The 110577-nt window shown below is 40.1% G+C and overlaps 3 protein-coding genes and 3 long non-coding RNA genes across 7 annotated transcripts; 2 read left to right on the forward strand and 4 right to left on the reverse strand.

Annotated features, from left to right (window-relative positions):
- The first annotated feature begins 3518 nt into the window (after positions 1-3518).
- On the forward strand, positions 3519-17144 carry LOC6529260 (estradiol 17-beta-dehydrogenase 11). The gene is made up of 8 exons (XM_002090229.4): positions 3519-4934; positions 12092-12245; positions 12313-12437; positions 14652-14762; positions 14837-14962; positions 15021-15142; positions 15221-15337; positions 16709-17144. Exons 1-8 carry the CDS (start codon positions 4725-4727, stop codon positions 16941-16943), a joined length of 1200 nt encoding a protein of 399 aa, XP_002090265.1. The 5' UTR covers positions 3519-4724; the 3' UTR covers positions 16944-17144.
- Positions 17145-17161: 17 nt separating this feature from the next.
- LOC6529261 (integrin beta-nu) lies at positions 17162-22461 on the reverse strand. The gene is made up of 6 exons (XM_002090230.4): positions 22213-22461; positions 22073-22149; positions 21668-21854; positions 19201-19951; positions 18915-19110; positions 17162-18815 (listed from the first exon to the last, which is right to left on the reverse strand). The coding sequence occupies exons 1-6, from the start codon at positions 22304-22306 to the stop codon at positions 17715-17717; spliced, it is 2406 nt and encodes an 801-aa protein (XP_002090266.2). The 5' UTR covers positions 22307-22461; the 3' UTR covers positions 17162-17714.
- Positions 22462-23549: 1088 nt separating this feature from the next.
- Positions 23550-96407, forward strand: LOC6529262. Its single transcript, XM_002090231.3, is given in 2 exon segments — positions 23550-23635; positions 94268-96407. Coding segments are annotated over 2 exon segments (447 nt in total). The 3' UTR covers positions 94629-96407.
- LOC26535383 lies at positions 31126-36515 on the reverse strand. Of its 2 annotated transcripts, none has more exons than XR_001454168.3 (2): positions 31647-36515; positions 31126-31585 (listed from the first exon to the last, which is right to left on the reverse strand). It is a non-coding gene; the product is annotated as an uncharacterized LOC26535383 (long non-coding RNA). The 2 variants fall into 2 exon arrangements; XR_001454167.3 differs by having other exon boundaries at positions 31642-36515.
- LOC120321231 lies at positions 39098-46128 on the reverse strand. Its single transcript, XR_005560823.1, has 2 exons — positions 39732-46128; positions 39098-39406 (listed from the first exon to the last, which is right to left on the reverse strand). It is a non-coding gene; the product is annotated as an uncharacterized LOC120321231 (long non-coding RNA).
- An 817-nt stretch (positions 96408-97224) lies between the features above and the next one.
- On the reverse strand, positions 97225-98942 carry LOC26536411. The gene is made up of 3 exons (XR_001454169.3): positions 98489-98942; positions 97466-97803; positions 97225-97401 (listed from the first exon to the last, which is right to left on the reverse strand). It is a non-coding gene; the product is annotated as an uncharacterized LOC26536411 (long non-coding RNA).
- Positions 98943-110577: the final 11635 nt, after the last annotated feature.

Genomic DNA, 110577 nt, shown 5'->3' on the forward strand with positions numbered 1-110577 from the left:
GTTGTGAGATCTGGCATTTGTCTGAGAAGGCGACCTTGACTTGTGCAAACGACTCCCGCAACTTGTGCTAAAATTTGAAACAAACAAATGCGAGAGGCGGCTAAAATAAACAGTTAAGACGGCTTCAAGCCTGATCGGAGACCTTGTAGCAATCAACGAGATCAACATGCGGATAAAAGCATATAATAGTATCCTATCGAGAGTGTTCTATTTTCGGTGAAAAACTAATAACTAGTAGAGCTGGCTGTAGAATCATTTTTTGAATTCGTCTAAAATAAAACTGGTTTCCTGTGGACAATCAAGTGGACAATCAACCAGACAGTGGTCATAAAAACCAAAACAATAAAGTGCAAACTATCTTAACTTATAACAAGCCGTTTAATTCGAACGTGTGCACTTCATCAAAGTATTTACGGAGTTCTTTAGAGGCTGCTTTCGTCAAATCAACGAGACTCTACAAGTAGACCTTCTGGCTAAATATAACAGCTCTTGGTCAAAATTTGTCGGTTGTTTGGCCTTTTTACTGGCGATTTATGTACTAATTCAAGTAAAGATAAAGTTTCTTCTCTTTATGGTAAAGGCTTCCTTGTTAATCTCTTGGCAAAATTTATGAGTGTTTCAATCTGCCTTCACAAGTTTAATTGGGTTAAGATCTGTCTTACTTTGAATATCTGTACTGTATTGAAGCAAGAAATCACCAGAGCGTCGATAATGATCAATCGAATTTCTTACAACATTTTACATAGGTTTTAGACATGACAGATGTTCACGATAAGGCTTTAGAGCATTTATGTTAATTGAAATGAAAGACAGAGACAATATAATCAAAATTCAATGTCATTTCGGCTTCAACCATAAGGTTTAGTGCGGTTTTTGTCTTTTTTCCCTTGCGGGCGTTGGGAATTAGATCTATGAAGTCGGAAGTTGTTCGGCAGGTTTACAAATATCACTTTATTGGACGAAACAATTATGATTTACTGTGGCAGATCAATGGTTAACAGATCAATGGAAATCGTCGAGATTTGCTTGAACATATATTAAACTTTTATGCGAAATCGACTTTAATATTATATATATTACATTTGACGTAGTAATTAACATATAGTCGTAAACAAATTCGTTCCTATGAGCAGCCTTTTGGCTATGCCAGTAAGCATAAATAAACTGAGAATAATAATATATAGTAAGCATGTTTATGAAATATTTTTAGCTAATTATAAGCCAATTACCCAATATGAGATTAAGATACAATCCAATTGTTAACCAACATAGCTATAGGCCCTGCAACCAGCCTATAATAATTAAGTTAGTTTTTTTACTTATATCAAATAAATAAATAAATAGTATATAAACTACTCCTACAAAAAAGTGTTATTTGATAGGTTTTAACGTTTAAAGTGCTTAATCACAATTACAAACACAAACTTAAAAATATGCACATATATAACGCTAGCCAATCAGATGAAAATTAGTTTGTCAAACAATGGAACCGGTATTATTGGGTCCCCAGGTCCCCAAAATTCTACAAGCTTTGCAACGCAATTCGCGGGAACTAAAAAAGCCCGATATTCTTGATGAGAATCCCCTGAAGCATTTCAAATTCGCAAATAACCAAGAAATATCAAACACTTCAGAAGGCGAAGCACAATTAGCACCACGCAAATGAGATTCCCAAGACTCACAAAATATAATATTGTTTACGGTAGCCAATCGATGACCTTGACGCCATATGAGCTTTGGCCAATAATTATCGTGCTCCTTATTGTAGTCAGATAAATCATAATTAATAATAAGCGAGGCTTAGGCTGTTCTGGCCAAATGGGCCATCATCGCCGACATAGGAAATGTGAACAGCACAATGTCCAAGTCATCGGATAACACATGGCATAAAACACGTTCGTTTTCGGCCATTACGAAACACCAGCCGGAAGTCAGATGCTAAAACCAGAATTCTGATAGGAAGTAAAATAGGTTAACGTTCAGACTGGCGCTTGGCTTTCAATATCAAGACTCACCTTTGTGCTGGTTCTAACGGGTTTTCGGCGAAGGCTACCTGTTGATTCATTTGCGATAGTGCGCCTCTATCACGGAGTTCTTTTGGCCAACACAATCTCCGTGTTTTCAGCATGGATTCGGATTCGGACTCGGTTGTGGCCAGAGTGCAGCTTATATTTCACGTTCGGTCAACAGGGCACGAGGTTGAATTCTCGAAAAAGTTGAAAACATGCGCGCAGACTTGCTCGCTTTTGATGGAACAGAACAAATAGAAAATTGTTGTTTTGGGTTTAATTATGGCGGAAATTGGCGAACGATAAATTTTGATTATGCGATTAAGAAAAGCGAAATATTTTATTTTGGTGGCGTGGTGTTTAAATGATACCATACTAGGTATGTGCTGGAACAATTCTCAAAAAAAATTCTTTTTAAATAGAGCTTCCTTTTTTGTAAATCTTCATAGTTTCATAATTTATAAATTTAATTTTATTATTTATAAATCTAAAAGTAATTTTTTCTAATAGTTCCGTTCTAGACAGACTTTTTTGATAACACTAGGTAACTCTGATTACCAGCTGTTAGTAACTCCTGGCTGTCACTCTCTGAACCTCTCTCTTCAGAAAACAACCACTGAAACCTCAGAAGCCCACATGAACAGCTGAGTTCGCGTCTTTTTCCACTTTGCCTCCATCCCCTTCAATCACCCTTTTTTCTCTCACTGCGCCTGCGTGGGCGAAAAACAGTTCAAAAATGTAAATATAGTATATTTAATATACGGACGTAACAAAACTAGACAGACACGAAAATAACACAGGCTGGCAGGTCCAGTAAATAAATTTGTATTTGTTGCCAATTAATAAATAGGTGTGTGCCGGTTGACCCGAAAGTCGAAGTACATATGTATATATGTATATATGCATGTAATTGCAAAATGAAGCGGCGGAAAGCTGATGTTGACTATGTTTAACATAAGCATAGAAAGTGAAAGAAATTCTATTGGTTTTTTGTGGACCCAAGTGCTCAAAAAAATGCCGCAAATGGCCTTAAATATTTTTATCAGTTTCTTGACCCGCTAGTCTTTTTGTTAAAAATGCAAATCGAAGTCTAAAAAACGCACGTATACAAAACAAACAATATGAAGTCAAAAAAGCAAAATTTGATTATTATGCAATCCGAAGATGTGACGAAATCTTTAAGAACTGCCAGCCAAAAACCATTTCATTCGATTAACATAACCTGTTTTTAATGAGAAAACAGCAAGAGACCAAATCGAACTTTGTGGCTTTGCATGTGTGCGTAGAAGAAGGGGAAAGGAACACAAGGAATGAAAAGGAAAGAGAGCACAAAGTGCATTGCGATGTTGACAACAAGGAAAGAGGATATAAGCTGGCTTAAGTCGACTTTCATCCAAAGCACAAATAAAGTAAAATAAAATATGTCGGGACTTGAGGGGAAAGTATCGGTAGGATTTTGTAGTTTAATGATAAGTTATTGCGATATTTTGATATCAACTGCAAAAAATTTTTAAATTATCATTACTGATAATTTGCGTATTTATCTATTTAAAATAAACCAACTTATATGTGCTTTTAGGAAAGTTTGGAGTGATAAGTAAATTAACAATATTTGAAATCATTCTAAAAGCATTCTGCTGGTGTATTACATATTTTAAATACCTAAGTCTAAATTTGCAAACTGATTCCTCATCCAAGCATTCCGTTGTAGACATTTTGTTAGAATCAAAAAAATAACTCAGATGTACATAGTTTATCGCAGTCCATTGGGCAAGTAATATGTTTTTTATAAATAAATTTTAATTAGGCAATTTGTAAACCAAAAATCAAGTGCAGTAATTCTTAGTTACTCCATTTAATTAATTTTTAGTATTGGAAAACGTGGGTCATTTCGTCAATATAATGAGCCACGTGGGAGGTGTACAAATTTCAAGTGCTAATGCACTTTTACTGACTTTTTATAACAATTTATCTTTGGTGTTTCATAACTCTAATTAGCCGTGTTTATGCCGACCCTTTTAGCGCCGCGTGATAAATTTATGAAAAATACATAGAAACATAAATCTTAATTATTTTAAACAATTACACAAAAAGCGAAATAGGGAAATAAATAACAAGCCTAAGGCGAAGCGCAGCCCAAAGCAGCAAAAGAACCGCGAGCAAAACAAAAAAAAAAAAAAAAGAAAACTTATAAAATACTATAATCCCAGCCGAAGCTGCGGTTCAAGCTCGATGACGTCACAAGCGCGGCTTCGGTCGAGCGGAGAGCGGTAAGCAGCGCAGCGCAGTCGGCGTCGACGTCGACGCCGGCGATATATCCAATAGCGCGCCAAAATAAGAAGTCGAAATTCATTCCTTTCGAGCCCACAACGTTCAAATTCGTTTGCTACGCTCACGAGAGCGGACGTGCAGTGCGGAAAAATCCGACAAAATCAGGCAAAGTCCCCAGATCCAAACTAAATACGGAATAAGCTAAGATACAAAAACGCAATTCCTCACGAAACAAACTCAAAACAAATCCAAATTAATATCGCGTCTGTTGCTTGCGGTTGTGTTTCATCCGCATTTAAATTAACGGGCAAAAACAACGAGAAATTACATAAATCAAAAGCTAATTAAATAGAAAACCTGTGTTTAAGCGAAGTGTGATTAATTCCCCGAAATCTAAGCAGATCATAGTCGAATCGAGCAAATCCAGTGCCAGTCTGCGTAAAAATGGAGAAAAATAACAACGAGCACCCCGTCGAGAACGCGCAAATCCTGGCCAACGGACACGCCCATCCCAATGCCAATGGCGTGGTCCACCCTAAAAAGGAGGCAGGCGCTTCTGCTGCGGACGCCTGGCGCCAAGTCCTGTGGAATAGCTGGGATGCCTTTGCGGACGTGGCATGGTTCATCATCTGCTGCATTGGATACATCCTGCAGGCAAGTATTAAATGTTAGAAATATCGACTTGATTAGGGACTACCAATGTTGCAGGGCTGGTGTAATTCAAATTCGAATCAATACAAAAAATATCACGAAACTCTAAATTAACAATTCCATAAAAAAGTTGCCTTTGACCTTCCTAGCGTTTTGATTTAATTAAGCAAAGCTAAAATTTGCTTTAGCTTTAATTATCAGCAAATAAAAAATAGCCATAAACAAAAGGTTCCTAATTTTTGAGCGATCAAATGAAAGACCATATTGTCGCTTGAAGTGCTGTATGCCCGAGACCTTCTCACTTTTGTTTAAAACAGTTTAATAAAAATGGTTGAGCGATTGCTAAGACTCAATTGCTTCCTCCGCTTGAAGAATAATTTACCTTCGCGTTGACTTTGGTTGATTAGCAGCATTGTGCGATTTAGCAAACGCATTTTACCTTCGGCACTCGGTCAAATGTGTCAACGTATTTGGCGAGAATTTAACTTGCAACTGAAAGTCTGGCGATCGCATGGCTGAAAAAAATAATCAGCGGTTGCGATTAACTTATTTAATTAGCAGCGGAAAGGATGTGATGTGTGTGATATATGGCCAAAGGTAATGGGCACTGCGGATGGCAGCACGTGTGGCGTTTAATTGGAACCGTGAAAGAGATTTAAGGCATTAAGATCCAGCGGAGACAAGTTTTCAGATCGTATCTCTGGATCCGAGAGAGGGGTACTGGTGATTTAGGGACTGCCCGAGATGATGTAAACCAGACCGTAAACGATAATTTATTTTGACTCGCGATTTTTGGCATTCGAGATGCCATCGGGGAGGGAATGGATTGCCGGAACCAGTTAGGAATTGAGTTATCAATGCATTAACATGTTAATTGATTAAATAAAGATAAGCTAAGGTCAGAAAATATGAACAGGAGTTAGACGCTTAACGAAGAACCTTTATTACTCAAACTCAATATTTAAAAATCAGAAAAAATTATACAAATTAATCATAAACTTACCCTAAGCAAAAGCAGGCTGCCAATTTACTTTAATTGCGTTGCCAGGCAGCCTATCTAAAAAACAATACGAATTTTAAAAGCGAGATTGGTCACATGTCTAATAGATTTACACAGTTAAATAAGGGTGCAAACTCTGAGAACTACAACCGAAAATATTATTAGGCCGTTCGAGACAATAAACCAACTCATAGGCGCCAAAGATCGCTGGAATTTTAAAATTGGGCCCAGACCCGTATCGGGTTCAAACTAACACTCTGACACGTAAAGTGCTTTTTAAATAACCAAAAATAAAAGACGATAAAGCAATTTCAATTTTATTACGTAAGCCTTGGTTTGCGGTGATTATATTTTCACTTTACCGTAAAAAAGGGGAAAAAAAAACCTTTTCGTAGCCAGGGGTTAGTCAGATATGATCGTGATATATGTGTGGCACAATAGCCAGTTCCATCGGTATTCCTCAGCTGCATGGGAGAGGGCCATAAAAATAGAGACGATTTGAAACTGTTGACATTAGCATGCCAACCGGCGATATGGAAAATCGGCGACTCAAAAAGACAAATGAATTAGCATGTTAATTCACAGATTTAGTAAACGCTTAAATGATGATTCTAAACGTTATCCGCTTGACTTGTTCGTCGATGATAGTTGGCAGATGTGCAAATTGCACGCCGATTGTTGTGATTGAATTAACAATCGGTTACTGGGCGGATACCCATGGAGCATAAGTACCCCGATTTATGTCAATGCATTGCTGGCATGCATTTAACAAAAGACTTGGGCAACAAACTTGGGCTGGAAGTTCCACCTACGCGATGGAAAGAGAGGCGAAGTTATGTGCGCTCTGGTACACAGTTATAAAATTACTTTAACAACATCTTAAGATATTCCGTTTAATTTTATCTATAAACTAGGCATGATCAAAAAATGAAAAATTTAGAACTTTTAACCTGGCATTATTAACTCAACTAAATTTGGATTTGAAGTACCAATTTTAGTTCCGATGAGTTTTAGATGAGTCTAAATTAGTACTTGTATTCAATTACACATCTCCTGATTGCTTACAGTAAGCAATATTCGTATTCTTGACCATTTCGGGCCTTGTTTCTCCGAGTGCTTGGGCCTGTAATGAGAGCCAATTCAGCAGATTTACTGCGCGCTGCCGAAGTTGCTGTCAACTGCGCGGCAGCGTTTGGCTTGTTGACCTAGTTCAACTTTTGCATTTTGCCGGCTCGTGGTGTGGTGCTGGCCACTTGGGGAGCCTGTTTTTATTAGCTAGCCGCAAGACCCACACATCCACACACATATCGCATTGTATTTGTAGTAACTACAACAGCCACCGCAGTTTCGCGGGCATTCGTTGGCTCTTGTGTGTGCGTTGCAAACGCAAACGCAATCGAAACTGAAAGTGTTTGCGGCCCCCGAAAGGCTAATAGCTAAACACAATATCATACTACTGGATGGGTTGCCGTTGCCTGAGCTCGCCTCTTCGCAAGCCGTGCAAGCCGCAAGTCGTTTGTTGACTTAGAGACCGGGCTGGTTGCAGGTTCATAACCCGCAAGCGGCCTTGTGCTTTCGACTGATTTACGGTTGCCAGTGTATGTGCCAGCCTGAAAAATGGGTTACGGGGCGCGTGTAATATGTGTTCAAGACAAGAAACAGAAAAGAAACTGTCTGGAAGCCAATTGTATATCATCGCGAAAAAAAAGCACAAATTGTGCTGGCCAACAATCACTTTAAAATTATGTGAGGAAGTAAAATTATTTTTTTAAAAGTAATTTAAAGTAATATTTTGACACACTTTTATTAATTGCAATCCATTTGCACTTTTTAGGAATAGTTATAATTTTTTTATATAAGACGAAATAAAAATGTTATAATTTTATATTTTCTACTCCATGCCTATGTTCTTTTAATCGTATCTTTTATACTTATACTGCAAAGAAACTTTTGCAATACAAGTGAGTGCTTACCACCCGAAATAGCACTAATTTTACCAGAATAGAAAATGACACCACGAGTTACTGTCTTAAAATAAATGTACTTCGAGCTAATCACTTACATATCCGTTGCAGCTGAGTTCGACTTGGCAAATATCCGCTTTTGCAGACAAATTACGACTCCAGTCACTCAATTCACAGGTGGCAGTAACCGAGATCGCATAGAACTCGATTGTGCGATTTATGAGCGCGTGCCTCTTAGGCAAATACACTGCTAGAAACCTTTATTATGATGCTAATTTTTCAAAAATCCATAAATGAAAATCACCATTGAAGGCCGTACCGGCAACCGATGACAGCCATCTAAAAGCAACAAAAAGTGAAAAAAAAGCAAAACAGCGATGAGAAGCCAGACATGAGCAAACAAAAATTAAAGTACAAAATCATTGGCCAATTGGTCAGACAGGCTGAAAGCGTTCAAGTGTATGAGGGGAGGGGAGTGCAGACTACTCGATTCAAATGCAATACACAATGCTACAGCTTAATGCATTTGTTGTCCGAGGGGTTCAATTTCAGGTTTAGTATTTTTTTCTGATGCCTTTGCACTTTTTTGGTGGTATCGTACTTTATTGTTTGATAAATAAATAAGGGGTCTCTGTAAAATTATTCAACTTTAATTTTGAACTACGTACATTTTAAATTTTCTTATATGCAATAGGGAACATTTTTAAAATAAAAGAAATGGAATTATTTGAGGAAACACAAAATCCTTCTCTCATATCCGTACAGTTGAAAATCTTAATACTATTTGACTAACTCTTATTATTTATTTGTTTTTTTTTATTTTTTAAACTATTTGGTTGGCAATTGGTAGGGTATTTTAGGTCAGGCAAACCGAACCTTCGATGCGCCTGTTGCTGTTTTGCTTTTTATTTTTATTGCAACTGTTGGTGTCTCGGTTTTAAGCGATTCGGCGAAGAAGGTCAGCAAAGAGGCGGTCTAGCAGTCGACGTCTGCCAGTTGCTTGAGCATTGGCAACATTGCATTGGCGCTTACAATGTTTTGTGGCAAGTTCGTGCCTTAAGTCTTTTGTTTGGCTCATTCGCGCAAAGTGCACTCAAAGCCACTTTGAGTTTTTCTCCCGACTTACAGCAAATGGGCAAAATTTGAGCCAATTCGGCCGACAGCAGGTGCGACTGTGTTCGGTATCAAGCTTTTGTTGGTTGAGCAAGAGGCCGCCAGTTTGAGGTATTCGGTTTCACTTTCGGCCGGCACTAGAACCACGTTAACCACATTAACCATGTTAACCAGACTTCGGCGACTCGGCTTGTTGATATTTTCGCAATTCTCTTGGTACCGAAAAACTGAGAGAGCGAAACAAGTTTGTCCATTTGCTTTTGTCTGCAAACATTTGATTACTGGCTAAGAGCAAAGCTACCACAAATGATGGTGGTAATGAAGATGGCGGGAATGAAAACAGCCAAGCCGGCTTAGCGCCTTAGAAGTCTGCGCGCGAAAGGAGTCTCCAATCCGGAGATCATACGTTTGGCATTTAGTTTGCATATATTATGCAAGATTTTCGCAATTCCCAGACATGAGAGAACTCCAAAGCTATTTAACGGAGCTAGCGAAGGGGGAAGACTCGTGTTAATTAATGTTTAAACAGCTCTAATGAGCTAAACATTTTTTCATTTGTGCAACTGGGGTTAATTATGGAGATTTGCTTGCTAGTACTAGTTATGTTGGTTGCAGCGTTTCAATAAAAGTAAAAAAAAATAACTTAGCCTTCTAAACTATAAGAACTTAAAAATAATAAATTGCAATTCAAAATATAGAAACCAAGAAGAAAACCTTCAAATGTAAACAATTTTCCAGTCTTTATAGCGACTATATAATGATCAAATGCATCGATAATTAACTCGTATAAATTCTTGGCCAATAATATTCAAGTTTCCGTTACAAATAAAATAACCATTCATCATTTTTTAAATGGCAAAGACCTTTGAAAAATTTCCAATCAGTTAACGCAAGTAAATCAAATAAACATCAATTCATCCAAGATCAATCCGATTTTGTGGCCTTCCGTGTGTTACAAAGGTCGAAGCGTTGGACCTTGACAATCACCAGAGAATCAAAAGACAGACAAAAACTAGCGTCAAAAGCTGCGGGACCAATAAACCCAACTGAATGGATGGTGTGTTGACTCGGCAGGTTTTAAATAGTTACAGCAGACTAACAAATTCTCAAATGACACGGCCAAATTTTGAAACTTGTCTGCAAAATTTACATTTGTTGAATAAAAGTCTTGAAAAATTTCCGTGATCTCGCGCACACATTTCTCCTTCATTCTTGTCCACTTAATTTGATTTCAATTTGCATACTTCTGTCTTCTTATGCCACAGCACAACATAAAAAGAAGACGCTGCGCCTATTATGTTGATTATCGCATTATGTATAAATTATAATTGCGCGCTTCCTGTCCTTGTTATTTGAGTTGAGACGGGAAAAGAGCACATTGCCTGTTGAATTATGTGACAAAATTTCTGTCAACGAGCTGACAACAGTAGCATGACAAGAAAAGGGCCAAAAGCAACTCATCATCATAGTTGTCAGCGACTTTAGCCTGCACAAGACACTGGTAACAAGTTGCCTTTGATTCATTTTTGTATAATTTATGATAACATTTTTCGGGCAGACAGGAAAACATTTGCAATAAAGAAATAAAGGGGAGATCTTTACGTTCTATACACCGAAAGCCATTTACTCTTGCATTTGCTTAGACATATTTATAAAAGCACTTCATGTGCACTACCTGGAGTACAAACAATCCAAATGTAACATTTATCAAGTGAAATCATTATAAGAGATAAAATTCAATAATATTAAGTGATGGATATTAAGTGATATAAGCGAATTGCTGCTTATTAAATTTCCAAGCTAAAATTACTTATATTCTACTGTACTTTTGATCGTAGTACTCAAAACTGGAAACTCCATTAATTAAAATATAATTATTCGGTGAAATTTATTTTGTCGGGCTCTACATATATATCAGTAGTGACACCATCATTTGAGAGTATATAAAGCCACAAAGTTGCGACACATTCATTGTTAATGTCAAAATAATTGGACACGCTTGCCGGACCGGGTTCGAACACGGGTTCCGTCTCAGGTGCAAAAGCACCAGCCCAGGAAACCAGGTGCCCTGAGCGGATGGGCTGGATAGCTGGCGGCAAGTTCGCGTGTGGCATGAAAATTTATGGGGTGCCCCCGCGTGCAGCCCAGAAAGTGCTACCGTGCAACATGTAAAATATTAAGTTCGTCGCCTCAATCTTTTGTTTTGTCTCTCCCTTTCCAGCCATTTTTGTACGGCCGCACAGGAGGCGCGATGGCCATAAATTTTAACAGTTTATTGACACTAATCGAGTGCATAAAGTCTTTCGTCTTTTTGCTCACCAAATTTGTTGGACTACCTACATATGTATATCAATTAATTGCGGGCCAGTTTAGGTGAACTACTCGCCTCGCCCACTGCCGTCTTCAATAGGTTTTCCAAGGCAGCAAAGCGGTCTATTAACACGCAGATGCCAAGTGGCAAAAGTTCTCTACAATCTTACACTTTGTTTGGGCTTCCTTTGGGTATTGTGTTAACTTTGAATTTGTCTCTATTCGCAAACGCGTGACTCGTATCGGGTTTGTTGTGCAGAGAGACATGTACATACATGAATAAGGCAAATGAATGAGACGAGAAAACAAAAGACTCAGGCGACGAACTCATTTGCATAGCGTAAAATCGGAAGATAGAAATATTATGTTAAATGGGAATTTATAGATGAACATATTTTTTAAAATTTCTTTAGATTTGTTTAGACAATCATAGATAGCCCTTGCAATCAATGAACTTTGTTGAATTTGGTATGTATTCTTTATGAATTTGAGTTATAATATTATCTGTTCATTATATATATAAACAATTTAAAGTATACAATTACAAATATACTAATGATCACCTCTGCATCCTTTGTAATCTTATGGAATATATAGTAAAGGATACATATATATACATACATATCATTTCTTACACACGAAAGATAAAAATCCAATGAACCATATCAGACAAAGGTGTTCCATGGAAGCCTCGCCAAATTGCTATTTAATTAACTTCTTTTGAAAATTAATGTAGCGCTCCTCTAATTAAATTCATATTTCGTCTCTTCCAGGATATTTACTACATTGCCTTCGGCTATCCCGAAAAGGAGCTCAACACAGACATTGCACTGATCACAGGTGGTGGCAACGGCCTTGGACGCCTTCTAGCTGAGAGACTGGGAAAAATGGGAACCAAGGTCGTTATCTGGGACATAAACAAGAAGGGTAAGTCTTTGGATCACGCGATTTTCGGGGGTCTTCAAATAATTTCATCATAATCCGTTTCTTGCAGGCATTGCGGAAACCGTCCAAATTGTCGAAGATGCGGGTGGCTATTGCAAGGGCTATGTGGTCGATATATCCAAAAAAGAGGAGGTCTACAAGGCAGCAGATGTCATCAGAGACGAAGTCGGTGATGTAAGTACGGCGTGATTTGACTTGATTATTCGGCCATTCTAAAAAATACTTTATTTTAATTGGCTTTGGAATACAATAAATATTCGATATTCGAGTAGGAATACATTTAATTTGTCCAGGTTATCTCTCGAATATCGAATTGTCCATATATTTCGACTCAGGGCGAAAGTCGGGAAGTGCGTCCGGGAATTGAAGCATAAAAGTCCAGTAATTGCTGTTTACAGTCGAGCGCCTAATGTGGCATCAGACTAGTCGTCATATAATTGTTTGCTAAGGGGCGTTTAATGGCTGATATGCTGGCCAGAACTCAGGCTTCTTCTTGGGAGCGCGGAACACATGTAAGCCGGCACCATCCAAGACTTGCAACAGTGGCTGCCACACCCCGTAGCAACACATTTATGCATATTCATGCCATAAATTTAAGCCGAAGTCAGGGCGGAGAGAAGAAAATTTGTATGCATGAGCGCATCGTCATCGTTGCGGCAACCTTGAGAAATTGTTGCACATTACACAAACGGCGGCGAAAATGCAGAAGCCGAGTCCAATCCGGTCTTCTACAAACTGGTTGCCATTTCGCATTCGATCTGCTCATTTATCACAATCTGGGGCAGTTTCAGGCTTTGCAGTCATGCAAGTGAGAGATATTCAAAGTAATCCTCACATTTTCGGTTAAGCTCTTGCGACTTTTCGCGACGATATTTTAATCAAACTACTTGCTAATTATTGAAATTGTTTGTTATTTTTACCTTTGTTCCCTCAATTAGAACACTCTTCACATATAATAGGCATGGTGAGTCATCATGGTTGGATTGGAGAGAGTAATGTGACAAAGTATGTTTATTAGCTTTTTGTAGGTGATAGCTCCAAATTTATATTGTGATCTTGGTTATTTTTAGCTGTAGAAGCTGTACTTCCCCGCCAAGAATCACTTTTAATTGGAAGTAAGCAATATTTACCCAATTCTCCAATTATAAACATAAATTTCAGTTAATTGCTCTTTAGCTGCTGTCACAAGCACAAAATGCCATCATTAGGTTATTTATCATGCATGTCCAGGTCAATTTCCAAAGTCTACTGAACTGCCAAAACCCCCAAATTATTTGCTTAAATTACAGCTAAAGGAAAAACGATAGAAAGAGGTTAAAATGATGTCAGAAAGACAAGCATAAAAGCAAGCAGCCAGAACATTAAAAGGCTACAATAAGCAAAGCAATCATTTTGAAAGAGTTATATAATTACAGCGGCAACATCGCTGAACCTGAAAGTTACAAAAACTAAATAAAGATAAAAGCTGCGGCCACAAAAAAGCGAAACAAAATTTAACTGCTTAGTAAGTCGTGCGTTATGCAGATGACGCGTTGCTTTTTGCTGTCTTTTTTTAGGTTTCAAATCTGATGTTGTATTCTTCTCAGTTTTACTATTGCTCGAAGCCCTCTGAAATATTACATTTAATATTTTTTAATGGCCTGGCGATGTTGTTGTTTGGTTTAATGGTCCGCCACTGTTGTTGTTGCTTTTGCTTAATGCACGCCTCGTTAAATGTTTTTGCCGGTTCCAGCGAGGCAAATTTAAAATCGCTCATACGCAATGTATGACCTGTCCCTGCCCCACACACCACTTGCACTTGAACTCGCCCTCAAATCGGATCATTGTTGTGCACTTGTTGTTAACTTATTTAACCACCAGCTGTAATCGGATAGTTTCCAGGGGGACAAAGTGAGTTATGGTTGTTATTTAAGTTTTCAAGCATCTTACATTATTCGCATTAAGACCTTGACATGCTCGACATTATGGTTGGCTGTCATTAGAAGGATTTCATTTTTGGCAAATTAAGTGATTTCGAGGAAACTTTAATAAACAAAGTGACAAAACTGAAGATCGAATCTTACAAAATAAGTCTAACTTGAAAAATCAATAAAACTGGAAAAACTGCCTTCGAAATTTATGTTCTTGGGCAGGTCGTAAACCAAATACTTTATGAACCGACCACAGCGAATGTCTTAGGCACACCTTCAAGGCGTTTACCAGTGTAACTCATCAATAAATCGAGAATAAAATATTTTTCGACTTTAAGCATGTTGCAATGCTAACAGATAACGATCTTCCATTAATCTTATAGTGTACTCAATTCGTATAATTTAGAAGCATTCGTATAATGCATTCGTCGCTGCAACATTCCACATAAAAATTTGTAATTTTTCGGTTACGTTGCAGATTACTCTGCTAATCAACAATGCGGGCGTTGTATCTGGACTGCACCTTTTGGATACACCTGACCATCTGATCGAGAGATCGTTCAATGTGAATGTCATGGCACACTTTTGGGTAAGTCGTCGACGTCCATAAAACCACTTTGCGGCCAGAATGTGGATGCTAACGCCGGTGTTTCAATGTTGCAGACGACAAAAGCGTTTCTGCCCAAAATGATTGAGAATGATCGAGGACACATTGCCACGATCGCCTCGCTGGCCGGCCATGTGGGCATTAGCAAATTGGTCGATTACTGTGCGAGTAAATTCGCAGCGGTGAGTGTGCTTTATTTTCGCCCCTGCGATTCCCCTCCTGAGTTACCGATAATTACAGGTTGGCTTTGATGAGGCTTTGAGGCTGGAGCTGGAAGTCCTTGGACATACGAACATCCGAACCACCTGCATCTGCCCCTTCTTCATCCAGGCCACTGGCATGTTCGACGACGTGAATGCCAGGTGAGTACCAAAGCCACCTTCCCTAACCCCGACCGCCATTCACCATAACTGACGTTTTGACTGGGTAAATGATTGCAGATGGGTCCCCACACTGAATCCCAACGATGTGGCCGATCGTGTCATTGCGGCCATCAGGAAGAACGAGAAACTGGCCGTCATTCCCGGTTTCCTGAAGGTCCTCCTCTCCTTCAAGTGGTAAGTAAACAAATGAACTTTCGCCCCAGCCTAATAATTGTAATTTGCCGCACTTAATTAGGTGCCATAATGTATGTTGTATGGTGCTTGTAGGCCCTAATGGTAAAAGCTTGACTTAAATATTTTAATTTGAGTTTATTTAATGGTCGTGTTCCCTGTCAAGGGGAACATAAGCCAAATGCGGTAGTGGGAAAGGGTGCAGGTGTTGCAGCTAATTATACCCGTTACTCGTAGAATAAAAGGATATACCAGATTCGTTGAAAAGTATGCGTCATGCAAAAGGAAGAGTATATAGTATATATATTTTTTATCAGGATCAATTGCCGAGTCGAACTGACCATGTCCGTCCGTATGAACGTCGAGATCTCAGGAACTACAAAAGCTAAAAAGTTGAGATTCAGCAAGCAGACCAACAAACCAGAGCCATAGTTGCAGCACAAGTTTGTTGACCCAAGTTGCCACGCCCACTCTAACGCCCATAACAAAACGCTTAAAACTGTCAGTGTTAAAGACTCTTCGCACTTTTCTTTTGTTTTGATTTAATGATGGCCCTTATTTCGTCATGGAAAATCACATAATTTGAATTAAATACAAAAGCCGCACAATATTTTGTAAAAAAACAAATAAGTTGAAGGAACAAGAACTTGTTCCATTCAATATCATAATTTGCTGTATCATAGGTATCATTCCAAAGTTTAATAAAACCTTAAAGTATTTACATATACATATGTACTTTATGTGGCACTCCCAATGAAAAGTAGGCAATCCACTATTTATTTTTTTATTTTTTTATTTATTTGTGCTTTATCCCTTATATATATATGTACATTTCATTAAAGCTAATGGTATAATTAGGTATTTACAGTGTTTAGCTAGGGCTTTCATCTGAAATATTTATTAATTATGTCTAGTTGACCTGTTTTAGTTTTTTGTATAACAATATTTATTATAATCCACTATTTAAATGCGTAACCACATCGCTATTTACCTCATACAAAAATTTGATAAAATGCAGACCCAAGCGGGAGTGCTCGCTCATCCAGTACACTGCCAAAAACTATTCACTTCAGGCCAGTTATATTTGTGAAATGTGTTGTTTACTTAAAGTACAACTTATATAGCAATATTAAAGCAGTAAAGTGCTGTAAAAATATTCGAAACAAATTTCAATTTTTGCCATTGTTTTCTTTAGTCAAGCAAAATAAAAGCCTTAGACAAGTGTAGGTAACCCCCCACACCAAATCAAAGCGCACCCCGTCCCCATTACCATGCCTAATGGCCTCGCTTTAATGTGTTTCGCCTAAATAATGCACAATGTTTACCTTTGCCTGGGCCCACCTTTACTCATCCATCCTCCTTGTATTTTCGCAGGACCTTCCCCTGGGGCTGCGTGGGTGGCTTGCTGAAGCGCCTGGTGCCCGACGCCTCCCCCCACGGCCTGCCCAGCTCCATAGCCGTGCCCGCCGTACCGCTGAACTCCAGTTCCAAGTCGACGGCCGCCGATATTGCCGCTCTGGATGCTGAGCTAAGTAGCGTTACCCTGCCGGCTAAGCCACCCTCCATGCTCATCCAAAGGACGCCGTCGCTGGGGGAGCGAGTCCTTTAAGCGCCCAAGACCAAGAGCACACCATCCACTCCAGTTGTTTGCTCACATTATTCTTTTTCCAACGTCGTGTGCATTTTATGAGCGTGGAGTTACGAGCATGTGTAATTGAATTTCGAGTTGTTGGCGTTTTGACTGGGAGAAACCAATACTTAATCTAAGCTACGAATCTAGTGATATTACATTTAGTTAAAGTAGATTGAAGGGGAACACGTTTAGCCTTAATTAATCGAATTGTATATTTGTAAAGCCTCTTAAGTTAAGATTATGTTTTGCATTTTCAATTTGCCAGTAGTCATCATTTAATTTAAACAATCCTCCCCAGCCGGATTATTGTAAACAAAGTAAATTAAAGCCTTTTGCTAAAAGGCGTTGTCCAATTTGAAAACTGAATTCCATCTTTGTTACACTTTTGCTCGTTATTTAGCTATAATAATTTTCAATTAGCTTAGATGTACACAAATTATTGAACGAATTCATGTATTTTTTATGTATAAAAACAAATTTAAGTTCTAAATATATTAAATAAAAACATAAACCTTAAAGTGCTATTGTTGTGACTAGCCTTGGAATTGAAAGAAATGACGTTCATTGGCATTTTTATATATAGGCTTTTTAATACTTCTTAATAAACACTTAACAATTATTTTTGGATTAATGTTTTTGTCAACTCGCAATTCTCATAAAAGGAGCTTAAAAATTATGACTCACATTTTAAGACGAAAAGAAGGGCAACCAGTGTAACCTAATAACTTTTAAACAAGAAGTTTCGAGTTAACTTGCGAAAGGATTCTCATCATACTTAACACTTAGTGCCTTGGGCACTTCATATCTTCCTACAGGATCTCTGTAAAGGGGATTCTCCTGTCGGACACTATTCTTCTGATCTTCCTCAAACTTGGCATATTCCCTAGCATCCTTAGCTCGAATGCACCACAGAACTAGGAAAATGATCAAAAGTCCAGCCAGCAGAGTAAATGCCGATATATAACCCACAATAGCCACGTAATCCACGGGCTCGCAATCAACTGCTTGGATGGTCAAGAAGTTTGAGTGGTCGATGACCTGATAGGCGAAGAAGCTGTCACATTGGATGCCATGTTTGTTCACCAGTCTCACCAAACATTGATCCTGCTCGGGATCCAACTCGTGGACAAAGTTGTACGGATAGGTTTCTTGTCTATCCAAGCTGCTGCATATATCAGTTAAGTTTTCGCAAGCACCCATTCCCTGTTTTTGTTCTATCAAGCAGGTAACACAGGGCTCATAGAACAAACACAGTTTGTTGTCCTTTTCTGGATCAGTTTCACAGAATTTTCCCAAATACGGCTCCTCACAGTGACACTCTTCGCACTCGCAAGTGCCCCTTTCTGAACATATTTCGCCCGTGGGGCCCACACAAGCATCGGTGTCCCCATCGCAGTTGCATTTGGTTCCCGACCATCCGTATTTGCAAACGCATTGGCCGCAGAAACAATCTGCCAGCTTTTCATCGCAGTCCAGGCATTCGCGACACTCGCAAAAGGGACCCTTATATCCAGGATCACACAGGCAAGTGCCACAGTCACAGTCTCCGTGATTGGAGCAAACCAATTCGGAAGTGGATTTATCCGTAATCGGTTGACGGCATTTCTGGAGCAGAGCTTCATTGCTGGTGACATTTGTGGCATCCGTGGGACAGGTGCAATAGGTTCCAGTCCACCCCTCGTCGCATTTGCACATTCCGCAGTACAAAAAGCCCTTATAATCGCATAGGAAACGGCCTTCCTCGTTGGTCGGATCTGGAGTTTCCTGGCAAGGACACGGTCGCTGAAGCTCTACATCCAAATCCATGTACTCGCTCAAGGAGGTTTCCTCTACACGGATTTTGTGGCTCTGAAATTAAAAGATAATGTTCTATAAAATAACAAATCTAAAAACAAGCCATCAATTTAATTATGGGTTTCCACCACTTAGTAGCAGACTTAGTCTTACATAATCCTGATTATCGGGATATTTCTTGAGGGTGACGTCCACGAAAAAATCAATTTGCTTGCCCAGACTGACATTATAGCAGTAATTCCGTTTTTGCAAACTGGGAAACTGACCACCACAATCCGTATAGTATGCCATGTCAATAAAGTCCGGACTATTATCGGCAAACTGAGTGCGTGTAATCAGACTCTCATAGCTGAAAGTTAGAAAAAGTGAGATCTAGGATCTTAGAAGAGCAGTATACGAGGATATATAAATTAATGGGCCACACCACACCCTAACTTACCTCTTTTTGATTAGTTCCAATATATTAGAGGAATCAGCACTCAGGATATCCACATAGCTGATTTCCTTCATTAGGGCACTGAGTTCCCTATAGCTGCTTACCACCTCTTTGGTGACAGCAAAGATTACATTTATCTTGCGGCGAAGCAACTCCCGATATATTTCTTCCAGCGAGGGGTAGTCGTAGTCCAATGAGCCCGTGTATTCACCTGCTGTATTCAGATGACACTGCTTATCATTGCGCTGGATAATACCTGCTAGAAGCCCGTCTCCCGCTAAATGCATAAAGCCATCGGTTACTAAGATCACCACTTTCCGAGCTTGTTCCTTCCAGCCGATTTCCGTGGTGCACACTATAACCTGCATTAAAGCGTCCAAGCCGCCTTCGAGGTTATCCAGGTTTCCAGTGATCTTGCTGTTTGCCACAGCCGAGGTAAATGCTGGGATATCGTCGGTTAGCGATAACTGATGTCTATATCCGTAGGTTGGTTCACACTTGGCCCGCTCCGCAGCACACGGATTTTCTCTATGCTGTGGCAGAATCATGGGTACCGTTGGCTTATCCGCGAAGGAACCGAATCCCAGTCTATAGTTTCCTGTTAAGTTTTTTAGCGTCTGACTGAGTTGGGCTCCCAACTCCTCCAGGGTTTCCTTGTCATCCCTCATTGTCCAGGTTAGATCCATCAATACGTACAAATCAAGTGGATTGTTGCGTGCAGTTCTATAACTCAGCTTGATTCTTTGCGTGTTTCCTGCGGGACAAAAAGGAATAAAAGGTAATAGATCGGTTTATTATGCACCTGAAAAGCAACCTTGTTTATGAGCTGTTTTATGGGCTGACACATCTACGTTGAGTGAAACCAGTCTCCTGCATATTCCGCACCCATTGGGTTTTTGCAGTGAGAGAAATTGTCCCTCTTTATATTAAGTACTCATGCATTTATTCTGGACTCTAAGCAGTTACATTTTAAGGACTCATGCTCTATTAAGTTCTATTAATATTTTAAAAAAATGAATTATTTTTCGTTTGTGCAAGCTTATTTTCGCTGTGCAATCCACTAGTGCTTTGTAACCATTGATTACCACTTGAGCCAGTTCACACCCAGGATAAATGTTTGGCTTCCTTGTAATCCTTAAGCATGCAATTAACCGACTTCTGTATGCAACCGTTTTTACTTAATAACTGGGTTTCCAGTACCTCTTAGCGCAGTCAGATTTCTGATGGCTGTTAAATTGGTTAATAAGCTCTTGGAGAAACAAAATTATTGACAGACATTAAAATGCGACTCAATGAAGACAACTCAACACCACATCAGTTGAGATATACGCAACGTCATTATTGATACTGAGGAATAACAGTGCTAGCTAAGTCATTATGCATTTAACAATTACCCCAAAAACTGGTTTCAAACTGCAAAAATTTTAATATAATGATATAATATAATGATATAATGTGTTTATCTGATTTTTTCGGAGAATTTAGTTAATTATAAATAAAGAATGTGTGAATTCGTAAGACTGAAAAAAAATGCAGTTAAGCATATCCGAATCGACACAATTGATCGTGCTCCACTCATTGAAATATTATTTACCGGTCGTGAAAACGTGATCTATTTATTAAGATCCCTTTCCATGATTCATTTTTGCTCGATCATATCAACACCGGAACAAATGCTAGTCCTGCGATTCCAGGGATCACAATACTTATAAAGTGGGTTCAAAGAACTATGACCAGTGAGTGACAAAAATGGGGGAAAGAAAGGGAGGGAAGAACGGCATTCCCACGCCAAATGGTACAACTATAACAAGATGTGAAAACCACAAGGTGCCGATAAGCAAAGCGCGTACACAAAACAAAATGTTGTACACAAAATGATGTGGAACAAATCGGCAAAGCAAATACGAAGTGGTGGGAGAGAAATAAAAAAGTGATCCACTCGATAGAGAAAAACAAGAGAGAACGCTATGGTCGAGCTCCCCGACTATCTGATACCTGTTAGTCAGCTAGTGGATGTGCGAAGGAGAAATTTGGCGGATTGTGGGCGTTAGAGTGGGCGTGGAAAATTGAGAAAAATTTACAAGACTAAGAAAATAATGCAAAAAATATCAAAATATTTGTCAAAAGTGTGGGCGTGGTAGTTTTGAACGGTTTGTGGGCGTTAGATGGCCGTGGCAGCACAAATTAGCGCTGTGTCTATGTCTCCGGAAACTGTGTAACCTAATACATCCTGAGATCTCGACGCTTATACGGACGGACAGACGAACTTGATCAAAAATATACACTTTATAAGGTCGGAAACGCTCCCTTCTGCCTGTTACATACTATTCGACGAACCTAGAATACCCTTTTACTCTACGAGTAATGGGTATAATAACGTGTTAGAGGGAAAGAGAGAGGCTTAGCCACACGGTGACACACATATGATAAGATAAGAAAAGCAATATAAAATAATAATCCAAACACACACCTTTCACCAACTTCAGGTATGCCCGCTGGGGTGTCACTTGAACCGCCTGATCTCTGGTTTCGTAGTCCTTTAGGGGCCTATCCTGAAGGACATCTAGGACCGGCTGGTTCTCGTATATATCCGGGTCACTGCAATTGTAGATAAGAAGTTGCCGGCGAGAGAGACAGCGATATCCCACTTGGTATTCCTGAAAGAAACCCAAATAATATAATGATTGAGATCGCAAGGATGACAATAGTTCTGCCATATTTTGGCACTTATTTTATTGATTACAATTTGATTAATTCCTACTACCAATCTGATTCATAGAAGTTTTGGCTATTTGTTACCTACTTTTTAGTACGGAACCTTGCCTGCTTTGTTACTATTTATTTTTGTTACCACTGTCATCTCGTTCGCACTCACCTTGTCCGTGCACCAAGCGCATTCCAGATGAGTGGATAAACATCTTTCGCAGCTGTCCGCGTGCCTGCACTGATCGTCTGCGTGAGGGAGTTGCGATAACAAATCCGTTATGTAAGGCTAAAGATAGCCGGTTAACAAACCAATTGAATCCGCATCCGAGTGAGAGATCCTTCCCATTAGGAAAACCATACATATCCACAAGAACGCCTTTCTGCCCAGGGACGTCATTTTCATATCGCTGTACTAATATTATTTTTGCAAAGGAGGCAAGCGACCGTTCGGCCTTTGAAGTCCAGCGTAACTAATATTTGTTTACTACGAAAGGCGACAAATTGCTCCGCTCTTTTTTTTGTGATATATGTATGTGCTATCTTATCAAGTGAGCGTGATAAAAATTCGTGAGAAGCTATTGGGAAAATATATTGATTAGTATAAATTACACTTTTAAGAGAAGAAATGTTTGTAATAAGTCATAATAAATGAAAACAAATCACTTTCATTTGTTGTCTTAGTCACTCTACATTTCATTTAATAAAACAAAACAACTATAAAATATTTGTGTTTGGAAAGTAATAATTTTCTTCTATTATTTTAGTGTCAACCAAAACCATAAATAAAACGTGATATATATTTATAAGTAGCTGTTTTTAAAACTCCATTCCACCAGAAATAATTAACCAACTTGCTTCCATTTAGAGGCACAGATTAAATTAAATATCTCTACTTCAAATATGTGGAGCCGTCAGTTTTGTAGCTAACAGATATGGTAAGGGAGCGAAAATACTAACATAAGCCAAAACATTTTATTTAAACTTAAATAAAATAATGAACAACAGTTTCATATATACAAAAATAAAATAGTTTAATGATTTAACGTGAGTATTCTGTTTCTTAAATTGCAACTCCTCTCCAAGTATAATTAAGAAAATAACCCTATTTTAAAATCCCATGGAGTAGATTTTCGTTGAAAAAGCCTACTGATAATCTGGGCAAAACCCAAGTTGCTTCTATGATTTCAAACATAAAATAATATACCATAAAAATAGAATACTTAAAATCCTGAAAAAGGAATTCATTAGGTTCTGACTGGTCACACAACCCAAATCAAATGGTTAAAAACTGGTTTTAAATGAGTGCTCTCTTACTTTTTCCGGACGGTATATTACTTCAGGCGAGGCACGGTCCTACTAGCCTCCGCCCTCCCCCGCGAAGAAAACAACACTTATACAAAAATGTTGTTGTCTTATTCATTCCCTTTGATAGAACGCTGAGAGCAAAAGAGAGGTATATTGCGCCAGTGTGACCAAATCACCAGTGTAAAATACGCCTCAAAATACTAAAACCCAAGACAAACGGCCAGTCGGCGAAAAATTTTCAAATCGCGGGGTTGTGCAGCGGACGATTTTCCATCGGAACGGTTCAACTTTGGAGCGGAGCGCGGAGTTTCGCATTTTTTGTGTTCATAGCGGAAAATCGGATGAAAAACTCCAAATGTTTATCAAATGAGTGACGAGAAAGACGCGACCAATTAAAGAGATCGTGTGTGTTTTTCCCAATTAAACGGTGAGTGTGCGATATAGATGGAGATGTAAAGTATGCAGCCAAATCAAAGTGCGGCAAAAAAGTCTAAAGGTGCAAAAGTCATTAAAAAAAAGAAAGCAAAATAGAATTGCTCTGTGGAATAAAAAAATTTATATACATACATACATATATATATATATATATATATTTATATGCAAGGAGACGACGCGCAGCGAAAAAGAAATTTTTTGTGTACTACGGCGGCGCTTTGTTGTTGTTGTGTTGTAGACGTCGTGCATTTGCTTTTGTTTTGTGTATTTGTATGTTGTTGCCTTTGAATTTGCTTTTGCCTGTGCTTCACTGTGTTTTTGTGATTGGAAAACTAAGAAAAGAAAGCAGAAAAACTAAGCAGAGAAAAATAAAAACCAAAATTGAATAAGGAAATTCTTCATTTTCGTTTTCCGTGGCAGAGAAAAGTGAAAAGTTTAATTTACTAAACAAAGCGGCAAAACTGTGTGCCTGTGTGGGCGGGTAAGTCTGCGTGTGTTTGTGTGTGTGCCTCTCTAGTTTTTGCAATTCCCACTGCACACGCTGTTTCGTGTTGGATTATTGGATTATACCGCCAATAACGGCACACGCACAGCAAAAACAACAGCAATAAATACAACAAAAAGCGATAAGGGAGAACAGACGACGTTGGGATTAATCATTAATGTCCTGAGAGACAAAGAACAGGACTTCAGAAGAACAGGAACAAGCAGCCCAGACGAAGAGGACGCAGCAGACGGACAGAAGAAGACGAAATAAGGTGAGTTTAAACTTCAATTTCCCTACGGCTTTTTCTATCTAAGTGTGTTTTTTCTTATCAAATATAACATTATATTCGTATGTTGTTAAAAACTATGTATAACACATCAAAAATGAAAAAGGCACAAGCTGTGTACTTGGGGATTTGTTTCCTCATTGAAGGACTAGCTCGTGACTAAGCTTTTTGTCCATTGACAAAAACTATCATTAATTATATAATATACATATGGTCTATATTCCTCCCGCAGGAGCAGGTTACATCGTAACATCACATCGTGTCTATGCCTTGTCTGTGCGCTTTAATAGTTATTTGTTTAAAACTCTGTTAGTTACTTTTATATCAATAGGAAATGTTGCTTATTTTATTCAATTAGATTATTTTGTTACTTAGATTGTTTATTTCCTATAAAAGCTAAGGGACTAGTTAAATTAAACAAAAAAAAAGCGTCGATTGTAGACTTTTTCTCCACTTTAAGTAAATATGTATATATGTAGTACGCCCTCTTTTGAAATATAAAATTAATCGAGGAATTTCCAAACTCTATAATTATTGCAACTTGAATTTAACAGAGTTCTTCCTCATCAATTCGTTCGCATCACTTAGACGGGCGCTCATTTTCCAATGAAAATTTATTCTAATGACGCTTTTCGCGATCCTAATCTGCTGCGCATAAATTTCTTTGGCAACTTTGGGTGATTTATTGCCTGTCGATTGTCGTCGTAGTCGCAGGCACTGCTGTTTGGCCAGTCCCAGAGACTCGGAACGATTTCAGTCCAATCCGAAAGCGGACCAAGAGACCACCGTCCAGAGCGTACAAGTCCAGACGGGATTGGACAGGAAGGGACAGACTGGTGCCAGCTAATGTACGCGTCCCAGATGCCGCGGATTAGATAAAAATTCTCAATTTATGCGTTGCGCCAGTTGCCAATTGCAGTCCACCTTCCAAGGCCTCCTACTCCTCCGAGATATGTGTATGTACATACATATGTACATATGTACAATTGCATATGCAAAAAAAAACTTGTCGCGCCTACTAAAATCTTTGTCCGATGGCCCTGCTATGCCTTCATTCCAGTCTTTTCCGCAGTCTATCATTGGAAATCATGTCCCGGCGATAAGAAATTATAGTGGCCCGGTCATAATTTACGTGATTTGCCTGTCTAATGTCCTGCTGCATGACACAAGGACAAAGCGGGAACCATAAAAACAGAGGAAAAATCCACATTTATTGGCTGTTCAAATGAGGAAGAATTAGGGCAGGCACTTGGGGCCCACAGAAGATTAGTAGTTGAAGCTAAATGGATTATTAATTTCTAAAGTTGCGAATGAAATAAAAGAGGCATTTATAAAATTATGGAGATAAAATAATATTATTTTGTTTGAACCCTTAAATGTCTTTAGGTTTTTTTTAATTATAAGTACTGAAGAAAATCTCTAGACGAGTTGCCAAACAAGAGACTGAGCGCAGCATGTTTATATTATCTATACTATATAGCCCTTATATCTTAGCCCATAGAGGCAATTTGGATTGTTTTCCAACCCCTTAACCTACGATAGACTCATCATTTACCCGATTCCCTGGTCAGTTTTCCCTTGGGAATGACTCCCTAGGTACACGCATACTGGAAAATCCGTTCCGTTTTGACATTTATTGTTTTTAATAGTCTCGAGAGCTAGGGAATTTTATGACACATCCGCGAGCGATAAAAATTTTTACTGCCCCGGGGTACATGCATATGGTTTATTCGTCGTTCCTTCGTTCAATAAGAGCCTAAGGTAAGTAAAGTAGGGGATAAAAAAAAAAGGAATTTGGAATTAGCCGGGGCCACCTCATAAAGTGAAAAGTGTCATAAAAATTAGTCAAGAAATCACGCTGCCCGCTCCCAATCCTAACTCTTCGGACGGTTCTTTGTTTCTTTCGGACTTTTAACATTTCAGTTCCTTTCGGTTATTTGGTTGTTTGTTCTGACACATTTGTATGCTAATGACAGAGCGGGATATGGAGGTTGTTTGGCTTGGGTAGGTGCTTCCGGCGGGATTCCCTTGGTCTTTTTACCGCTGACTGAAATCTATCAGGTTTTTGACGAGGGTTTCGGTCGGAAAATCGCTTTCGGAGGATAATGCATGCAGCTCAGGCCTTGCATATCGAAGTGGCCGCTGATAAAGGATTCGGGAAGTAGCTTAAGCCATTTGGACGGGGTCATAAATTGAATTATAATACAGGCATACGAAATTCTTTCTGTCTGTCTGGGAGCTTATGCCTAATGTTCTTCGGATTAGGGTCTTCGGGTTAAGTTGTTTTATTTTTTTCCCCTCCAGAGCGTATTTCTTGGGGCTTAAGCACTGGACTTCGGTTGGATAAATCAGATCGAGTTGAAAACATTAAAATATGAACTTTGAAGTTTCGTAGCTTTCAACTTACAAACTAGGAGCGCATCGGTAAAATATAAAGGTGAGGTTGAGGTCGACTTACAAAATCACTGTCCAAAATAATAATGCTTTGTATCTATGTAGGTACCACAAATATTAATAAAATGCAATACTTTTTTATCCAATTGAGCCAACACTTGAATTGCCTTTATTTCGCTTTCCGATTAGCTATCCCAGATTCCCATTTTTTGTGTATGTGTTTTTCTCGAAGAGCTTTGGTAATCTATAAGTAACATTTTCCTTGCCTTTCTTATCAACTTCCGCTTCTTAATGTCCCTCCAACCAAATTGCAGCTAAACTCTTAGTTTTTCCTTCCCTCTTCTTTTCTCGGTCCCTTTCTAACGAATTGGCTTCTATGTCTGTCTTATCCTAAAATGTGAGTGCGAGCTAGGGTGTGTAACAAAGATATCAATGGCAACGGAAAAAAAAGAAATTAGTGAGTGGGAGGCCAACCTTGAACCTTAAACCCGGGAAAAAGACAGGCAGGCCTCATTTCCGTTGCGGGTCAAACAAAGACAAATATACGCAGCTAGGGAGAGATAATGCCACAAATCTAAAATCCACAAATGCCACAAAAAGTCCATAAATGTGCGCCTATGCTTAGTATTATCAATGGCTCGTTAGGGGACTTAGAAACATTACCAAAGATGAATATATAGAATATACATATATATATATATATTTGTATATATAGTGCAGAAGAGATGAAAAAAAGATAGTGGCAAATGAGAGGAAAAACTAAAACAAAGAAAAGACGCACAGAACTGAAAGAGAATTAAGGACTGGCAAAAGTAAATTAGGAAAAAAGAAAGTACCGCAATTCCTCTTGTTCTTGGTCACTTTTTTGTTCCCAGCAATTATCCGCTGGTCAAACAAGTCATTAAATGGCCGAAATCGGGTCACCAAACCGACAACAAACCCAACTAAATGAGGAGCAAAAAAAAAGGCAGACAAACGGAGGCGAAAAACCCGAAAACAGCCGAAAAAAACATACGACTAAATTGTGAATTTATTTACATTTAATTGCATCTAAGTTACAAAACAAAAGCGGCTTGCCAGCATTGTCTCTGAAATTATATTTTAATGTGTGGATCCCGCCTTAATTGTGATGATGTCCCTTTATCCCTACTCTTCAAATTTTCTTGGTTGCCTCAGTGCTGAGATAATAATGATGATATGACTCATTAATCTCGACGCATGACCCGGACAAATTGAACTACAAGAACATTCATTCCAGCCGCAAAGACATAATTTTTGTACACTTCTCAGCAAGAGGAAAACAAAATTTGAAACCCATATGCTTGGATTGTATTCTTACTTTCGAGAAATAAATACACATGTACATACCAATAAAAAACGAATATTTTTATATTTTAATTTTATTACCGTATTATTTTGTAGCGATAATCGTTTTCTGCTTAAAACGCTTCCATGCAGCTCGGTGTAATATTTTTGAAGCGCATATGAGCGATATAGTTACATGTTTAAGCTGTCTGTGGCAACCAGGCCTGTTTAAACTGTAAGTGCCTTTTGAGGCCGTGTTTTATTGCTGCTAAGCTAAGTTCGCTTGTTGACTTTGGCTGAGTCATCATCTCGCGGTTCGTCGGTTTGATGTTAGAAGTTTCCCGTTCTCATACCCAGAAATACCCCTACTGTCGTTAGAAAATACAGCACTTTGCTGACATATTTCCCTTTGTAAAACTTAATGGTCTAGATAAAGTTCGGTCGGCTGACTGCGGTTTTGTCGCTTAAAGTTTTCTAAAGCGAGCATCGCATGCTTAGCATTTAAATGAACTGAAAAACGAAGTTTTGCATTGAAGACTTGGCGATGATTCAATTGGCCGTGCATTTGCTGGGCTTTTGCAATCTTTTGGTTTGCAATTTGAACTTCGAAGACCACACCTTGGAACCGTTTTCATTTGCCTTTTATATTTCCATTCGTTGAGTTTGTTTTGAGCTCGGGGTTCGGATTTGGGTTCTCGGGTTCGTCATGATTGCAATATCATCTGCAATCCAATGCGTCTCCATTTCCCACGTTTTGTAGTCTTGAGAGTGCCCCGCTTGTGCAATTAGTTTGCAATTTCGAGTCATGCCTAATGAGCCGAGTGGGGTCAAGGGATTTAATTGGATCTTAAACAGTTCTCTCGACTTTAACTTCAATTTTGACGCAGCTGAAAAGGCAAATGCAAATGCACTTGTCGAGTTCCACTAAGCACATCCCGTCGGCCTTGTCTTATAATGTGTTTGTGTTTTGCCACGAAAAATATATACAGTTGCGAAAAAAATAATAGCACCACCATACCTTTTTTTGTTATTGATCAAATAAATTAAGGTTGAGGTACCGATTGAACCAAATACTGATTTTTCGCATAATGCTATTTATTTTTTCCATCCAAAAATGAAAAAAAAAATTTGAATTGTTTATACCTTAATTTTTTATAATTTTTTTTGGGCGGCAAGGTCTAAAATGAGGCGAAAAAAAAAATAGCACCACTATCGATTTTTTCAAATAATCAATAATTATCGAAGGATTGCTTTGGTAAAAAGCATGTGGTTATTAACTTGACACTTAATCTATTATTTCGAAAATGATTTTTAAAAAATTTCCTTTAAAAAATCATTAAAATGGGACGTGGAAAGCACTGCACTGAAGAAAAACGTGACTTGATCAAAAAACTCATTTCTGAAGGAAAATCTTTTAGAAATATTGGCCAAATCCTTCAATGCTCAAACAAAATTATAGGAAATGTAATCACCTACAACGAGAATCCCGAAAAACGTGGGAAAAAACAATCATTGGGCACCCATCTCTTCAAAAGGCTAGTGCCCGAGAGCAAGAAGGATCCATTTAAAGCTCCTACCGAACTGAAAAAGGATCTCAACATATCCGCAACAGTGCAAACAGTTCACACATGTCTAAGGGAACATAGTTTAAAAGGCTGTAGTCCAAGGAAAGGTCCTTTTTTTAAATGGGAGACACATACCCAAGCGCATTAAGTTCGTCAAGGAACATTTAAATTGGCCATGCGAAAGATGGACGAACTTTTTATTGTCAGATGAGAGCAAGGTGGTTTTTTTTGGTGGCAATGGATCTTGATCGAATGTAAGGCGCCCTAGGAACACCGAATATAAGCCAAACGACACAGTAGAAGCAATTAAACGCGGCGGATCCAGTGTAATGGTATGGGCATGTTTTTCTTACTATGGAGTTGGACCAATACATTGGATAAAACCATAATGGATCAGCATGTTTTTGTGGATATTTTGGAAACGGTTATGCTACCCTTTGCTGAATATGATATGCCGCTAAAATAGGTCTTCCAACAAGACAATGACCCCAAGCATACCAGCAGGAAAGCCAAGGAATGGTTCCAAAATAGATCAGTTCATGTTCTGGAGTGGCCTGCGCAGTCGCCAGACCTCAATCCCATTGAAAACCTTTGGTCGAATATTAAAAAGGCAGTTGCAGCTTTTAAGCCAACTAATAATGAAAGCCTATGGACCGTGATTAAGGAGTCCTGGAGCAATATAACCCCAAAACGGTGCCAGGACCTGGTTGACTCCATGCCAAAGCGTTGCGCAGCTGTTATTGCTAAACAAGGATACACTACCAAATACTAAATTAATGGGATCGGCGTAGTTTTAATATACAATCACTTGTTATTAATGAATTTGTTACTGTTAAGTTTATTTTTTATGTTTAAAGCATTTTTTATGAAGTGGTGCTATTATTTTTTTCGCCCTTTTTTGTCATTTTTCATAAAGTTCCTTAAATAAGTTAAGAATTCATAGAACAATTGTGATTTTTTTTTATTTCCTAAAAAGTGAATTGTTTAACCTTTCTAAAAAGGTATTTCAGATCCTTTTAAACCCAAAATTGTAGGTAGGAGACTTATTCAAAGTTTTACTGGGCAAGTGGTGCTATTTTTTTTTTCGCAGCTGTATGTACATGTGGGAGTAAGTGCTGTGTTTATTGTTCATTTGTTTGTTTATTTACAAAATCCAGACAAGCGCCGCCACTGCTGGTGGCAAAAAACTTTTAAGCCGGAATATGCTTACAAATGGCCAAAGAAATTGAGCCTTGCTAGCGAACGTGTTGGTCTAATTTAAATAAATTGTGTGAAGAAGCTCTTTGGCCGCTGTAAAATATAAGCAACAATTTTACAAAGGTATTAATTAAAGTAATGCACACCTCTGGACTTTTGGGAATTTTAAAACCAATTTGCAATGTATATCCCTAGTATAATTAAATATAGAGTTCTTCAATACCCAATTAGTAAAAGTAGTTTCTTAGTACCCCTTTAAAATTGCTCATTATTATAATTTCATTATAATTGCTTTTGATTGGCAAATAGAAACTTGGCGAATGGTACAAGTTATATTTAGGAAACTAGTTAAAGACATGCACGTTAGAAATAACTTCTTTCCACTGGGTTGGACTGCTCGCTTGCCTATTTACCCTCCTACAAAGATACATTTTCAATTGTTTTCGATTCCACAAATTTGTTTACTCTTGAATGCAATTGAAACCTTTGTGGAGGTTAATTTTCTTGGAGTTTCGTAGAAAAACAACCTCATTGTTTACTCGTATGTCTCTCAACTGACCTTAGCCTGGATTCGTTTATGTTTACGTGCCACATTTGGTGCCTTTGTTTACCCAAACTTCAGCACCAGAATTCTCCAAAGAATTCAACACAATTTCAACTTCTTTGGGGCTTTCTAAGGGTTGCAACATTAATTCCTGTGTTCCAAGCCTGTGTTTTAAGAAATTATAATCCGCTATTTTTGTTTCTGTTGGTGTTAATTCTACTTTACTATTTTTCATTTTTTCCGTTCTTTTTTGGGGCCAGTATGGGTATAATGCGCTTTTATTACTTCGGGAAAATGTCTCGTCACGAGGCGAGAATATTTCTTCTTGCTGAATTTATCGTTCATAACTGTAAATCGTATTAAAAAGAACTTATTATTTGCATTACGGCCTTTTTTTCCATTGGATTGTTATTATTTAATTGCTGGCTCTTTAATAATTGACCAGACACAAAACGAACTGCATCTTAACATTTTATTCGATAAAAAATAAATCAAAATGACAACCGCTGGCAAGAAAAACAAATTTCGAAAATTACATGCCAAAAACAGAAGACAAACGCTTCAACCGATTAAAACTGAAAGTTGAAACTGAAAAAGGCAAAAGAAAACTAAATTAAGCGCCTTTGACATAGAAAATGCAATTTGGGGAAAAAAATTATCTGCATGGCGAGAGGGTTCCAATAAAAGTGAAATGCATGTGGGAGAAAGGCCGACTCAAAAACAACCATACCTAAAAGAATAAAAAATGGAATTACGAGCAGTTTTATTCTAGTTTATCACACGAATTGAGTTTGAAAATGCGTAGCCTGGCAAAGTGCCACAGAAAAAGGGAAGGAAATCGAAAAATAAAAGAAAAGGAGCGATGAAAATTGCAGAGGAGTGCAAAAGGGAAATGCCCTCAGATAGATGCATCAATTGGAAAGGCAGAAGAAATGGCACAAAAATCTACAACGATGTCGAGGACGTTGACAAGCGTAAAAGACACCCAGGCATTGAGGACATGTGTGTGCGTGTGGAAATCCTTTAAAAAGGCAATTTTGGTAGCACTTAAATGCAGACTCACAACGAAAGAAAATCAGTGAAAGGAAGCAGAGTGGAGCCAGGACACGCGGCTGCTTCTCCCTTTTTTTTTGTTTTTTTTTTTCGATTTATTACCCCTTAGTCAAGTAAGAGACGGGAGTATTCAACCGATAAGCCCGATATTGCCGAAACAGATGCATTTGAAAACTATTTGCAAAAAAAAACCACAGAATCTTCCATATATGGAATCTTTTTCCGAACGTATTCCGTAAAGGCGAACGAAATCTTTCCTGAGGCAGGCTTATCAATAGGTATTTTTGTATTCGAGGCCTTCTCTACAATATTCTTAGTGATTTTTCTCGGCCTTTCAAGGCGGCTGATTGTTGGGTGGTTTACCTCGCTCCGTCTTTCTCCAATCTCGATTCGCATGCCACGCCCACAGACACATCCGCCGCATAACTAGTTGCCGTAGAGAGTGGCATAATGGAACGGAACGTGGCGCTGCCAAAGCATGTGGCATGGCGGTGTGTGGCATGTGCCACAACTCCACGAGCCACGCAACCACCCACTCTTACACACAAGCTCATATTTGTATACGTTTTTGCAATGATGGCACTGGATTCCAGGTCCTACACTGCAAATGACTATATATTGAAATCGAATTGTATTATTATTGCAAATCCAAAAAGGCCCCATTTGCGATTTAATAAAAATTTTGAAATGACATGTATTGTACATTTATATTTCAATTATTATAGTATGACATTGCATTGCATGTCTTACTTACGAAAAATTTAAAATTTCCTGCTGCATTTTAGGCTGACTTAGTTCTTGACCGAATAAATGTTCTTACCACAGTGTTGATGCCTGCTGTGCCACATGTTGATGGCAAAACGAGACTCTGAGTAGCATGACCAGAACATCAGAGGAATCAGGCGCTTGACGCCTTTAATTAGCCACGGAACTGCATTGGCAGCAGCAAAGTTTGTAGCATCGACTGCGGGATATCGAATCATAGATTTATGCAACGTGGAATCACTGTAGTTACACCGCCCACCGACAAGAACGCGCACTGTGCTGACGGGCGTAATGCATAAAATTGTGTCACAATAATCTTGCAACGCCTGGATAGTGGGGAGAAGTGGGGAAGGAGGAGTGGCAGCAGCAGATTACTGCCATCAATGCAATAGCCGGGATGTGCCATTCGCAAGGATGTGCTAGGAAAATTATGCATGGGTGTTGGTGTGGGTTGTGGGGTCGAGGAAAACGGTAGCACAGGCAGTCATTGCATAATTGCAATTAACACAGTCCTCGGTTGAAACTAAAACAGTTACTTAGTGCAGAAGACAACTTCCTCTGTGGGCTGCCTGCTGCCCTCATCCTGCATCCGTTGTATCCTTGTGCCTGCGAGCGTGTGCGTGAGAATGTGTGTGGCGTGCGAAAAGGTTTTCCCATTGTGCACTCAAGTGTGCGCGGCACTCAAACACAAAGGCCGCATACAAAATTTCACACGAATCCTCCTCCAGATATATACTTAAATATAAATGTGGCTGGAGGATGTTCCCTACCTTTTCTGGCTGGGCATAATCGATGAAGGAAGCAAGAAAAGGAGTGCGAAAGCGGAGGCTTGTTAAACATAAACTGAGCAACAATAAAAGGGACATTTTGCTGCAATGAGCACAAGTATGGAAAAAATCTAAAAACTGTTCTTCTCTGTCCTCTGTGTCCCCACTGCAGGCCAAAAAAGATTGTCGTTCATGCGGATCCGCATGAATGAAGTGAAGTGGTAACGAACAATAACATGTGGGAAACTGCAGGCCGAAGGGCATTAAGAACAGATCGATAGCAGTAAAATTAGCCAGCGGGAAACCTAAGTTTTCGGAGTGCAGATAAACGGGGGATGGAATGGAAAACGTGATTCTTTTTTAAACATAAATTGATATATTTGGGAAAGTTAGAGGAAAAAATTGGGAAGTGCATATACAAAATAAGATCAATATGTATTAATTTCCCAACTAAGAAATTCGACAGTCATAAAGTTGGGAGTCATGTGAGGGGGAATACAAACTATTAAGTTCAATTCAGTTTAATAGGTCTTTGATTTTTGCAAATAAACCCTTCATGCAATTGCAAAATAAAACCACAATCCTCAATTGTTCCCATTTAAAATTGACTTTTTGATAGTTAAAAAGTTTCTTAACAATCAGTTTGAAGTTTTCCGCCCTATAAATCGATTAAATTTCAAATATGTTATGAAGGTGCTCCCACCCCATTTTCCATATTTTCCCTACCCATAGGAGTTGTTTTTTTAATATTCTTTACGATGTTGGTTGTCAACGCGTTTTCCGCGAGAAACAACTTTCTGTGCGGAGTTATCGGCAAGGATTTTAGAGGATGCACCCTGATATGTCGCTTATCGGCGACCCCTACTCTCCAATTTTCATAGCCCCCTCCCCTCCGCTCAACTCGTTGCCAGCGAAATTTTACTGTGGCTGGTTTTAACATTGTACAATTTACCCAATAACATGACACAGGCATGAAAATCAGTCAACTAGGGGTGCCTTAAACCCCGAACTATGTACTTCACCCCGGAGAATTTTCTAGCCACCCATGCGCGTGCGTGCTGCTGCTTCTTCCTCTTGCTTCACGCTGGTGGCAAAAAAAAAACAACAGAAAAAATTACACCAAAGCGGCAAGAACTGGCGAAAGGTAGAAAAGTACAATGTATACGACGTACATGTGTATATGTATAAGAATATTATTTTTCGGTATAATGGCACGTGAACACGAAATGAGCAGCGTACTGAGCCAAACCGAAAATAACGAACCGGGTACGTTGGTGTAATGGGCATTTCGGGAAGCGGTAACGGTTTCGGTAGCGGTAAAGGTAAAGGTGAAGCTAACCGTTACCGGCTGGCGGCAATGGGAACGCCGTGTGATATATTTAATTTTTATTGATTATTTCTTGACTCGTGATTCGCAGAAACACCGGCGCCCGCACATCTTATACACATTCAAACGCCTGCAGAAGGACGTTACCTTGCACGGCAAACAAACTGGGCTCCCAAATGCTTAATCTTTAATTTTGTAAAGCTTGACAAAAATATGTTCGCATTTTAAAGTATATTTGTATATTTTATAGCACTTCAATCAATCCCATTATTAATTCCCATGAAATTTAGGAAAGATGTTTGCTTTTACGTTTTAGATAAACAGCTTAAGTTTCAGTGTGCCGATATAAATGATGGCTTCACGTGGTTTTAGTTTATAGTTGGCAATTTATTTGACTTTTTTTTAGCGTTTTGGCATGGCTAACACGCCACGAATAGTATCAAGAACATATTTTATGCACATGTGGGCGGTTGAGGGTGTTTATTCCTTTTTGCCGTTGTCCTGCATTTCGCTTTCATAATGACAGCGTCAACAACAAAAATAATATAAGGAAAACAATACGTTGTTGTCGTTGCTGCAATTTTCATAATAAAGCAAAAACAAGTCGACAGCAACAATAAGAATAATAAAAACGGAAAACAAACACCTTGACCCAAATGCGCGTTTCCAACGCAGAAAACAAATTCTCCACCGTCCATAGAACGAACCTTTACCCTTACTGTTTTTAATTTGTCTAAACATTTTTTTTTAGATCCAAAAGCAAAAAAGAAATACTTTGAAAGGAAACTAAATCCAGCATATGGCTCCGACAAAAAGGCTTTGTTTGCGTTTTTCAGATCCTTGCCGGAGTGCCTGGTTCTCTTTGCTTTAGCATAAACAAGCAGACAATCGCTTTCAATCCCCCAGAACCCAGAATACTTCCACCCTCCCAACCTTATCATCCAAAAAATGCAAACGCAAATTTATACACCAGATAGAACTTTGAGGTTGAGGGGCGTTCAGAGGAATATACATGAAACATGTATGGAAATTTTTAGTAAAAAGCAAAAATATATTTTATGCACTGTCGTTTCGAGCGCTCGTTCTCATTCTGGTTTCGGTTGTGCTTCTGGCAAGAGAGAAAACTATAGTCTCGTTTCCCGACTATCTGATACCCGTTACTCAGCTAGTGGAGGTGCGGAGACTCTTCAACACTGACAGTTTTTGGCGGTTTGTGGGCGTGGCAAACAGTTTTTTTTTCCAAATCGATAAATATTTACATGACTAACAAAAATGTAAAACAATATCAAAACATTTTTCAAAAGTGTGGGCGTGGCAGTTTTGAGCGGTTTGTTCCTGAGATCTCGACAGACGGACATGGCCAGATCGGCCCGGCTATAGATCCTGATCAAGAATATATATACTTTATATGGTCGAAAACGCTTACTGTTATATACTTTTCAACGAATCTAGTATACCATTTTACTGTACGAGTAACGGGTATAATAAATATACGAATAATAATAAAGTTTACTGGGGAAATGCATGCGGTGAAACTTTCTTTTCATACGATACCCTTCTGTGCCTAGAATATGATCAAACTGTTGTGTGAGGCTTGGTCCCTCCCAATTTGAATATCATAACTATTTAATAATCAATAATAAATATATTTAATATAAATATGTAATTAAATTCAATTGAAAGTGTTTGCATCACCCTAAAAACTTTTTTCACTTTTTTAAACATCTAATAAATATAATTTTATATTGCTGCACTACTTAGGCCTATTTCTTGACATTAACATATGGGAACTATTTTTCATTAGTATTATTGGTTCTCTATATATTTTATTCAATCAGCAGGGTTTTTTCTTTTTTTTAAATTCGTTTTTTGGATGTTTAACTAGTCCTTTTTCTTGGGGGCATCTTTAACCTTTGCTTGGCAAATTTTATGGACACTGTTTGTGTACAAGGCGGTTTTTTGTAAGTTTTTAATTAAAGCGAAAGTGTCGACGAGCATGCTGGGAATGTTCCCAGTGGCCAGGACCAGCAGCAATGTCCTGGGAGCCAACGAGCTGCCACTTTGGCTTTTTGCAAATTGTTGAAGTTTATTTTATTTAGTTTTCGAGCTGATCGATAAACTTGGGAAACTTTTGAGGCAAGACTGTATAACCGGGTCTAGAATTATGTGAAAGAGTTCTTCAAGAAAGGCCTACCCAAGACTATTTGGAATAAACCATATCAGAATCTTGTCATTCCGATTAGCTTCAAATGCACAGCCAACTGATTCAGTTTTTATTATCAACCGAAAAACTTAACTAACTAAAGAACAGGTTTAATCTCGACTCAGAGATTGCCTTAAGGTGCTTAATTCGCACACACCGAAGAAAAAAACGCGGGGAATAATAAAAGGGGCACGGAGACATTGTGGCCAAAAGGATATTGAGGGGAAAAGGTCCAAATGAGAGAAAAAGCGCTCACATAAAACAATATGAAATAAAGGCCAAAACGGCATTAAAAACAATAAAAACCGAGGAAAAATATTATTAAGAATACGCAGAATGAGCAGCGAGAGAAAGAAAGAAAAAGCAATTAATAATTATTAATGTTTTTATCTTTTTATTCAGCCTCCTCTCGTCGTTTTCTCCGAATAATATTTCTCTCGCAGAGAGACAAACAGGAAACCGAACCCCAGACATCAGGTCCAGGTTCAGAATCCCAGAATCCAGTTCCTCCATCAGTCGCCTGCCTCTTTTTTTTATTACATTCAGCAGCAGCACGGAGTTGACTTAATTGATAATTGGAATTTCTTATTTCACTGCAATGTATTTAAATTTTTCAACATCATTTCGTTTCATTTGTTTCATTGCTTTTGCGACTTTAACCGAAAAAGGCCGCAAAACTGCGAGTCAAAATAATTGTTCAAAAGAATCTGTATGCCGGACCAGAAAAAGAAGGAAAAAATGTACAAAAAAAAAATCAGCAATAATAAAACCAAAAAACCGCAGCGAATGCAGAAAGAGAGAAAACTTTTTGTGGTTTTTTCACTGCAAAACTGTTGGAAAGAGGCGTTCTAGCGTTTAAAAAATTTTGTGGCCGTCGCCAATCGACAGCAGCAACTTAAATGTATCTTAAAGGTTGCCACTTGCTTTCTGATTCTTCCTCTGATGGTGTTGATGTTTCTTCGGCTTGACTTTTTGGCTGCGGGCGGTTTTTGTTTTCTTTCAGCCGAACGCCTTCGTCGCTCTCTAGATACAAAATGTATCTGTGTGTGCAGCTGAGCTTCTGGCGCTGGAGCATGTAGCTGCAGGTTGAGCATTTTTCAGCATTTTTTTTCGTATTCGTACGGCAGCCTAAGTTCGTTTGTTATTGCTTTTGTACAATATTTATATGTTTAGCTGCCGATTGAGCTTGGTTTCTTGAGAGTATAAAAGGTATGAAGGGTGTATCTTTCACGATCTTTCAGGCATTAAAGGAACAAAAAAATTAAATGAAAAAAAATTAATGAACAATTACATGTTTCCAATAAATATGAAATTTTTTGTATTTACATTTTTAATTACATTTTTAAGTTACGAGTATAGTAAAAAAAATACTAATTATAATATTTTGACTTGTTATTAAAGTAAATGTTGATAAACAAATATTCGAAAACTTGGGTATATCTCAAAACAGCACATTTTAAAATCCAATTTACACTCACGCATTTTGTGTTCGGTGGGACCACTTCCTTGGTTTTTTTGGGCGTGAGTTTTATTTCGGGTCACTTAATGCGAATTAAGCTAATTTAAAAGCGATTCGAAATTAACTTTAATGTGTATGCAAAGCAACTGTAAATGAGAGGAACAACAACAGAGAATCAAAAGCAAACGGCATATCTAACACTCTTGATTCGTATATGTGTGGTTTCGATTTGTGGGCTTCTTAAAGTGGCTACTTTTGCGCCCGGTTTTCCAGTGGAGCCCCCATAGTCTTCCATGTATCCAATGAAATCGTTGTGGTTGTTGTTTTCTAGATTGTTGTTCTTACTGTAGCCGCTCTGACCCAATTGACGTAGTCAACGTCGTCGTCATCGCATCGCTTGTCAGAGAAACTCTAAAAATAAAATTGGAAAACTGCTAAAAAACGTTGAAAAAAATTGGTATACCCAAAGTAAAGTAAGTGCAGGTCGCTAGTAAAATGCACATTGAATGAAGATGGTAGGTTCCACTACATGTCCATGGAAATACACACACATCCTTAGCCTTGTATATATGCATGTATGTGTGCCTAAATTGTAGGTAGCAAGCATGTATCTTAATGAAGGCAATTTGCTTGTCGAGTTTAGGCAAGTTAGTTTACCGAAAATTGGCATATGGCCAGTAGCAACAAAAGCCCCGTACAGGGCACTGCATTTGAACCCTCCGAGCCACCCACTTACCTCTTGCCCACAATTTATATTGCCTTATATAGAGCTTACAGCTTAAGCCGCCTACAACGAACCATACGCCAAAGAAATTGTGAGACTATCAGGGATTACAGGATGTTTGAAAATGGTTTTAATGTTACTTTAGTGTACTAACTATTTATCTAGATTTTAAAATGTATTATTTAGTAGATGAGTGATTATATAGATTTAAAACGTGAATTCACACGAAATTATAAAATTAAACAATCAACGTTTTGTAGCTCAGTTTTTTTACAGTTTTATATGTGGAAGTGTGCCGAAATTATCAATTGAGTTTAAATACAAAGCTTTTACGAATTTATTTGATCTCAATAATACTGGTATTGTCCCTTCAGTACATCTTGTTTCTGTACTTATACGTCAATTCCCAAGAATTTTCTTAATGTTTCCAAGATTAAATGTAATCTGGAGGAACTTCCACATTAGGAATTTCGACCGTATCTTCTTGAGTCTTTCACCAGTGCTCACATGTCGATAACCCAACTTACACACATCGATAGCAATAGTGAACACCATGATGTGGTTCGCAGGGAGAAGTTTCGAAAAGGATGGCCTGAGAACGGGCATGGGGACATGCCAGGCATGCACTCTGGGGGGTTATGCGAATTTGGCTGTTCATCCTTCAGCCCCATTTCCACCTCATCCCCCGCTGCGCCCTTCTTGCTGACCCTTTCCTACACGTGGCGAAAGAAGAGTTATGCAAGCTGCAGATACATTTTGGCCCACATGTGCGTGTGAGTGTGAGTGTGGCATGTAGAACCCGGGCTTGTAAGGATGGTAGTTGGGGCCCAAACAAAGCCCAGAAGCGATGGATTAGAAATGATTTACTGGCCAGTTGGAGAAATGTTAAACCATTACTTCCCGCCCATAGTTCAGTTGCAAAAATCTTAAATTTCAGTCTTCACAACAGTAATTTAACTTTTAACATATTTAAATCTTATTTTGAACAGGAAATAGTTTTGCAAGTTCAAAAACCCTCAAAAATAAATTTATTTTCCCGTCGCCAATTTGCACACTACTTTTTTAACTTTTATTAGGAAAACCCTCAGTAATTTAATAAACTTAACCCAAAAATTTTGGCATTTTTAAGCCGCTTACGCCTGTGTCATTTATCATTCCCAAATTTTCTACCCGTCCGTTAATCAAAAGACTTCAAATATTGTTTTCTGTGTACGTTTCGGGGACCTGAAAATGCCAAAACGAATTCTGCCTAAATTGCGAAAATTTAATAATCTTATAAGGCAAATTTTAACAAACTATTTAATGGCTAAACTGAGTGCAGACTCGACTTCGGTGAAATTCAGGCTGGCAAAAAAGGGAGGGAGCTGAGGGGCTGCAATTGGCCCAAGGCGAAGCGTTTAGCTTAAGTTAAGCGGAGACAGCAGCCGCCGCGTTTAATGTCTGTGAAATTGAAAAATTTACTCTTTAATATGCGAACGGGTTGGTCCGTTGCCTTGTTGGCTTCTGAGCCCGAGAACCTGCCGGAAAGAGTCAGATACGGATGCTGGATTCTCGATGCTGGTCAGGCCAAATGGTGTGGAAGCCGCTCTTGCTGCTATGCTGCTTTGCTGCTTGAAGTGCAGTTAGAGCAATTTCACAACTCACTAACAATCATTAATGCGTCGCCGACATTTCGCCACCCGTCCTCTACCCTCTTTGGATTTCTTTCCATAGAGAAGGAAGTCGGCCTCTAATAAACAGCCTCTGCCGGCGAACTTAAATCATAAACAGGCCGAGCTGGCTGCTTTATGAAATGGAAAATGTGCAGCGAATGAAAGAAAGCACAGGCCAGGCGGCGGTGGCAGGCGAACAAAATAAAATTATTCCGAGCCGATGGAAAAGCTTGGATGGTTGGGATGGATGGATGGATGGATGGATGGATGGATGCATGCATGCAAGGTTGTTTGGTTGCCTGCCCCGTTTGCTTGTGCTCGGATGTGAGTGAGGCCTGCGATTCAAGTCGTATAGCGTTTACTAAATCGACATGCAGATAGATACGAAGAAACCGTAAAATAGGAGTGGATTTTGCCTTCTGCCGGTGCTGCCAGGGATATGGCGGAGAGAGTCTAATGACAGCTGCGAGGTGGGATTGAGATATAGCAGAATTTAATTACCCATTATTAATAGCAATGCTTAGCAGTAAATAATTGGTTTTTAAAATATGAGCGGCCCTAGCTGCTGATGATAATGGGTGGTTCACATACATATCTAATCCGAATTACCAAAATGTCTCTATACCGATTTTATATAAAGGCTTTTTTTTTACCACCACTTACCCTATTTTGTTGACAACCCACGCTCGCGTCATTTATGCTGTATCACGGAGCAGTAGCTTCGTTGTAGCCTGTTGACGTTGCCCCGGGAGTTTGGTCTTTCTCCGGCTAAGGTTCCTCGGCCCAAGAGGTCGTAAATGTGTGCCAAATTATAAGTCATATGCAACAATGGCTGATACTTAGTTATGACCATAAAAACAAGGCCAACCGGGGGATGGTCGCTACTTGCCAGTCGCGACTGCTGTCAAAGTCATTTTGGCGCATAATTTTTTACAACCGGGTACCTCGCGCTTGCCCCGCCTTTGTTGTTAACTCAGAACTCGTTGCGTTGTTCATATAACTTTTATAGTCTCCCCTGGTCGTAGCTAAAATATTCTAATTGTTTTCAAAAATTTTTGAATGCGCCGTTCGCATAGACGGCATACACGGCAGTGTCATGAATCTTTTTTAGCCATAATGCAGCAGGAAGAGGCAGTAGACAAGTGAAATGGCCAAGACAAATTTGCTTTAAAGCTCACCAATAAAAGTTAACAGCGTTGCTATCCTCTCTTGCTTTATGCTGTAAGTGTGTGTTTCTGTATCTTCTGCATAATATAGCCAAAAAGTACGCATTTGAGACTGGTTTTTATGGAACGTCGTTGTAAAAGGATGCGGAATGAGGAGATGTTATCGCGCTTAGTGGACTTAGTGGAATGCACGGAAATCGTAATTAAAATTTGTTGCTTCACAAGAAGCTCTATATGGATAGCCGAGCATGTTTTTTAATTTATATATATCAAGAATCTTGCGTCTTTACCTTTACATATGTACACCTTAGGTTCTTAGTTCGCAGTCACTTAAGTGGCTTATGGCTTTAGGATTTTTGCAGGTATCGTAAATTTTATGTGTAATATCCAGCGTAATTTAAGATAAAATTGCGGCTAACGAAGCCTTGCCTTTTTTTATTCTATCACCATGAATACAATTTAAGATTTGGTACATTCTTACATTTGAAAATCTAGAAACAATCGTACTTTACATTATTTTTTATTGTTTGAAATGACATCTATCGTAGTTAATAAGCGAAGCAATGGATCAACAAATTTTTCCAAACCACTTCCATGTTTCATAACTTTTTGACGTAGCCTCAGCTGAATACATGTTTACATGATCAGCAAAGTATTTGGGGCATCCGATAGAAATTCCTGGAAATAACCGCACAACGAGATGGTTTTGGCCATAACTTAGGACCTTGCACGGCAGCCACTTGGGCGGAGTTCATTGCCAATTCGCATGCAACTTGCAATACTTTGCACTCATGTCTCAGCTACTTTATATCATTTTAATAATGTATCTGCGAGGTGGTTCGCAACGCAGGGCTTTGGCAAGAGTTCAAGTAGTTTGCACTCAATTTCAATATTTTACAGAAACAAAAAAACAAAAAATCAAGACGGAGTCTTGCAACTGGCAAGACAGCGAACATAATATATCCCATAGATACATATGTATTGTTTATTTTATATAAGCGTGTGGCTGTTGCTGGGAGCCCCTCAGGAGCCAAGGTAACTAATATGAATAGGTAATAAATCACATTTGGACTGTGATTTATGTGACAGGTGCGTATTGCGATTTGAAATTGGCAACAGTTTCCATTTTGTATCCGCAGATTGGCTTAAAGCAAGCAGCATATGTTACCATTACGTTTTTTTTTTCTGCGCCACTTTGTCATGTAAAATATTTAGTACCCCAAAACCCTATCCAAATGTGACCGTTAATTTCGCCCTAAGAGTTGTCAAATTAGTTCAACGGAAAGGTCTCCTAACTGACCCTCAATTACGCATTTCTTCGGAAAACTTTGTTAATTTGTTGTGTCGACTCAAACAATGAGCTGGGGCTAATGAATTCGATTGGAGTGAGTCGAGTGGGTTAGGGGACATTCGTTCGATATTAGATGCCGCTTCGAATGGAAAAAGAGAACAAACGCACACGCAGGAAAACCGGACTTTATCGATGCCATCAGCAAGTTGGTCGGTGTGGGACTCCTCATTATGTAACGTCTCATAATTCTTTCATTAATAAAATTCCCACACGACGGTACCACCATCATCTGCATTATGTAAATCTTCCATCAACAACACGACTCAGCACTGAGCCGGTTTCATTTTCGGGCTCATCTGTCCCAGTCCACTTTTCTGCTCCTTTCATCCTTGTCAACTAATTTCGGGGTTGTGCGGCCGACTGACTGCCTGCCTGTCATGTTTTTTAAGACTGTTTTAATTTTCATCCTTTTTAAATTCGGAGAGCTGGGGAAGGAGCAGGAGAACCCTGAAGAACGAAGAACAGTCGAGTGCAGGCTTTTACTTTCCTTTCTTTTCGGCCTTAATGTTGGCCAAAAACCAAATAAGACGAAGACTACCTGTTCATAAAACCCACACACACCGCAGAGGTAGCAGTAACAACGGCAGCCACAACAACATACTCGTATCCCCCAAACGAACAACCAACGTCAGGCGAACTGAACAGAACTGTCAAGCCAGCACACAACGCCCATTGGGCACAGTGGTTCCGCGTTGAGAACCTTAATGCAAAGGGTTAATTAAAATTTAATTGGGAACTAAATTAGACTAAGTTGCTTGAAAATAGGTGGTGGTTTCGTTGAATAATATGTTACCGATCTTTCCCATATTTTCTTTAACAGTCTCACGATATAGGTTATCATAATATAAAGTTAAAGGGTTTGAAAACAAACTGAGGCTTAACCTAAAGAATGTTTAAGCTAAAGTTATATTTTTCATAAGCCGCTCGAGTCCTCGGTATACAACCACTGTGCAGACACATTTGTCTTTTCGACTCTCATTCCTCTTGTCTTTTTTCTGGCCTCACCGGGGTTCTCCTGGCTGGAGTTCGAGTTCGGGTTTTTCAGCATGGCTTGGTGGCTGCTTTTAAATACCCTTTACCTTGGCCATATTAATGCGGCTCCCACTGTTACTTGGGCACTGTTGTTGTTGTTCTTTCTGATGTCGCTGCTCTGCTGTTGGTGTTGCTGTTGTACTTCATGTAGTTCGGTTGTCATTTGGCAGCGCCCGCTGTTTAGTGTCCAACATGAGGGCCGTTGGTGTCGGCGACGCTGCTCCCTGCAATCGGAGAATTCGAGAAAGGGAGAGGTATAAAAGTGAGAAAGAGATGGGACGGGGAATGTGGAGCTCAGATCGAGTCTGGTGATGCTGTTGGTGCCGCTTCTACCTTAGATGTTGCTGCTGTGGATGTGGCTGCAGTGCCTCTTTGCTTCGTATTGGAATTTCGCCTGGTAGCTCCAGCGACAGTTGTTGAAATTAAATGCTCACATGTGGGTTTTGTTTTCATGTCTGTCTTCGCTGCCCTGACAATGCTTAAAAAACAAAAAGCCCCAAAATAAAAGTAAACGAAGAAATACAGGCTAAATACCAAAAGTCGAACCGAATATGTTTGTCTTACACTTGTAAGATTACACTTACACTTGATTATTGAAAAAACTAAATCTTTCGAAGCGTAATTAAAACAGAACCAAACTTCAAAATAATTTTTTAACTTTATTAAGATCAAATGAGTTACGCACCACTATTCTGCCACCAAAAACGCCATCCGAATAAACGGATTGATTTAAGTATAGCAACACAGGAGGCAGAAAGGATTGCTTCAGTCAAACAAAAATTAAGACAGCACAAACAACAACAATGCTCAGCACGGCAAGCGCCAAAACATACAGACACACATACAGATACTCGTATATACATATTTATGTGGAAATACAGGAGTATAAAAAAAAATCAATATAGGAGGATGCTTTTGTTTCAGTTGCAGTCTCCAATAAAGCTTACAACATGGGCGAGGGAAGTTTTTATATTTTATTCATTATTGATAAATGAAAAGTTGGTGTGCCAAAGGTAAAGAGTTATTAAAGAAATAATAAGGAGGCATCCACTTGGGGTTTACCAATTTTGTATATTATGGTGCATTAATAAGAAATAATCACCTCCGAAAAGGAGTTTAAAGAAGTTGCCAATTTTTGAAACCTCATATTAACAAAGCAATATGACTTCATTATGGAAACGAATATTTGTTTTTTTCTATTGTTAATCTATATCAATTAAAAAATTTATTTATTGATGTAAATATTAATAAATTGTTTATTTTAAAGCTTCCGCTTCTAAACTTCAATACCCACTCTCTTTCCGAGCTCGCTTCCCAACTCCTTGGCGCAAATCAAAAGGAACTCTCATGTGTTGTTTGTGCTGCTGCTATTGCCAAGTCTTTACAATTCGGGGCCAGGCACTTCATTTGCTCCGCTCAAGTTCCGCAGATACAGATACTTCGACACCGTGCAGTTGTCTGCTGCCTGCATTTATGGTTGCCTTTACTTTTTAATTTCATTTGCTGTTGATGCTGCTGCCACTGCACTCCTTTTTCGAATTCAAGTGGAGTCAATTTCTTATGTCATGACAAGACACATACTTCAATACACCCGGACAACAACGAGCGGGCTCAAGTCGGGATAAAAAATAAAATAAGAAATGCCAGACAGCAGTATTCTGTTTTGTCTTGGGATCCGAGTCCCGATACCGATCCCTCAGAAGATGTTGTCGCCATTCGAGTTTGGGACTAGGGACAATTTATCTTTAGCATTTTGGGGGCACTCGCTCCCAGCCCCTGGGCTTAAATATCTTTGCTTATTTTTGGACATACTTGATTGAAGTATTTATGAGATTTCAGGCATTTCTGTAATTTCCTTTTGAGCTTTATGTTACGCTCTTCTTATTTTTCGGGTGCCCCATCGTCGAATGTTCGACAAAAGAGTTAAATGTTAAATGTAGGAGTCGAATAGGCAGACAAGGGGCAGAAGCACAGAAATATTTACATATGCATGGGACACCGTCCAGCTCCATGTTTGTCAGATGAAAAGATATGTCTTTACATGTTTTAATTTTCTTGGAAATTGTGGTTCGACTTGAGCCGAACTGAAACCGACAATCAGACAAAACACACGCAGAACACTACTCTGAACTCGGCTCTTCAGCATTTCTTCTCGACACTTGGTTGTTTTTTGTTTTTAAGTGAAATGTTAAACCTTTTGACAGCGGTTGTTTTCTTATTTAATTTATTTTATTTCAGGTATTTACTCTCAAGCCTCCTCGCCTCGTCTCGGCTCCTTCATCCTTACTTACTTAAATTTTGGCTTTTTGTTTAGAGCCAGTTCTGCACTGTCTTTCTCTTCGCATTTTAATGTCAAACAATTGTCATGGTTAGGCTTAAAGTTCTCCGAGCGTGTCTCAGTCTGAGTTTGGTTTTGTGGTCAGTAATTAAAGTTGACAACTCAGATGCGGATAGGAAGAACGACGAAAACACAGTCACGAATTTTGCCTTAAATTGTTTAATTATACCTAAATTATTATAGTCGTAACAGGCAGAAGAAAGCGTTTCCGACCAAATAAAGTTTGTTGACCCATATTGCCACGCCCTCTCTAACTCCTGCAAACCGTTAAGAACTGCCACGCCCAAACTTTTGGAAAATGTTTTAAATTTTTATTCATTTTATTATTCTTTTTTTCCAACTTCTACCGATATTCCAAAAAACCTAAAATTCCTCGTTCGCACTTCCACTTGCTGAGTAACGAGTATTAGATAGTCGGGCAACTCAGCTATAGCATTCCTTTTTTTTCAGTTTTGGCAAGAAACCCAAACTCGGGGGCTTATATTTTCTTGTGCTTAATTCGCGTATATTAAGCGCAAGGAATGTTGAAACATTGAACGGAAATACTAATTTTAGATTAATAGATAAATTTGTAAGTAGACCATATTGAATATAAGCTTTAAATTTATGTTTCGGTATTTTGTTACTAACGAAACATATTTACCCAGGAATTTCTCCGTTTTGTTGTGCCGACTACTTATGTAATATTAATCTAAGCTAAACTCTTGCCCTTAGCATTTTCTTACTCAAATCATTTAACTTCGAGTTTAACTAAAGTTGTCGCCTTGGTTTTAAAAGTTTTGATTAGAGCAATTCCTAAAGTTTCTGTTGCTGTAACTCAAAACTCTTTGGGGACACCGCATACAAAAAGGAAGAGGGAAATTAAAAAGGACAACACTAAAATGGAAAATTACAAATACTTTTGTCATTACACGAAGCTCTTTTACGATTGCTAGAGAAATCCAATCGATGTGGACAATGGTTCGCAAGAATAACTTTTCTCGGCGTCATTTCTCAAGCTCAAAATGACGAAACGCGCATCTTGGATTATTAATTACAATGCCATGAGATATGAGATGTTTTGTTGTGTTTTTAGGTGTGTGAATGTTAACCAACAGGCAACCGAATCGAAATCAAATACGAGTACGACTACGAAAATTTCAAATTCACCTCTCATCTTCCACCTCCTCCCACCAACTGTGCGACAATTTTGACTTTTATAAATATTTTGACTTGTTTTCGTAGCTGACAGATACCTCCACCGTTCTCCATCCAATATCTTTGGTCTGCTCGGGTTCTGTTTCTGATGCTGCTGGTGCTGGTGTAGCTGATGTGGCTGGCTGTGCCTGATTCTGCTTTTGCTGTTGCCGGCGGCATATCTGTGACAAAACATCATTCAACGTGTGCAATGATTGATGATGCAACTCAAAGCAACTTGTACTCAATTTTCACTGCCCGCTGAGCCTGAAACGTGGGGCTTATAGGTATACTCACACTCTCCGGCGACGAGGCGAACTCACATGACTTGCCGGGCATGACAAAATGTCACAAATATTCTACAAGCTATTAGTTTAAAAATCGCATAAATGAGGGAGATTCCCTTTCCCTGGGCAGTAAGGCTAAGGTAAAACGAGGTTTTAAAAGTGGAACTAGAAAATATATAAGTTATTATGTTATGTTATTTATGTATGAAATTTAGATATCAAACGTAAAAGTTCCATAATTGAACGTGCTTTAACTTAGCACATCTTGTTATCCTATTTAAACTAACTACCTTTCTTATATAGATAAGATAAGAAATATGAGGCCCTCAAATATTCGAATCTATCCTTTAGGTTCACTCAGCCAATAAGCCCCATTGGCCGAGTGTATAATAAAGCGAAAGGCGATTGCGTGATGCAACCAAAGACCAAGCGGGAGATACGTGTATATGGGGTCTAAGTCTAAACTGGAAGCCCAAGTGATTGGGGAGCCACAGAAAGGCGCGCAGCCGTGCGGCAATTAATATGTGAGCAAGATGCAACCATTGCCATTACCATGTGCCTTCAACTTGAACACAAAATAGTTAACTAAAAGGCAAGTAGTCGTCGGCCGGGGGAGGGCAGGTGGAGTGGTGCTGGGGAACTGAAGTCCAGGTCGAAAGCTGGCAACGGCAACAGCTACATGATGTGCAATTACAAGGCGGGCCAGCAGCAGCAACACTGCAGCACTGCAACGGCAACGGCAACATTGCAGTCGGCAGACAACAACAGCAACAAAGCAACATAAGTGCAGTGTCTGCCCTGCCCTGCCCCGCCCCGCCATCTTTCTGCAGGCAAAGGAAGAGGAATAGCAGCACCAACAGCAACAGCAAAAACATTGCATCAGCAACAGCAGCAGCAGCAGGCGAAGCAAAAAATATTGCATCTTCCCAAGCATTTAATCTTCTTTGCGCCTTTTTTAACCTTTTATTATTATGCCTTCAACGTGCAAACGTTTTGCTACGCTTTATATACCCCCATCCATCTCCGTTCCCATCCGAGACCCTCCTCGCCTTAACCCTTACCGCTCCATTCTGTCCAAACTCGCCTTCCGTTTCGGGGCGCACTTACTCACACGCCAACTGGAGACGGAGTATTATTCCCAGAGTAAAACCCAGTCCCAGATCGCAGCCAAGTGGAATTCCAGCTTCTGCTTTTGTTGTTAATAATTTCTTTTCACTCCTTCGAGCTCGACTTTTGCAATTAGAATGCGTGTTAAAAGCACAAAGATACAAAAGATACATTTCAAGGGAGCAACCAACGTAAGGGATGGCTAGGTTACACAGGAAAAACAAATTGTTATAGAAGGATATAGTAGAAGGGCAAAATTTTGAAACCTTTTTTTTTTATATTTTTCAAAATAAGACCAGTATTCACCTACACATCCTTTCCAAAGCAAACAGTTTCAAAACAAAACCAATTTGGAGGTCAAAATGCTTATGGAGTTTGCTCATAGTTTGATCAAAAAACCTGACTGGCTGCTTCTTGTTATACTCTTTCTATTTAATTGCCTTCAACACATTTCAGCGATTTCGGGTACAATTACAAAGCGATGGCCATAAATTTCAGGACAATAAAATTTAATTAATTTTCCATGTGGGCCCAAAATCAAACACCCTCCTTGCGTACCTTAACCCTTCTTCATGGTGGCCTGTACCAACCCCTCAATGAATTGTGTTGGTCCTTCCAGGTTCTTCTTAAGCCGCTGATTTGAATGTTTTTGTGTATTCGGCTCGGTCCGAAGCCGATTTTACGCTCTTATGGAATTGGCTACGTTGAGTGGAGTGGTTGGAAAAACTGTTGTTGATTGAGGATTTCAACGCAAGGACTGGGGACTTTCAATTAGATATGTCCTTCTTCCCGCTTGTTATTCCGATGATGGGATTGATGTTGTGATGGGATTTACAGGGGTGGGTTAAACAATCTCGCGGTTTATTTTAGCAATTTGTCTAAGTGAAATTTGCATTAATCCCATGCAGATCCCCGTTCGGATATTTTTTCTACACCACTATTGGTCAGTGAGGCCAAAGTAATTTGCCATTGTGCGATAGCAAACAAACACTTTAATCTGTTAACACGGCTCAAAATTCGTTTAAGGGTTGGAAATTAATAAACCGTGTAAAAATAAAAAGCGGGATATTAAGTAGTTAACATTTAGTTTAAATTAATAACATTATAGTTATAAGATTTTCAAGTTTTTTTTGTACGAAACCAGTGCCGAATCACTTGAACTATGCGTAACAACTTTCTCCGCTGCCCAGTAATGTATGTTCTCTCCCATGGTACAACAGCTTCATTAGCATACCTCTAGTTTTCACACCTACGCAACTCACTGATGGATCATCTGCCTAGATCACTCCGAGGGAGCCGAGTGGCTGAAGGGGAAGCATTAAGAGCCAACAACGGAAACCCATACAAGCACTCACTGAATATGCCATGCTGAATAAGAAGCCTGACAAAGTAAAACTGTATCTTATAAATACCATTATGGGCCAAAGTAGCCACAGATCACGAGGAATCTCAGTTGGGAGGAATGCAGCAACAAAACGCCACGTTATAATTTCACGATATATTTAAAAAAAAAACATCTACTGAAAAATGCATTTAGTGCAACTCTGAACTGGAACTGCAACTGCACCGGCAAGGAAGCCATACGGGCAGGTCGGCACTGGAATAGGTTGTTGTGGGGGGTTAAGAATGAAGTAGGGGTTAAGAGGGGATCTTCGTCTGTGTGCGATGTATGCATAAAAACAATGCTAGCTTCAGCTTTATGCCATCGTCAAACAAACAAACCAACTCACACAAAGTTATACTTCTGCTGCGACTCCATTTTATTTGTTGCCTAATTCTGTTGGAAACGGTGGAAACGATGTTGGTAGCGGCTGGAAAATCCGCTAATTCTGAGTGCAAGCATTACTAAACAACTTGTTAAAAACTTAGTCAATTATTAAACATATTTAATGCATAGGGTTGCTTTATAAATACTAGTATAAAATCGTATATCTGTACATCTCTTAATCTCTTACATTAAATATATTCAGTTGCAGATTATTTGCCAACAATTGTTAAAAACCATTTATACAATTAAAGCTAATCTACCATGTTTATATCACCTTTCGAAGAACTCGTGTTCAACTTAAAACAAGAGAGAACGCTATAGTCGAGTTCCCCGACTATCTGATACCCGTTACTCAGCTAGTGGAAGGGAGAAGGAGAGTCTTAAAAACAGTTTTTGGCGGTTTGTAGGCGTTGAATTGGGCGTGGCAGAAAGTATTTTGGCAAATCGATAGAATTTTACAGGACTAATAAAAAAATGAAAAAATTTCAAAACATTTTTCAAAAGTGTGGGCGTAGCAGCTTTGGGCGGTTTGTGGGCGTTAGAGTGGGCGTGGCAAAAAGTTTTTTGACAAATCGATAGAAATTTACAAGACCAATACAAAAATGAAAAAATATCAAAACATTTTTCAAAAGTGTGGGCGTGGCAGTTTTGGGCGGTTTGTGGGCGTTAGAGTGGGCGTGGCAACATGAATCGACAAACTTGCGCTGCGTCTATGTCTCTGGAGTCTGTATGCTTAATCTCAACTTTCTAGCTTTTGTAGTTCCTGAGATCACAGCGTTCATACGGACGGACAGACAGACGGACAGACGGACAGACGGACATGGTCATATCGACTCGGCTATTGGTCCTGATCAAGAATATATATACTTTATATGGTCGGAAACCCTTCCTTCTGCCTGTTACATACTTTTCAACGAATCTAGTATACCCTTTTACTCTACGAGTAACGGGTATAAAGAAAGCTATATATACTGCACTATGTGACATTGCCACTGCGACTGCGCATTAATTCCGTCCACTCCTCCAAGCCACTAAATCTATGGTACATCCGAAAATGCAAGCCAGATTTGTGAAAATTCTTTGTAGAAGAAAAAATAAAAAAAAACAAAATAAAAGAGGAAAGAGGAAAGAAACATTCTGCACCTGGTAGATACATGCGCTCGAATGGTTCTGGCAAATATTAGAGCTATGTTCCTGCGGCTAAAGATTTAATGATTTGCACTTTTATGGAAATAATTTTTTGCTCCTCTGCAAAGCTGCCTCAGTACTGCTGAATGCAACAGCGGCAGCATTCTGTGCATGGCAGCAATTAAAAATATTTAATTATCGTGCAAAAGTTGTCCGAACAAGCGCAACATTTTTCACATGTACAGAGATACAGAAGAGAACCGAGGAGATTAGGAATACCGTAGAGTTGCTGGAGAGTGCGGAGAAGGTATTAGCATTCTGTATTAGAATCTACCGAAAAGCGTTGTTAGAAAATTCAGAGGCTGCCACCGATTTCCTGTTGTCCAAAAACGAAAAAAGGCAACATGGAGATACGCTTCTTGGAAAACAACTTGGGAGCTTTTTGAGCCGAGAAACCCAAAACATTTCGATTTAATCACTTTGAGGATGAACCGCCACACTTTTAACGCCGGTTTTTTGGTCAATTTGATTTGATATTAACCGCCATAGGAGAGTAAACAATTTATTGATTATTCTCTCATACTCATAATGATTTAAGTTAATAAATTACTAACAAGAGCAGAATTTATGAATGTTTCGTTAAATTATGAATCATTAGGATTATGTTCAAGACTCTAGATTCTCGTATCTGCTTGTTCATTGTGGACGATAATTTATTAAAAGGCTGTAGATTTCGGAAGGCGTTTATGTTTTACAATAAAAAACGAAGGAGTCTATTTGCTGCAAATTAAAGGAATATGTTCTTAATCATAAAAATGAAGCCATGGAACGCTTATGTATTTTACAGATTAAATTTCAGAAAATAATATAATTATTTTTAACTTATGTCCTAAACCATCATATCTCTTCTTTTATAGGCAAATTAGAAATTGTGCATTAAATGAAAATTTGGACAGCAACTGAGCTCTTAACGTAATGAGCAAGGATTCCTGTCATTCGATTAATTATCTTTAGCGCCCTCTTACTGTTTCAAGATCCCAGAACATTTGCCAGTTACCATTCCAAGCACAACTATTGCAGCTGTGAAAGGCAATTTGTAATTTTGTCGTTGGGGAAGAAGGAATAAAATGGGAAACAGATGCCTGGGTGGCTGTGGAAAAAGCATTGCTCTGTTTCAATTTAATTAGCCATTAAAATGTCTTCAATTGTGTGCGAGAGTGTGTGTGTGACGTCACATGCCAAAGAACTACGTGACGGCTTGCATCCTTTTGCACTGCACTCTCTGGGGGATTCACACTACACCCGGGTATCTTGGGCATCTTTGGTCTGGTTCTGCACGGCTTGGTCTGGTTTGGTCTGGTCCTTATCCCCAGCCGATATCTGCAGTTTACCTCACTTTTTCACCTCACAGTGGACTTGACTTGACTCCACTTCACTTTTATTTGTCTTCATCTGCTAACTGACTCCGGAGTTTGCCTCTGTTTGTGTTTGCCTTTGTTTGTGAATTTAACTAATTAAGTCTCGCATTTTCCCTCTCTATTTGCAGATGTAAGTGCTCGAACGGATTTTTGCAGTCTTAAGACAAAAATGTATGCATGTGGACGGAAATCAGTTTAAAATTTATACAACTTGGATCTGGTGTATTGGATGTCAAGGTTTTGTATGTTTTCTATCCCATGTGAAATTCAGCCATTTTGGCCAATTAATTTATTATGCTGTGTGATAAAGGCTAGGTCGTCAGATGACTAAAAAATATTTAATTAAGATGTGTACCGGCTTACTTGCAATTGCCATATCTAAGAGAACTTGGCTTTGCATTTGGTAAAATAATGAAATAAATCCAGTTTTATCCCCGCTCCACAATTTAAGATTCTGAAATGCCATTAAGTTTCTCGCACTACCAATCAACATTCAACACACTCTCTTTGAGAGTAATAACTCAAAGATATTTTAACCTATTTGCCATGAATGGCAATCGGTGGAGCTCGCATTTCATTGACTGATAGCTGGTGAAAATGCTTGCATGTACCATCAACAAAAAAAAACTCAAAACGAATAAAAAATCTTTTTCATTTTTGCCGCGCTCTAAATCACAAACACATAAACCAAATTTAATTAAAATCCACTCAGAACAGCATCCGGATTATGTGCATGTGTCCTCTTCTCTATTATTTCCATTGATTTATTTTGCACACACTGAGTGGGCTTTTATTTAAACATTTTCATTAAGAAAAACTGCAACTGAAACTGCACTTGCTGGGTGTTCCCAGTCAAATAAACATAATTCCTATGATTTATGGATTTGGCACAATGAATAAACACTGGCAAAGTGCAGACTTCGGACGAAGGAGATCGGTAACCCATGAGCATTTATTTTGTTGGGCCCAGAATGTTGATATATTAGCCAACAACAACTATGTATACATGTTTATTATTAGCCGAAGACTCGCCTCCAGAGCAAATCGTAAGATCGGGGGAACAGGGAAAAGAGACCAGGGACTTGAAGCTTGCATCCCGGGGACTATGGGTCCGGCCTGCAATCATAATAAATGTTCATTGAAAGCTTTTAAAAATCGCACTGCCACAGCCGCCGCGCCTCAATGAAGCAGTGTAACAATAAATTTTAGCCACGAAGCCGGTCGCTCTATACACCAGCACATAAACATTAATAAACTTGTTGCAATCCAAAAGATAATTAGCCATGGCTAGAAATGCGCAACACCAGCGAACAACCGACCGACCAACCGCTGCACACATCACATAAAACCAAAAGACAAGAGCCAACAACAATTTGCTATTTAGTATAAAGTTTCATTAAAAACCCACTACGACTGTCTGCACGGGCCATCATGCAGTTTTGTATCTTAAAGATACAATGAACACAGAAGACCCTCTTGCCATCATTGCCATCGGATCAGATCGCACCGCACCGCAGCGCATCGCCTGCCTGCTGTCGATCATAATTTAACATAAAAATGATTTGATTACTATAATTTCTTTTGTGTTTTGGTATCACCTGGTAAGCTCATTTACTACAACGGCAACGCCGCCTATTACTCACACCGGTCCGTCGAAGATCCCCTGGTCCGGTCTTGGGTCCTCAGTTTCGAGTTTTTGGTCCCAGTACCGCACCACAGACCCCACTGCATGCAGCATGTGTCGTTTCTTTGTATATTGGTATAGCCAAGAAGAACCAGAAACAACAAATTCGAAAAACGAAGGCAAAGATGAACACAAGTCGGGGAGCAGCGGCAAAGAGGCCCGAAATGAAACTGCGGGATGGCAGCACCCCGAGTGCCATCATCACAGTGGGAAAAACTAATTTATAATTTAATATAATACGATATAGATAAAATATATAATATATAATATTATATAATATAAATATATAATATATAATATTATATAATATAAATATATAATATTATGAAATATAATATAATTAAATAATTTGTGTAATTTAAGCGGAAACCGAAATATAGTTTCAAATGTTCGAATCCCATTTGTAGACTCAATTCAAGTAACTTGTAAACTTTTCCATACACATTATTATACATGAAATTCAAGAGAATGGAACGCACTTAATGTTTGCCTTTCTCTCAGTGCATCACGAAAACTGGCCGGACTGCGAGAAGTCAAAGTCAAACTGACAAACCCGTTCCGGTGTCTTCCAAGAGCCTTCTGCCTCAGACCCGCGGTCCAGTGCCAGTTTAAGGCAAGAAGAAGAAGTCCGAGGCGAAGTCTTACAGGCAAAAATTGCATCAACTGAAGACGAAGAAGTATACTTCATCGGGTCCTGGTACAAATATCTTGTTTCATGTGTGCGCTGGACGTTAATAGCAGGCCGTTCCATTGTCCCAAAGCCAGTCAAAGTCCCCCGTTAGCTCCGCTCCTCTCTCTGCTTTATTCTGTTCTTTTTTTACCTGTGCCGCTGCATCTTTGCTGAGCGCCGCTTCTTGGCAGCCATCGCTGCACTTCATCATCCATGCACATAATTTCGCGCATTGCTGGGATCTCAAATATTTCTGGGATTGAATGTGGGACTCTGATACGCTTGTGGGAAGTAACTAGATTTTAAATCGCACTTAAGCTATTAAGCTAAGCTAGTTTTAGAGAGGGAAAAGCAGTGAGCGGGATTTCTATACAGTATGATGGGCATTACAAGTTTCAATGTCTTTCTGTTCATCTGGTAAAAACAAAACAATGTACTCACTTTGTGGGCTTGAACTTTAAATTCGCCCCTGTACATTTTGTGTTATTTTGATCTCATAGAATTGCCTACTCTCCTCACTTCTGAGGATTTCATACAGCATATACAGCGAATACAGCTTCGGGAGAAACTTCCCAATACCCATATTTATTTCTTCTGGCGAGTTCCGTGCATCCTGCCCCACTTGCGTATCTCATTGGCAGAGGCTTAGAAGCGGAGATTGAGTTACATTGCTGGGGATTATTATCAACTGTATTCTCTGCCTTTTCTTCTCCTGAGATTTTCCCCTTTTTTCGGATCACGGCGGCAGCTGCTCTTTGGCCAGAAAAAAGCCAAATAAAAATTTGTTACGCCGCTGCTGCAGCGTTTACTCAACTTAGGAGTGAGATTCGTGGGTCTAGGGCTCGGGTTTTTCTGTTTTTATGGTTTGTGCTTTTTTAATGATACCCTCTTAAGTATTTTTTCTCCGTCTTCCGCAGTTTCAGTTTGTTGTGTGTGCCGCATCGGCTCAAGTGCCTTTTGGTGCTGTCGTAATTTGTAGCTTTTTGTTTTTTTGTGGTGTCGACGGACATGCATGTTTCATAAGTTTAGGGGCAACAATTGTGTAAAATTATGAGCTCCCGTTCTTTTTTGCCATTTGGCATGGTTCCACGGCATTAGCAGAATCAGCTAGTCCGCGAATCCGAGTCGGTCTTTTGTTTGATTTTGTGGCTATAAAACAAACTGGAGTAGGTGTTGTCGTTAAGTTTTGATGTGCCACATTAAACTAGACTCCTCGAGCAGATTGACATTAAGCTGCGCCACCCCATTGTGCTGTTTATGCAGATGAATGGAGCTAGTAAAAGCAAGTAAGCCCACTCTGCACTAATAGGAAATCAAATCTAGCCTATTGGCATAAAACATCTATATATTTTCCCAACTGTCTTAGTGACTTAGAAGTCATTCTTCAATTTAATCAATTTTGTTTTCGCATAAAATCAAAAGACGACACCTTCACAGTCAGAGGACAAAAATGAACGTTGGGGATTGTTACATTGAGGAAGTAAATCAGTTCGGTATGGTATTTTTAATACGGGATAAGTTCATAGAGGTAACTCTCAGCTGATGCACAATTTAAAATCAGAAGCATAGATGATATATAAATGATAATATTGCGCAAAGTTCAGGGAACTTAAAAGTTGACAAAGTTATGTTCGCTTTGCCTTAAACAACTTTTCTTATAACTTTCTTATACAATAGCCCACAATAGCCCTCGACCCACAGTCCACCCCTAACTGGGTCACATTACAGTTGGCCAATGGCTGCGGTAAAGTTTTAAATCATATTTAAAGAATTCGGCAGTATATTCGGGACCAACTGTTCCGATGGCAACTTTGAAGACGTACAACACACGAGGCACTGCTGAAATAACCACAGGGAAAGCTCTCGGGCACAAGTATTGCACCACACCAACGGTGGAGGTGGTGCGGTATGCTATGGAGTGGTATGGCATGGTATGGTATGGTATGCTGCTGTGGCTCGAGATGGAAGCCAAAGCGGCAAATGTTCCAGGAAACTATAAAAGACAATAGCGGCAATATGCCAGCTCTGGTTTTTGTGGTTTTTTTATGCCGGACTCTAGGAAGAAGAAGCCTTTCTGCCTCTTGGCGTGGGCCTAAGTCAACAACAAAGAAGCGAAGCCTCAATGCCCTGGACGGCGCCTTTTGTTATATATGTATATACATACGTATATCTATACGTACAGAAAAACCCTCCAAAGAGCTGGGGATCGTAGAGTGGAGGCATTGAGCTTGGTAGCAAAGTTGTGTATGCTCACGCATTAATATAGTTCCAAGGCAAAGTGCTTAGAAGGGAGGTGTACACAGAAACGAATTTGTTTGGAAATTTGTGAAAATGTCCTATTTGTGGTGTGAAAAATAACATGCTAGAAGAATATTGTAGAACTTTTCTCTTTGAACCTTGAATAACTGGCCTACTTCCTTCCGAAAGATCCAGTCGTTTTTTTTATAATATATTAATATAAAAATGCGCTTTCATTTAGATACATGCTTAAGTATGGTTTCAAATTATAAACTTCTACACCTATTACGATTTATAATATATTATTTCTCTGCACTTAAAGATATAGATGTGTGTGAAACTAGTTTATGATAGGGTCGAGTTGGTGTGGGGTGGCAAATAATGTTGTTTATGCGAGGGACCGAACCATAAATAAGACGCACCACGACCAGGAAGGGAGTAACCTGGCCCAGCTGAAACCGAGCTGCAAAGTGGAGTGGTCAAGTGTAAGGTACGCAACTGCTTCTATTCCTATTCCCATTGCCATTGCCCAGTTTTATTTCCATTGTGGTGTCGTCTGCAGAGTCGCAAGACGTCTGCTGGTCAAGTGTTGCAGTTGCTTCCTGCCTTTCGGCCTGACACTCACCTGGCCTTTAGCACTGGTGTGCTCTGCTCTCCTTAAGCTTCAACTTCAGTTCCAGCTTTAGGTTATGTTTCTGCTTCTGGCATTCAATGCATCAGGCATCTTTGTTCTTGAGCTTGTATTTATTAATATTCCTGCCATTGGCCTTTTCCCATGACACCGGTTAGCCCCATCTTCAGCTGCTTTCTGCTTATTTGGTTACTTTACGCCATTACCTGTATTTTTCCTTCGACTCCACAACTTCTTCTCCGGCGCGCTCTGATAATAAAGATGACAAAATATCTAGAGAAAATCATAAACCTTGTGTGTATGGTTGGAAAAACAATATCTTGCAGATATAAAGTAACATTTATGTCGTGCTTATATCTTATTTCGCTGTAGTCGTGCGCCGTCGGTTCGCAAGAACCGCGAATCCCGAATCGTTTTTCGCAGTCCAAGTCCAGAGTTGGGACTTCCAGTCATTGGAGTCCATGTCTTTGGAGGACTGCTGCTGCGTTGGGAGATTGCTTTGCAGGCAGTTAAAGAACTGCACGGTTACGTGGGCCACAGTGGTTGAATCTGGATGTCATACTATAAAATTGGCCTTCCATGTAATTAAGCTTAGAATGAAATCCTTTTAACTTCCTTCTAGTTATACTTTTTTTTTTGGTACAGCTTTTGAAAATGTTTAACTTTTTTCTAGTTATACTTTTTTTTTTGGTACAGCTTTTGAAAATGTTCTAATAATTTGTATTGATATATACGATTATTATTATCCTTTGATTATTTCTTAAAATGCAATACTGTTTTATTAAATTATTACTTATTTGTTAGACATTGGTAATTTTTTCATTTTGTAGTCATCCTATCGGGACTAGCAAGATCTTAGTTATGAGACATATAATCACTGTGTACCACTGTGCCTGAAGATGACTCAAGCTCTGCAGCACTTCTTCACATGATGGGGACAGGCAATTGGCCAATGCAGCGCCAGAGACGCCAAAGCCATGGCCACGTTGTCATCTTGGTCAGGAGAAGCAGTGGAGATGGAGGTTGGACAATGGAGGCTGGCGGCTCGGTCTATTGGCAATCTTTGTGCTCGACCATCTCTTCTCTCCTTTCTACTTTTCTGTCCAGATCTGTTTGGCTATATTCCGTTCAGTTCTAGCCTGTCCTGGTCGACTTGTATATATGCTTTCATTACGAGCTTAGTTCACGTCACAATCAGTTGTTGGCATCGTTTATGCCGCATTGCCATACATGCACTGACGCAAGCTGCAAGTCTGGTAACATTTATAGGAAAGAAGAAATCATTTCATATACCAAATAAATACTAGTCTTATGCTTATAAAAGAATATATTTAACAGAATAGAAGCTTATATAGCTGTAGATTCAAATTTTTTAGATACGATAAAAATCACATTATTTTGCTTTGACATTTTGATTACTATTATGTAGTAACCCAGAGTTGATGCTATTTTATTGACCCCTCCTGTGCACATAGTAACTAGTTGGATGCTGTGGCAGCTTCTTCAGCAAAATGTCTTTCAACTTATCGCACTAACACACATATAGCATTTATATGTGTATATATATCCTGTGGAAACATAAGAGGAGGCTCGCTGGCAATTTGCATGCAGCCCATTGGAACCCCTCCGCCACCCACTTTTGCACTGTACGTGCATGTAATTTATGCGTTTAGATAACACTTTGCTAATTTTGAATGGCATAAATTTTTTTTATATTAGAAGGGGAAGATGGAGTGGCCTAGTCCTTGGGATCGTGCCTGTAATTGTGTGTGCGTGTCTGTTTCTTATTTATCCGTACTCCCTTACTTTTTTTGTAGCTTTTTCTTCGCTTATTTTTGCATGCCGCACTTATGATGATGTATTGATTGTTAGAGGTGTCAGATTTTTGCTGTTGCGGCCAACACTCTTGCCTTTGCTCCTTTGCTTGGCGTAATTAAAGAAAATATTTGAGATATGCCAAGATAATAGTGCTGGAATGTTGTTGTATTAATTAATTGAAAATGAGCTGTGGCAGGCTGGGATCGGAGTTGGTAGAAGACGCAAGATATCTGGTCTGTCTCGCTTTATTTGGCCTTACTATGTGGCTCTGTTGCGTTCGTCCGTTTGCCATGTCGCCCGTTTGCTTATCAGTGGCAGCATTGACTTTTTATGGCCACGAGCAGGAGAAGGCCGACCGGACCCGCGACTGTCTGTGATTAATAAGGATTTTCAAGTCGTTAGCCGTCTTCGCCAGCCGCTCGTCGAGTTTTTTATTGTCGGCGAGGACTGGAAAACGAGAATCGAATCGGGAGAGGAGGCAGCAGGCAAATTACCGATTTCAACAATGTCGCTCAAGTGGCTTAACTTAAGTTTTTGCTTTGACAAAGGCCTCTGGAAAACGAGGGAAAACGAAAGAAATTTTGTTTAAGAAACAGGCAGTGGATGCTTGAATAATGATGTGATAACCGTAGTCATAAACTGGCCCACGGACCCAAGATGATCCTTCCAGTGTCCATAATATTGGCCAGATAAAATGACCGACTAAAACATGCCTTGCCAGCAGTAATGGGTGTCTAGCTATTTTTTTTTTAGAGAATTTGTTATAAGCTCTAAAGACAAAAATCAGTGTAATTTTATATGACCAAATAGACAAATCGTATTTGTGATATTCTGTTATTTCTCCAAAGTATAATTGTATTTGCTGGAATCCAAGATCACACCGATTTATATAGACAACTTGAACATGCCATTTATTTATTAAAGAATAAAAGCTATTTCTTTGCAACGCTGATTACCTCCCACGTATCCCTGCCTCGGAGCATTCGCGTCACAGCTGCATGCGCTGGTAAAAAGTTGCTACTCAAAGTTTTCAAATTATTCTAAGTAGGGCAGAGCAGAGGATAATGCCTGGGAAATGCTTCTTTCTTGGCTGGCGCCTGGGATAAGGCTCGAATTAAATCGGAATTAAATTGGTCGCTTAAAGCGCGACAGAGTGAACTGAAGCGAATTGGGCATTTGCCATTGCATTTGCCTTCACAAATTGAATGGGTGAATCAAAACAAAATTGTTTGGCAGAGGGTGAAATTTGAGATATTTCCTTAGGCTGAATATATTAATGTATTCATAAAAAAGATAAGCTTTTGCTATTCAAGTAATGGAAACATACAACTTGTATGTTCGATTTCGATATTAATTCGAGACTAAAAATAAAATCACGCATTAAATTATGCAATATATGTTTTTGCAATAAAATGTCGTTCTTAACATTTTTCCGGGAAAACTTTTCGTAATTTTGAATAAAAACGTTCATTAAAATTATTTTTCTTTTGAGCTGTTTTGATATAATTTGATTAAAGAGCACACTATTTGTTAATATTTTTTATTTACATATTTTACATATTTTTCTTTGTCTTTAAATGTACAATTTAACATACAGTACGTAAGTAGAGTAGTCGAGAACTTTTCTTTTGAGTTTTGACAGCCTAATGGAATGTGTGAACTTTCAGTTGTCACATTTGACAGCGGGGCTACAAAAATATTCTAAATAATGCTAATTAAAAAATCAATAGTAGCTACAAAAAATGGAAAGTAGGTATACAGACGAAAGAAAGTTGAAAAAACCGAAATGCAGACATAATCAAAACTGAACGAAAAAGTTGTGGCTACGGTTCTAAATTTTAGTTTATTCGTGCCCCACTGAGTTCCCACAGGTTAGTTTATGTAGATGCAGGTTGGTGCTGCATTTTCTAATCACATGCAAGTGTGGTGGAATAGACGTAAAATGCAATCAAATTTCATAGCAGTACAACGAAATTCGGAGCTTCAGAAGTGTACCGCCAGTCCAAAGTTGCAGAGATATGTAAACAGTAACGTTAGTCTTAATTACATATCAAATATATCGCCTCGCTGATTGATCTCAAGCCAAGCAGCAGCTTGGGAAGCCCCAAAAGCATCCTCAACTGGATGGTCCCCTCTGAATTGGGCGGCCATAAAATCAACATAAATCTGAGTTATAAAAAGTCATGTTTGGCTGCACTTAATTAGCGGCCGACCTCAGCGGAATGAGTGTCATGCCCATATGTCTATTATGTTCTCCATAAATACGAGAGGAGCGATGAGGAGCCTTCTACCCATTCGATATCCAAAGGCTATAACTCACACAATTTTCTGATGCGTGTGCCAGGAGTGTTGAGCCAAAATATCAACAATAAGCGGAGTGCGCTTATTCCCATGTATTTTTCTAATTCCGTTTCCATGCCCCCTTCTTCAAAATTAAATGGTGTGAATGAAATTTTATGCCGAATAATGCCTGTCAAATGATGAAGATGCGCTCGCGGCCAGGAAAACCTCATAGAGTTCCTACGATTCTACGCGCTTGGTTAAAATATATGTGCGTGCCCATTTCAATTATGTTTTTAGAAAGAGACTTACAGTCGAAAAACACGGGTAATAAATCTGAGGATATTTCTAACAGTGGAACTGTGCATGTGCTCGTTAGAAAAGCCAGTTGTCGCCTTCATACACTGCACAAACTAGGCCATGATAACTGGGCGCCAAATTTAAGTTGAAAACCATTTAAATTTGTTAGAAGCCGCCGACCACGAAGCGAGGTGCCCAAGAGTAGTGACTCCCTGCCAAAAATGGGTAAAAACACTTTCAACTTCCAAGTACCAGTACCATCAAATGGAGGATGCGGCCCAGAGAGATGTTGACGTGAAACGACAGCCACGAGACTTCACTTCTACCCGTGTGTATACCATACGTACTTGTTCCTTTTTCCTTTTGGTTTTTTGTTTTGGGGTCGCACTTTTATGAGTAATTTCATGTTGTGCGAACCGTTTTGATGGAGTTGCAATGTCCTCCCTGTGGAATGAGATTTTTTCGGGAACTCACATTCTGTTTGGAGTTTCTTTTCGGAATTTTTATGGGCTACGAGTAGTCGAATTGGTCTGGAGTGAACATTTAGTGTTAAAAAGGTGTTGATTGTGAAGGAGTAGCTCCGCTATGGAAATAAAACATGTCAGCATTTTACGATTCCGTTGTTTATGCTTTACAAATAACTTGGGTATTTGCAGCTTGTAAATGGAATTTTAATTGCTTTGCAGTAAGTGAGTGTCCCAAAAAAAATTTTTAAAGGCGTAATTGACCCGGACCTTTAAGTGTTTTCTTTTATATTTAGTAGTGTCGGTAAAATTATTTGCATACGAAATTTAAGGGTATGCAAATGAAACAAGTATTTCCATACATAAATAAAAATTAATAATATAGAAGTTCTAGAGACTTTAGATAGAAGTCCCGTTACTACAGAAGCACAACCAGCTTACAGATTTCCATTTCAGTTTCCTGTCAATCAACTTCAGCCGACAAAAGAGCGTGCAGATCAGAAAACCCCAACCATTCTGAAAATATCCCTCATCAAATCTCGACTATTCGGATCGTTGCGACTTCATTTCAAGCGAAACATCTTCGCTTCTCGTGTTTCTCAACTGTTTTGGCAGCTTGTGAAGACTCCTCCTCCCTCAATTCCCGCTCTTCAATTCCATATCCCTTGAAAACACTTGAGAACTCAAGTCCACCCAACTTGGACGACAATTAAGAGATTCATTAAAAATGACAGAGCATGAATTGAATTGAAAGCCGGAGTTAGAGTTGAGTTTTTCGTTCTGCGTTTGGGGCCAGAAGTTTGAATACAATCCGGAATAGTGGTGGGCTATATAGAGGAAATGTCAGTGCGTGCCAGAAGATAAAGGAATAAATGAAAGTTGTTGGTGATGCCGCCGACTACCGTAGTTTGTACGTGCACAAGTATTTGAAAAACTCATTTAAATTCGATGGACAGACAAAGACATCTCGAGGGTGGGAACCGACCAAGCCGGGAACTAGTGAAAATCAAATGCAAACGACAAATTTTCAAGTGGAGCGACCAGAGGCCGTGGCAGCCAAACACTTGAGGAATTGCCGCCGCTGTCGTTTAAAAGATGAGGGCATTAGATACTCGTTTCGACGAGTGTGCGAATGTATGCTTTGCCTCGAAAATACAGTTGAAACAAGCCACGGACGTTTTCCTCGACTATCATATACCGGTTAGTCGACAAAAATTAGGAGAGAAAATAATAAAATAAAGTCAAAACATTTTTTTTAAATTGTGAACGTTGCAGGTGAACGTGCTGTTTAATTTGCACAATTTTTGTTAAGCTAAAAAGTGTGTAGGTATGTGTAGAAGTAAAGCCCAAAATCAAATTTAACATTTTTGTAGCAACTTTCGCACAGTGCCTCAGTCGCCCCAGTAGCAGATTCTATCCTCCTGCGACTGGACCAGTCGTAAATATGAAGCACAAACAAAGCGGACCGTCCCGTCCAGACAGAAATCAGTGGCGTTGAAAAGGAGGCACAGGGTCCGAGTCCGAGGCTTTAGTATACGGAAGCTCGAGAACTCGAAAAAATTACAATCTCCACCGTTTGGCAGACAGACGATGACAGAAGAAGCGAAGCCGTGATGCACTGGGAGGTGGCAAAGGGGAAGAACTGTGGGAGGGGCGACAGATTCCGTTGGCAGATAGCTATAGACGGCCCAAACAGGCCATAAACCGGCGACTATGAAGATATATTAGGCAAATAGATGGATGGATGACTATAACATAGTGTGCCATCTCCATCTCTATCTCCCTTCTTTATTTTTTCTTTTTTCGCTGGTCGCTAGACAAAGAGAAACAATTTTCGACAACGTTTTGGCAAACGCAAATGGAGTTTGACAGGCCGCCGCCAACGTTCCACCAGGAAATAATAATAAAAGACTCAGGGAAAATGATGACCTCGGAAGCGAAAATGCCTCGTCGACTGAGTAGTTCCCTGAAATGTGAATAGAGTGTTTTAATGGGTATTTGCAAATAATGTGTATGTATATTACTTTAAGCTACATTGAGTACAAACTGAACATAAATATAAATATGTATTTGAATTCTTTATTTTTTGCTCTATTCCTCTACTTTGGGAATCTTTGGAAAGAGTACAAAAGAAGTTTATTAGCCATATTGCGGCTTATTATGAGTCTGATGAATACAAGAAAGGAACTCTTCTTTTGGTTACCTGACGCATACGCATTCAATTTATAGCGCATAAGGTTTCAAATTACACAATCATGAAAGATAGACAAAAGATGCAAACTATTTGCCGTTGACTGAAGACGCCAATGCCGAAGACGATGACGATGACTATGGGAATTCTGGAAACTGCTTCTAGAAACGCATTGCATAGTGCTGCAGAAAAGTTAACGCACTCTGAAAGTGCAGACAGCCAAGTCAAAAAATACAAATAAGTCTGCCGTCCGACCTGCCGCATAAATACTCTCCGGGGAGTTGTTAGTTCCGTGGGGTTCTTTCGTGTGGATTGAACGAAATATGCGAAGCCTTCAAGTCGCGGGTTCTCCTCTATATACATAGATTGGTGTGGGCTACAGCTATCGCCATCCCCAGTTTCCACAGGGCACGTCCTTTGGCACTACACTAGGAAAATTAATTAAAGTATTTGCTCAAATTTTTAAAAACCAAAGAAGCTCCCGTTATTCAGTTAGTTAGAATAAAATGAATAGCGTTAAGAAGAAAAATACAATCTAAAAAATCAACGTTCTTGCTTGAAACACTCTAGCGTGTTTTATTCCTATTTTTCTAGCTTTTAATTATTTCGAGATCTCCACGTTCATACGTCGATAATGGATAAAATATATATGTACGTTCTGCATCGCAATATTCAATCAGTAAAATTTAGTACGTTTTTTTTGTGGACTTTAAGATAACTCTCCGTATAAATTTCTTTTGCCTTGGGCCGGCGATTGCGGGTGCCACCCAAGCTCCCTGTTTATGAATTACTTCAGCCGTGCAGCGTGTGTACATATGTGTTATGTATAGTTATGCATGTACACTGCAGAACATGTATTTATGTATGAGTATAAAATGGAAAGCATAAACAACGACGGCGAATGAAAACCCCGTAGCTGCAACAAAGGGCATCTCACTGAAATATGCTGCAAAACTGCGAATTGCAAACTGCAAAACGAAACGAAACCAAACCAAACGAAACGCACTGTGTGCAACAATTTATGGCCAACATTCAACAGCGGCGAAAGCAAAAAAAGGAAAACTACAATCTGAATTGTTTGCGGCAGCATAAAAAGTAGCCACACAGATGGGCGATGGGGCGGGGTTGGCAACTTGGTTGCTGCATTTCTTTGCATAAATTGCAACATTTCGTGGCACCGAGCTTTAAGTTTCTGCTGCCACTGTTTAGGCAATTTGTCATTGCAAACGTCAGTTCCGCATAAAGATATCCAGATACAAATGTATCTCAGCGAGCGAAATGGGGCAGTAAACAGGTTAATATTCAACGTAAAGTTTCGAAAAGTCTTGAGCTTAGAAAAAAAGTTATGAGCATTTCGTTAAGAGCAATACTTTTGTGCGATTCAAAGCTAAAAATTGTGTTAGATGTTTAAGGGGACGCCTGGAAAAAACAAGTAAAACTTTAATGTTCAAGAAAGTTTATTAAATACTATCTGGTTTATATGGGAAGTCTACAACATGTTGTTCTTATTATTATGGTTTTTAAATACAGCTAAAGCCATCCAGTATTTCACATTTGCTGTCATTTCATTTCAACTACGGTAGATAAATGCTTTACTGTTCGGTTTTAAGCCAAAGGAATCGCTCAAAAAGCATTTTTAAGCGCCCCGGCAATTGAGTAGAACGAGTTGAGGCGTAAATATGCTGCTGCCACACCGAGATTACCCCATAGCCCCCGAAATGCATTTACGCCAACTCAACTGATGCAAATCTAATTCTCAAATGTCTCTCGCACACACAGCACAGAATCGCACATTCAGACAGAAGGGCGCAGTGCAAAATATAAACCTCTCAAGTGCAAAAACCATTCAAAACTAAGCTAAATTTATTTAAGGAACAGCCAGCCACGAAACTGCGACGACTGCTGCTTCAACCGGAATATTTTTTACATCGCTCTCTGAGTCCTCCGATTTTGGTTCGGTGTGCGGGTTACTGCACATTTCACTTAGCTGAAATAAAACTGAAAGAAAAGCCAACGCAAACCTAAACTAAACTATACCGTGCTAAAAGAAAGAACTTCAAAGTCTGGGCAAGTTAGTTTGAGAGTTTCATAGACACTTTCGCATCCTGAAAGTATTTGAATAAGTAACTACAAGCATATTTCCTCGCTTCCATAGTTAGTTTTGAAAAGATTTATAAAATAATAGTTTGCCATACTTATCTCTAAGATCCTGAGAATTCAATCGATTCAATTGGTACTGTAGACCAACATTTCACAGCATCCTGGTTGCAAGGTGAGTACCTCTTTTCCAGTGTATCGCCAAAGAAATGGGAAACGCCATGCAGAGCAGGAGCTGCCGACAACTGTCGCCGGCAAACAGCAAGAAGTGGAAAGCGGTGAACGGAAAAGCGGGGAAATCAAGGGGATGTATCTAGTGGTGGTTGGGGAAATCGCAGGAATGAAATTCAGGTGGTGGCGTGGCTGGCACTCGGGAAATACGTTGACTGGGACAACCACCCATCCCGTTTCCCGTTCTCTTCAACCGGGTCCTGGTTGTTCTGCCATGGTTTTACTACAGACGTGGCACCAGCGACGACGTGTGCATGCGAGGTGCTCGTATAATGCGTTGTGCGTGTTTAAAGATAGTTTTGCCCAGCTCAACGCGAGGCCGAAATCCAGCAGTTTGAATGGAATGGAATGAAATACACTGCCCCGAACTCAAACCCAACCACACAGGCCAGCGACAGGTAGCGTTACACGTTAAAAAATCCCAAGCACCGTGACACAACTCGTTTTTCTCCCAGTTCCTCTTTTTTAACTCGTCTCGGATCTGTGCTACCGTTAAGGTGGCTACTGTGTGTGTACATGGGGATGGCTCCCTAATGTAATGGGTCTAGGATCACGGCAACGCGAGACCAATGCACAAAGCCCCAACCACACTCCTTTGTTTGCTCAGAGTTCAACAGTTGCAGCTGCAACTGTGCGGCATTGGCACTGGGATGTTTTCAATATCTAGTATCTAGTAGCACACAAAAAAATGGGTGTGCTAAGGGGATTTATCGGCATTTGGCTGCGATTTGTTTGTGGGGAAGGTCATCGAATGGCCTCGGAAGAATTGCCACATTGAATCGGTCACATTTTACGGAAATGGTTGATATGGTTGAAAATGGTTGGTTGCAGCCTCAACCTTGCTCAAATTCTCCCATATAAGTAATATTTTAGGTATATATATTTTTAATGTAATATGTTGTCCGTAGAGTGCACAATAAAGTAGGCAATAAAGTAGGTGGTGGTACAATTTATTAAGGCAAAGTTGGCATATCAAGTTAAAGTACTACCAATTGTTGTAGCCAGCCTATGTAAGCTATTATTATTGTGGTAACACATTTGCGTTCAACCGAAGTTGCTGTCCCACAATTGTTAAACTAACGCGATCCGGGATCTTTTGTTTTTGGGCCCTTTGCCTTTTTACTTTTCTTAACTGCGCGTGCTTCTTTTCCATATTCCATATTCCAAACCCCAGATGCCCAACGACGCATACAGCAGTGTCATCATGTGTTTTCCTTCTCTCAATCGTGGATGCTCGGGTTCCTAGACAAATATTATTGTTTCCGACACGCCGTTATTGCATATTTGCCTCAAATAAATGTATGTAGATATTTTTTTCAAAGTGTGAATGAAATTAATGCGTTGCACGGTCCCGTGTCTCGGCAATGCGGGAAGGAATTTTCTCTTTTTCCCCGATTTTCCCATACAATTTGAAAAACTGTTTTTGTTTGCTCTCCGGTCCTTTTTCTTTTCCTTTCCTTTCCTTCCCTTTTTTCCCCTTTTTTTCTTGTATTTCCAAATATTCTTTTTCTGTTTTCACACAGGCTAAACGTTATTAAATGCAGGCAAATGCCTCGTCGCTCGACGATCCGATGGTATTTGTAGTGTTGTCTTAGTCGCTGTCGTTTTTATGTTGAACTCTTCTGTAGTTCTTGTTCTTGTTATTGTGTAGTCGCATAAAGGGCAGAGTTTCCTAATGGTATATATGAAATGTTTTTTCTTCTTTTTTGCATCAGCTTTGAGTGTTTATTTTTTGTGTTGCCTACATTTTTGGGTGTTGCTAAAACTGGCCCTTGCACCGTGGGTTCGAATTTTTTCGGAATTATTGTTTTGAAAACATTATTTTAATTAAATTTTTTTATTTATTGGAAGAAAGGGCAGTTATTGCGAAAATAGACAAAAAGGTTACTGTGTGCGAATAAAATTTACACATATAGGAAATGAAACACATAATTGTTTGAAATATATAATAACCCTTAACGTACTATAACCGATACTTACCTAATTTATTTCTATTCTAAGACCTCGTCCCCCATTACCAGCTACAACTGGTAATGTCAATTGACATAAAATTCGATCACTCATTTAGCTTTTATTTCACAGCGTCAAGCTTTTAGTATTTTCCACGCACTCGAATAACATTTAGTTGCATAGGAGACTTTTTCGATGTGGCCTAATTAGCCTTAACTTATTTATGTTCTTTAAAGACTTTGGCTGGCTCTGCTCCCACTCAATATACATATATCAATGGTTGGGTAAGCCCAATGAATAACGCAGACACCTGTTCATTTCATGCACCATTGGGCTCATTCGGGCACCCAAAGTGCTGAGTAATGTCATTGGCCGGTTTTCAACACCTGTAAACGACTGGCCCGGCTGACGGTTCGTCGGGCTGGGGCCCACTGTGCCTGGCTTTGGTCCTAATGCTAAGTAGCTTTAATGCTGCCGCATCGCTGGGTTGTTAAGCGGGGTCGGTGGGCGTGGTTCCCACAAACGAGAGCGCAGAAAAATGCCGCCCTAAATGCTACTAATTAATGAGGATTTAGTGAAAACTGTTTTCGGTTTGGTTGGAATTATATAAAAAAGAAGGAAATTCTACTGCACCGCCGCCCTCGCCGTTCGCTTTTTGGATTTTGTATTGCAGTTCGGGGTGTTTATATTTCCCTGAATTTGTGTGTTCGCTGCTATTAGCATATAAATAGCGTTTTAAATATTTCTAGGCGCACATAATTCTAGGTATTTTCCCCCGTCCGCAACAAAGATATATTACCGCCGTTTTATTTGTTAAGTACTTCTCGTGGCCTGGCCATGAATTTGGTGTGTTTGTGCCCGGGGTATGCGTGTGCCAGGACCCTAGGTCTTGGTTGTGTAAACAGGAAGCGATCCTATACACACACACTCCGTCCTTTGGTTTTGGTGGGATGTTTCCCACTCCAGGGCATTTAACGCCCAACTGGCAAACTGGCAAACGGCAAACAAATGTAATCAATGAAATTTTATGTGCAACAGAAACGCACTCCAGATTTTCAATAGTATCCTCCGCCGAAAAGCGTGTTTAGGCGTTCTCTTTACGCTTTTATAACTTTATTTAGCCCGACCAAACAGTTCAGATACAAATTACAATTACGGGGGGTATTAAAATTAAAAAAGGATTTCTACCTCTCGCAGCCAGATCCTTTCCTGCTTCCTGCTTGGTAAACAGCAGTGCTCAAGCAATTAATATCCACTTCGTATGGAGCTTGAAAATATGACTCTGCCAATACATACTAAGGCATTTAAGCTCATCAGAATCGAACTTAATTTAAAACATAAAAGAGGACACTGAGTAGATACTTTTTACTGAATCACTGACCACCGGCTATTATTCTGGACACATCTGTATATTTTATTTATTTATACCCCCAGCTAATGCAAATATTTTACCTTGCTCTCTTTTTACAGACAACTCTGTTTCACTTATCCAGCTGGAACCAAAACCCTTCGTCCTGTCATGCGTCTCTTTCTGCTAATTGCTTAGTGTGCCGAGCTCCTGGCTCCTCCTTGCCATCACTAAGCAGTCCAGATCCTTCCACACTTAAAGCTTAAGGTTGGTATTGTACCCAGTTTATATACAATGTAATATGTATTTTCCCTTTATTCACGTCGGGGGGGGCCGTTGGTTTGTTTTTTATTTTATTTGGGGTGTAATTGCGAGGCTTTGGACAGATTTTAATTACTGATGGCAGCGGGCTAAAGTTCTGCAAAAGGTCATTGGGAATGTTATCCAAACAGAGTGATGCCCAAATTAAAAATAGTCTAAATATATGGCAATCCGAGGGTAAATGGAAAAATGGGTATTTGATAATGAAAACCTCTGGAGCTTGACCTTATCCTTTCGGTTGGTAATCATAAAATGAAAGAGGTAATTTAAAAGTATTAGGACGATTTAATGCAGCCTTAATTACATTTACAATGTCAGTAAGTCTTTATCATTATTTTTATACCCGTTACTCGTAGAGTAAACTATAGCGTTCTCTCTTGTTTATATTAGTTAATCGAAATAAAGAGCCAGCATTCATAAAAAGTCATTAAAACAGCCGTTTACCTTTTAACGGGTCCCAAGGGCATTTAACATCAGAATCTTGAAATATTTTCGCATATAAATCAGTCGTCACCAATTGCAGTTGAACAACTTCATCCACAAAAGTTTCCAAACAATTGCATTCAATAAAGTCAAGTGAGGCTCGCAAATCAAAGCCCATCTAAACAATGAAACATAGAAACAACATTAGCATTTGTTAATCAAAGTGTAATTCCGCAATTGCTACCAGATTCCAGAGAAGTTGATCCGTTTCCTGGCTAAAACTGCCAACTGCACAGCTATAAAAACCTCCAGCCAAGCGAAATAAAGTGAGACACACACCGATAGAGTGGGGATAGGCGAAAGGAAACTTTCTTAGCCACTGCGAGCGCCACAAATCACTTTAAACTGTAAGGACAAACTCGGGCCACAGAGATGGGGATTTCTGATTTCAGACCACCGCGCCGATTCTACAATCCGCAGTTCACCTGAGAGTGTGCCACTTGCTGTGGCCCGAGCTATTAAATCTCGCCACTTGTACGTCGAAATCGTATATCTGTAAGATATACAATCACTTAAATCGTTGAGCGGCTAATCCAGCCGCAGATGGCTGCCGCCTGAAGTTTATCATACATCACAGAAGAAACTTCCCTTGTCGATTGACAACGAGGAAAAAATACAGAATTGCTCGCATTTCAAATGCCAAATATCAGTTTACAGGCGGGCAGAGAACAAATCAATAATCCAAAAAACCCCACGAAAAAATCAACACAGAACCCTGAAGGCATATCAAATTTTTTCCTCTCTTGATTGACGTTTTTTGGCTTCGGGGTGGGCAATAAAATGGGCGGCGGCGGTTAGAAGGTTGTCTGAGTTGGAAGCTCTTTTAAGGAGTTCCTTTCTTTCTTTCTTTCATTCTTTCACTGATTTCTGCTTTTACTTTCGATTTGGCTTTTGTATTTTGGGTATTTGCGCTGATTAGCACAAGAAGAGGAGGGTGATCCAAGTAAAGGGGTACACTAGCAAAAAACGTGCATTCAATTTAAATGGTGACGCAATTTAACTATGTACACAAATTGAAAAGTAGAAGAAATAATTTATGATTAAAATGGAAATACTTTCATATAAACATGATTTGAATTCAGCATTGCTGCCCTTTTTTTCAAGTGCACGCTGCGAATGGCAAGGCGAGTCCTGAGTAAACGGAAAAGAAATCAAATGTTGTCATCATTGCCGGCGTCATTCTAATCTCTAGAGCATGTTAATAACCCAAAGGGCCTGTGCCACGCCTTCCGACCTCCAAGCACCACCCCCTCATCACATCCCCTGATCAGTGTTGTCCATGTAATTTCATGCAAATATCATATTATACGACTGGCAATGGAGAAGTGTACGTGTTGTGGGTATGGAAACGGCCTCTGACAATGTCGCACACAATACAATCATAACAACTCTTGGCGGGGGTGGTGCCCAGACTGCGCTGTACTACAGCCCAGGGGGTGGACTTGTAATATTTGTCAATAGCCAACCGATGTGCCGACAATTGACATGAAAGGCAGGGAATGGAAATGCTAGGGAACTCAAAGTGGAGCGGACAGCGTGAAAGCAGCCCATAAATAAGCAAATAAAATGTAATAACTAAGTGAAAATGTCGAAAATGCTGTCGATGGCCGTCGCTTTAACATGCCCCTGGAGTGCTCGACTAAATGAAAATGTTGAGTGAATGGCGAAGGCTTTGTATGCGGAATCAAGAGTGGTTTAGATTAGAAGGACGGACCTTTCGTTGAGGTCCAGCCAGGTTTAGATCCTGCCAGATAGTTGAGGTCTGGGTGTGATTTTATAACTATTTTCCATTATTTAAGATCTCAGATAATTATACTTCTGGTATATAAGGCTGGAAACGCGTCTGTAGTTATATTTGAAAAAGTTTCGCCGAGTTAATCACAAAAGTGAGCAATTCAGCAATATTTAGCAGAAACATGAAGTCTTTGCACATAGCAAACCTGCTCTTTATCAAAATCGCACACGTGCCAAGCTGTGAGCTCTTAACTGGCATATTTTATTCATGGCACCCGAAATCTATTTCGACTTGAGCTGCTTAACTGTGCTTCAGCCAGCTAGCTTCACCCAGCTGGTTAGCTATGCATTTTGCCACGCCCACAGCACTACTTAGCAGCTGCAATGGAAATGATGCACTAAAAAAAACATCGCGAAGTTGTAACCTACCATTTTAGACTAGACTTCTATAATAGTGTTCTGTATCGAGAGAAAAAGGTTTAATAATAATTATATTTTCCAAACACAGGGTAGAAAACCGAAAGTGCAGTTCGAATGTTACCTTTAAATATAAGCATTATGCAGGTGCATTCTTTTGTTTTCTGTGCATCTCTAGAGCTCCACACAACCAACTATCTCCCCACATTCTGCACACATTTGCCACTCTATTCAGTATTTGGTATTTGGTATTCTCCGCCCTGATAAGTTGCAATGCATTTCTTGGCATTTCTCTCTGCGCTGTCAGCTATCTGCAAAGCGCCACGCTGCCAACTAAACAATGAAGAACTAATCCACAGAGTATACAAAAGAATGGCTATAAAACTGCTCGTGTGGGTGTAAAGAAAAAACACAGAAGGGAGGGAGTGCACTTATAGGTGGGATTGTGTTTGTATAGGGCCACTTTATGGCTGCCCTTTTGCAACAATTGTGCAGCGCTGCATTCAATCAACAAACTTTTAAAGCGCAGTTGCAAAACTCAGACAAACTGGAGGAACCCCAGCAACTGCAGGAAAGGAAAACATGGGGAAACTGGGCAAAGATACGTGATGGTCAGGGAAATTGCACAACAGCAGCAGCGTTTAATTATGACAATCAATACTCACACATGCTGGAGCACTTGCCACACAGATACTCGAATACATACAGTTCAACCTCTATATATCGAAATGTGATAAGCTGAACTTTTGGTGAGGCACAGAATTTATGGCAAGAAAAACAAATAGAGAAACATTTTATTAGCTTGAGTACAGGCACACTCATTTCAAAGTCGTTTTCTTTGATACCTAAAAGCTTGTATAAGTCACTTCTAACTTCAAACTTCCCGTACTCGAAGGACAAGCGTACGTTTCGTACTGGTTTCCACTGTAGCAGATACACACACATATGGCAGATTTTATTGCTGATGTGCTCTCATTGCTCATCTGCGCTGCCCAGGGACCTCGGACTAGTGCAAATAAAACTTGATTAAATTCCATTGGCGGTTCCAATTTCGCTCGGGTTGAGCTCTGGGGTCGGTCATGGAATTGACCGGACAATCTCTGGAGATAGGGTCAGGCACATGAAGTGGAACCAGCACTCGGAGCAGCAGATCGGCCATATTACTGGTACAATAATCAAACATAACCTAATTAGATGGACGTCGGCATCCTTGTGGATGGTGATTGTTCCATGTGAGCCCGAGAATTTGTTAGTGTTAAAGTCAAGGGTAACATGGAGTTTTGTGAAAACAACATATTGTTGCATAAAAGTTCGAACGGTGGTTGAAAGCACCAACTATTTATATTAAGTAATGCTTTCAGTTTATGGATTATACATCGAATTTATTGATTTTGAACACAAAATATTCCATTATTATTTTTATTTTCACTTTTGCACGAGCTTCGTTTGATTTGCGTTGTTGTGCAAAAGGCAAAGAATATCTGCTTTAATTCAATCGAAATGAGTTCCCCAATTAGCCAAAATGTAATGAAAATTTGAAGCCTGTGAATCGACTAGTTAATTAAATAACAATTACTATTCCGCCCTAACGGGGATATCGGGTATCGCAAAGCCCATCATAGCTCTTCAAAGGGCTGATTACTGCTGTGGCATTGTTGCAGGCTTCGTTGGTGGTCGTAATGGCATGGCCATTGAAGTATTCATCACCTAACTATATGGTTATCTCTTGCTCTGTTTCCATTGCCATCTCTTTCCTTTTTGGAACGGCGTTTCTGTGCCTTTGTTAGCAATGTCTTCAATTAACATGTGCGCTACGCACTTTCTTTGGCCAAATACATACATAAATACATACAGACAATCGAGATGAGAGGTATTTCACTAGAGCTGAACAAGTGAGGTCTCTTTCCCATACATTAGCTGGTGGGCAGGTGAAATCGGCTGGCTTCGATTGCGATTCAATCATGATCTTGATAGTTTAAAAACATTATTAAATTAACACGAATGTCTTTGCGATGTCTGTCTTTCATTAGCGCTTGCAGCACGCACAAATCGCAATGACACGATTAACATTTCCATCACGCACGCATCTCCAATTTGGACTGCATTACCGAGAGTGTGTGTATCTGTGCGGTAGAGAGGGTCTCATGTGAAGTGGCGACAATCAAACACACACTCAAAGATTAATCCTGACACTCACTTGCAAACTAATTACATGGCTCTTAGGCAACGTCTCACGCTCCGAAAAGGACCAATCGACCCCAAAAACCACCCACTGGCCTCTTGTAACCCGCAGGCTGGAAAGCAGCCTCATAATGAGGTTGCCTCTGCTGCAAGTAAACATCGATTGAATGCAACATATGATTGGCAATAATTGAAAATAGTTGTTGCACGTTAAGAGGTGGATGGATATGGAGGAATGTTGCCATAGCGGCCTTTGTTCACCCGCTCGCATATGTACTTATGGGGGCTTTATTAAATTCACACCCTTCGGCCACCAGGCAACGTCTGTTCCTATCATCATTATCATCATCCTCCTCATCATCGCCGTCATCATCGGGGGATTCTTCTCATACGAGCATCTTGACCAACACAATGGCACTCAGCAGCAACAATAAATGCGTAATGATAGTCAGTCACTGTCACCCTGTTCACGAAGAACATCCCCCCAGCACCCACTGGCCCCCATTTTGGTTGCCATTTCTTTTAACTGCTGCGAACAAACGAATAAAACGAAGCATGAGATCAGCATTGGCTTTCAACTCGGAGTAAAATAATTGAGCATTTCGTTGGCACTCGGAAAAATGATGCAGTCCCTAATACTATGTGTAGCTTTGGTGAGCTAATATATTGAACACCGTGAGACTAAGAAGCACATTTTAAACTAATAAGCTTCAAATATATGAAATATTATACCATGCAAATGCAGTGGTTTTTTTGCGAGTGCAGCTCAGAGTTCCTTTGACAATCGCCAACACCAATCATCCCGCACAACTCAGTTCAGACGTTCAGACGCTCGGATGGTACGATGTTCCGATGGTCCGATGGGCATTGGTCATTTGTTTATTTCATCTGCTGTAAACTGTCATTACTTTGTCATGGGCAATCCGAACAGAAGGGAGCCATCAGGGCCGCAGCTTGGGGCAATTGTCAGGGCGCTCTTCACACGCCTCCTTGCCGATTCTGATCGCCTTAGTGCTGCCATTTTTCAGGGCTTAACAGAGGAGCATCGCAAAACAAACATAAATGAGAAAAAATGATAAATGGACAGTTCTTATCTGCCCTTCTGCTTTCTCCAGCTGCTTATCTCTGGGCTACAAATGTGGGAGGTTGTTTACATCTAGTTGTCAGAAACTGTAGGTGAAAACCACCAAATGGGGGCCAATTTATAAAGGGTGGCAAGTGGTCAACAGATTCCCAGATTCCTGCCTGAGACGCATAATCCCCGCTAATCAATCGACCCATTCATTAGAAGTAAGCTCGAATACATCGTGAATCGAGAAGTCGAACACATTTTACACATAAGCTTTCAAAGTCCCCGATATCAAAGGCCACAAATCTGTAAACGAACGACCAGGAAAAGCAAAATTTGCTCTTGAGGCTCCCGATAGAAGTGCTACTGTCTGGCCGTGCGGATATGTATCTCTCTGCTATCGCATATTGTTCAGCATTAATCACATTACTTATTAAATCAATTAAAAACTTTTTCAAGCGCATAAATAAGAACTTTTGTTGCGAACCGTACGCAAGCCGGAACACTGGCAATCACAGAGCATTATCCTTTATTGTGTCTGTCTGCCCTCCGCAATCCGCACTCCGCACTCCGCACTCTGCTCTCAGCATTGTTGATTTTGATGTAATTATTCGCACTGCAATTATACAAATCATGGCAATGTTGGTTCGCCGCTCCGGCTCCTGCTTCATATTTTGCCCTCATAATCTGCAATAAAAACACCAGCTGACAGCGGGCGATGCACATTATTATGTGATTTCAAAGGACTGCGCCGCTGCCATGCAACATCCAGCGGCAACATCCGCGCATTGCATAATGTGTGGAATGCCGTTCGGTAATTTTATACTTTTGCATCCATCCAGCCATCAATCCATTCGTCTATGCCAGCACTCATCCATCCATCCATCCATGCATCCATAACACTGAATATCCATGACCCTTTCTTCTTTCCGGCAGAATGCGAAGTGCAGCGATCGAATTGAATCCAGTGAATGGAGAAAATACCTTGCAAGTAATGCACTCTTTTGGATCACGGAAAATAGTTTTAACCTCTTGGAGATGCAATTTCAAGGGCTTGTGAAAATGTTACCCAACATCCATCCAGTTTCGCTCAAATATTTTAAAATTTTCCGTATATTTATTCTCTTCAATTAAATAATATTAAATAATATCACAAGTATTTTTTTCTGTACGTACACTATATAAACCGAGCGACGTTCAAATGCAAGCAACTAGAAAGGGGAAATGAGAAACAGGGGGAACCCCAATTGATTGAAATATTCATGGAATATCCCTGCAAATTGCTGATGACTTTTGCCGCTGATAGCGTTAAAGGTACAACTGGCATTTTCAGTTGCGAGCTTGTCGAGAAAGTCTGTCAACTTCGTTTTGCCGAGGAAGACGCTCAGCTCAAAGGGAGGAAGCGTTTAATTAAAAACATTTTGTATACACATTTGCTTCCTTTTGCCAGATATCCAGATTGTTGCTGCTGATGCTGAAAGCTGAATGCTGCTTGCTGCTTGCTGCTTTCTGCTTGCTACTTCTGTGTGTTATTGCGATTCCGTTTGCAATTGCTATTGCCTGAGCTTCCTTTGCCTAAAGTACTCCCATTCCCATTCCCATTGCTAGTGCCATTCCCATTCTCTCTCCATTCCCCGGATCTCCCGGATCTAAAATCACCATGCTGCTCTTGTTAATGATATCACCGAATGGCTGCTTTTGTTGCTGCTGCTGATGTGGCTGCTGTCAGTTGTCTGCTGTCTGTGCTGTCTGTGCTGCTTGTTCGTTGCTGTGTTAATGATATTTAATGATGATGCCAGGGCTGTTTCTGCAGCTGCCACGCCCCCAACAAGCCAGAGTGGGAGAAGCCACCCATAGAATATTTTGGCATCTCCACCCATATCCCCACAACTCACTCCCTCTATTGCACATGCACATGCAAAATTTGTTTGTCTATGCGGGGACGTCATTTGATTTCGACTGCCTCCCTTGCGTTTGCTGCCTGGCTTTTAATATGCACCCGAAATATCCTTTGCCTTTAATCCTTTCGAACCCCCGCGCCCCTTATCAGTGGTAGGCCCCTAGATCTGGACTAATTTTGGTTAGGCAGGCGCCAGTTATTGCCATGGCTCTCACCCTGCATCCCTGAATCCGCAGACTGAGCGAAAAGAGATCTGCGTTTTTAGGTAACAAGGCTTAATTCTTAAAAATATTTTATTTCATTTACTGGTATGCTTCTATATGGTATTAGTTAAAAACCGTGTTCCAACCGTTGCAATATCACCTGCATAATTTCCATTTTATAGATTTTTGATTTGTAAAGTTGCGTTGTCTTTTTCGCTATGCACTTGCATTGGATTCGGGCTTTTGACCATAGAAGGCCCCCGCAGGCCACAATCATTATCAGTTTTCCGTTCGCTTTTTGGGTCGGATGTCTGCGTCCAAGGGATTCTTCATTTTGTGGCCATCGGAAATACAAATGAACATTTTCAGCTTTGAATTTTCGGCTTTTATCCATCTCTGACTAATTTTTTCTGTTTAGCTGTACGTTGCTATCGAGGTCGGAAATTTAAGAGGGGCAGCTGACTCACTTGTTGCTGGGTCACTTTGCTTTGCATCCAATAAATAGTGATGAAATGGTAGTTTGCACCCAAGTTGGTAATTGCTATTTGCCAGCCCGAAGATTAAGCTAATAAAACGTTCATTAGTGGCTATCGATGCAAGACGGAGAATAAATGCAGAAGGCCTTAACATTGCAAACTAAAGACATCACGTTCATATTGGCCAAACAGGATAACTTTTTGTTTTTGTTTATTAATTTATGTGATTGCCTGGGGCTAAATTCAACAGCACCATCTAAGCAGCTAATCTTGAACTATTTTTGTAGTGAAAACTATTCCGTGTTTTCCCATAGCGCTTCCTAATTAGAAACGAAAGTCCTTACAGCTAATTTGTTGACAATTTCTATCACAATAATTGGTATTCCATCAATCACTATACTGGGTTGGGCACGGAAATCATGCCTTCCACTCCGAAGTTGAATACCTCAATTGCGATTACCTGTTTGCGATCACTAATTTAAGCTGTCCTGCAACGAAATACACTTTTAGCTTCGTTGGTCATGGGGTTAACCAGCCATCGGTGCACACATACACGTACCTGCAGAGGGATAATATCAAATTCCGCCTCAAGGACCCACTCCTAAGGGCTTGGAGTCGAACCCAACTCCCTCTTAATTACTCGGAATCGCGCTTGTCAATCCGTTGCTGTATCCCCCTCCCCGTGCAACGCCATCCTTTTCGGGCAACATTCCGCGAGACAGGCAACGAACGGACTAATTTATGCATGCTGGAGTGCCGAGTACTTGTATTTCGTATCTATGAGATACTCTTCTGAACCCGTAGCTGCGAGTTTATTTAATATGCGTGCTGCGTCAAAGTTTGTGATGATTATTTTGGCAACGGAGGGGGCGGAGTAGAAGGAGGACAAGGAGGAGCAGGGCAGACGGCCGCCACGCCCCCTCTTCTTGCATACAAAAATAACCAATATTGATTTGTCATGGCGCTGGATTTTCAGCGTGGGCGGGTAACTTTGAATGGGAACGATGATTGGGAGGTTTGGAGCGGATTTTCCCTGGTTCATCGCTTCTCTGTCAAAGCTCCTTTGTGTGTCTGCCTTTTACGTTTACATTTTATATTTTTGTTCTCTCTTTATTTCTATGTTTTATTCTGTGACTGCTTTTAATAATTTCGGTTGCAGCTTTGGATAAGCACACAGAGACACACCGCCATATGCAAACAATCCGTGCCGCAAACTCATCCTCCCCACTTTTGAATAGCATTTTGGTCCGTTGTTGCATCTGCTTAGCTAGATCGAAGTAAGAATGTACTTTGTTGTGCTCAAGGAAGATTTGGAACTACTGGAGATTGCTGCTCCTAAATATACATTTAAAAATAACATACCACTACATAAAATACTAGTGTGCCAAGTGCCTATTATGTTCTTTTTTGTTGGCTCCATGTACTCACTGAAATATACAACTTTTAAGAAATTCAATCCATTGCATTTCATAAAAACCAAATGACAATGAGGGGAATTCTTTGGACAGTGTAATTTTCCCCCTGCCATAACATCTTCAAAAATGTAATTTCGTTTATTAAATTGTTTTGTTTGAGGATTCTCGTTGAGATTTTATGTTTGACGTTGGCCAAAAGCTCTTTTGCCGCACAGCCTCCCCTTTTGCGACTGAGTGTAAGTGTGAGTTTGTGAGTTTGTCTGGTTGCATTATGATGTTGATTATGCAGATTATTATTATCGGGCAGAGCAAGGCCTGTGGGTCTGAGACTAAGCTTCACCTCGTTGCATGATTCATAGTTAGTTGGCCGAGTGCATGCCTCAATAGTCTGAGCCGCTTAGACACGCCTGATGGGTTCGGGACGAAGTAGAGTTCTATAATTGAGCGCCAGCCAAATGCTTTCAGTGAACAATTGAAACTTATAATTAGTAGAAGCAGCACACGCACAAAACACCCCGGCACACACACAAGCACGCACACACCGCCGGGGAATATGATTAATACTTCCCAAAGTTATTTGTTATTAGATTACACCTAGCCATCCTAGCACACTGAAAAATATATCGGATTTTAGTTTAAAGGAAACTAAAAGGAGGTGTTTTAGATTATTTACCAATACGCCTATTGGAAATTCATATAAATAATTTATAAGTAATGATTGATAACTTCGATACAATGTCCCTTATTTCCGATGAGCTGCTGGCTTGATCTTAGATTTATCATTGCCAGTGCTCGGTTGCTTAGTGGGTGACTTTAAGATTATCTCGCCTTTTTTCCAGTGTTTTAAGTTTGGGATCATTTTGGGACTGCTTTGTACTCGATGGCGCTCCATTGTCTGTTTGCTGGCATTGTGTGCTCGGCTTTGTTTCTATCGCCTACGACGTTGGCCTGCGATAAGAGTCTCTCTTTCTGGGTGTTGGCGGTTGGGTGACTGTGGAGGTCGAAACTTCAAATTGAAAACTTTAATTAGAATTATTGTTATTGTTGTTGTTGTTATTGCTGCTTCTGCTGCCATTGTCAATGGATCTTAAGTGCCCAGACCAACTGAAACTCACCTTCGTCTGGAGGTCTTCTGGTCCTGCAAAAGTTGACGCAAAAGTTTTCCGCAGGAACTTGACGCGTGTTCAACATACTTGAGCGCCTTGTGCTGCCATTCCCTTGCCGACCGGGGGAAATATCCATCTCGGCAAGTGCAGTTTTAATATGTTGAAAGTTTTGTTCGGAAATCAGTTAGCCGCTTAGTTTTCTACCCCATGGAGCGAATTCCTGGCACGCTTCCATGCCTTTCGATATTCAAACTCGAGGAGCTTTTATCAATCATGCAATTTGGACACATACGAGTATGCGTGTTTATATGTATGTTGCTCGGCTCAACTATGTACTTCCTGCTTAATTGACAATTAGTGGGCACATATTTTGTAAACGTTTTTCAGACTCAATCGGCCGCAGCCAATGGATCCGCGCCCCCCATCAATTTATTCATTTTACATTCGACGCGTTCATCAGAAAAATAATACCAAAGAATTCCAAATAGGGGACGAGAACAGCAACTATTAATTAGATAGGCCGCAAATTAGTGGAACATATTCCGCACATATTGAACTCTACACAGGGCTTCATTCTTTTATGGTCTTAGACGGGCTCTTTATTTATTAAAAATGAATTTCATTCTAATTTATAATGAGATGGTTTTGCCAGGTCCATTGTTGCTGTTGTGCGTCCATATACAAACTGAATTGTGGTTGTGGTCCTATTATTGGATTTCAAACAAATTGCTTCATAGACAAATCTGATTCACTTAGCGTGTGATTTTTGTGGTGCGAAATTTTGATACCGCAACACATTTACCAGAATTTAGTGAAGGGATTTAGGCAAACTTGGAGAAGTATATAATAATTATATGCCTGGCAAATACTTGGCAAAAAGTAATTTGATTAGAAAGTTCAAAATTTTTTGCTCAAACTGGTTTTATTGGCACCTCTTTTATGTGCTCTTTGATTAATATTAAAGAAGAAATCGGCTCCCAAATAAGCGTCCAGAACACTTCCAAATAATATAAATATCTCTTCCCCAATCAATCAATGTCATGTCTCCCCTTTGATTGTCCAAACACTTGGTTAAATAAGCATATACATATAAGCGTGGATAAAAAGCGAACAATGAACTCAGTCAAATGTCAAGCAATTACAGCACATGTAGATAAAACTTCAGCCGTTCTCATTCGGTAACGATCGAGTGTCGATCATTTATCAATATTCATGGGCCGATCAATTTGACCTCTTGCCACACATTTGTTGTAGCCCCGAACTCGTAAACCTCTAAAATGTGCGCGTTTCGCCATATTGTTCTAATTGCAACCATTTGTTTGGCTCTTAGGACCGAAAATAAACTGTGGAACCCGATGAGAAATAAAGTGAAATGCGTGTCGTTATTTTGAAATCAGCTGTGGCCCAGACACTGTGGAGTGGTTCTCTAATTTATATTAAATAACTCAACGGACACACACGGTACAACCTGTTTCGCAAGGGCCATTCGGGTAGATACAAATATGTACACATATATATAGTATATACAGCTGCGAAAAAAAAAATAGCACCACTTGCCCAGTAAAACTTTGAATAAGTCTCCTACCTACAATTTTGGGTTTAAAAGGATCTGAAATACCTTTTTAGAAAGGTTAAACAATTCACTTTTTAGGAAATAAAAAAAAATCACAATTGTTCTATGAATTCTTAACTTATTTAAGGAATTTTATGAAAAATGACAAAAAACGGCGAAAAAAATAATAGCACCACTTCATAAAAAATGCTTTAAACATAAAATATAAACATAACAGTAACAAATTCATTAATAACAAGTGATTGTATATTAAAACTACGCCGATCCCATTAATTTAGTGTTTGGTAGTGTATCCTTTATTACCAATAACAGCTGCGCAACGCTTTGGCATGGAGTCAACCTGGTCCTGGCACCGTTTTGGGGTTATATTGCTCCAGGACTCCTTAATCACGGTCCATAGGCTTTCGTTATTAGTTGGCTTAAAAGCTGCAACTGCCTTTTTAATATTCGACCAAAGGTTTTCGATGGGATTGAGGTCTGACGACTGCGCAGGCCACTCCAGAACATGAACTGATCTATTTTGGAACCATTCCTTGGCTTTCCTGCTGGTATGCTTGGGGTCATTGTCTTGTTGGAAGACCTATTTTAGCGGCATATCATATTCAGCAAAGGGTAGCATAACCGTTTCCAAAATATCCACATACACATGCTGATCCATTATGGTTTTATCCAATGTATTGGTCCAACTCCATAGTAAGAAAAACATGCCCATACCATTACACTGGATCCGCCGTGTTTAATTGCTTCTACTGTGTCGTTTGGCTTATATTCGGTGTTCCTAGGGCGCCTTACATTCGATCAAGATCCATTGCCACCAAAAAAAACCACCTTGCTCTCATCTGACAATAAAAAGTTCGTCCATCTTTCGCATGGCCAATTTAAATGTTCCTTGACGAACCTAATGCGCTTGGGTATGTGTCTCCCATTTAAAAAAAGGACCTTTCCTTGGACTACAGCCTTTTAAACTATGTTCCCTTAGACATGTGTGAACTGTTTGCACTGTTGCGGATATGTTGAGATCCTTTTTCAGTTCGGTAGGAGCTTTAAATGGATCCTTCTTGCTCTCGGGCACTAGCCTTTTGAAGAGATGGGTGCCCAATGATTGTTTTTTCCCACGTTTTTCGGGATTCTCGTTGTAGGTGATTACATTTCCTATAATTTTGTTTGAGTACTGAAGGATTTGGCCAATATTTCTAAAAGATTTTCCTTCAGAAATGAGTTTTTTGATCAAGTCACGTTTTTCTTTAGTGCAGTGCTTTCCACGTCCCATTTTAATGATTTTTTAAAGAAAATTTTTTAAAAATCATTTTCGAAATAATAGATTAAGTGTCAAGTTTAATAACCACATGCTTTTTACCAAAGCAATCCTTCGATAATTATTGATTATTTGAAAAAATCGATAGTGGTGCTATTTTTTTTTTCGCCTCATTTTAGACCTTGCCGCCCAAAAAAAATTATAAAAAATTAAGGTATAAACAATTCAAATTTTTTTTTTCATTTTTGGATGGGAAAAATATCTAGCATTATGCGAAAAATCAGTATTTGGTTCTATCGGTACCTCAACCTTAATTTATTTGATCAATAACAAAAAAAGGTATGGTGGTGCTATTATTTTTTTCGCAACTGTACATAGATATTAAATAAATGCAAAGCCATAAATAAACCGCCGCCCAAGTTAGATGGAGAAAAAACAGAATAAAGAACCCGCCATAAAGCCGAGAACACACCAAATACACGAAAACAATTTCTCAAATTTCTCAGCTCACAAAAAGAAACACGATCTGATAAACGCTAAAAAAATTGCCATATTTTATGAATTATTTACGCATTTTACTACAGATGGAACCGTGACTAATTAAGCAATTTTTGAGCCAAATCAGAGCCGCGTTTTTCGCTTTGCCATTAAGGCTTACTAATTATTAATGGTCTTAATGATAAGTTTTCGATCGGCTTTTGTTCGTTTTTGAACCCATTTTATGTCGTTTCCATTGAAAAATCGATGTGGTGTTATACGTTTTTGTTTGTACGCTTTTCTGAAAGGTTTTGTTGAAAACGTTGACAGAAGCACTAAATTGTATGCATTCGAGTGTTTCTGGTCATAAAATCGATTCTTTTTTCAATATGAATCAGATATTATGGACATTTGAATTGAAATTACTAAACTAAAATTGGATTTCTCATTAAAGTATGTTATCTAGTTTTACATAACTAAAAAATTAATAAGCCAGCCTAAGCTACAACTAAATAAACACACGGGTTTTATGTAGCTACCTCTTACTATCTTTATTTTCAATCTTGTTCTACTAGCAGGGTACCATAATTTCGACTTTAAACTCAGCTCTTTCCATTCCGACTCTACTAGACTTTTATTTCATAAGTTTTAGAGCGCTCATTAAACCATTTTTACAGCCACGACTTGACTTTTGTTTTAGCTGGCCATCTTGAGCTCTCTTTTTTAATTCCCGTCGCTGATTGCTTGTGCCCAGTTTTCCATTGATTCTGAGCCTGATTCGTTTTCGTTATTGCCATCTATAAGTGCGTAATTTACTTAAGCTGCTTTGTGCTTAATATGCGCATTTTAATAGATTTGTTCCACTATCGTCAGGGCAATAAATTAATAAAACGCTCAGCCGCTGCGACCAACCTGCCTTTTCTCCCATTCCAGTCCCGCTTCAACGTTTCCTTTCTGGTCTGGCCTATCCATGCATTCCGCACTTGACTGGGGTCGGTTATGGGTATACACTGGCAGAAATTATATTCAAACGCAACTAACTGAAGGAAGAGGGCATGATAAGTGGTGAAACACGAGCAATGGGATCATACATATGGCTAGCCGGCAATAATACTGTTTTATGAACCTTACCACCTCGCATGAACAAACTCTGCATTCAAGTCACATCACACCCAAGTGGTGTGCATATTTTCGACCAGTGCAGAGGTGGGTATCTGGGGAACTGAAAGCTTTTCAGCTGCGGCTGAGTGCCTCTAAGATGCAACTAATGATAACGGCGGCACAGACACCGACTACGGCCATGTGGATGGGCTTGGTGGGCTAGGGTCTGGGTGTGGGCATGGCTTGCTGTTTGCTTTTAGGGGCTGTGGCAGAGATGCAGCTAGTAGATGCAGCTCGATTAAGCTGCTTACCTCTGCAGGGGCGTTGCATTTTGGGTGTAGCTGCCGCATCAGCGAGGTCGCCACAGCTGACAGCTCAATGGCCCCATGTGGGTTGAGTTTGTTTTGTGTCAGTTCACAGTTGGCCCCATTCATAATTATAAACCTGGCAAGCTGCCTGCCGCCTTCCTGCCTGTCTGCCTCACCTTTTCCAGCTGAGAGCGGGGGAGAACTGAAGGAAAAGGCGGACGGCATCGCTGCGCTTTTTCACGCCTTGGCGGCTCATTAAAAGAACCGCAACTGACATTGCCTTTTGTCCCAAAACTTGCACTCACACAACGGCCACGCCTCTCTGGCACTGGGAACAAGGAACATTAAATCTTGCTGTTAGTTTGAGCTACTACAGATTTCTGATCGATTGTATTTCACTTCCTTAATCTGTAACTAACTTTGTATAATTAGTGTTATAATAAGTGAAGGGTTTAGTAGGAAGGATTTGCCTCTTGCATTACAATGAAACAAGAACGCACCCAAACTGCGATTGCAGTGTAGGCGTTGGTTATTGTGCCACATGCAGAAGAGCTTCGAGAGAAGCAGCCGACTCCTTCCGGTTATGAATTGTGTTCGCTCGCTCAAGATTGATAGTTCTCTGCAGGCTTCGTAAGCGTCATCCCCGTCATAATGTTCTTCCTTGGGGCCTGGTCAAATGCCGTTAGCCGGGTATCTATCTATATCTATCGCTGTGCGAATTCGCCCCATGTCATTCTCGTGACCCAGTTAGTTCACCCCAAAATGAGCGGGTGTCTCCTTAATTAGCATATGCTGAGGCAGGTGCGCGGGTTTTGTGCGAAACGTGATAATTCGTGGATGCCAGCCATTTGAATATTGGTCCCTAACTAAGGAATATGTTGGGCACAGAGCTCGTTCTGGGGCGCACCAAAAGGGAAGAGATGAGTTGCTGGTGTCAATTCCCTTGCAAATTGACCTGCTCATTATGGAATTTTGTTTAACGGGATTTAGTCATTAATTTGTGGCACTTTAAAAGGGTTAACAGGGAATTTCAATGGATAATGGGCGCATTGCATTCTTTGATAAATATTTTTATGTAAGGATATAATGGATAGGTTTGGAAAGGAAAAGTAAATCGGGCACATCCACATTTAAATTCCATCATATTCAGCTTAACTGTGTGTACTTTAGTAGCTTTACTACGTAATTGTGAGTCCTAAGAAAGTTATAAATCTCAGCTTCGCTCTTCCCCACCTCCAACAGACTTCCAGAGGCATTTAGAGCCAAAGCCAAAGGTAGGGGCAGAGCCCGAAGACATTTCACTGCATCAACAAGTATGCAGCAATTTGAATTTGGCTTCTCTGCATAACAGAAATCCCTTCAGGCATTCACCTCCGGCACGTGTGCGAGTGGGCTTAAATCCATAGAGACCCGCTCTAATCCCTCTGCCATGCATACACCTCTGCTCTGCAGTCTGGTCCGAAAGAGGTTAAATCCAATTCGGTTCAGCTTTTTGGTGGCCTCTTCGAAATCCCCTCCTGCGCAAACAACAACAATGGGTGCACAGAGTGAGCCTGGGGTCAGTCGAAGAACGTAAAAAGAAAAGTGAAGTAAAATTAAATATAAGAGGAAGGTCTAGATTTCCAGAGTGCAACAGCCACTTCAATTCCAGTGTAATCTCTTTAAATGTGAAACTGGAATCGAACATACATATGAGTTTCAATTTCAGGGAGTGGAAATCAATTTTAGATGCCGCTACACTTTATTTGATTTCATTACTTCTCCGTTTTATTACTTTTCATGTATGGACAATCAAACATTGATGTCAGAATTTAATATGCTGTATAAATCGTTTTGAGCCATTGACACATTCATTCATTCGTTCGGTTGTATTCCGTGTTTCGTATTCGTATTCGTATTCGTATCCGTAGAATCAACAAACCAGAGTTGTCTCCATGGAATGTAACTGCCCATCTCGTCACCCATTTTTCGGTATTTGTATGGAAAAAATATTTTTATTTACACGCAACTCATACAGCGGCGTCGCCGCTCCACACAAATATTTTTCGTTATTTTTTGTACTTCTCCGTTTTGTGAATAGCACACATACATGAGAATTTTTCACTCTCATTGCTTTTCGAAGCTTTTCCATGGTTCACATTTCATTTATTTTCACTCCAGCCCGTATGGCTCTGTGCACTTCACAACTTAATACACTTTATTATTGAAAATATTTTTTATTACAAGTGGGCTGGGCCTGATCGCTGAGAGGGTTTCCCGGAACTATTCGTCGGGGTATATATACTTATATGTAGTACTCATACCATACCATCCTGCCCTTTTCATTTTTTTTTTTTTTTTGCCCTGACACGCAGCTCTTATAGTTCCGTTTGTTGGGCATTGATTTGCTGCACTCGTTTCCACGAAATACAAACATAAATACATGCAATACCAACACTCTTTTCATGCATGCACACAGTAGTAGCCACTTTCGTAGCATTTTTATATGCTTTTTATAGCTGCCTCTCTGATTTTGATATTCATGTTGCATGTTGCTGACTTTTGAAGTTTTTGGCAATTGTTACTTTTTCTTTCTGTCGAGTGGGCGGGCGGAGTTTCAGCTTGGCCTCGAAAAACGAAATGAAAAAACATTTACATAGATAGCCCTCTCTGCCTCGTTTTGCTTTTTTAATTTGCATTTATTTTTCGCTTTCATGCGTTTTATTTTTTAGGTTTTTCGGCGGGGATGACGAATTTTTTGTTTCGTATGCAAATCTCGCCTGAACTTCTTTAATGAACTAATTTTGCCGCAGAGCTGCGATCTCGTCTGATTATTTATGTATTTCCCGCTTACTCTCGCAAAGCTGAATTCAATTAGGCCTCCCATCCCCTGTTTATTTATGTGGCGTTTGTCGAATGGCTGGCTGGCTGCCTCATTTGCAAAATTTGGCCAAGAAAAGATTCGCTTCACAACCTCACTCCCTGTTTTGTGATGTGTCAGTTTGATAAATGATATCAATTTCTTATAGACCCCACACTCACACACACGCACACAACGCCCATTACAGAGGGCATCAAAGTTTGTTTTAGAATGTTTCTGTTTTGCCTTACTGGCTGCTGCCTTCCCCTTCAAGTCCAAGTCCACTTTTGCCAATTTGACACTTTTAGCGATGCGCGTGTGTCTTGGCACTTGAATTTCAAATGTATCTCAAGGCCTGTCAGCTGGAAGCATGAATTTTTAATACGGAATGGGGCAATCTCTTAGGAAGCCTGTAGTCTTCCCAATATGCTAATCCACCCAGCGAGTTGAGTCGCATCAAGCGGAAAACTTTTTCATTTCCAGATTTGTCTTAGTAAATTAACCCAAGAAATGCTGCCGAGAAGTAAATGCTGTGCGGCTCACAAGGGCAACAGGTATTTACATTAACAGCACAGTTTGAATTCATTTTTTTTGTAATGTTATTACCAACTTTAAATGCGCTACTATTATTTTTTTTTCTATATATTTAAGGATATATCTTGCCTTAATTACCCTTATCCAAAGTATACCAAACTTTGGATCAGTAGATCCATAAATATATATTTTACCCGCTAGTTTTACCCTCCCTACAACCAAATAATCTCTGCCAAATTTAAAATGCCAACTGACATTCATAACGAGCATACAATTAACACGAATACCCATTGGCAGCCAGCTATTAGTCCAGAAAAGCACACATCGCAGATACATTTGTATCTGCAGACCCACCAAGTAGCCAGATACAAAAAATCCGAACCGGCGACAGACGGTCGACTAAAAGGGCCGCGGGGCGAACTGTTCCCAGATCTCCTATGTAAATGGCATAGAAATAGAAGGGAGGGGAGGCGGACTGGAAAAACTTTCGGCCACTAATCTATAATGCTGTCAGCCATTAAACAACAGAAAAACCAAATTTGTAACTCATTAGGCAAGAGGGAGAAAGAAGGGAAAGACATAAAAATACAAAATAAGAAAAACGAAACTAGCCAAAGTGAACGACTGATAAATGCCACTCGGCTTGGCTGTCTCATTTGGACTGCCAAATAATATTTAATTATAAACAAATAAACAAGACCCTGGGGTTATACACGTCCCGTAAAAGGTGCCGAGTGATTAATTATTATGTCAGGGAATTAAATCAAATATTTGAGTTGGCACAGCATTGCAGGCTTATCTGGGTGTCTGTTCGAAATCACGAAATGCAAATAAAAATGACTTTAAGAAAGTCCAGGGGGGATGGGAAAAATGCCATAATAATTTCTTCTTTCGCTGGCGGCGGCATGAAAAATTGAAAAGCCAACAGGCCGCGTTTAAAGATAACATAATCCATGGCCTGGAACCGTGAGCAACCTTTTTTTGGTTTTGTTTTCATTTTGAAGGGAGACGACGGGCAAAGAAAGAGGCAGATAGCGAGGGAAAAACATTAGCATATATCAATGCCAAATGCAAATAAATCATCAATAACATTTCCCTGCCACTTATGCACCACTTACAGATACTTACCCGGCGACGAAGATACGTACCTGGAGAACTGCAGCTGAGCAGCCTGCATTATTTTCCTGAAGGAATGGTAGGGGGAATGGAAGGAGGAAATCCCAAAGCCAACGCCAACGCGTCTCGTCGACTGTCATGTGCGAGTTTTGTGGCCCCTAACTAAGGCGCCTTGCATAAATTTACGCCAGAGAATAAGCCAAAAAAGAAAACAGGGAAAGAGCGATGGGAAGAATACTGGCAAGGCAAACATAAAGCAATTTTATGCGTTTTTAAAATGCGGCAATTGACTGAAACAACAAAAGCGAACTGAGACGAGTGGAAAATTCAGGCAAGCCGCATGTGAGCACGTTTTCCGCTTTTCCGAAGGGTAAATCAAATACGAGGCACAGACCGCTTCGAAAGGAACAAGTACCAAGTACCAAGTACCCAATACCCTCTGCCATATCTCGGTCGCTGATAAGCAATATAACGCAAATGCTTGATGGTTTGTTGACGACCAACAAAATTTCTTGAGCGTGTGTGTAAACATTGGCCCACCAGTCCTGGCAATGCTGAAAAATAGAAAGCAGCAAGCAGCGAGTAGCGGAGAGCATCTGAAAACGGCAGCAAGGACATCGAAGGAGCCAGCGTTTATAAATGCGCTACAGTTACAAATTGTAGCCACAGCTGTGCGTGTGTGTTCTGGTTCTGGTGCTGTGCGGCACATGTGCGCTCTAAACCATTTATAAATGTAACAAAAGCAACGCACACACGGCAACGCCACCAGAAAAGAAAACGGGGAAAAAGTCTGGGAAAACAGTGAAAAGCTGAAAGCTCTTGGCACAAGTGCAATGCATAAATATAAACAAAGGGATACGAACTGAAGACAGCGAAAATACAAGGTGTAATGTTTTTTTGTGATAAACAAGACCGGCCATAGATTCATAATTTAAGGCACGAGCATTTAAAGTGATATCTCAATAAAAAGTCGAACTTTATATTCAAACAGCTGCCCAACTCAACAAACAAATTTACACCAAAGCAAATGTCTAATCGAAATATAGTGTAACTTAACCCTTTACAACAACAACTGTTATGTGAAGATATAATTAAGCCAATGGGTGTTGAAGAAACCGAATTTCCCAGTAAGGATGGGTGCTCCGCCATTCGTGGTTGGGTGATGAAAGTGTAGTTCCCGCAATGGAATCTAGAAGATAAATTAGCGTTGCGTCTGCAATTTTGTGTGTTGGTTTACTAGCAACGCGACACAATCAACCTATGTACTTAAAATTGAGCAATTTATATGCCGAATGTGCAATTTTGATGTTTGGCCGAGAAATATTTCGTGTCTGTGCCGAGCAGATGTCGACTAAACAGGACTACAGGAACTTTAATTGCGACCAGTTGGTGAAGTGAAGAGTGTGCAGCAAACCCGACAGCATTGAGATACAAAGCGTAGCTATGTATGTGTGTGTGTGTCTGCGTATGTGATGTGCTACAATAAACTTGCAAAGAACATTAATTGCAACTGCTACTAGTAGAATGGCAGATGGCTTAGTTGGATCTCGGAACTAAACGAAAAAGTATCCAAGAGATGCATTTTTAGCAAGCCAAAAATATTTGAGATACACTAAATGAAATAGAACAAACAGCTTTTTTGCCGCCCTAATTCCACAAATGCAGTTTATCCGAAACCAATTCATCACTAACCCATTTACCCCTCTTATTTCCAGAGCATCGTCCACAATTACCGCCATCGTAGCCAGGGAGCCAAGAAGCAACCAATGGAACATGTTGATGCCGGTGCGGGAGTACAACAAGCACATAGCCAAAATACCAAACTGCAAGATGAGGCAGCGGCCAACGCTTAGAGCCACCTTCGCATCCCTGCTGTTGCTCCTCCACATCGCGCAGACGCTCGATCCGGCGGCTGCCAGTGGTTCAGTCGGAAGTGGTGCCGCAGCGACAGGAGCTGCAGGTCCTTCCGCGTCCGGTGGTGCGGGGGGCGGGAGTCTGAGCAGTGGACCCCCCACTCTCATTGCCAATCTCACGGAACAAGGCAGTCCCGGTGTGTATAATTCGACAATGGGCTAATGCTAATTACCCGTATATATAAACATGGCATTAACGTGGCAGTTTGCTGACCTTTTTACCTTTTGACCCTAAACGTAAACGACCTCACCATTTCGGTATTTGCAAAAGATTTATGGGCAGTTGTTTCTATAAAAATTTCTTACCAGAACATCCATTTAGGTCCAACATAAGTGAATAATAAATTAAATGGCATTGTTCGCGTCTGCTAGAATATGTTTTCTCAGCAAATACTATTCTCTTTAAAGGCAAGCGAGACGCGAAATGAGAATTGACGCTTTTCGCCAAGTAAGGAATTCATGATAATCTTAGCCGATGCTTGTGCTTATTTCCTTGTGCGCATTTCCGGTTTCTGCTTCCGGTTGCCACGCGACGGGGGTGGCAAAAACTATTAGCCACTTGGCGCTAAACAACACCACCTGCACCCACTAGTCCCCGCTACTGAAGCAAAACTCTAAGCATCAATTAACCCAATTTTCAGAATCCATTTTCACCTGCAGTTACACTTACAGCTCAGGAGCTTTGGCTTTTTCACAGTCTTTTCTAGCTGCGTGTTTTACAGCTCCATACTTACGTATACTGCTGCACTGCTATGTTTTTTAGAAAGAGAATTGCTCCTTTGCCCTTTTTTCTTCCAGCAAATACCCAAGTGGTGGTGATGAAACCAACGTCCAAGTCCCAAGTCCCAATTCCCAAACCCACCCAATCCTTTAGGTGTAATGCCGGGCACTGTTGTCCAGACTTTTTCGTGTTCCGTGCCGTTTCTTTCTCTCCCAGGCATTGGCGCTATTGTTGTAGTTTGGTTTGGATTGGTCACTGGATCTGGAATGGAAATGGAAATGGAGTGGAAGCTGAAATCATAATTAATCCATTGATTTTGAACTTTTTTCAGCTTAAATAATTCACACAAATCATTTCAGCAATAAATACGAATTCTTTCGCAGCATTTAACAATGAATATTTCAGCAAACAACATTTTTTTCAGCCAAGGTTTCTTATTTGTTTTAAATAACCTGGGATCCAATTACAAATTGATGAGCAGGTAATGAACGTAGCAAAAAGTAAATAGAATCATTTTAATTTGGAAGCGCCACTGTTGCAAACTTTGATTTGCATGTAAAGTCATAAATAATTCATTTTAACACATTCAACATTTATGAATATTTTTTCTGTACTCTTTTGTATTCTAGCTGTCGCTATTAATCAAATTATACGTATACTACATTCTTTTTTAAATTGTTTATTTATGTCGCTACGTTTATGCAGCCGCCTGGAAATTTTGTGTGACAGAGTGTCATAAACTGCAGAATGTGGATGGTCATCTTACCTGGCGGTTGATTGATTCTCCCAGCCAAAAAATAAACACCTGGAACGATGCCATACACCTGGAAGTGAGCTGTACTTGGGATACATTTTGAAATTCTGGAAGTCTGCTTCACATCACCGAATAGCAATTATACATAAAAACTTCCACCATTAAAACTAAGCAATAAAGCTGAAAGTTAAAATTCTTTTAAGTAATTCTTATAAACAACGAATAATTACTTAATTAAAAAAGTTGGCATAATACACTTATGTTTAAAATTGATTGTACTCAAACAATGATATATTCAATTGTCAACAATATTGGTACAGAATTTTCCAAATTATGTGTTTCTAATGCCTGCATAAATTGTAAAAGTGACTACTATAAAGGTTAGTAACTAATTCTGCACCCAAACAACTCTGTTATCTAGCTTTAAGATCTGAAAATAAAAACTCATTTATATAAAGTACTGGGAATGGTCTTGTGGTGTATCATCCTTTTTGGTTTCGTTTACATGTTAAACTGTCGATCAAGCAACTCCTCGTTCCCAATGGAGGGTCGGGTACGCAGGAAGTTGTCTTAACCTGTCCATAAAGATGGCACTCCTCGGCCTACACGATTGCCGTTAAGAACTCGTTTTAATCTGAGACTTTTACCTACCTTCCTGCGGTATGTGTTCGGCTCTGCTATGCTGTGCTGTGCTGAGCTGAGGCTCTTGTTATTGCCGTTTGCCGAGAGATACGATTTTTATGCACCTTCTGACTGCATCTTGATAGGCCGGAGACGGACCGGGCCAAAAAGATTGACTCCGGCCTAGTGTTGATAAGAGTCCGCTCGAACGACCGATAAAGTCAATCAATCAGCTGGCTGGCAGACAGCCGCGGCTCAAAGCGGACTTAATTATCTGTTTAGATAACCGAGCGGCCAAAAATAGCCGACGTTCGTGTGAGTGTTATGTTTAATTTGCTATAAAAGTGGTAATTTAATATGCGCCAATTGTGCGGCAAACAATGACCACAGTTGGCCTACGGTTAGGACCATATTTAGCTGGCTTAGAACATATATTAGAAAACCATTTGAGCAGCTTAACCATGTGCTTGAAAGCATTGGGGAAATAGTGAAGATGTATGGCATATAATACAGTGTTCATTCATAAAATAAATTTATGTGGATGTGTGGTATAGGTATAATGAAATCACTCTTTGTTCGTCTTAGGTAAACCGACTTTTAGTAAAATAAACTTTGTTTTCCGCAACCAGGCGACTTAACCATAGTTAACTTATTAACTTTAGATTAAAAGCTACATTTATTTATTTAGCTCTTACACATTCTGGCTGAAAGAATTTCTCTTAAATTTGATTTCGTTAAATTGCCTCGAAAATGATGTGCTGAACAATTTGCCAATCCAATTCCTGCCGAACTTAGAGCCACCCATGAGGAAAACTTGTCGATTGCCAGGCCCTGGCCGAGCTGAAATAAAACTTTCACATAATGGCTCCGAAAGTTCCACACCCCGGCGCAGTATTGAGCTCACCTCTTTGCTTTTGCCTGGCCCAAAACTTGTTCTTTTCGCCTGCCAAACAAATAGTTGGCCATAAGAAGTTGTTCAAATATTTATTTACTTTTTCAAGTTGCGAGCATATTTCTTTTTTCATTTTTTGGGAATCGTGTGTGTCGTCTATATTGTGTGCTCTTCTTGTCCGGATTGGGCAATGTTTATGTATAATTCCCTGGGCAAAGTTACCAGGTGGCAGTTGGTGTGGCTGCTGTTCCTTTTTGCGCTCTTACCAGACCAAACCAATAACAAATCCTTTCATTAGTTGCGTTAGACAAGTTAGTTAAAAAGTGCACTTTAGGCAAACAAATGCGTGTCTGCAAAGAAACGAAAAATTCAAAACAAAACCAAATTGAATGGGACAGGAGAAGAAATTAGGTAAGCCAATAACCCGGAGGAACTTAGTCGGTACTTCGTCTGATGCAAAACTTTTGTGGGCGCTACTGAACATAATGAAAGCATAACATTTAGTTAGCACTTGTGCATTCGCCATATAAACTGAACTTGTGCCCTACTTGTACCCACACCGGATAGACAACAACTTTTCATTAATAACTCAAAAATGTTTTGTCTTCACAAAGTTCACCTCACTCCTCGCAGTTCGGGATCAGGATGCTTCTTCGTTTCGTACGCAACTTTTATACTGCTGTGCTGAAAACAAATCAAAGGAGTTTCCGACAAAGTTACTCTTCCTCTTTTTCATTTTTCTGATGGGCACTGGGGTCTGTTGGAACAGACTGTGACAAACAATGACAACGGCAATGAGCAAGCCCAGGCATGACAATGGCAATTAAAGCTGCAGCTGCAGCTACGGGGAAACGGTCCAAAGTTGGTCCGTAAAAAGCATGGAAACAAGTATGGCAAATGGGTAAGAACTCTGGTAATAAAGGAAAATTATGATGATTTTCTATTTGGCATCGCGCTGAGCGAAATCGTTTGGCGCGAAAACAAAGAACCATAAAACCGGGTCGATTCTGCGAGTGAGTCCGACTTAGCACTTACCAGCGAGTATCGAAGGAGAAAGCGGAAAGAACTAAGTGGAAAAGAAATTAAATGACAGGAAAATATAAGTATTAAGCGATAACATTGTTTTCCTATCCCGAAAGCGAGCGTTAAGTGAAATCATTCACAGTCGAAGGAACTGGCGACACGATTAAAAATCCGCACAAAGGAGTGAACAAATGAAAAATGAAAAGTGGGTAAAACTTTTGAATGTCAATAAGTTGGAAGATCTAAAACTTTTAAGAAATGTGATTGAATCAAACGGATTAAGTTAAAAAATAAAGTCAGTCAATAAACTGAAAAACGATTCCTCGCTGGATAATACCTCTTATAATGCTAAAAATTAATTGATTAAATTGTTCTATATACAATACTTCTAATATACGAATATTTTATTATTTAAAAGGAGATTAAAGAGTATATAAAACCTTTTATTAAAGCTTATGCCACTAAATAGAGCCATATGCAACATTTTATTTCAAATTAAATGTTGAATCCTTTGATTTCAACTTTATTTAATCTCTCATCTCTTTGGCAAATTGGTGTATGAATGATTTTCCAGTTTCCTTTCAAAGCACCCGCATTTTCAATTTCCATTCTGGCAAGTGCTATAGTGCTCCAACTTCTTCTTGTCGTTCATTATCTGCTTTGTAATGTCTGTTTATTAACAATAACGTGTATAAAAAAGACTGCACGGACCAAGAAAAATGGCTGAGAAGAAAGCAAAGGAAATTCAAACGGCAAAGGGAAAGCGCAAATAATGTTTAAGCAATTTGTTGTCGTTTCGTTTCATTAAATGTCCATTCGCCCTCATTGACCAGATCCCCGGCGCCGTCTCCTGCCCATCCTCTACTAACTGACTACTAGACAGTACTCAGTATTTCCTATCTGGGCCGGGGGCTGTCATTATAATTTGCAAAAACTCGCTGGGAGAGCGAAAAAAATTAGCAATAAAATGAAAAGCAAAGTGAAATGGCCGCAGGAGCTGAATCTCCGCCAGAGTCGTGGCCACTTGTTGCCAGTGATTTCCTGCACTGATGGTCGGGCAGGGGCATCTGAGGATGCGGGGGCGTTTGGAGGCGACTGACGCTTCCTGGAGCTTGGTGCTTCCACTTGGCAGTGTCCGTACGAGAAATCAGTACTGCTCTGCCTTCCTGTCGTGGCAATCTATTTATACACTAGCAGAGGGTATTTCTAAAACTCAGAAGGAAAAACCCAACTTCAGATCAGCTACTCTTTTATAAATTAAGGATTAAACTGAAACAAAGTAAAAAGTCACATCAAAACCATAAAGTAAATGAATGTTCATAGGCGTCCACTTGATCAAAAGCTAGAAAACCAATATATATCTTGGACAAAAAATGAAGAGTGCTATTTCGTGCATATAATAATCATAAGGGTATTAGGACTTCAACTGCTTACTCCTAAAGTCTAGCTTTCGTTACCATCATTTTTTCGATGTTCTTTTTGTTTGTTGCTCTGTAAAAATTATTATTTTTATGCTGCCTGGCTGACTAGTCAAGTCGAGCATAGCGAGGAGCGGAGTGAAGTCGGGTCAGGTCGAGTCGAGTCTGTTGCCGTCTTCATGCCACTTGAATGACTCATTAAAAGTGATTTCATTTTAAAACATTTTCCTCGCTGCGGTCGCCGCTCCTGCCCCTGATCCTTCGGCTGCAGATACCCCTGCCCCACTTTCTTAGTCATTGTCGTTTTCTGCCGAGCTTAGCGCCTTATCAGCTGGCTGAGCCGCCTCTCATTTCCTCCGTCTTCAAGTTGGCCGTCATTTAATTTACTTTCGAGTTTACTTTTTTAATTCGCTTAGCTACTTTGACTGTGCGTGCTGTCGTAAATCCTTGAAAGAAAAAACGGAAGAGGGAGAAAAATGGACTTGTAGGGACAGGAATAGGATACTTGGCCCACGATAAGCGAGAGAGGCCAAGTTACTTTGCGTAATAAGATACGAAATTGCAATGTGCAGCGCAATACCGCTGCTTTCGTCAGCCTTCCCTGATTCCTTGTCTAATTCCCCAGATAAGCTGCATTATGCGCCACACCGGTGGCATAATATCCACATCTACAGCGCACTCCAAGTTTCGAGCTGGCCATGTTGCACATTCTCCTCATCGCAGCTGCATGTGGAAGTGGGCGCCCCATAAGCAGCGGCCTCCATGGTGGCCTCCAGAATGGACGGATGCACGTTCGGCCCTCAGGTGGATCTCCACCAGGTTGCATTATCAGAGCATTATTCTTAAAAATTAATCTAACCACGGAGGAACACATAATAGGAACAACAATATTTCGAAAATGTTTTTAAATATAAGCGTAATATTTCGAAAATGTTTCTAAATATATGAGTTCATTAGTTAGATGGTAAATATATATTGGAGTCTGAGGACTCATTTCCAAGACATGGTGAAAAGTAACAAATGAATACTACATATCAAATATTTACATAAGAAGGGTATAAATATGTGTAAATCATTTATGTATCTCCCGAAATAGGTTGCTTGCTGACACTACTCTATATATTTAAGTCCCACGACAGAACGAGGGTCTGGGGCCACCGTGCTCGTACTCCGGTGAACTCTGGTGAAGCCCCTGCGATTCGCTTTCATTAGAGTTGCAACAGCGAGCTGAGTGTGTGCTTCTGGGGTCTGGAATTGGTGGCAGCTGTGTGGGCGTTGCTGGTGGGCAATAAATTTCCATTTAGCCATGAACAACAACTAACGGCTTCTGCGACGACCAACTCAGTTCAGTTCAGCTCAGCTCAGCTCAACTCGACCCGATATCCGCGCAGGCCGCTGGGAAAGCGGTGAATGAGCGGGCACGGCCCAATGAAGCGTCACGTGGAAATGGTTATAATTGCATCCGCGCTACGCCCCTCCGCACTCCCCGCACCAAAGCCGCTCCGCCCCCTTTGTACACTCAGAACGAAATTTATAAATTGTCAATAATTTACTTGTTTTACTTTCAAAATCTTCCACTTTTGTAAGTCTTTTATTTCTTTAAACTTTGGACACCGTTTTAGTTTACGATCCCCAAATATATTTAAATAACAGCTTAAACCGGCTAATAGAGATCGAATTCGGGAATTCGCACCATGTTTCTCGTTGTGCAGCGAGTCCATCTTGCAACGCGAACTGTAGCTGCACGGGGCAATAATTTTGACGCTTGATTGATCAAAGCAGCAGCGCAGTAGTATCTGCATCCTCGTCCCGGACTGCTGTTGTTTTTATTGGCGAACCGGCCAAGTTACAGCACTTTTACACGCTCCTGTTTGTCCGACGGCTGCTGCTGCTTTTTTATGCTCTTATGCAGCGTTCAAAATTTTTATTTTTATTATGCGGCAGTCGAACCACTAGATACGGATAGCCTGGTAATCATCAGCCACCGGCTGCCTTAACAGCTGACGGACTGACGGACTGACTGAATGAATGACGGACTCGCAGAACGACAACCTGACTTGAGTGTGCAATAAATCAAATTTTAAGTCGCCGTTAAGCAAAGTTAAATTGCAGCCGGAAGCCCGGGAGAATAAACTAGCATGGCTTATCAATAGCTTTAGTCAGGCGAAAGGGAAGGCAAGCCATAAGAAAATTTTTTAACTCAACTGTCAGATGTGAGGGGTCTTTACACCCAAAATATGAAGTAATCGTATAAACTTTTCAAAGACACAACTACCTAAATTAATTGGAAAATGGCCGTTGTTTCAGCGTGTGTAGAAAACATTTTAGTACTTTTTGTTTCAGTATTAGTTTTATTTGTTCTGAAACTGATATGCGCAGCATTTACTGCCAGTGAAATCAAAAAAAAAATATACTGCACAATAATAATGTTAAAGCATAAATAAATGTAGTACTATTTGCCCGACATCTAAAAATATTTCAGCACTGTAGTACTTGTGCATCTAATTAAAAGTAATATGTTCCAGTATAGTGCACAAGCTTCAACCAAATAAATACATCATAAAATAAATTATTGTCCTTTAGCAAGCGCATATCAGTAATAATCAGATTATTTTCTCCTCTTAAATAAATGGTATTAAATTCTTACTTCTCTGCTCGACACCCAAAGTTAGCAGAGATAAGTATTAGTTCTATCTAGTTTGCATGCATACTCCGATGGATGTTGTCCTTGCATTAGAAAAAAGAGGACTTCGTTTCAATTTGCCCACACTTCATGTGTGCCTGACCTAATCTCCATTGCATCCCTGATGAAAATTCCATCTCATGGTTGGATTTCTTGTGGCACAATTATGAATGCCACTTGCTAGTGCATAACAATGACCGGACCATTTCGTCCGAGATCCAAGCTCGAAGCTCCACTCACCAATCAATCCGATTTTCCTTCGCCCATCCCAGGGGCCAACAACAATCTCGCAATCCCCCCCGATTGTTATCTGTAGACCCATGTCTGTGTGCTATCGTATAGATACATGTTTGAATTGGGGACGCCCTTTTTTGGACTCCCCCGAACGACCTGGAACGCTCGATCTGCTATTCCATTTTTCGGTCCCGGGCCCATTTCACGTTCCTCCTGTGTGTAGCCCAGTTTCGGTTACAGTTCGAAAACAAAGCCACTGGGCAATAGTGCCAAACAAAGTGCACGTATCTGCAAGATACACGAACGAAAGCCCCGCAGAAATGTGGGGACTGGGGCAAGAGGAGGCGTGGGTGTCGGCAAGGAACCCGGCATGGATTTCGACTTAGGCAAATGCTGCTAATAAAACAATTATGCACTACACAAAGCAGGACAGCCCAGAAACGGAGACAATGCCAAAGTCTTTTTGTTAGTGATGAACTCATTCTGCAGTGTGGGAACCCAGATACAATTTTGAGGATCGCGTGAACCTACAAGTGTGCAAGGAGCACGAATATCTTTCGTTTCAAGAACTTAATAATAATAATAGTACAATATTACAGAGTCTTCAATGCCATACATTTCAAAAGTATAGTATATTAGATACAGAGTCGGTGCTACAGCGATCAGAAAATATTTATACTCGTATAGTTAAAAGGATTTTAATCCGAGTCGAGCCCGTTTTCTAGCTTTTGCAGTAAGGATTAACTACTAGGCTAGTAATTGCGATGAAGAATACTTATTTGTACCTGTTATATTTGTTTTCAAAGTATTTAGTATTCCGAATTTTCAGTGTTCCTTCATTATTATACCCGTTACTCGTAGAGTAAAGGGTATACTAGATTTGTTGAAAAGTATGTAACAGGCAGAAGGAAGCGTTTCCGACCATATAAAGTATATATATTCTTGATCAGGATCAATAGCCGAGTCGATTTGGCCATGTCCGTCTGTCCGTCCGTCTGTCCGTCTGTCCGTCTGTCCGTCTGTCCGTCCGTCTGTCCGTCTGTCTGTCCGTATGAACGTCGAGATCTCAGGAACTACAAAAGCTAGAAAGTTGAGACTAAGCATACAGACTCCAGGGACATAGACGCAGCGCAAGTTTGTCGAATCATGCTGCCACGCCCACTCTAACGCCCACAAACCGCCCAAAACTGCCACGCCCACACTTTTGAAAAATGTTTTAATATTTTTTCATTTCTGTATTGGTGTTGTAAATTTGTATCGATTTGTCAAAAAACTTTTTGCCACGCCCACTCTAACGCCCACAAACCGCCCAAAGCTGCCACGCCCACACTTTTGAAAAATGTTTTAATATTTTTTCATTTCTGTATTGGTGTTGTAAATTTCTATCGATTTGCCAAAAAACTTTTTGCCACGCCCACAAACCGCCAAAAACTGTCAGTGTTGAAGACCTCCTTCGCACTTCCACAAGCTGAGTAACGGGTATCATATAGTCGGGGAACTCGACTGTAGCGTTCTCTCTTGTTTTGATTTAAATCGCGTGGCCAGCCATCAAGCCATTCACGCGACCATCTCTGGTGTGCCCAGCTCCACAGCTCCACATTAGACGCAGTGCATCATTGTTGGCTGTTGCTACGGCCGTTGCTTTTGGCGCTTCCGAGCGAGACCATTGTCCGCCCGTCGGCGGTGGCCTGTAACTGTAACTAGGCGAAAGCCGGGTGCATATGTGTTAGTAGCAGTGCCAGTGCTGGGCATGAAAACTATGCCAAACAATGGCGCCTCAATGCCAGAGTCCGGGCCAGAACCTGAATCTGAATCTGAATCTGAAACCGAAGTGGAGTTTTCGGAAACTCTGGGTCGCTAGAGGAGGAGACAATGCACATTGCATATGCACTACATGTTTGGGGGAAGTATCGGGAAGTATCTGTCTGGGGCTTGTAGCTGGAAGCTTTTGGCCGCCGCGCATAAGTTATAGGCCAGAAACAATGGCAGACAAGTTGGGCTGCAAAAAGCAGAACCGAAAAATTCGTTGTAATGAAACTTGTTCGCTGCTGTTTTGTTGTCATCGCTGTTGCCGTCGTCCTGATGCTGCTGCTGCTGCATGTATCTTTTAGATAATCTTCATTTCTCGTTTGCGGCTAATGGCCTGGCACAGTGGACTCGCACTCAAGGATATCGCCGCCTGCCGGAGTCATGCTTTATGGCCACTATCTCGGGCTCGAGCTCATTCCTCACCACATAATGCACTCGAAAAAATGTCTGCAAATTAATCTTTGAGGCATAACAAAAAGAGAACACGCTATAGTCGAGATCATTGTCGACTATCGGATAGAGGTAGGGGTGTCACTTACAACAGAACTTCATTTTAATGTAAACTTTCGTATGTTATGATATATATTGTACAAAGATTCGCTCGTGGCCTTTTGTAACCCCATATTGCAGTGAAATGCTGTAGTTTTAAAGGAATAATTTCAAAAACCTCACAATCTGTAATAATAAAAATAAAAAAATATATATACGAGGCGGCTTACACAATTTTTCTCGGTGCACTCATCTGCTGACTATTCCGCTCCTTCGACGTCTCCTTCCGCCGCATCTTTCTTTTGCTTCGCCTCAAAATGGGACACGTTGTGGTCTGTGTGTTGATGAGTGCGCCCCGGCTAAGTGAGGACTAAAAACTGAGCACCCAGGACCAGCATCATATCATCATGGCCTGCATTTCGGGCCTGGACTTGCCTTTTTGCGGCAACACAGTGACGCACGCACACATGTGCATATTAAGAGATACTCAAAATGAGATAGAAAGATACATTTGGACTTCCTACCATTTTGGCTGCTTTGTTTGATGGGCGGCGCACACGAGGACCGAGATTGAGAATGAGAATGAGAATGAGAACGGGGAAGGGGATGGGGAAGGAGAAGGGAAAGGGGAACTGTGATTCCCTGGCCAGCTTCCTGGGACCCAAAGAAAAGAAGCAGGAAAGATTCCCCGGGACTGGGTCGCCTCTTAGGCTTGGCAGAAAGATTTGTGCCACACTGAAACTCGAGATATTCGCCCTGATATTAATACAAAAGGCCGTACCCAAGGAGCGGCCTCGCCCAGTCCCAATTTTACCCGAACAGTTAGCCGCAAACGCATCTCGGATCTTCCCGCTCTTGGTCGCGTGGGCGTCTTCCCAAGCAGATTGCCTTTTTTGGCGGCCAGGCGAGGAAGAGATAGAGCGGCTGGAATGCTGCCGAGGTTCATAATTTTCATGAATTAGCTCTGGCCCAAAAGTGAGAGAGTATGTATTTTTTATGGCTTTGCAAGAGGATTGTTGGCCTGCTTACACATGGATAAGTGTGGTTTGAATTGGTAGTTTTGAACGAATTTGTTGTACCCTAATAATAATATTACATACTTCTTAGAAATATATAAATGGCACACATTTATGTATTGCAATTTAATCAACAAATGAGGGCTTGACTCTATATTATTATATAAATGGAAATAAACTTTTTAAACGATTGACACTTTAAATCACTTTAACCCACTTTGTTTTAGCTAATTTAAATTATGTTTTGAAGTCTTTTTTTTTGAAAACTCTAGTCTAGACTCAGTTGTCAGTTGGGGGCATGTGCAATTAACAGATTTATCAAATGCAGTGCTTTAGCCGCAGCATTAACATTCAATTCCATTACCTGTCCTGCATTAAAAATGTATTTAATTAAAATTTAAATGTGCGACTGCCGCAAATTAAATAAACAATTTTTAATTGAGCCAGGAAAAAAGCTTAAGCAAATATTGAAAAAACGAAAAATCCATGAAACACAATGAGCACACCATTGTTGGGCACATGAGTGTATAATAAATATGCAAGTACATACAAACATACATATTGGCCTGCTTTTCCACTTTCTGTCAATAAACCAATTACAACAAGAACAGCAATCGCCGAGGAGCAACAATGGTAATAACATGCCCGACATGCGTGCAACGAAATGCAATTAAAAAATATGTTTTTTAATTGGTATCCGCCTTTCACCCACCTGCCGTGACATTAATTTGTGTTAGCCACCAACACCAAAACGAACACCACGAGCAATTCTGGAGTCCAAGAAATGCGAAATTCGAGACTGGCCGACATATTTGGGTTCCAGCTGAAAGTTCTTTAGCCTTTGGTGAAGCGAAATTTTTGGAGTAATTTGAGCCGCATATTTATCATAAAATTCATGGGGGGCTCGGTGTCATTATCGTTGTCACATCCACTCGACTGGCGCCTTTTATATCAAAGTCAAATGTGAAACCATAAATGAAACAAAAATGTTGAAATAAAATAAAATTGAAGACGCTCGAATTTGATGTAAGAAACATGGAATGCACTCTTTTCGTTGGTATACATTTCCACAAACTGAAGAAGCTGAAAATATTAATATTAAAGATGCAAAAGTTTGGGGGGAGTGAATTTGGGGGTTGCATTTAAATTAGCTTTAAGGAAGCCAAAAGTGCTGAAATAACGGGTATGGTTTTTTAATATGTAAGCTTTTGGGCTTTGGGACTTTTACATATTTTAAGGGATGAACAAGAAGTTTAAGAAAGTTGGTAAAGCTGGAAGCTACTTTTAATAGATTTTCGAAGCATATTTACCGCTGTGTCAACATTTCGACTTTTCTCTATATATTAATGTCTAGTCTTAAAAGCACTTCAATTGAAAACAAGTTAAAGTTACCTAGAAATATAGTTTGTGTATTTATGTTTTCCTCCGTTAATGTAAAGCAGTAAACATAACAAGCGATAATCATTGAAGTATCTCAGACTACCAAGATGCAAGATCTCCGCAGACTTTCTGCTGACCAGACGTCACAGTAGCTTAGAAGCCACATTGCCAATTATCCCAACAATTTCGTGGACTGATTTGGGTAAATTCTGAGGGCATTTCTGCGCCCACTCAACACCAGTCACAATCCCAGAAAAATGTATTCGATCCAGTGGAGACCGAGGGACCTTGGCTTGATTAGAATCCAAGTGGCCGGGGGCGAGTGCTGGCTGCCTGGGCCGTAAACTATTTGGGCTTGGATGGGGGACGGGGGACGGGGACCCAAAGTCATCTTCATCTGCGGCCCCATTTCACTTTGACCCTTTTGGCCTCAGCCTGTCCCACTCCCACTTTTTGGCTCATCCGCCGACTGGTCACATCCACTTTTGGCCCGACGCAGAGCTCCCATCATGGCCAAACATTCGAACATTACCAAACATTACAATCCCCAGCAGCAGCTGCCGAATCGGTGGGTAAAGTGGGGCGGTGAGGCGGCAGGGACCGCGTCATTCATTCGGCATGCAAATGCGCAGATCGAACTGATAACATCATGCCATATACGTCGTCCCCATTGGGGGAACTCTGCGAGGGGGATGAATATTCGCGCATAGTTTGGCTTTTTTCAGCTTTTTAGTGGGCATTTCGGTTGCTTGTGGAGCATGCTGTATGTATTACGCCTTGTTTTCCGTATTGGAAGATGTGAGCTGGCATTTGACGGCAAAGGTAAAGAACGGCTGTACATCGGATCTTAGAACTTGTCTTCAAGGTTAACTGTTTGTTATCAACTCAAAATTATTTTCGATTGAGTCCTTTCGCAGAAATCCCTTTCTTATGATAATAATCCTTGGAAGTTGTTAATTTGTTGGTTCCCACTTACCACCACTAAAAATGGGCATTTATGATAAATAATGGGTACTCCCGCGTCGAATACCGCACTTCCGGCCTGTTCATTTCTCCATTTGGGGGCAAATAACACACGGCGAGATGGCCGGGCTTTCTCGCCTAGTCAGAAGCGGCAACAATGTGGTAGACAAAGTTTTGGCAGAACACAGATAGCTTCGCAAATTAAATTGCGCCGACAGCACGGGAGTGCAAGCGGCGGGCCGGATAGGGGAAACTACCAGACAGAATGAGGTCATCATCGGACGACGACGACGACGATGGCGGCGCTTCAGAACCAGAAAGAGCCAATAGGCCAAAAAAGAAGCAATGTGGAGGCAAAAAAGGCAGCAGAAAATAGTGGCAACATGCAGCCATCAAAAGCAGCAACAGCAACTGTGCATGTGTGGCAAATGCAACACTTTCGCTAGCAACCCGCCAACCGACTAACTCTGTAATGTATTGTTGTCTGCCTACGCGAAAGTTCCACCGACGACCCCTGACCCTCAACCCATTCACCCCTTCACCCCCGAAAAGGGCAGGGGGTCGAAGGCGGCGCCACCGCTAAGTGCAACTTTTGACTTTTGCCGGGCAACGTGCAAAATGCGTGCTTGTTACACATCACGTGTGCGAAAAACCCAATGCCAGCCGTACTGCACTGGGAAAAAAAACCAACTTGATCTGTTTAAATTTCTTCAAAAGTGTAATACAGTATAATTAGTTGCTAGAACTTAGTTGCAGCTGAAATCTCAGCAAAGAACAGTTTAGTTCTTCTTGATAAAATGAGCTCAGTCAGTTTTATTGACCTTACATACACACTCATGGGAATATTTATCCATCATTTTTCGGCATGTACAATCGCCCGCACTATGTTAAACCCACTCGCGAGACGCATAAAGTTTGGTTATAAAAATGTTAACAACTCTGTCAACGACATGTCGACGAGCTCGACGTGCATCAGCTGCAGCAAATACTTGCAGCAGCATGAGGGGCGCAGCAGCAGCACTTGCAACGCGGCAGCAACAACCACCGATCGCCGGCGAACTAATAAAGTCTTGAGTAAGTTGCATCAGCTATGCAAACTCGCACACACAACCCACATCACCCACTTACTCACACATAAGAATACTTTTCCCCGCACACACATGTACTCCTATAAACTCGCATTTTTATGGCGACTTTTCGGAAAATGAATTTTTGATCAACTGCAGCAAAGTTCAACCGAACTGAGGCACACACACACACGCGCACTGTGGGTCAGGCACGCATACACTTGAACAGTGGGAGCTTTCTTTTTGTATGCCAGAATTTCAAATTTTGGGGTGGAATCGAAAGACAATGGATAGTAATAGGGGAGCAGAAAGAAATCATAAGCGTGCCGAAAAACTCCGATGAATGTGATTAGGAATAATAAAGGTATTTTTATTTGAATAATATGTAGTTAATGTGTTTAAATGCGCCACAAATCAAATATATATTAAGATCTATACTTATATTTTAAAATAGACAGCATGTGTGCAAACCTCTTTAAAATAAGTACATGGCGTTGGACCTTCCTGCCAACTGGCGGTCATAAATAAAACCCTTCTTTCTTGTCCCCTTCCGCTCCTCGTACTGCCAACGCATCCTTTTACCCATCCCCCACCCAATTAACCATCCCACTTTGAGCTCCTTTGCCCCAAACACCCACTAACACCTCCCCATTGGCTTATAAACTATATTTCCGCCGCATACCCACATATGCACAGAGGAAAAGGACGAAGGGGGCGGGCGCCGAAGAGCCAAAGTGGCAAAGAGAGGGCCAGAGTGCAAAGAAGCCACTGACAGACCTCCGGAGCATTTGCCATCATCAAAGCGAAAAGGCGCCGCTCCACTCTGACCCACTCTTCTTTTTCTCAGTGCACTTAGATAAAATGTACCTTCCATGTCACACTTGATGGAAAAAGGATAGATATCTTGAAGTTGGTTTTATTTCTATACAACTGTGAGTAATAATAAATAGTAAAAATATAACCTAATGTTTTTAGTTGAACTATTTCGTAGGTAAGATAACATTTTTCAATTGATTTGTAAATGTTTATCCCGAAAGATGGC

The sequence above is a fragment of the Drosophila yakuba genome, chromosome 2R, assembly GCF_016746365.2.
Source record: "Drosophila yakuba strain Tai18E2 chromosome 2R, Prin_Dyak_Tai18E2_2.1, whole genome shotgun sequence".
In the NCBI taxonomy this organism is placed as follows: Eukaryota; Metazoa; Arthropoda; class Insecta; order Diptera; family Drosophilidae; genus Drosophila; species Drosophila yakuba.

Bases quoted from the DNA above. Each gene is read 5' to 3' on its own strand.
- LOC6529260 (XM_002090229.4), top strand. From the start codon at position 4,725: ATGGAGAAAAATAACAACGAGCACCCCGTCGAGAACGCGCAAATCCTG. The intron at 12,246-12,312 runs GTAAGTCTTTGG...CGTTTCTTGCAG, and splicing joins CTGGGACATAAACAAGAAGG to GCATTGCGGAAACCGTCCAA. The intron at 14,763-14,836 runs GTAAGTCGTCGA...TCAATGTTGCAG, and splicing joins ATGTCATGGCACACTTTTGG to ACGACAAAAGCGTTTCTGCC.
- LOC6529261 (XM_002090230.4), bottom strand. From the start codon at position 22,306: ATGAAAATGACGTCCCTGGGCAGAAAGGCGTTCTTGTGGATATGTATG. The intron at 21,855-22,072 runs GTGAGTGCGAAC...GGTTTCTTTCAG, and splicing joins GCGCTTGGTGCACGGACAAG to GAATACCAAGTGGGATATCG. The intron at 19,952-21,667 runs GTGTGTGTTTGG...TTTGTCCCGCAG, and splicing joins ATACCTGAAGTTGGTGAAAG to GAAACACGCAAAGAATCAAG.